Raw genomic sequence first — 121,896 nt, 5'->3', positions numbered from 1 at the left:
GAGAGGGGCAGAGAGAGAGGGAGAGAGAGTATCCCAAGCAGGCTCTACACTCAGTGTGCAGCCCAACATGGGGCTTGATCTCAACAACCCTGCGATCACGACCTGAGCTGAAATGAAGAGTCCAGTGCTCAACCGCCTGAGCCACCCAGGTGTGCACCCACATTCAGTATTATTTTTTAATGTTTATTTATTTTTGAGAGAGAGAGAGAGAGAGAGAGAGAGAGTGCAAGGAGGGGAGGGTCAGGGAGAGAGGGAGACACAGAATCTGAAGCAGGCTCCAGGCTCTGAACTGTCAGCACAGAGCCCCACGTGGGGCTCGAACTCATGAACTGAACCGTGAGATCCTGACCTGAGTGGAAGTCTGATGCTTAACCGGCTGGGCCACCCAGGCACCCATTATAATACTCTGGAAATTTATCCAGAAAACTTTTTGATACAGAAGATCTTTTAGAATGAAAATTTGGTCATTTAATTTATCACGCTGGAAAATTCTGATGGTTCCCCATTGTTTAAATTACAGTCGAAATCCAATTCCATTGGTATGGCAGACAAGACTCTTCATGATCCAGCCCCAGTAGGACACTCTAGTCCCTCCACTCAGTATCCTTCACCATACCCCTTCTATCTGGTCAGGCTGAGTTCTGGCAGCTACGACCTCCTATGGATCATGCTTTTTCTTGTCTCTTGGGTTGCTCATGTTATTGCTGACCCTACAATGACCTCCACCTCCTTTTCTATTTAAATAAAACGTCATCATTTACACACCACAAACATCACCTTCCTTCTGAAGTTTTTCCTTCCATTCTTCCAATCCTCCTGAAAGCAGTGACAACTTTCTTTTTAAACACACACATATACTTATTTATTTATTTATTTATTTATTTATTTATTTATGATAGCACCTACAGTATTTTCATTACACTTAATTGTTGACAAGTTTATTATACTAATCTCTTGAGGGCATGGACTACATCTCATTGCTTTTGAAATCCACATGCCTAAAACTGTACAGTTAAGCTGGCCATATGACAAGGTTTGTGCTGGTTTACCTGGCTTCATTATTAACTGCACTCCCTTTCACTCTCAAAAGTGTCATATTTAACAGATTATATATAGTCACCTTCTGCCTAGTACATGTTTGGTAAAGTTTTGAATGAACGGATGAGATTTAATTTGTCTTAATTAGCCCCATATCTGAACACTAGTATATACAATAGACTACATATACACAATATACGTAGTGAGAATTTTTAAAAAGTTAATTGCTTATGATGTCTTTTTTCCTTAAGCTTCACTCCCACCTGATTTAATATTGCTTCAAGTTACCTTGGGCAACACAGCATCAATTGCCTGTTTGGCTCGCTGCTTGGTTTCAGAGTTGCTGTAACTTGTCTTATTTAAAAAAAAAAATTTTTAACGTTTATTTATTTTTGAGACAGAGAGAGACAGAGCATAAACGGGGGAGGGTCAGAGAGAGGGAGACACAATCTGAAACAGGCTCCAGGCTCTGAGCTGTCAGCACAGAGCCCAACGCGGGGCTCGAACTCACGGACCGCGAGATCATGACCTGAGCCGAAGTCGGCCGCCTAACCGACTGAGCCACCCAGGCGCCCCTAACTTGTCTTATTTTATAATCATCAGAAATACCTCCTGATGCCAGTCTTCCAAAATCACAAGGAATAAATAAAACCCCCAAAACGCGCAGTAAAGGCTAACATGCTAAAACAAAAGTTGTCACCTAACCCTACAATCACACTGCCTTGTTAGGTCTAGTACAAGATAGGTGGCGCAAATCACTTTGTTTTGCCCAAAACAAAGATGGACTCCGTCGGAGTCAGAGCCCTTTCCTTTCCGGACCAATCGAAATCCAGCATTCAGGGCACTGGGTGTCCTCACTTCCGCCTCGTCTTCCTGGGTCTCTAATTTGGCGAGGCGGGACTGTCCGCCTCTGATCCGAAACGGCTGTGGCAGCGCCAGGGCGGCGAGGCCCAGAAGCGGCGGGCGGGATGAGCGGGGCGCGCGTCGGAGCGGTGCGGACGCTGCGGGTGCCGGGCCGCCATGGCTATGCGGCCGAGTTTTCCCCGTACCTGCCGGGCCGGCTGGCCTGCGCCGCCGCGCAGCACTATGGCATCGCGGGTGAGGCCGCGCAGCGCCGCCGGGGCGGGGGCGGGTTCCAGCCGAACCCCAGCTTCACCCTGTGGTGGGAAAGCACTTCCGACAGTAGACAGTGCCACAAGTGTACACCAGGGGGAGCCGAGGAGCGCGCGAATTCTGGCTTCCTCCTTTGTCCATTGTGGGGGGTGGGTCTGGGTCTATGATCCTTTCAGTTACGTTGCGGAAGTAGCATCTGGGAGGTGCCTGCTGGCCCATACCCTTATTCCTTAGCGCACCTCCTCCACCTCCACCTGACCCCCCACCCCCACCCCCAGGCACACACTTCCTGCCTTGAGCGGGCTCAGCGGATGTGACCCCTCCGGCCATTCGGACGCTACCGACAGCACTTGTAAGGGGACGGTCCGCAGGGTCACTTGAGTACCTTGCTTATGGGTCCACCTTCCTCACAGTCTGCATCCGGGCTGTGGGTCGTAAGAAGGATGGCCTTGAGCGGACGCTTGGAGTCTCCCCACAATTGCCATCATGAAATTGATCAAGTTCTGCCCCTACCTCTTGTTGTCTCAGGAGGAATACACACATTTGCAAGTAGTTGGAGGTTCAAGTTAACTCGTGCGCGCTCTCTTTCTGTCTCTCTCTTTTGTAATGTTTATTTTCGAGAGAGAGAGAGAGAGAGAGCCCCTGAGCAGGGGTGGGGGCAGAGAGAGAGAGGGAGACTGAGGATCCTATAAGCAGGTTCTGTGCTGTCAGTGCAGAGCCCCATATAGGGCATAAACCGGGAGATCATGACCTAAGTGGGATGCTTAACCAACTGAGCCACCCAGGGACCCCAAGTTCACTGTCTCTTTTCAAGGACTAGACTGGAAGGCGGGATTCCATTCTTAAAATTTCTTCTTTTAACTTAAAGCTTATCTGTTATTTATGCGCAGAAGCTCTGTGAAATAATTCATTGCATAACGTCAGCTTTTGATAGTTGTTTTTCTTTGGCTCTAGGGCGGAAAAAAAATGGTATGATTTCTAAAGTTCAGAAGGCAAGAAATATTTACTTATATTTTCACCACTTAGCTCTTACTGCTTGCACTGGTACATTCAAGTTTACAATACTTACCCACCAGTTAGGTTGAAACTCATGAGTTTGATACTTTAAATTAAATCCTTTGTAAAACTTACAAGGAGGTTTTTTTTTTTTTTTTAATCCTGTTTAAATTGAGTGTTTTTCCTCCCTCAGTCTATATGACAAATACATCTTTTAAAATATGCTTGTCCCTTAGAAAAATAATTCATTTTGGGTAGATAACTAACCTACTCAGCACTTTACCATCTAGTATGTGGTAAATTCCACCAGGTATTTTGTTTTAAAATCCCATGCTGAATGTATTTCAGATTTATTAGCAAGGCAGTGTGATGCAGTAGAAGGAGCAGAGCTTCTGGAATCTGTAAGCCAAAGGTTTCTTGCCTGGAAATAGGGATTATGACACCTATTTGGGAGGTTTATGTGCCTGGCAGGCTGTCTGGCCATAGAATATTAATTCAGATATCTCCCCCTCCCCCCCCTTTAGGGCTGTGTCTGGATCCCAAGCATAGGTGAGATAAGTTTAATATTTCATGGTTGAGGTGCAATATAGAAAAACGAATGGAGCGCACAGTCCTGATCAGTTTGTATACACGGTCTCAATAACTTTAGGGAGAAATTTGTGGTAGTAAAATTAGGTACTCATTCCTCAGCAACCTCCCCCACCTACCCTTCACCTTAGCTGTTCCCCTGGCAAGTTCAAAAGCATGATCTTGATTTTTTTTTTTTTTTCCTCCTTAGGCTGTGGAACCCTTCTGATATTGGATCAAAATGAATCTGGGCTTAGACTTTTTAGAAGGTAAGGTGGCTCTAATGATTAAACTTACAGGTATTCTCTTTTGCTACCAAAGCCTTAATATAATTAGATTTTGAATCTTTTTGATCAGTAAAATATTTTTTCATTTTTAAATTTGTGGTAGAAAAGAAACTTCAGCATGTGCATATATAGAACTTATTTTTGCCAGTAAACTGTGATTATGTCATTTTTCTTCTAAAGCCCTTGTCTCTTAGTGTTCATTTATAAAGTAGAAAACTTAAACATAAAAAAATGTAAACTAGTTAGTATACTGTGTGACGTTTCTAACGTTGCTGTCTTCTTCACATAGTTTGGGTTAATTCATTCAGGAGCTAATTATCCATTTTGTGAGTTATCTAGCACTGCTTTCCGTTTCTTATTTCTATGGCTGTCTTGACTGTTGGACTCATTAACACCTCCATCTGGGTTAGTCAATGTCAGAGAAAGGAAAGGAAACTCTGTCATGAGATCATGACCTGCTCACAGCTCAGGCGAAATTTTATGTGGGAAGTTGAAATTCTTGGTCTAAATTAGTATTGTGAAGTGCTTGCTGCTCCCTCCTGTGAACCACACAAAAAACCCAAAAAAAAAAGGCAAAACAGTGAGCACCCAGGTATGGCGTCCTGGCCTCATAAATAGTGCCAAATTTCTAAATGGGAGACCGAATTTTAATCCAGCTGCACAGTTTTCTTGCTGTGTGACCTGGGATGTTCCTGTCACATCTCTGAACTCATTTCTGGGTCTGTCAGGTTCTAGCTCTATTTCTCTTCCATAGTTGTGAAGACCATGTGAGATAATGGGTGTTAAAATATGTGATAAACTTGAAAGACTGTAAAATTATGGTTCCTATTTTATGTTCAGCTGCCTGTGCAACCGGATTTTTTTTTATTTTACTTTTCCTGGTGTAGCTTTGACTGGAACGATGGTTTGTTTGACGTGACCTGGAGCGAGAACAATGAACACGTCCTGGTCACCTGTAGCGGCGATGGCTCGCTGCAGCTCTGGGACACGGCCAAAGCCGCAGGACCACTGCAGGTCTACAAGGAACACACTCAGGAGGTAGGAAGGCAAGTCTTTCTGGGCTGATTGGTTTTGTTTTAGATGAAATCCATTTGGGGGTGGAAACAAGGGTACTGGAAGTTTAAGCGTTAGTGTTTCTTGCATATGGTAGATGTTATTTGTTATTTGATTATTCCGACATTAAGTACATCTTGCCCTAAGGAGCTAAGAAAGAAGGAAAGGTCAAGCTTTTTCTTAGGCAGTACAAATGCCCCCAGTAGTAGGTATGCTGTAGCGCTGTTTCCTCCAGAAGAGGCTCATCTCTTTCTTCCCGCTGTAGGGCATGCTTGCCCTATACCGCCTTAAGGAGGAAGTAGGCAGACTTTTCACCAAGGCGTCACAAGATCGCCTTTAGGGCCGCAGTAAGGTTCCTAGGGATTTTCAGAATATAGTGAGCAAGAGCATCAAATGCAGATTATGAGACAGAGTTTACTGAAGAAATTTGAAATCTCAACCAGTTCATGTATCTAGGTTCTGTGTGTATGTATACGGGTAGCACAGAAGATAGTTTGGTTTTCATATCCTTTAGATAAATACCTAGTAGTGCCATTGCTGGGTCGCGGGGTAGTTCTAGGTTTCATTTTCTTGAGGAACCTCCATACTGTTTTCCAGAGCGGCTGCACCAGTCTGCTCTCCCACCAACAGCGCAAAAGGGTTCCCCTTTCTCTGCATCCTCGCCAACATCTGTCGTTGCCTGAGTTGTTCATTTTAGCCATTCTGACAGGTGTGAGGTGATGACTCACTGGGTTCTGCTCCTGAAACCAGTACTACACGGTATGTTAACTAACTTGAATGTAAATAAATAAATTAAAAAAAAAAAGAAAATAGTTTGGTTTTCAGTCATATAAAACTACAAAGGTATTTTTAATGAATGTGATGGGAAAGACATTCCCTTACGGTGTTTTGCCTAAAATGTTTCATAATTTCCCTCAAGGTAGCCATAGATCTTTCAATTTTACTTTCAGATTTGTGTCTAGCACAGTACCTGGCCCATAGAAGGCCTTCAAAGGATGCTTGTTAAATGCAAGAATATTAGTCGTTTGTGATAAAAGGATTAGTTGTGTGAAGATTCCAGAGTGTTAAGAGAGTGGGTTAGGAGTGACATTCAAGGTGACATATACTCAATTTAAGGTTTACATCAACATCTAGTTCCCAATGTGCTCATTACAATTTTTGAAAAATAGTTAACATTTGTCTTCATTGTCAAATAATAGGCTTATCAATTTGCTTACCTTTTTTGAAAACAGATTTGACCCACTTCAAGTTCTTGGTTATGAAAACTTACCTTTGAACTAAGGATGCAGCTATTTGTATTTCATTGTGGAGGAAGTGTATTTAGCTATACATTTTGTAGTAAAAATGTGCCATGTGGTTAAGACCTTGCTTACTTTAAGAAAATCAATGAATGGAGTGCCTGGGTGGCTCAATTGGTTAAGTGTCCAACTTTGGCCCAGATCGTGATCTCACGGTTCGTGAGTTTGAGCCTCGCATCGGGCTGTGTGCTGACAGCTCAGAGCTTGGAGCCTGCCTCGCATTCTGTGTCCCCTACTGTCTCTGCCCCTCCTCGCCACCCCCCTCAAAAATAAATAAACATTAAAGAAATTTTTTTAAAAAATTAAAAAAATCAATGATTGACTCTTGTGATATGATAGAAGCTGAAAAGTTTACAATGATGGATGCCCATAAAAAATATTAATGCAGAATGACAATGAGTCATGCATTTAATACCAGTTTGTTCCCTTTAGAAATTGCATTTGTGTTTAAAATGGAACAACAGACTTGTCAGCTGAAGGGATCTATCTTTCCTTTTTCCCTCCCTCCCTCCCTCCGTTCCTTCGTTTCTTCGTTTCTTCCTTTCTTCCGGGGCACAATTGAACTTGATATATTTCCTTGTGTGTATTTAGTCATGCTTAGCCATTTTTTCTGGATTAGGTTACTGCAATAAGATTTTTCTTAAAATTTAGAATAAATTTAAAGCATCCCCTCCCCCACAGAATTGTGATTATGGGGAAAAATAATTTCCAGTTATGTGTCAGTGAGTCTTGTTGGATTTTACTATGAATAGGATGTAATATCCTTCACTACTTTTCACTATACTATGTTTGAAAAGCATTCACTTTTTTTTTCTTTTTCTTTCTGTTTGGTTTTTTTTTTTTTTTTTTTTTTTTTACCTTGTTTAGTATTTTAAAGTTTTAACTTGTATTTAAAAAGCTAGATCTGTCCGTACTGGTAGCACATGTTTTGTGCCAGGCATGTGCTAGTCTTCAAAGTTGCAAATATGAATAAGACTCAGGTGCTAATCTCTGGTAGTAGATCTGGGACATGCAAGCAAACTAATATAATGTGATCATGTTGAAAAGAAGTGTCTAGAAGGTGCAGATAGAGAAACCAAGGACCGTCACAAAAGAGATGCCATTTGAGCTGAGTCTTGGACAGTTAGCAGGAATTCACTGGCAGCCCAAGGGGAAGAGGGCAGTTTTAGTAGAAAAGAGCATCTCACAGGTGCAGATCTGTGAAAGAGCATGACATGTTCAAGGCAGTCACAGGTCCTTTGGTGTGACTAGAGCAGAGTGTCTGTGTGGGAATGGTGGGAGATGAGGCGGGAAAGGTGGGGAAGGGCTATATCCTGATGGGCCTTAAATGCCTGGTTGGGGTTGCACTGGATGCTTTGAATATTCAGGGGAGAGATGGATTAATTTTGTAGATTTGGGGCCACACAGTATGGGCAGACAACAGGACATACACGGATGTGTAAGTATTAGCCATTTTCCACTTAATCCAACTTTTCCAGATGCTAGGTATGACTAGACTGTAATTTAGGTACTAAATTTTACTATTTGAAATGAAAACAAAGTAGAAAGTGCTTGTCTTAACTCAGTGGTTTTCAAACTTTGCCACATATAGAATCACGTAGGGACCTTTTAAAAATCTTCATGGTGGTTGGAGCCAGCCATCAATCGGCATGATTTAGATTCCCAGATTATTCCAATGTACAGTAGTGTTTAGAAGCCACTGCTTTAACTTCATAGGCATTCAGTTCTGATGACCTTATTGTGTATATTGTCTAATATTTTGAGGGTTGTAGATTCAAAATGGAGATTTTAAAAACTACATAATAAAATGCATCTTTTGATTTACCTTGTGAAGTGGTAACCTCAAAGCTTTAAAACTTTTTAAAGAAGAGAAAGTGATAGTTTTAAATAGATGGAAACTGTGATGGAATATTTTTGGGTCAAGAATGACCTTCACGCATGAATATGGCTACTATATATGTAGTCTCTCTGTCATACACTCATTGTGGGTCTCAAACACTGTGCCTGTCTCTAAAGCAGGTTGGTGAGTGAATCATATCTAGAAATTAGAATCCCATATCTCCTAATTTAGATCTAGTAGGAAACTTACGTAGGAGAATGATGCAATCTTATTTGATAATTTTAAATCATGTGAAACTAGAAATTTTTTTTTAGTTTAGCTATAATCTGATAGTCTATGAAATTATCCTATTGAATTATTGGCAGAGCTGTTTAAATATATGTAGAATTTACATTTTATGTAAATGTAATGTGAGACAGGGAGGAATTTTATATATATATCTGCATATATTTCAAAAAGAAACAATGGAAAGAGAATCCAAAGCCAATAAAAATGGTTACCTTTAAAAAGGGTGGGGAAGATATCAGGGGAGGCAGGGGACAAGGATGGCTAATTTTCCAAATATAATTTATATCACAGTTTTGGCCTTGGAAAAGTTGAAATATTTTACAAAGTTAAAAATCACTGTTTAATTAAAAAGGAAAAAAAATTGCTAAAAATTGAAAACAAGCAGAAAACACATTCATCTAGTGATGTATCAAATTGGCATTATAACCAGGTATTGAAAAAAATTATTTCAAGTGACTTTAGAAATACAGTTTAGTGATTGTCCATGCCTAATAAGATATTTCTGATAAACAAAAAGAGTTGCAAGGAAGTTTTAAACTGCATTCAGAAAGATAAGTATTGTTATTTTGAAACTCTCATATCATGTAGGTTCACATATACCAGTAATTATGTTATTAGAAACCAAAAATTTTTATGTAAGAGAAAAGTAATATGAGAATAAAGAAGTTAAATAGAGACATTTAATCCTAAAACTGGGAAGTATCTGCACAGACTCATGATTTATTTTTCTCTGTTTAAAAAAGTCCATTTGTTCTGGTTCTTTGGACTGTAAAGACTGAGCTGCATTGACAACTCAGTCTCAGTGATATCCCTAGTGCCCAGATTGTTGCCTCTAAATACCATTTCCCACTAAAAGGATCTGGGGATCTTTGGAGAAATAGTTGATTCCAGGACTGGCAGGAAACGTACAAGGTGAATCCAAAACATCTTCTTGTGTCAGAAGACTGTGAAAGTCCACTGGGATCACATTAGACGTTTGAAACAGATAACCTGAAAAGGCTCTCAGTGGCCAATGATGGACAATTTCAACATCAAAAAGAATGACAGCAATGAGTTGGAACACTATACACACAGAGAGATACACACTTATATGTATATTTCTACCCATTACATGGAGTTGTAAACATTAAAAAACAACAGCTGGTCATCACTGAAGATTACTAGGACAATGGCCTCATTCTGAAAATTGATAAGCAAATATGAAGAATCAAGGCATTTATCCTGCCTTTCTGATGTGAATTTTATTGTGGGGTAGTTGAATGGTTGATGTGGAAAATTTCTCATAACTGAATTCTGACTATTAAATGCAGAAGGAATAGCACAATTATAGAGTCACCATTTAGTAGCCCGTAATGAAATAATGAGTGTAGGCAAAGATTAGCTATGAATGCTAAAACATTAATTTAATATTTATACATCTTTTGAACAATTTTGAGATCACTAAAAGTGGGTCAGCCAGCAATTATACACCTAATGTAATAGGAAGCTTAAATAAGATTGAACTGAATTGAACCAAACCTCTAGACCTAACTTCTAACTTAAAGGAAATGGGAGGAGTAGAGGAAAATGTTGACACCAGGAGAGACAATTAGCCAAATCCAGAATGCAGAAGATTCTATGGGACCATTAACTTTGTTTCTTCAACAATTATAAATGTCATGGGAAGGGTGGGTGGGGAAAACAAGATGGGAGAGGAGGACTTTCCTAGATTAGATCTAAGAGACGTAACAACTAAGGGTAAAATATGGATTTTGTTTAGTTTTTGATTCAAATAAACCACCTGTAAAAAGACATTTTTGAGACAGTCAGGGAAATAAGAATGTGGACTGAGTTTTGGATGATATTAAGGAACTGTTATTCATCTTGTTAGGTGTGAAAATGGCCTTCTGCTTATATAAAAAAGAAAAATATCCTTATCTGCTTAAGTATTTATGAGTGAAGTGGTCTGATGTTAAAATACTCCAGCAGTCAGTCAGTCAGTCAGTCAGTCAGTAAGTCAGTCAGTAACAGGACAGATGAAGCAAGGTGGCAAAATGTTGATAATTCTGGAAAGTATGTGATAGATACCTGGGGATTTATTATGATATTTTTTCTTTTATGCACATTTTAATGTTTCTATAATGATAAATTTAAAAAATTGTTTCACATTAAAAGAAATATGTAGCCTTTTCTAATCGCTCAGTAATTAAAAGTCAGTGTCCCTTTCCTTTGTATTGATACAGATAAGTATGAACATTCTGGACATAGTTTTTATTTGATGATTTTTAATTAAATAGACCAACTTAAAAAGGGCAGCACTATACAGTAGATTAAAAGCGAGCTCTTTGGGAATTGATTTCAGTAATAAAATTTGTCCTCTCAAACTGTGGTTTTGATGAGGTTCAGATTTCATAAAGCAACGCAAAATACTGTTCAGTGTGGTTTTTTTTTTTTCTTTTTGCAGTTTCTCAATTTTCTTCATCACTGCCGAGAGTAATTACTTAAGATAGGCCTTTAGAGGACCCTGCTTTTAAAGCACAACTGCATTCCTCTCTTCTTTTTTATGCTTAATTGGGCCATTAAGTCATGTCCACTGTTTGAGTGGGAGTGGACAGGGGAATTGGAAATAGGAAAAGGTTGGAGGACTGGACTGATGTGAGGTGTGCTCTTCATGCAGATTTCTCTGCGCCTTCATTCATTCTAGAAACTTTGATTAACCCTACTGTCTGCAAGGGACTGTGTGAAGCCTAGTGGGGAAGATGAGTGAATTGGGAATGGTCCTTGCCCTGCTGGAGTCCTTGTCCTCTCTAGGGAGGGAGGCTTACGCTGCTGGTTATCTAATTTATAATGTGATAAGTGCTGTGAATGTATGGGGTACTACAAGAGGAGAGGATCTTCTCTGCAGGAAGGGACCAGGATGGCATCCTTAAGTCTGAAGGGAGAGTAGGATTTAACTATTCAAGTGGAGGGGCGCCTGGGTGGCTCAGTCAGTGGAGCATCTGACTCTTGATTTCTGCTCAGGTCATGATCTTACAGGTTAGAGAGTTCGAGCCTCACATCTATCTCTGCTCTGGTAGCACGGAGCTACCTGGGATTCTGTCTCTCTCTTTCTCTTTCTCTCTCTCTCTCTCTCTCTCTCTCTCAAAATAAATAAATAAATAAACTTTAAAAGATAACTATTCAGGTAGAGAGAGTCCAGAGGAATAGGGTTAGAGGCAAAGGAAAGTGCCCTCTTGAAGGGCGGGGTACTGAGCCTGTGTGCCTGGAAAAGTCAGCATTTTGGCTGTTATGCTAAGACCAGTGGGAAGACATTGAAGATTTTGAAAAATTTACCATGAAAGATTTCATGTTTACATGAATATATGTAAGAAGTAAACATGTATAATGAATGCTTGCATATTCATCATCTAACTTAAGAAATAAAACATTACCTATGCTTTTGGAGCCCCTGCTTACAGATGCTATCTTCTGTCTACTTTTTTCTGATTCCACCCTTCTTCCTCCTCTTTTCTTTCCTCCCCTCTTCCCAGAAGTAACCACTAATTGTGAATTTCTATTTCTGTTTTCTTTTCTTTTTCGTTTTACTACATATGTATGCATCCCTAAATCACTCATAGTTTTGCATGATTTCGACCTTTGGGTAATAAGCAGCAGCATGGATGAATGTCAACGTGGAGTGAAGATGGTAAGTTGCAGGAGCCACAGAGCATGATACCATTGAAGGGCTTTCTGTGGGGGAATGACGTTTGTGTTTTTATGCAATGCGGATAATGGATTGGAGGTGAGCCAGGATGGATAGGAAGAGCAGTTGAAGGATGCTACGGTCTAGGTGGTAGGTAGCTGAGGAGTTGATGGCTGTAGCCTCTTAAGAGAAATTATGTACAAACTTGGAACTATGGTCTTTTGGGATCCTGTCTCTCCTAATTAGTTGGCCTTTCTGTTCCTCAGACGTGACAAGCTTGTTTCCTGCTTCAGGGTCTTTTCCTAGTCTTCTGCCAGAGCCTTTCCTCTCAAACGTGCAGAGTTCTGTCTTTCCTGCACGCAGGTCCCTGCTCAGAGAGATCTTCCCTAACCACTCTACTGAGAAGTGACCTCTTAATTCTACATTGTTTTCCAGTCTCCTTCCTTTGCTTTATTTTGCTCCATAGTTTTCCTTTAAAATCGCATTCTGAAATTATTTATTTATAGTCTGTCTTCCTCTGCTAAAATATATGACCCATCTGGACTAAGGCTTTGTCTTGTCTAACATTGTACTCCCCTTCCCCTTGTGCCTTGTACACAGTAGGTGCTTAAGAAATACTTGTTGAATAGATTAGTGAGGTAACTTGAAGTTGGGATATTGGAATCTACTCATCCTTTTTCAACTCTCTCTCAAACGTTTATCTCTCTGACTGTAAACTTTTTTCAGAGCCTGAGGTTAATGCCCAAACCCTGCTCCCACTAGACATTTCCACTTGACTGTCTTGCTGTCACTTCAAAGTCAGTATGTCCAAAATTACACATTATCTTCTTTCCTCCAGTCTTCCCATTTTGTTAATGCCACCACCACTGATAGTCCCCAGGCACAAAACCTTGGTGTTATCCGGCAGTGTTCCCTAGTCCTGATCCCTTGGGTGCTGTCTATGCCTGTATATGACTTTGTGGAGCGGGGGGAGGTGCAGTTCTGATCACTGTTTTCACTTCTGCTTTCTGCTATTAACATTTTAGCCAGGCCTCAAGGTCCTGCTTGGATCCTCTCTTCTGGGCATCAAGCTGAATTTTCCATCCCAGCACCCATGTTGTACTTATGTCTGTAGTTTTATTATTATTATTTTTAATATTTATTTATTTATTTTGAGAAACAGAGAGAGAGAGAGAGAAAGAGAGAGAGTGAGCGAAGTGGGGGGGGGGGGGGCAGAGAGAGAGGGAGAGGGAATCCAAAGCAGGTTTGTGCTGTCAGCACAGAGCCCGAAGTGGGGCTCCATCTCATGAACCGTAAGATCATGATCTGAGCCAAACAACTGGGCCACTCAGGCACCCCCCCCCACTGTAGTTTGTTTGTTTATTTGTTTGTTTTTTTAAGTTACTTTCCTGTATCCTAATATTTTAAATACAGTCAAATAAAATATTTTTTGAGTTGCCTTTTTAAAAAATGTTTTTAAACATTTATTATTTTTGAGAGAGAGAGAGAGAGACAGAGAGAGACAGAGCACGAGCAGGGGAGGGGCAGAGAGAGGGAGACAGAGAATCCGAAGCAGGCTCCAGGCTCCGAGCTGTCAGCACAGAGCCCGACGTGGGGCCCGAACCCACAACCGCGAGATCATGACCTGAGCCAAAGTCAGACGCCCAACTGACTGAGCTACCCAGGCGCCCCTTGAGGTTGCCTTTATTTCTTTTTGTGTTATCCCACTTTCAACATCACCCTGGGGATCCTGTCCCTAGTTTTGTCCTAGAGTCCTACTGCTTGCACTTCGTTGTGTGACTGATAAGACAGCTGGCAGCAACACTGCCGTCAGCGTGGTTACCTTCTATCTTTTGTTCTCATTAGGGCTGGGTTCCCCTATGGGGGCTTTTGCAGTTTTAAAAGGTAAGAAGTCATAAGGTTTCGAATCCCGTGTCATACTGGACATGTGTAGAGGCAGTGGAGTGTGGGACGTTGATCTTAGTTTTTAGTTATATTTGTTCAGGTATCCTCTGAAACGAAAACAGTAGCTCTTTATAACTACTTAGCAGTGATGCAGATTGTGAAGGTAAATTCAGATGGATAAACTCTTTTAACTCCCATTTGTTGAGTGCTTATTATATTGCAACAAGCATAGGCATACAAGGTGGTTTTGCCCACATGACGGATCTTTCAGAATCTAGTAGGTATTTAACACAAGTTGTCGTAAAATATGGTAAATGTTGAATTATAAGTAGGTGCAAGGTGCTGTTGGAGTGCATGGAAGGAAACATTTAAATCATGGAGGGTTTTATCGAGGTGAGGCTTATTTCATAAAGGCTGTGGTGGAGCCCAGTCTTGACAAATGAGTGGGAGGTCACCAAGTGGACAGTGGACAAGGGCTTTAAGTTCTTGGATAATTCACGGAAACAAAGTGGGATTAGTTTGGGCTCCCACGAAGGGCGATACTAGTAAGGGCAGGCTTTTACTTCCCTAATGTCGCAGCCCCACGTCATTCCAATTCAACAGTGCCCTCAGGTAGCATGATGTAGAGTCAGCCTCACGTAGTGATTAAGGGTGGACTCTGCAGTTAGGCTGCTGAGGTTCAGAGTTCAGCTCTGTCACTTAACTAGCTTTAGGAATTTGAAGAGTTTATTTATACATTTTGGGTCTTGTTATAGTATCAATTTCATAGAAGGGAAGATTAAATGAGATAAAATAGGGGCACCTGGGGGACTCAGTAAGGTATGTGTCTGACTTCGGCTCAGGTCTTGATCTCACAGTCCGTGGGTTCGAGCCCCGCGTCGGGCTCTGAGCTGACAGCTCTGAGCCTGGAGTCTGCTTCAGATTCTGTCTCCCTCTCTCTCTGCCCCTCCCCTGCTCACGCTCTGTCTCTCTCTCTCTCTCTCTCTCTCTCAAAAAGAAATAAACATTAAAAAAATTAAATGAGATAAAATATGTAAAATGCTTATGACAACATGTGGCACATAACAGGTGCTAAATAAAGGTTTGCTATTGTGGTTATTTTTGACTGTTCACATCAGCCTAGAGTAGGAGTTGGCAAACTACTACTCATGGGACAGGGCCCAACCTAGCCTGCTATCTGATTTGTAAATAAAGTTTTATTGGAACACAGCTATGCCCACTCATCAAGTATCAGCTATGGCTACTTTTGTGCTCTACTGGGCCGAAAGACAGACCAAATGGCCCATAAAGCCCAATGTGTATATATATATATACACACTCTATATATACTCTCTCTATATATATACTACTCTACAGAAGAAATGTGCCATGCCCTGGCCTAGAGGATAAAAGCAAACTCTTCAGCTCACAATGACTGCTTCCAAGCCTATCTTTTTCCATCCATAACTAACAGATGGCCATGGCAGCTCTTTGGTTTTTGTTGCCCCTTCTTTATGAGCTGCTTCTGTTGCTGGATTGTGGTTTCTTCAGTGTTCCAACTGATTTTCTCTCTTTTTCATGAATATGGACAGCAGCAGGGCCAGGACTAGAATAGGGTGGGTGAAGCACTCACTTTAGGTACATGATTAAGGAGGACCCCAACAACTCAATAGTCAAATAATATCTTAATGCAGTAATTTAAAAAATCAGAAATACTGCAAAAAAAATCTGTGATGAGAAAAATATTAAAGTTTTAAACAAAGACAGGATCAGTATTACCAATTTTGTTTTCTGAAACTAAGGTGCCAACATGGCTAGGCATAGTGCCAGACAGCAGAGAATGGGTAACCCATATTTAAGCCCCAGCAAACTGCATATCCTGCTTCCTACATAAATATGGTAGCTAGAATTTTTAAGACTCAGAAGGATCTGCTGGCTGGTCACTTTTAGTGCTATGTACTCAGGTGTATGTCAGGACTACTTTAATAGAGAATAATTATGCATATATGTTGTTGAACTTAGCTTACAGTAGTGATCTGTATATGTCTGTTGTATAAAATGACAGAAAATGAAAAATATTTCCATAAGTTTTCAAATGGTTCATTTGAAATGGTTCACTGAAAGCAGTAAGGCCTAGATTAGAATAGCAGCACTGGGTAACTACAGCTGTTTACCAAGAGATTGGAAAGGATTACCTGGTTCCTCTAAGCTTTTTCTAAGAAAGGCCAGATAGCGTTATTAACTGAATTTTAATGCTATCTGATGGACACTGACCTGGCAAGCTTTTTTAGATGACTAGCTTTCTAATCTGCTTTGACATTTCTACAAGGTGCTGCAAACAGTGATTTGTCGATAGGTTAAAAATATATATAATTTGTTTTAGTGAAGGAGGTTGGGAAATAATCTGTAGAACTCTGTTAGAATGGAATCTTATCATAAGGAATATGTCTGGAGGAATGGACAAAATGGTCTTTCCATTTCTCAGACACCATGGTGGAGATTTGTAGGACTTCATTTGATGTTTCAATGAAGTAAATTGGTTGTTCTAACTGGCTATCGCTGTTCTAAAGAGATAAAATGTAATATTTAACTTGATGCTCTTTTGCTTTCTAAATGACACATTAAAATGTTTTTAGGTCTATAGTGTTGACTGGAGCCAGACCAGAGGTGAACAGCTCGTGGTGTCTGGCTCATGGGATCAAACTGTCAAACTGGTATGTCAGAATCATTGTATTTAAAACCAATATTCTCTTCCCCAAAGTTTCCGTTGAATTTTTTTTCTTCTCTTGAACATACTTCTATATCTTTTCAATTGCACAACTAATTTCTTTTCAAAAAAACTGTATTAAAGCCTTTGTTAGAATTTAAAAATTTTTAATTTTTTGTCTGTGAACTAACAACAATTAACTCAGCATTAATTATTTTAGCCCCTTAAATACCATTTTGCTTTATATAAAAATAGACTGTAAAAAATCTTTGAGGGGTGCCTAGACGGCTCAGTCAGTTAAGTGTCTCACTTAGGCTTAGGTCATGATCTCACGGTTTGTGAATTCACAGTGCAGAGCCTGCTTGGGATTCTCTCTCTCTCCCTCTGTCTCTGTCCCTCCCCTGTATGCGCTCTCTGTCTCTCTCTCTCTCTCAAAATAAATAAACTTAAAAAAATTGAAATATGAATGTATATTACATGTGTATATGTAAATACATTTATAGAGGGATGCCTGGGTAGCTCAGTGGGTTAAGCATCTGACTTTGGCTCAGATCGTGATCTCACAGTCTGTGGGTTCGAGCCCCGCATTGGTCTCTGTGCTGACAGCTGGGAGCCTGGAGCCTGCTTCAGATTCTGTGTCTCCTCTCCCTCTGCCCCTCCCCACTTGCACTCTGTCTCTCTCAAAAATAAATAAACATTAATAAAAAAATAAATACATATATGCTGTATTGTATATTATATATATGTATATATAAACATAAACTTGAATTTACGTCTAAGTAAACTGATCTGTTAATTTATTTGTAGTGGGATCCAACTGTTGGAAAGTCTCTGTGCACCTTTAGAGGCCACGAAAGTGTCATTTATAGCACCATCTGGTCTCCCCACATCCCTGGTTGCTTTGCTTCAGCCTCAGGTAAATAATTCATTTACCAAAAAAGCCTTGTCGTGAATGGTGGCCTTACTCTCCCCAGTAGGTGGCACTGTGTACTTGAGATTCGCAGGGAAAAGGGACTTCATTACTATTCTTTGTGCTCTTTAGGATTGTTTCATTCTTTATCAACCTCTAGACAAGAATTAGCCAGGCCTGGATTACTTTTCAACTCCTAGTGAACAAATGTGGTTTGTCTTAGGCATATTATAACTGGTTATAAATCTGCCAAAATTGGGAAACGTTCTAGTTCTTTTTATTAGCCACTGAGCTCCTTTGCTTAGATGGCATTATCCTTGGTTTGTTTATCAGAATAAAGGTTGCTAAGTCTGAGTAACAGTTACAAGAGTGTGTAGTATGTGCTAATTAATGACAAATATTTGTGGTGATTGACAAAGTAAGACAATGACTCTTTATTTTTTACTTCTTTTATAACTTTCAAAAAATAAATTTATAAAGGAAAAACAAAAATGGTATCCTAGATAATCCCTATTCTGACCATATTACATAGTAAGGAAATTCAAACAATGCAGAAACATGCCAAATAAAAAATAAGCCCTCATCCCTCCCCCTCCATAGAACCACTGTTAATATTTTCTTGTATTCCTTTCTTGTATTCCTCCATAAAAATTCTTATTCCTATTTCAGAACATATGGTATAAAAATGAAAAATATTTATGGGGAGTATTCTTGAGGAAAATGTCAGATGTCTTTTGCTTAGTGGTGTTAGGTTTTGTATGCTTATAGCTATAAAACTTTTGTTGTTGAAATTGTACAGGAAAATAATTTTATTTATTTATTTTTTTAAAGTTTATTTAATTTCAGAGAGAGAAAGAGAGTAAGTGAGCATGAGCGGGGGAGGGGCAGAGAGAGAATCCCAAACAGACCCTGTGCCGTCAGCGCAGAGCCCTGCGTGGAACTTGAACCCATGACCTGTGAGATCATGACCTGAGCTGAAACCAAGAGTCAGACGCTTAACCGACTGAGCTATCCAGCCCCTCAGGAAAATAATTTTATTATTGTGAGATTGTGAGTCAGAAAATCTCCTTCCCTGGGACACCTGGGTGGCTCAGTTGGTTGAACATCCTGCTCTTGATTTCAGCTCAGGTCATGATACCAAGGTTGTGGGATTGAGCCTTGTATTGGGCTCTGCATGGAGCCTGCTTGAGATTCTCTCTCTCTCTTTCTCTCCATCTGCTTCTGTCCCCTGCTCGCTCACTCACTCTCTCAAAAAAAAAAAAAAAAAAAAAAAGAAGAAGAAGAAGAAGAAAAGAAAAGAAAATCTCCTGTCCCAAATTCATTTTCCCCATTGAAAACATTGCTGTTATAAAACAGTTTTTGATTGTGGAGATTTCTTAGTCGGCTTAGTCCAGTATTATAGTTGAACTGAGTGAATCAGAACACCATTCAGAAGGAGTTCTTAGACTCTAGTTTTAAATAAACTTGATGGAAAAGAACATTCTCCAATTATATTTTATGAATTATACACATAAATTTATATTAAATACTTAAAGTTATGAAATTAAAACCAATTTAAGATAGAAAAAGAGGTACACTACGTTTTTTTTTTTCATTTGATCTACTACCGATAAACATTTGGCTAAAGAATTTTCTGAATACTTTTTCCTTCCTAAAATCCCTGACACTTTAATATACATTGCTTCATTTTTCTTTTAGATAATTTGTGTAATGTATTGAGTGCCATTAAAGCTGTAAAAAGTGTAGAAATGAAACAAAGGTGAACAATTAATTGGGATAGGCAACACAGGGTTGCTCTGCCAGGCTGCCTCCTTGAGTCACTTCGCCCTTGACTCAGAGAACAAGTAGTAGGAAGGAGAAACCAGTGTCTGCTCAGAGCATTCCAATGTGAGGCATGATTAAATTAGACCATTTGGGGGAATATATTCATAAATATAATCTATATGACACTAATTACTTTCAAGAGTGTTTGTTTTAGAGCAGCAACACCTTATAGATTAATTGAAACAATAACAACAACTTTCCCAGTCTAGGTGATAGTGAGAATCTGATAATGTTAAGGTAATAGTTACTTTAACAATTGGACCTTGAAATGATAAATAAATGCACCTTAGTTTTTTAAATGTTTTCCAATTTGATGAGTGAACAATGATACCTAATTTTTGTTTTGATTTGCATATTTGGTTATGAGGGATAGTGACTATTCTTTATATGTCAGTTGACCACCAGAGTTTTTCTTTTGTGAACTGCAGGTTCATGTTTTGGGCCCATTTTTCTACTGAGAGATGTTGTTGCTTTTCTGTATTGATGCATGAGCTCTTTTTTTATATTTAGGAATTAGTCTTCTGTATCTTACATGTATTTTCCCAACTTTTTGTTTGTTTTTAAACATTTTATTTTATTTGGATGATTTTTTTATATATAATTTTAGAGAGAGAGAGCAGGGGAGGGGAAGAGGGAGAGAGAGAAAATCTCAAGCAGGCTCTATCCTCAGTGCAGAGCCTGACATGGGGCTCGATCCCATGACCCTGGGATCATGACCTGAGCCACTCAGGCACCCCTATTTTCTTTGTATATATATTTTTTACTGTATATGCATTTGAATTTCTTGGTAGTCAAAGCTATCAATTTTTTGCCTGATAAGCTTCTGGCTTTCATTTAGGATGAATAAGGAGTTGGCTCAGTGGAAAGTGGGAGGCCTTGGCAGGCAAAGAAAGAGCATTCCAGGCAGAGAGAATAAGATGTCCACAAGTAAGAACTTGGTGCATTTGAGATACTGAAAGAAGGCCAGGGAGACCATCGCTTAAGAGGAAAGGGTAGTAAAAATGAGGTTGGGCAGCAGATAGGCACCCAGATCAAGACTCAAGATTTTAGATTTTATCCTATGGACATGGGAAAGGTACTGAAGAGGTTTCAGCAAGTGATTTGATTAGGCTTGCATTTTCAAAAACTCATTCTGGTCATGTGTAGAGAATAGTTGGGAGATGAGCAGGTGTGAATGCAGGAAAATTGAGAGAGAGATGAAGGCAAGGATAATAATGGTGGCAGAAGGGCTGGAAGGAATTGGGCTGACTGGAGTGGTATTTAGAGATGGTTGTATAAGATGTAGAAGAGGGGAAGAGAGAAGGATAAGTAAAGAGTAACTCCTAGATTCCTGCAAAGGATAAAGTAGTGGGTGGTTAATGTCATAACTGAGGTAAGAAATACGTTTGAAAGAAAAGATCTTGAGTTTGTTTTAGAGCACATCGAGCTGATGGGACACATGGGGTTGAAATGATGGGGGTTGACTTTGGAGCTGAGAAGTCTAGCCTTGTGAATAAATTGTGTCATTGGCTCATAAACGGTAACTAAAGCCATTGCGGTATGTCAGAGCACCCAGGAAAGACTAAATAGAAGAAAACTTAGACTAGAGCCTAGGTTGACAAACTACTGCCCTCAGATCAAAAGGACCCACTGACAGGTTTCATAAATAAAGTTTTATTGGAACACAGCTATGTCCATTCTTTTACAGATTGTATGTCTTTCTTTTTTTAATGTTTGTTTATTTTTGAGAGATAGAGAGAGAGACAGAGTAGGAGCAGGGGAGGGGCAGAGAGAGAGAGAGGGAGACACAGAATCTGGAGCAAGCTCCAGGCTCTGAGCTGTCAGCAGAAAGCCCGATGTGGGGGTAGAAGCCACAAACTAAGATCATGACCTGAGCCGAAGTGGGACCCCCAACCGACTGAGCCCCTTAGGCTCCCAGACATAGATTGTGTGTCTATAGCTGCTCTTGTGCTGTAGTGGCAGAGTTGAGTAGCTATGGCAGAAATGGAATGGCCCTTGAAACCTAAAATATTTACTGCTGGGTCCTTCACAGATAATTTTTGCTCACACTTTGTGTAGAGTCTTGCGGGGAAATAAATAAATGGAAGCTCTTTTGTGCAGTCTGGTTGTTTAGGGGAAGAGAGAAGAAAATAGCTAGGGGAAGATATAAAATGTGTCCAATATTGTCTCCTCATTTAATTATCCAGCATCTCCAAATAGGCAATTAGTAGGATAATTTCTTGCTAATAAACTATATCAATGCCCTGAGTTGTTGAATTATGTTGAGTGGTTTCCATAGTAAATATAATGTCACAGAAATCCTTTTCTTTTATTTCTTTTCTTTTCTTTTATTCTTAAAACTTAACAAATGTCCCTGAATTCTAAAATATTGTTAGGTTAAAGACACTTGGAACTGAAAATCTTCAGGTAAATTGTATATAGACAAATATGTCCATTAGATTAAGCAATTTCTTAGATCCTAAGATAATAGCTAATAATAGTAAATTCTGTGTATTGAGGTTAAGTCAAAAAATGTGCAATGATTAAAGTTAACGGCATTGTTTTCTAGAATGAAGAACAGCATACTTATAAAGTTATTACTAGTATTTAAAAAATTTCTAGGTTGTCTGAGTCATAGTGTTTTGTCCATATCTGAGTTAAATCTTTTCCAAGATACCAAGTCTTTTGGGATGGGGCCAGTAATATATTTTTCACTGGCACATTTCCTTTTCCAAACCTGAATTCCTTCTTTGATTTTTAAAATTTTTCTGTGGTGCAGCTAACTATAAGGTTGAGTGTGTATTAAGTAAGTGATAGCAATATTGATATGCTTGTTTGAGTTAACTAACCCATTAGCCTGCCTGTATATCTGGAGTTAGTCATCTTTATGCTTTTAATTTAGTGTAAATGCTAATGAGTTTCATGCTGATGGTTAATCAAGTCTGAAGATGACCATAGTTCAGCATAATGGTTATAATATTACTATTGGTGAAAAGCCCTAATGCAGAGTTCAATTAAAATTCTTTAAGGATGTGAATTAGATTGACATTAGCATTATTTTCTTCGAATAGGGATGCCCTTTGGCCTTATGTCCTATAGTTTCAAAGGATTCATTTCAAACCTTGGATGAAATGAGTGATGTAAAATAGATCTGTCTTCAAAATGAACTGGAACATACTTCCTTTCTAGTGAAGCAGTGAAGACATGTCTACTGGGAGCTCTAATTGGCAGCATTCATAATAAACTGGAATTAATAATGAGTATAGTTTCACATGTTTGAAAAAGTATTAGTAAGTAAAACTCCTCCAACTGATATATTTTTGAAAAAATACCTTACTATCGTATGTAATTTTGTTAATGTATACTATTATTAAGGTTCTAAAATTGTCTTTGTTTTTAATCATTGCTTTTTTTATGACCGTGACTAAATATGATGGTGACAAAATCTTGAACTAATATAACTGAATTTATTTAAGTGTCAGGTCAAATTGTGGATATTAGCCTTTTATTTGGGCTGAATCACACACACCTCTTCCTTCTACAATGGCCTTTTGTACGGCATGGTATACATAATATTAACTCTGGATGTTGCATATAGAATATTCAGTGTATGAGACTGAATAGAAGAAAAAGACTAATTATGTGTAGACAGTTACCAATATAACCACAAAACTTAACTATCTGCACATCGTAGATAGGTAATACATAAAACAGTGTTTTGTCATCGCAAAGTCCATTTGGTTAAATAGAAAAAAGATTATCTGTTTAAAGACATTGCCTTCATGTGTTATATTAGAAATAAATGTAAGCAGTGTTCATATCAGCCAGGACTTCTTTGGTTGAAAGTCAAAGAAATTCTGAACCAAACCCCCTTAAGTAAGAAGCTAATTTATTTGCTCACATAGTTGAAATGTCCAGAATCCCATCTGGCTTTATACACATGGCTGGATGTAGGCCTTAGTGGATGTTCTTGCCATCTCTTGTTCTGTGCTCTCTTGAGTTGAGTTGTATCAGGCATCATGTGAAAGGAAGATGGCAGCAGTTCTGAACCCTGTATTATTTCTGGTTTCTGTCCAGTAGGAAAAATCATGAGTCTCCTTCTCAGACATCTAGGAAGTTTCATTTTCTCTCATCTGATGGTCCATGTGAATGTTTCTAAACTAATCACTGTGCCTAGGAGAGGCAGGCGTGGGGGGAGGGGGGCTTGGGGGGGGGGGGGAGTGTAATATGTTGACTGGCTTGGGCCCAGCTTAGCTCCTGCAATTGGGAATGAGAAATGAGAGAGAGAGTGGTACTCAAAGTACATACAGCAAGAATGGAAAGAGTGAACAGTGATTAGGTTGAAGTGGCTGCATACATTCTAGGAGGCCGATACTCACTAAATTGTATGCACATCCAACACTTAAAATAAATCAGAAGGGATTTCATGAAAATCAAGCACTGGACGTATGAGCTATAAAATAGGCTTCTTTTTTAAAAAATTGGATAAAGTAAAGGCATTTTTCTGCCAGTTTTATGGTTTTAGAAACCCATTGGAAGGTTTGTTAAGCATTTGCCATTTTCCTGAAATATTCCTTCATAATGATTTTCAAATAGTAACCTATTTAATAAGGTTGAAAAAATTTATAGTTTTTCTTCCACTCTCTTAAGAAGAGGGTTTATGGTACAGTAAAAGTTGGGGCAAGCTCTGAAGCTCTCACTGTGCCTTTGCTCTTTCATGTGAGATGAGACAATGTGTTTACCAACCTATGCACAGTGTATTAGGAGGTAGATGAATTTCTTTGCATATTTTCTTTACTTGACTTGTTTTCATATGTTTCCTATAGGGCATGTGTATTCTTTTACATAGCTGAGTCCCTTATACAGGCAAACACTAAAATAGCTTTTATTACTATTATGTAAGATATGAGAGTAATGAAGGGTGCCTGGGTGGCTCAGTCGGTTAAGCGTCCGACTTCGGCTCAGGTCATGATCTCGCAGTTCATGGGTTCGAGCCCCGCATCAGGCTGTGTACTGACAGCTCAGAGCCTGGAGCCTGTTTCATATTCTGTGTCTCCGTCTCTCTCTCTGACCCACCCCTGTTCATGCTCTGTCTCTCTCTGTCTCAAAAATCAATAAACATTAAAAAAAATTTTAAAAAAGATATGGGAGTAATGAAATTATTAGAAGTCTAAAAACATATCTAAGGTTAATTTTGATTGTTGAGAGGGACATTGACAGTGAGTCCATCAGATATTAAGTGAATGTTCACTGTTTTCTAAAAGATACATTGAAAGGCACTGAAGATACATTGAGGAAGAAAACAAGACAGGGTTCCTGTCTTCTTAGAGCCACAATCCAGTGGAAAAGAGAGATGCTAAGAAACAAAAACTAGCAATGGACAATGTTAAGGAGTGCGAAGTTCTTTGAAGAGGTAACACAGTAAGTATAGTGGTTACCAACATGGACTAGAGCTGGGATGCCTGAGACAAAATTCTTCTTTACCACTATTACCTGACTTTAGTCATGCTGCTTAACTCCTGTCTCTCTTCATTCCTCATTTCGAAAATAAGGGTGATAATAATACCTACATCATGGAGTTTTGAGGAGCATTAAGTGAGTGTATGTGTGTAAAAGGCTAAGAACAGTACCTGGCACAGAGTAAGGGCTCTATACATGCTGCCTTCTATTACCAACATGTGTGCTCAGAATTTTGTGGAAACACAGCTAAGGATTCTTGAGCTTGTCAAAGTTGACTGGTCAGGGAAGCTTCCCTGAGGAAATAGTGTTCACGCTGTTACCTGTGAACAACCAAGAATCCAGAGATGAGAGCTGGAAAGCAAAGGAACAGGAGGTGGCGAGAAAAGAGCATTTTTGAGGAGCATTGGAATGGCCATGGAATGTGTATGCGCCATAAGAATTACCGGTGCTTATCTGAAGAGCTTGTTCCAGGTCGACTCTAGAATGCATGGCTGTGTAATAACATACTAGGCCGGTGATGCCGAAACCTGGTTAACCATCAGAATTATCGGGGAGGCTTTAAAAAGAAACAACAAAATTCTGAGCTCCATTTTAGTCCTACTGAATAAAGTACCTCTGGGAGGCATATTTTTTTTTTTTTATTTTTATTGAAAGAATTTTTTTAATGTTTATTTATTTTTGAGACAGAGCATGAACGGGGGAGGGTCAGAGAGAGAGAGGGAGACACAGAATCCGAAGCAGGCTCCAGGCTCTGAGCCCTCAGCACAGAGCCCGATGTAGGGCTCGAACTCATGGACTGTGAGATCATGACCTGAGCCAAAGTCGGACGCTTGACTGACTGAGCCACCCAGGCGACCCTGGAGGCATATTTTTTAATCGCCCCAGCTGAATCTAGTGATCAGCCTCATCTGGAAAGCACTGTTCTAGTCTATGGTACAGCTTTGTTCGAGATGCCAGATTAATGGTTTGTTTCTGTTGGTGTAATGGGAATTTCATGTTTCTTTTAATGTTCATCTCTTTTCTATTTATTTTTTTCTTTTTTAATGTTTATTTATTTTTGAGACAGGGAGAGACAGAACACGAACGGGGGAGGGTCAGAGAGAGAGGGAGACACAGAATCTGAAACAGGCTCCAGGCTCTGAGCTGTCAGCCCAGAGCCCGACGCGGGGCTCGAACTCACGGACCGCGAGATCGTGACCTGAGCCGAAGTCGGACGCTTAACCGACTGAGCCACCCAGGCGCCCCTCATCTCTTTTTTTAAAACCCACAGAATGGTTTCGGTGCTGAATTCAGAGAGGAAGTGGTTTCTGTAGTCTGAGAATGCCTTACCTTTTTTTTTTTTTCTTCTCAGTTTTGTTAGTGATAGTTGAGTCTTCATCAATTTTCTTACTTTGTCTTCTTGCTTACAGACAGGAGCTTGTTGTAAAACATGGTATAGTCTTTGCATCAAAAAAACCCTCAAATGTAAATTTCATGGTGGTGGAGCACAAAGTTGCAAAATCTTTGTTTTTACAAATATCGCAAATAGTAGAAGCTTATATGATAGGTCGTCAAGATGTATTTTATGTCTAATCCTGTGGCACACATATGATTAATTATGCCACTCAACCGCTTATAGCAGTTTATATTTTAGGATAATATATAAGAATATAGCATTTAGATCATTCTAAGAATTTAGTCACCTTCAAAGTTAAATGGCATTTGCAAATCTAGAACTAAATTTGTTATCATTGGCTAAGTTAACACAGGCCAAAGAGGAGAGTTTTTAGAGATTGAGATCCAGATTTCCCTTCCAAAGCAGAGTTCTCTAAAGACATTGCATTCTGTCTAGTTCATGATATGAGATAGAAGGGAAGAATATTTACGTCTTTACATAAAGAACATTAACATGAAGTAAACTTTCTTTTGAACCATGAAAAATAAGTTATTGCTATTACAGACTCCATGTAATTGCATAAGTCATAGTCATGCCTGAATGAAGGGGTCCAGTAGTTAAAAAAATACAAATAAAAATAAAAGAAAAAAACCCACCCTCATTCTACTCTTAGAAAAAAGTCCTGTCACATCTGATAAGCATCTGGCATTTCAATTCAATTCAGTTATTTGGGCCCAGTATGCACTTTTTGCTGCTCCGTTCTTCGCAGTGTCAGATTCAGCATTTACGCTCATTCTCCTTACTCAACTTCCTCTTACCTGATGCAGTTTGAAATTAGACGTAGCCATAGCCAGCATTTCCTACTCCATACTGTGCACTTAAACTCACTGGTTCTGCTGCCAGTGGTGGGTCTGCAACTGATAAGAGAAGCTGGTAATTCAGGTGGGTCCATGGCACTATCACAGGGCCCTGGGAAACGTCTGGCTGGCAATGAAAGGCCAGTTGTCTGGAAAATGCAATTAAAACAAAACAAAACAAAACAATATAGATACAGATATCCTGGTGGCTAAGGGTTGAGTGAGTCACGGTACCATTTGGCCAGAAGCTGTCTCTCCTACCTGGAAAACAAAGGAGGATGAAGTAAGTAAGTGGAATTCTTAGCTCCTTCAGAACGGTTTCCATCTTTTTGTGTCCTTTGAGTTAGCTGCAAGAAGGGACACCCTAGACCATGGCTTTTTTTGCGTGTGCGTGAATGTTGCTTGCATATGGTAGTGAGGAACCAAAATATTGTCCCAGAGTAATTGGGAGTAGCCACCCACCCAGTCTTTTTTGTTGTTTTGTTAAATCTTTTAGTGGAGTATAATACACTCATGGAGCAGCGCATGATCTTAAGTGTACAATGAAAAGAATTTTCACAGTGAGCCCATCTGTGTACCAGCAGCCAGATCAAGAAACAGAACATTCTGAGAGGCTCCCCTACCCCATTCCAGGATGACCACTGTCCTGCCTTCTAATAGCATAGATTCATTTCGCCTCTTCTTATACTACTCCTCAGGTTTCTTTCATTCAACATTATGTTTTGTGAGACTCATCTATAATGTTGCTAGAATAAGTTACCTCTTGATGGCCTAGTCCACAGTCACTGTAAGGCTTTGGTACTCTAAACCATTCACTGACCCATAAAATGTAATTATTAGGATGAACACAGCACATTCAACTTTCAACAGTGCTTTAGTTGTAGCTGTAGTGGACTTTAGAGTTTCAGACCTGATATTAAATATAAATTTTTGAAAGCTTCTGTACATCATTTAGGTATTTCCTATGTTTTAGTGGAAGCCTTGTGCTCAACCAGATGTTCTTCTCTGGGGCTAGGCTTTTTCCAGACTGAAGCTTTAGGGGATTCCATTTACTCCCTCCATGATGGTAAGGGGTCTCCTTTGCCTACAGGTGTTAGAACTTGAACTCTCTTAGGTCTTTGTAGAATTTATTGAAAGACAACCCCAGAAACGGAAGGGATGCTTGAACAGTCCCAGTACACATTTTCTGTCTTTAATCTGGACTTTTCTCTGCTTGTTAACTTCATTCTGCATGCTGGCTTTCCCCAAACAGTGAGACATGTGGCCGTCAGCAGCTCCTCAATTTAATAATCTATGAATCCTAAGAGAGGGACTGCCATTTTTCCCCAAGTACCTACCTTTCACCTGTCAGCTGTGGTCAGGACAGGGAATAAGATACTATGACTGGCCTTGCTTGGACCTGTCCCTGGGTGGTCAGCTGTGTTGAGCCATAGGTCTTTCTGGAGTCACATGGTGAGAAAAGGATGCTTGTGCTATAAGAAGTGTATTGCTAGGAAGTCCAAACACTAGATACCCACGCCACCTTGCTTTATACTCAGAAGGCTAGGGAGAGCCTAAAGATCATTTTACCAAAGGTATTTAGAATTTACAAATTCTACTGACTGGTGGCTAGATATTGACTATGACTAGGGCTCCTGAAGATATTTGAAGCTCTAGTCTATATCGATTCTGAACAGTTTCCATTTGGTACTTTCAAACTCATCATTCCTTCCCATCCCCGTCATATTTACCTAGATCCAAAAATGTAAGTTCCTTTCTTTTATCAGAGTGGTTTTCAATCTTTTTTAAAGTAAGAAGAAAGGGGTGCTTGGGTGGTTCAGTCGGTTGGGCATCCGACTTCAGCTCTGGTCATGATCTCACAGCTCGTGAGTTCAAGCCCCGCATCGGGCTCTGTGCTGACGGCTCAGAGCCTGGAGCCTGCTTGAGATTCTGTGTCTCCTGCTCTCTCTGCCCCTAACCCACTCACATTCTGTCTCTGTCTCTCTCAAAAATAAGTAAACATTAAAAAAAAAAGAAAAGTAAGAGGATGGGAAGAGGGATGGGCGATGGGCAAAATGGGTGAAGGGGAGTGGGACATGCAGTCTTCCCGTTACGGAATGAATGAGTCATGGAAATAAAAGGTACAGCACGGGGAATACAGTCAATGGTATTATAGTGGCATTGTGTGGTGACAGGTTGGTAGCTATACTGTGGTGAGCACAGCATACCATATAGAGATATTGAATCACTATGTTGTACACCTGAAACTAATATGGCAACTATACTCAAATTTGAAAAGAGTATGAAGATGGTATTTTATTTTTATTTATTTGAAAAAAATTTTTTGAGAGAAAGAGCATGCATGAACACATGGGGGGGGGGTAGGGGGGAAGGGAGAGGGAGGAGGAGAGACAGAAAGAGAATCTCAAGCAGGCTCAACACCCAGTGCAGAGCCTGACGCGGGGCTCAATCTTATGACCATGAGATCATGACCTGAGCTGAAATCAAGAGTCGGACACCCAACCAACTGAGCCACCCAGGCGCCCCTGAAGATGGTGTTTTTAAATAAAAAACTGCAAATCCCACACACAAAACAATGATACATATATGTGGATCCATAAAAATATAGTCGAAGTATTACAAAAACAGACTGAAGGGATGCCAAATTCATGATCGTGATGACCTCTGAGCAAGGACGATGAGGAATGGGATTGAAACTACAATAGAGGTTTCAACCTTTATTTGTGTTACTACTTTATTTCTAAAATAACCGTGGGGCAAATATGGTAGAATGGTGTGTGTGTGTGTGTGTGTGTGTGTGTGTGTGTGTGTGTGTGTGATTAAATGTTTTTTCTCCAATTTATTGGAAAAGCATAGAAGTTAAAAGAATAATTCCTCAAGATTCAGCCAATATTGGCCATATGGCAGTTCCCCTCCAGTAGCATTAGGAAGCAGTGCAGGGTGGGAGTGGTGCACACAGGCTGGGGAGCCTGCCCGCCTAGGCTCTTGGTCCAGTCCTGGTTCCATTGCTTGCTCTCTTGAGGGCATTATTTCACTTCCATGAGCTTCAGTTTCCCCATTTGTAAATTACTACAAAAATTACTTTTTATATTATCAAAATTTCTATCTCACTTGTTATGTTTTTAAAAAGTTAAGGCATATAAAATGTTTAGACCACCACCTGGTGTATAGTAAACACTCAATAAATATTCGCTGTTATTCATGTTATTATAAATAGGGGTGGGAATGACTTCTAATCATGGGTATATTTTCTGATTTTATTTTTAAAAACATTATCTCATTTAAACTTTATAAAGTAAATATTTTATCACAGGTAAGGAAAATGAGAATCAGGGAAGTTAAGTAATTTGATTAAACGTCAGCAGGGAGGGGCGCCTGGGTGGTTCAGTGGGTTAAGTGTCTGATGACTTCCGCTCAGGTCATGACCTTGAGGTTCAGGAGTTCAACTCTGCTGACAGCTCAGAGCCTGGAGCCTGTTTCGGATACTGTGTCTCTCTCTCTGTCCCTCCCCTGCTTGTGCTTTGTCACTCTCAAAAATAAATAAACATTGAATTTTTTTTTTTTAAACATCAGCAGGGAGCAAATGACTGAGCTGGATTAGAATTAAGCCCTAGAACTCCAGAGCCCCCATTGTTAATCTCCACCTTTCATTACCACCAACAATGCAATTCTTACATTTCTTAAACAACTTCCAAAGAAATCAGAAAAAAAACCCATTGCCTAAAATTGCTATATTTAGATACATGACATATGATTTCGAATTGGGAATGTAGGAAAACATATATAAGTAAAAGACAATTTAAAATTTTAGCATTATTGTATACCATATATTAAAATATCTACTATGTGCTAGAGATCATGCTAAGTGCTTTACAGACACTTTATTACACTAAATTCTTGTACAGCCCTACATGTAGGCATTCTGTTTCTTTTTTGGAAATGAAGAATCGGTCTGAGATACTATATAGCTTGTTCCGGGTCGCACAACTTCTAATGGAATTCAAGGCCTGACTGCCATCACACCATAGACTGTGTTCTTTCATCAGGCCTTACCAGCTTTCTCTTTGCATCAGTTATTGTTTATAATTTACCGTTGATATAGATATATAGATCCTGAGTTTTGTTCATCTGGTCATTTTGTTGTTTCCTAATAGTTTATAAAAATTGAAGGCAAACAGTATATAAAACATTTAATCAGGGGTAACTTTGTGGAACTAAGCAATGTAGACCATTTTTGTAAAAATACAAAATATAATCCTTAAATTCTTTCAACTTGTTTTTTTCCAAGGAGAAAAATATACCTCCGCCTGGCCCATTAAAATGTAGTAAACATAAAAGCTAAGTTTAAAATTTCTCTATTTTGGTAGACTGCCCACATTTAACAGTAAAACTGTTAGCATTTTGTTTTTATAGATTGTGCTGGTATAGGGTGCTACAGGGTTATTTACTGGAAGCTGAGGATTTTCAGGGCCTTTTCCTATCCTAGAGAGAAATGCACTCTTAGTTGCCACTGTGTTTGTGTCAGTGTGAAATTCAGATTTCCTGCTTTGAGTAGATCTAAAAACATTGTCATGGCGCATTACTTTTTGTAGTTCATCACTTTTAGTAGTTCCTATGCATTATAATAGTTAAAAACCGTGTGTGTGTGTGTGTGTGTGTGTGTGTGTGTGTGTGTGAGAGAGAGAGAGAGAGAGAGAGAGAGAGAGAGAGGAAGACAGCAGTATCCTAACAGTAAAACAGTGTATTTTTCCTCAATTTATCATCATGAGTACAATGTCACTGTGCATCCAAGTGGTGTGATGGAGAGTGATCAAGTCTTTATCTTTCATCAGGTGATCAGACGCTGAGAATCTGGGATGTGAAGTCAACAGGAGTCAGAATTGTGGTTCCAGCACATCAGGCAGAAATTTTGAGTTGTGACTGGTGTAAATACAATGAGGTACCCTGTCTGGATCTGTCCTGAGCTGCTGAGCCCTTCCTAATGTTGAAATGCTTTAGATTCTGTTTTATCCTTGTTTGTGTGGACTTTGATGGTGTTTATGGACCATTAGGTTAAAGGCAGTCCCTCTTCATTTGTAATTGATGACTGTGAGCGACCCACATTAGCATTAATTGGATTTAAGTGCACAAAAAACAGGCACGATAAGAAATAGAAATTCTCAAAGTTCAGCAGTGCAGCCTTACTTGCATGTTTGGGAAACTGCTTTACAATTTATGTAATTTGTTTTCCTTTATTGCTCTTAACCCCACCAATTTGTATCATCTGCTATTATTTCTTGTTCGCTTTGCTGGTTAGGCTGCTGAACTGTTTTTAACTTGATTTTTAGTTTGGAAGTCCATCAGTTTTTAAATTTTGTTTCATCTTCCCATATAAGCCTGACCAAACTTGATGCTTCAATAACAGTGTCCGTTTGTGCCTTTTTGCAAAGCTTCTGTTAACCACATGAGCATACGAATTCAGAACAGAAGTGGATTAAACATGAATTGATACACTGTTTATGTCCTAAAGTGGTCTGTTGACTGTGACAGATGGAGAAAACATGCGCCTGTTTTTTCTCAGTTTTAAATTTATTAAAGTTAAGAGGCATTGTATTGGCAGAGTTCTTTAAAAAGAAATAAAATAGATTAAAAGTAAATAGAGTACACGTTCAATAATAATACTTGATCTAAATAAAAATTTCAGTGCTGATAACTGCAGTTCAAATTTCTGTCATCATAAATGAGTTTTCCATATAGGAAAATGAATTGTGGACTATATGTTATACTTTGGGGAATTCTAAAAAAAGGTGCTGATACACAGTTGAGAGTTGTTAATTTTTTTTTTTTTTTTTTTTTTGCTGTAAATCATTGAAATTTTTTCCTCAAATGAGCTTACACTGGAACCCAGCACATTCAGACAATGAATTGCTGCTTTGGTTGACATGGGATGGGGCTGACTTTGGAGCCAGCATGTGGCCCAATTCACCCAGGAACTGTGAGTTCACCGAGGACTCTAGATGGAAGGATTGGTAAAACCTGACTAGACAGAAGAATCACCACTTTTTACCCAAGGTCTCAGTTATGATTAGATATTATGTTAAGACATGGCTCATGAGAGTGGGGCACAATGATTGAATTAGATTTAGAAAAACATAACCTAATTTGTACCCTTTGCCCTTCCCCCATATTCCTAAGTTAGCAGGCCTCTTGCCCTTTAACACCTGGTGAAGCCTCAGAATACACTGAAGAGAAAGGTGGGCTCATTTGTCAGGCATGATTTTTAACCCCTTGTGTCCTTATTGATACTACTAAAGGTAGAATGGAGACTCCACAGTGCTTTTGAGACTACACCTTGTTCTGACGTGTGCACTGCTCACCTTTTTGTGAATCATTTTGCAGAATTTGCTGGTGACGGGGGCAGTTGATTGTAGTTTGAGGGGCTGGGACCTGCGGAACATACGGCAACCAGTATTCGAACTTCTGGGTCACACGTACGCTATTAGGAGAGTAAAAGTAAGTGTTCATCTTTCTATGGATAGAGCATAAACAGAAACATTATCAATGAAGCGTATATAAAAGGTGTTTAGAGGTTGGGAATATTGATTCTTTTTGTGCATATTTTTGTTAGCCAATTAATGATGATAAAAAATGAAAGCTAAAATTAGTTAAAATACTTGAATAATTACTGAATAAATTGGGACAATGTAGCCAATCAGTGCTTAAGTTTAATTCCAAATGTATTTTTATTCTGTCATTTCCATTCTACTATTCCTTTTCATGTGTTTTTAACTAGGTAATTTACTTTTTGGTATTTTTGTTGAAGTTTATAGAGAGGTGGCTAATTCCTTTCTCTTAACAGGGTAATACGTATGGATATTCACAAACATTTGGGGTATAGAAAATTTTCCACTCTGCAAACAGCAGAGGATGAGATAAAGATAATTTTTTTCTGCTACTCCCAAGAAATTTGCCTGGTTATAAGGTGGCTTATGTTAGTTTCCCAGCTTTTATTGGTAGGTTTTGCTAAGTCACTGCGGAAAACATCTTATTAAGTGACATCTCCCAATTTCATTTTTTGTTTTATTACATTATGGGTAAAGAAGTACTTTATTGATCTTTTAAATAATTGGGTTATTCCTATTTTAAAAATTCTAAATTTTAGTTAAATTAATATTTTAATTTTTATTGGCAGCAACCCAACATATGAGATGCAGCGCCATGTTGTTTTAATGGTACACAGGTTTTGGTAGTTGGGAAATACTTTCAGTATTTACTTCACAAAGCTTTTGAGAATGAAACTCCGTATTCTGAAAGTATTTTGTAAACTATAAAGTATATTTGAAAGTAGTTTTATTTATATATATAACCATTAAAATACTGGAGAGAAAAAAACTGAAGAAATATAATTACAGTGGGAAGCCTGTTAAAGTATGTTGATTATTTGTCTAAAAGATATTCCTCTTTAAATTTGCAGTTTTTGTACTTGTTATCCTTTTCATTAGCTGTGATGTATGAATAACATAAAAATTCTTTTAAAGATGTTTTTATTTAACATTTAAATGATTATTTGATACTTGTGCCAATAGCAATCATAATATGTATTTGTAACATTGGTAAATTATATAATTATATATTTGTACTATGACATACTTAAATCCCTTATATTTGTAGGAGTTATTTTTGGATAGGCATTATGAAATGTGTTTAATTTTTCCAGAATAGCCACCCTTTGGGAATATTTTATTCTAAATAAGTGCTAAAAAGCTTAAAGAATGATTTTTCTTTGGAGAATATAAAAGTAAATGTTTTTCCTGCAGATGATACTTAAAAGACTAGAAGAATTTTGCCTTGAATTAAGGCATGGAAGGTTTGGGAAAGCAGAATTTTAAGTGACAGTCTTGACTAAACTTTAATTTATTGTAATGCTTGTGGGAATAACCTTATGAAGCAGCAAGTTATAATGACAGCTAACTTGAGAAAGTTTTGTTTTGTTTTTGTAGTTTTCACCGTAAGTTTTGTTTGTTTTTGTAGTTTTCACCGTTTCATGCTTCCGTTCTGGCCTCTTGCTCCTATGATTTTACTGTAAGGTACGGTGGTTTTTATAAGTTACATTGTGAAATGCTAAGTAGCATTTGTATCTTTTCAACTTTTATGAAAGATAATGTGTTTATCGTACTAGTAAAATGATCTGAGCTGGGCACATTTGAATATTTGCCACTGGGATTAATACTGTATTTTTTCTGTTTTTATAACTGCCACATACATAAATTCTTTGCTATTTAAAGATAGCCTTGCTGCTCCATTTAAAAGCCTTTTGTCCTGATAGTTATTCCTGTAATGACACCTTTCTACACAGTAGGTTGTGTAGCCAATTTCTTTTAAATTTAGATTTTAAAAATAGTGAAATTCCATTTCTTCAGGGTTAATTATATGAATCTTAAGACTGAGATTGTTATAGTTGAAAGAATCCGTATGAGTATATGTATGTTTGTGAATGTATGTATGAGTGTGTATATGTGTGTGTGCACATATGCATCTATGTATGAATATATATGTGTGTGTATGTGTGTCTCCAGCCATACGTCCCAGTTCCAATTCTACACTACACAGTGTTTATTCTATTTTTTCTCCTTTTCCAAATTTGTAACTCCTAATTCCCATTATCCACAATATGTGGACTTATTTGCAAACCCTAGAATGCTCAGAAAGCAGTTTCAGAATTGCAAAGCCATGTCTCTGTGAAACAGAATCTCACTAATTGGAGTTTTTTGCATCCCTAACAGTTTTAATTGGGTCTTTCTGATTTGGGAATCCTATGAAGGGACATATTAAATCCATTTCTGTCCTGTTTAAAGGGAGAAACCTAGTGACTACCTGTACTTTCTTTTCAGAATTGTCATCATGATCTTAACCCTACTGGCCATTCCCTGTTTTATCCATATACTTAAGTATCCTTGAAAACTCAGTTGGGAAATGCCTGACTTTTGTAGATGTAGATTTGTCGCAGGAATATTTGTTAAGACTGGGATTTTGAATATGAATGTATTACTCTAAAATCTTATAGGCAACTAAACACGCTCAAAAATGATCACAATGTGAGGCTCACGGCCTTACTTTTCTCTCCATTTCTAAGAATTAGGCTTTGCTTCTTTCCTGAATCCTGAGCAAGACAGAGATTGGAAGATAGATGTTTAGTGCTTCTGGGGAGAGGAATGACTTAGGTCATGATTCTGTGAAGTGCTATAAGATCAAAAGTGTCACAGCTATATCTGTAAGCATTTGGAAAAAGTGAAATTATAATTAAATAATATGAGATCCTTAACGTATAGGTGGAAACGACATTTAATAGGTAGTTTTCCTATATAACTTAGAGTCCAGGTTTCTTTATATGTAAAATGGAATTAATATTGTCTATCCTCACAAGATGATTATAAGAATTTACAGAACAAGACATGCTTAAAAATACTGTGCTAATTTTAAACTGTTTCCAGCCTTTGCTTCGTGTCTCAAGACACCTCACCAACCCTATTCAGTAAAATACCTTGTTTTTCTCTTTTTTCAAAAAAAAAAAACACAACAAAAAACTATAGGGCTCAAGCACAAATTATCTCAGTTTCTACCGCAAGCCTGCAGATTATCTAAATCTGTACTAATCCATTCCTCTGCTACCACTGGACATGAGTGCTCTTAATCCCATATGCTCTTGTTTTTTTCAGAACTTTACTCCTTGAAATCACCCCTTCTCCCTCCTACATCATTAATCTTCAATTCCCCATTGACTTCCTCCTTAGCCTGTACCTTGTTCCTTTATCCTGTATTTTCCTTTAACTCTTCTCTTATATTTCTCTTGCCTTCCCAGCCAAGCTTTTAGTGTCCCCTAAGCTTCCATTCACCAGGGCCATTTTAAGGTCTTTGGGACCATTATCCCTAGTCAAGCCTGAAGCCTGGTATTCTTTTTATTTTTCCTCTGTAAAAATGGTAATCATTTTCTCAATATGAAGTGGATTAAAAACTTAAACCAACTTCCATCAAAGGCAGTATGTAGAAGCAACATCCTCTTTTTTCCAGAAAGAGAATTTTAATTTTAACATACATTGTGGCTACTAAATTACTGTTCTACCTTCAGACTAAATGTAACTGGAGGTTAATAGTTGTGTATTTCAATATAGGACTGTCAAAGACTTTATTATGAGAAGGTGAATAAACAGAAGAAGAAAAAATCATTTTTTTAAAATTTCAGTTTTGAATATAGGTACTATATCTTGTAATTCTCAAAACATGCTGAGAATGCGGCTTTAACTATAATAATGTCTCGCATTATTTGTGTGTGATGACCACTCATTGGAAAGGTCAGAAAAGATATGTTTTTGGTAGATTTTCTTACCCCATGTGATATGAGTTAAATTTATCCTCTGAAGAATTTTAAATCTCATTGGATTGATGATATTTTTAGTGCCAGAACATTCATTTTAATAAAAAAAGATTTAAGACAAAAGACCACCCGTAACTTGTTTAATTTTTAGCACTGATAATTATACAGTTATTGCCTCTAGGTTGGGCGTGGCTAGCTTTTGTAACATCAACTCTTCAAATATAAGATTTCATCTATTTGCTCATTTTTGTATTTTATTTAGTTTTTTAAGGCCTTAAAAATTCATTTTAAAATAGTTCCTATTGGGGCACCTGGGTGGCTCAGTCGGTTAAGTGTCTGACATCCAGGTCATGATCTCACGGTGTAGGAGTTTGAGCCCCACGTCAGCACTGCGTGAACAGCTTGGAGCCTGAACTCTGCTTTGATTCTCTGTCTTCTTCTCTCTCCCTGGCCCTACCTTGTTTGCTCTCTCTCTCTCTCAAAAATAAATAAATATTTTAAAAATAAATAAATAAAATAATTTATATTGTAGACATTATATCCAAACTGACGACGTGATGGATATTTTAGTAACATAAAATTCAAGTTCCATATTTTTGTTTTATGTAGATATACTATCATATCTAATAGAAAGAGGTTTAAGTAGTTTACCTATATAGTAGCTCATTATGTTTCACTGAGTAAATAATAAAAATCTAAAAAGTAGTATGCAACATAGCGTATGAAATTATTTAGTGTGTTTAGATTAAATAAAAACTCCAGCCTTTATGAAAATACCAGAATTCCGGTTAGCTGATGGGCAATATGCTCTGTAACAGTACATGTTGGTTCTTTCTAAACTTCACTCAAGATAATAGTACTAAACCTATAATATTTTGTAGTGAATTATTCCCATTCTTCTGTGAATGTTATCACCGTAGATTTTAGCATATTATCTTCCTCTGATGTGCTGTCCATTAGGTTACTTCTTTTTCTGCTGAGCCATGTTTGCCCTGCAATCATGCATGAGCGTGATTTGAATTCGGAGTGCTTGTTTTTGGTTTCATGCTAAGTAGATTGTTGTGTAATCCCAGTCAGAAATCAAAAGATCTGCTATGTATGACAGCCAAGCAAAAGTAAAAGCTGCTGTAATTACATTTTTTCATTAGGAAAGGCAACATTTTGTCTCTTCCAGGGGTAGCAGATCTTCTCGGATATTTAAAGAGAGAACTTTCATAAATTGATAAAAGCTAAAATGATCAAATTAGCCTTAGACGAATACTCTTCAGTTTCATGATACTTTTATAAATACTCTAACCTTCCAAACATTTTGTTGTCGATGGTCTTTGGTAGCAAGATACCAAATAACAGTGTTTCTTTTAGACTTACAGAATTTTTGGCAAGAAAAATATGAAGTGAGTTTTAATTCCAGTGTTTTCAAACTGTGCTCATCCAAGCATGTATGATGTGAAACTCACTCTGCCTATACCAACAATGTTAATGTTTCCAACTCAACTGTTAAGCTCCTTTTTGGTTACAAAATGGTACAGCTGTACTCTGTTCTATGATTTAGGCATTTTTATAGAAGGTCTGTTATCTGACAGCCCTTGTAATAGAAGGTTCAGAATATCTTGCTGAGGAAACGATAAAAGTAAAGGCCTGCAGAGAAGTAGAAACACACTAAAGGGAGTCCTAAGCATGTCATTTGCGTTGGGGTTAGTGGGAGTAGCCAGGAGCTATGTAGTCACAGATACAGATTTGGGATAGTGGAAAGTCCAAGTTGCATGGACTAATTGTGGGCTGGCACATTCCCTGATAACATAGGAGTCAGGACCACGGACTATGGAGCCCAGCTGCATTTTACTTTCTGTATAAACTTGAGGAGACTATTTTAAAATGGCATAGCTCAAAGTCCTCTTCCTTAAAATGGAGAGGATAATCGTACCTACCATATAGGCTTGTTATGAGGATTAGATGAGTAATATACACATATGCTGGCACACAGTAAGTGCTATGTAAGTGTTTGCTACTATGGTCAGTATTACTACTACCAGAATGGATGACGACAGAAGACCATCCCTTTGGGGTTGAGGCCCATTTCAGCTCTAGTCTCCAGGGGTGAGAAAATAATTTGTATTTCATGGCAACAGAAGCAGGCAGCCTCAAACCTGGCCATTTGTTGTCCTCTGCCTCCTTGGAGTTCAGTTTCTTGGTGACAGTGTGAACCTTTTTTGTCAACGTGTTAGACACTAGCATTTTTAGCAGTCCTTTTCTTCTTTATAAGGCCTGATAATGGTACAATTTAAATTTATTAACAGTTTGTTAATTCAACATAAAACACAGTAAGGGCTGACCAGCGGTTTCCTGATAAATGTTTAACAGCTGGCTCTCTAGGTAGGTGGGGGCAACCTGATTTGTGGTGTTGGAAATATAAGTTTAGTGGTGTAAGCCTTCCCACCGTGGCCAATATCAAGCTGCCAGAGTGATGTGACGTCTGTAAACGTAGGTCGAGGAGGTGTGCACATCCTGCTCTCACGGCCCAGAACGAGCTGGCTCCAGCACTCCACTGGGGCTGATCTAGACCTAGCTGATTGCGATCTTAATGATTATTGATTTTACAAAGCTTTTATGATTGTAATATGTATGTATATGTGCATTTTCATTGAAAAGTGTCTGGAAAGGTATATACCAGATAAACTTTACTTAAGCATTCTTTACCTCCTGTCCTGTCCATGACTTTTACCCCCTTGGAAGAACACTTTTACCCACTTATTTGTATGGAGGTGAAAGGACCTGAGGCTTAATGTGTGTGTTTTCCTAGTTACGTTGACACTTTAAATTAAACCCGCAGTAATTCTTAGTAGGGGCATATTTGGTTTTGTGGCAGTGCTGGGGGTCCCGGGTCAGTAGCGCCCTACTGAATGGATTTCAGACAGTAGGAATGCTGAGCAGGATAGGTCCAAGAGGAGAAGAGTCTTAGGCCTCCACTTCTGCCACATCAATATCTGTTCTTATATTTAACTTCTTATTTTTGATTAGCTATGTCTAGTTTACAAAGTATGTTCACATACAGTATTTACTTTAATCCGTACATCGCTACCGTGGGTGTGTACTCCCATATCCAGAAGGCAGTTGTTCCAGGGAGGCGGGGGGAGGGGGGGTGGGCCATTATCACACGGCTGGCAAGTAATGGAGCCAAACTTGAACCAAGATCTTTTATTTCCAGATCTGGTACTTTTTGTATTCCTCAATACCTGAGCACATCTTGTAAGTCCAGGCCTTTATGTATTTCCAAATAACATAATTTTCCCCTGTTACATAAACATTATCTCCTTAGGGACTGAATTGCCAAAATACAGTATTGTTTCTAATACCTATAGCTGTTTCAGAATTGAAGTATTCGACATAATTGCGTCTTGACAGTGGTAGACACATAAAACAAGCATGGATTTAAAAACCTTTCAGAATTATGAAATATGTGTATACAGATACACATGTAACTGTATATACAACCGAGCATACACATATGTGTACACATTTTTGTTGAAAAGTGTTTGGAAAGATCTAACCAGAATTTAAAGAAGATTACTGATAGGTGGGATTTCAGGTATCCTTACCTTAAATTTTTTTCACTTCTTTAATTGGAGTATAACTTAGGTATGTTTACAATCTTGAATCTTTCTCAACAGAAGTCTAACCTTCTCTGACCAAGGCTGACCGTGTATAAGTTATTGAACTGCCTGTGTAATGTAGAACTGTCCTGAGAAACCGTGGCCCCAGAAAGTTTTACTTCATAGTTTCTTTTACTTTTTATATGTTTCTCTCTGCTTCTTCACTTGCAGATGGCATGTTATTCTGCTTTTATATGTACTATTTTTAGTCTCGCTTAATATAATTCACATAACTTAAAAATAGCCATTTTTCACATACACTCACTTTTCTGTCTTTTTTTTTTTTTTTTTCTTTATTTTGGGTTCTTGTTCCTCTCAAAAGTCAGATTCCTAAACACGTGCAGTGTTACTAGGGTAAGTACATATCAGATGTCCTTGTGTGAACTATATTACTATGTTATTGAAATATATTTAAGTCCCAAGTTACAAATAGGATCTATTCCTGGACATACAACATAGTTAAACTTATATAATTTTAAGTTTTTATTGGGAGAGATTAGACAGTCTAGGACCAAGACTTCGTAACTATTTCATTCAGAAAGAACGTTTAAGTTCAAGATACAACAGAATTGCTAACTTTTTCTAAATTATCTACTCATAGATTATAAGTTAATAAAATTCCAAATTTTCAGAAAGAAGTACTAAGTGGGAGTAGGAAATGATCTAGAACCAGCACTACGTCTCCCCATTCTTTGCTCTCTGGAGACGTATGGGAAAGCTCTATGGGTTCAAAATCCTTTATGTGGTGGGGTAAACATAGGTTCTTTTGAGTCCATTAGACTTGGTGATAGGCCATTTCCTCCATTTAGTAGGTGTGAAAAACACGAAATGATACCTGCTTTGCAGAATTTCAGAATGTTAAATGAAACTATAAACACTCTTGGCACATAACAAGTGCTTAAAGAAATAGCAGATACCTTGAGAATTGTTATAATAAGTTTCCTATTTTAAAATGTAAGTACTGTAGGGAGAGTTAAGGTATTCATCATTCATGCCTTACCTCACCTTACTTTAATAAGATAATTATGGTGCTTAAACCTTGGAGGAGCTCTGTGAACGGCAGTTCTCGTCACATTGTGGAGATGGGATGGGGGAAGCACACTGTGTGAAGGTGCAGCATGAGCCAGATCAGTGCACGCTGGGCACAAACACAAAGTTGAGCACGTGTGGACCATTGTATTCAAATCCATGACCACCTGACCAGTTCTGCTTCAATTCAGCCTGTATTTTTCTCTAAATTATTATATATTTGTTTAAAAATTATTGCTTAGGGAAGCAGCATGTTGTAATAGAAAAATAGATCTGGTTTAAAATCCTGGATTTGCCATTACTAGGTATTCTTATATTTAATCTCTTATAAAGACACTTGACCTCCCATTGTTTCCTCGGTCATAAAACACATTATTATGAGATTTAAATATCAGTGTATGCAAGCCTGTTCCCATAGTCCCAAGCCCATATCAAGCACTCAATAAATTTTAGTTTCTTCTCTTTTTCATTCACATATTTATAAGCCTCAAACTTTGTACTTAGTACTGTATCACTCACTGTAAATATATGCTGTTATATTTCTGATCACAATTGTTAAAAACAGGAGCGCCTGGGTGGCTCACTCGGTTGAGCGTCAGTTCTTGATTTCAGTTCATGTCATGATCTTTTTCTTGGGATTGAGCCCCGTATCGGACACTGAGCTGAAAATGCACAGCCTGCTTGGCATTCTCTCTCTCCTTCTCTCTCTGCCCCTCCACTGCTCTCTCTCTCTAAATAAATAAAAAAAAAATTGTTAAAAAACAAGCAGAATCACAAAAAGACACTAAAGTTCTGATTTCTTCAATTTATTTTTAAAACGTTCAGCAAAAGTATTCTTTTATATGTGTATGTATAGAGAAAGATAGAAAAGTGTAAAATTTTAATAATTGGTGAGTCTAGACAAAGAATATATGAGTGTTCACTATGTTCTTTGTAATTTTTTTGTGGGTTGGTAATTTTTAAAATAAAAACATTTGAGAAAAATAAGCTGTATTTGCTCATGTAAAATAAGACACTGAAAATGTTTCTTACTAATACCTTCTATAAATGTGATATTTAGTGATACTGTTTAATTGTGAAATAAGATAAATAGCTTTATTATGTTGCATGAGCAGGAAAATGGTCTTTAATCATATTGTAGTAAACTTAGAATCTTAACAAAGCAGCAGATGCAGAAATGCCTTTTATCTTTGTCGCATTTACTCTCATGGGACTTGCCTTTATATAGTAAGTGTCTTAACTTTGGTGTGGTTGATGGGCTTTTTTGATCCTTATGTTTATTAGCACAGAGATTTCCACAGGCAGACACTTCTCTTTCTTCCCCTTCCCCATAAAAAAAGGTCAGCCAAAGTCAACAGATAGTATAGCTGAATATGTACTCTGCCTTGCAAACCTTTCATTTCAACTTTACCTAGTCCCCCTTACCCACAAAAAAAGGTCAGTCAAAGTAAATAGGTAAGAAACGTGGCTGAGTGGGAGCTCGTATGCAGTTTCAAATGATCATTTTACCTCATCTTTAATTTTTTTTAATGTTTATTTTTGAGAGAGAGAGAGAGAGAGAGAGAGAGAGAGAGAGAGAGAGAGAGAGAGAGAGACAGGATGTGAGCGGGGGAGGGGCAGAGAGAGAGGGAGACACAAGATCTGAAGCAGGCTCCAGGCTCCAAGCTGTCAGCACAGAACCCACAAACAGCGAGATCATGACCTGAGCCAAAGTCAGATGCTTGATCTTAACTGAGCCACCCAGGTGCCCTTACCTCATCCTTTAAGAGAGTTCTTAATTCCTCTACATTTGTTTATGAAATCACAAGAAATTATGTGGCTAATGATATGAGACTATTTACATCTGAGGAATGGTGATTGAATCCTTAATGTGATCAAAGAGTTGTTTAATATTCTGTGCCTGTCAGATATCTTAGATGGGTCTTTGTAACTCTATCACAGGTTTTGCTTCGTGGCAAAGGTTCACTAAACTTCACCACTGATGTTAGGAAAGCATCTTAACGTAGTTCTCTCTGGTTTACTTTTCAAGAATGAGAATATTTGCATTCATGTATTTGCTTGATTCTTCTAAGGATATTTTGGTACTGAATGTATTTTGTGTTAATAAAGCATATTGCTTGTTTACAGGGTAGGTAAGATTGTCTGTTTTGTTATTTTGTCCCTAGTACCTGGGACATGTATATACTAAACTTTTAGATGTAAGTGAATTTATGTTGCATGAAAAGCTAAATTACTCTTTGCTTACTCTGGATGTAAAAGCCTACAACAATTGCATTTTGATATGGCTTTCCCTTTAATTATATTTGAGGTAGTCATTAATAAAACTGAATTTAAGGTGGAAAGTTCTGTTGGGATAAGAAAGTGATATTTTTGCAGGATAAATCTTGCAGTTCTATTACATTTAAGTCAGCACTGACTAGATCACAAAATTTTGCTACTTAACAAATTCAGGGCCATTGTATTGGTATCCTGATTATCACTTAAATTTATAAATTGATATATTTTATTTTTCCTCCTACATTCAATTATAATATGCAATTTGATAATCTCTTTAATAAATAATGATCAAATTAATAACTCTCTTTGAGCTTCATATAACTAACGGTTAAGGTGTTTGTATGTGTGAAGCAGTAACTCCCAAGTTTGTTGATAGATTGATGTTTTTATATGTCCCAAAGGGTTTTTCCATTTGACTTGTTTAAATTAGAAAAGTCTTGTGTTGATTATTGTTTATACTGGAAAGATCTTTTGATGAAATGAAGCATAATTTTACAAGTTAAATGCCAGGTGAAAAATGAAAGTAATTTTCTGTAAAATGAAATAATATACATTAATTAGAAAGAAACATATATAAGACTTTTTGATTTTAAATATCTTGATTTATAACTGCAGAACATTTTCAGAATTATTTAGTACTAAAATGTTTCATGAAGAATCAACCCAAATCCGTGTCTAATTCATAACCTAATGCAAGCACATGAAGAGACACTTAGATCTAAAAGGAGTGAGGAATGTTAAGCCTTAGCTTTATACACTATAAGTCACTGCTTTGAACTTTAAATTGTGTTGATTAGTTCCAACAGAAAATTTGTGGAGTTTGCCAGTTCATTTGCATTATAATTTTTAAAAACTTCTGTTGTGCATTTTCAATAGGCAACTGAGTGGCTTTTGTTGTGTATGTTTACATTTTCTAATGCAGATAATGTGTTGTCTCATCTTCCGTAGCAGGAGGTCAAAGGATAATATGTGAAAATGAAAATAATCAATGAATTCTGTGAGCATGTTATTTGGAAATATAGAGCAAGTAAGTACAGAGTATCAGAAGAAACAGCTAAAAGAATGTAAAGTGGGTGCCTCTGAGGTGAAGGGTTGAGAGACTGTTCAGGAAGCTGCTGTTCTCTGTCATAAGCCTTGTAGAATTAGTGGACTCTAATCCGTGCGATTACAGTTTTTAAGAAAAAGGTAATTGGGCAGAAAGCCTCAGTGTTCCCCGCTCTGAGTTATCTGTGCACATAGTGAGCCTGTTTATTTAGATCAACTGGGTGCTACTCATCAGTAAGTAGTAGTTTATTCTGTCTCCTAAAAACTCAAGGATAAATAATTCACCCTTGAGATCTGTGCTGAATCCCCAGTCTGGATTGCAGCAACACTAAATATTCTAAAATTGAATCTTAGAGATTTGACCTAATGGAATGAACCATACAGAGAATAAACACCAATAATTACTAATCTAATTGTCTCTTATAATTCAGCAGCATCCCTTATGTTTCTGCACTATTAGGGCAAGTTATGCGTGTATGCATGTGTCAAACAGAGACTATCTGGAGCTAGCTTATATAGAAAAGGTGAGATGTTTCCCGGGATCTGGGGTCCCTCGGAGCGCCAGGGCAAGAGTGCAGCAAGGGGCAAAGGAAGGTACTGAAACTGCTTTGCTCAGGTGCCTGCTTCTCATTTCTCCTCTTTCCGCACTGAGTTTTTTTCCTCAAGCTTTCATGTCCAGTCACCAGAAAACGAACGGAATTATTTGGTCTGCTCCGTGTGTTTTTCTCTTTCCCACATTTATCCCCTGTATCCGTCCTCTGCTGACAAAGGAGTTGTTCAGTAAAGGAGATCCTTGTAAGCTGTGGAGACATCCCGCAACCTGACAGCCTGAGTGGTCTTACTCATAAATGCTTAGCTGCAGAGATGAGGATATTAACAATTTCGTAGTGATAACAGTTTCATAGCTAGTGAATGACGGAAGCCCAGGCAAGCAGCTGCTGTCAGTTTGGCTCTTCAGCATTTAGGTACACAGTTCTCCTGCAGCCTCATCCAGTCACACTAGGGTCTGTGCTTCTGTGAAATAACCTTTTGCCACATTTTCGTAGGTAGTTAACCTAGGTAGCCACGTTTTGGTGCCAGTTACAGTTCAGTTTAACATAGACTAATCTCACCCCCGGGATACTGATAATATTTCATGCTATATAGGGTTCTTCCCACCTCCTTTAGACAGATACTTGTTTGAAACTTTATTGCAAAATTATTGCATGGCTCTTCAGTTTGTACCAGTAAGCAGTAAACAAAGCCTATAAGAGTTTTGTTTTTTTTTCTTTTTTCTCCTCTTGTTGAGATGCGCCATTTTTCAGAAAACCATCCTGTATTCCTGCAGATTGCAACCATGAATACTTTCAGAGCAAGCTTTCCATCAGCTAATGGTTTTCTTTAATTTGTCAGAATACACTAGGCTTTGTGTTATATATAGCTCCTGGACTCAAAGGTTTTTTTGTGATCAAGTGGTATAAGTCCCTCTAAAATACTGATCTAATGAAAGATTTAATTGAAATATAATGAACTTATTTTGATAGAAAATCTCAATTCTAGAATTTTGTAATTAACCTTGAAAGTTTGTAAATATGGTTTCTGGATATTTGTGAATGAGTTGTTCTAGAAGTCACCTCTAAGGGGTGCCTGGATGGCTCAGTCAGTTAAGCGTCCAACTGCAGCTCAGGTCATGATCTCAGGGCTGGTGGGTTTGAGCCCTCCGTAGGGCTCTGTGCTGATGGCTCAGAGCCTGGAGTCTGCTTCTGATTCTGTGTCTCCCTGTCTCTCTGCCCCTCTCCTGCTTGCTCTCTCTCTCTCTCTCTCTCAAAAATAAACATTAAAAAAATTAAAAGTCACCTTTGAAAATTGTTCAATAATTCTTCAAAATTAATCATATTTTTCATTTAGCAGACAGTATTTTTCAGTTTTAAATTTTATGTTATTACAAGTTCAAAAAATAAACAACTCTCCAATCTAGTCATGCAAACAAATGAGCATTAGCACTCAGTAAATATTCTTTAGTTAATGAATGAAGGTTTAACTCTTTACAAGATTGTTTTGCTAGTGTACGATTTCAGTGTTTTAATCCCCTTCAACAGCAATACAGACAATAAAATAATAAGCCCATGATTCCATGTGTTCTACTCAGGTTCACTTCAAAAAGATGGGAATCTGTGAGGTTACAAAAAGATCTGATGGGTTGAGTGATACAAAAGTCAGGAAGGGACAGCAAAGTAGATGAGAGATGCAGTAGGTCCATATAAAAAATATTAGGACAAAGGAAAATTTCTGAACTCTTTGCCATAGGAGTTCAGATTTATTATAGCTTGTAATTTTCTTAGGGTATTGGTTTTGAAAGTAAGCTGGCAGGCTAATGGAGTCTTGGCATGGGCTTTGGCTAATGGAATTTTCTGTGTAGTTTGAGGAGTATGGGGAAAGCCTGACTTGGTCTAGGTCCATTTGAACTTTCAGGGCATTAATCAGAATTACCTGAAGAGCCCCAGATCCTGTCCACCTACATTCCAGATTCCTTGGCACAGCCCAGAGAAAAAGTGAATGGCAGTATGTTTCAGTAGAAAAAATACTGGGCGTAGTGCCAGTAGAATCTGTACATTGGGACTGCCGTTTATTAGCTGCGTCACAATGGTTTGCTTAATTTCTAAAGCAAATTCTTGAGCCTCACTCCATACCTTCTAAATCTGTTTTTCACAAGCACTCCAGGTGATTCTGATGCAAAGGTTAAGTTTGAGAACTGTGGGTCTAGATCAGTGATTCTCAATTAATGGGTAATATCTGCTCTCCCCACTCCAACAGAGGTTCTCAACCTTGGCTGTGTATTACAATCATCTGGAGAATGTTTGAACCTCCCAATGCCCTTGACATACCCAATTAAATTAGAGTTTCTAGAGATAGCATTCACACGAGTAGTTTTTTAAAGTTTCTCAGTTGATTTCATTTAGTGGAGGTTGAGAACCACTGCCCTGTTGGTTTTTCCCTTGCCTCACCTTCTGCCTGATATCAGTGCTGTTTCTTTTTTTTTTTTAATTTTTATTTATTTATTTTGAGAGATGGGGGACAGCGTGAGTGGGGATGGCACGGAGAGAGAATCCCAAGTAGGCTCCATGCTGTCAGTGCAGAACCCAACACAGGGCTTGATCTCACGAACCATGAGATCACGACCTAAGCCAAAATCAGGAGTCTGATGCTCAACTGAGTGAGCCAGTGAGGCACCCCTCACTGTTGTTTCTGATGGGAATTTTTCAAATCTGTATCTGGGGAAGTGCTGTTTTAGGTGGTGATTCCCAAACCTAGTTGGTTGAGTATCACCATTTCCTGGGAAGAGATTTTTGGATTCCATACAGATCTCCTCAACTGGAATTTTCAGAAAAAATTCCTCAGCAAAGAGGAGGAACAAGTCTCTGGTCCATCATTTGGGGACCACATCTATAGGTGATTAAAAAGTTACCTCATTTTTGAGGTTGGCCATTGTCATTTGTTTATCTTGTCCTTAATATGCTCATTTAATTTATTTTTTATTCTTTAGTTCAAGAAATGTTCTTTGGGTGTCTGTGTGTCAGACACTTTTTATGTGCAAGAAATACAAAGAAGAATAGGACACTGTCCCTGAATTCGAAGAGGTTTAGTGCCTTTGAGAGGAAAATAGATCTATAAATAAACAAATGCATTGCTATTATCAGTACAATGATAGAAGCCAGAAACATAGGAATCATTATTTTTTCTGTCCCATCAGTCATTATTGTTTTTTCTGTCCTATGAATTCTTCTGCCTGAATGCATCTGCAGTCCATTAACCCTTCATCATCACTCTTGCCACCTTAAATTCAAGCCACTATTTTCTCCTTTTGGACCCATATATGGGAACTCTCTACTTTGTTCACAATTTTTCTGCAAATTTAAAACTATTATAAAATTTAAAAGTTTACTAAGAAAATGTTTTTAAAGAATGTAAAGCCCAGTAGATAAATCTCCTTCAGTGTTTTGTTTTGTTTTGTTTTGTTTTTTATACTTCAGAGAAAATCCCAAATTCTTCACGTGGGCTAAAAGACCTTTGTGATCCGACTCTGCTTACCCTGTGTGACACCCTTGCCCTTTCCTTGTCCCAGCCTCATGGGCCCTCTGTGTCACACACCTTTTTGCCCCTTGCTTTCTACCTGCCTAACTCCTCAACCTTCAGATTTCAGCTCAGTGTCAGTTCTTGAGGATGTCATTTGTCCACCGTCCGGCATTGCCTTTTGGGGCACTTGTCAGTTGCAGTTACATTTATACCTCGGTGGTCCTTTAAAAAATGTCTGTCTGTCCCATCAAACTCAGAGCTGCTGGAGTGAGGTCATATCTCTCTTGCTTTTGGTGCCCAGCACAGTACCTGGCACACACGAGGACTCATAAATTGTTGAATGGATGAGTAATTCAGTGATGAGAAAAGAAGCTTCTGTGACAAAAATATTTTGCTCATCACCCTAGAGATCATGAGACCCAAGCAGTGCAAACAGGGAATTATATTTGTTCCATTTGCTTAGAATTTTAAAAACACCACTAAAATTAATGTAACTAAAATTAATTAAAATTCAGCTTGACTAAAATTAATGTACATGTAAGGCATGGAAAAGTAGCCTAAAGCTTTACTCATCTCTTTATTTGTAGGTAGGAAAGACTCACAAAGTATTATGGACTAACTCGTAAGTTGAGAACAGGGAAGGAAAAAGAAGAATTTTGAAAAGTATTATCAACCTTCCACTGAACTCATATGTTGGCAAAATTTCATAAGTGTTAGTATAGGGATTTCAGATTCCATTTGAGTAAAGTAAAAAATAATTTCAATTTAATTTTTGAAAGAGTTTAGATATTTTATTTAACACAGTGCTACATACTGGCTTTGTTAAAGAATTGTGGAATCAAAAGGCAAAAAGGAACTCAACCAAGACATTGTACTGTGATGAATTTTTCTCTCTCTCCATTTCCAATTTAAATGAAAAATGTTCCTACAGTTCTGTAATATTTTTAATCATTGGAGGCCTGTCCAGTAGATTTACTTCCCAAGAGAGAGCTTAAATAGTCAGTGATTTCATCAGCAAAGAGACAAAAAGGCACCAAGTAGTATATGTGCTGGACCAAAACAAACATTACACTTAACGATAATATGCCTTATTTGACCAAGTAGTGATATATGTAGCCCGACGTCTCCAAATAAAAGGAGCCTATTTTGCTTATGCGATAGGCACATGAGGGCCCTCAGATCTATGGAAATGTACTGGACCTCTGAATCCAGAAAAGATCGCAAGGAGACACCTTGCAAGCCCCCTGAGTTGCAAATGTGAGAAAATGTGGAGAAACGCTCACCTCCCTCTTACTGCTCGCCCCTTCTTGGTGGAACTGGAATGGAGAAACCTAGAACAGTCCTGGAAGTGGCCACGTCAACGCATTAACAATGTTGGAGGGTGGGAATGAGGAAATGAATCGTATATTTCTTTTGTAATTCAAAAAACCATTAGCAACGGAAAAATGAATTATTATTGTGTGTAAACACATTGCTTAGCTTTTGATTTTCTCAACTTATTTAGCTTGTGCCATTTACTGTATTTAACTTGATAGTATTGATATTTTAGCTTACTGAAAATTATTTTTAAATTATAAATATTAATATTAATCTTCCTGATTGTTCTGGCTCCTGATCCCCTCGAGGTTAAGAAAGTCCAAGCCCAGGTCGTCCCTGTTCAGCAGACCCTCTCAAGGCAAAAGCTGGCTCACTTGTTGATGTGCTGCTCTGGGTTCAGTCTAGTTTTTACTGGAGTGTTCTTTACTGATGCTCTTAGTTTTTGTGGTGATGTTTGTTTTTAGGTGTTACCTAGCATTTTTTTTTTCAGTGAGAATGTTGATCTAGACATGTAGGTAGCCATTCAACTGGAAATGAACCTCTCATAAGTTTTGTACCATAATTTTTGTACACTTTGTGTATTACATAATTTCTATCCGAGCTGCGAACTGGATGTAATAAACTGATAGCACTTTTATGACTTTTGCTGGACTAACACTCCCTTCACCAAATTGTATCCTTAGAGTTTTAGCATGCATCTCGTTTGATGAATTTTTTGCAGATTGCAGGTAGATACCAGATAGTTTTTCCCAGGTTAAAGTTATGATGAGTGTGACTTTGTGGTGTGGAACTGTGTGATGCCATGACTGCCCATCAAGCTATGTATTAGAGCAAATTCAGCTGGACTTTTTTTTTTTTTTTTAGTTTTATTTATTTAAGTAATCCCTGCACCCAACATGGGGCTCAAACTCATGACCCAAACAAAGATCAAGAGTCACTCCCTCTACTGAGTGAGCCAGCCCTGTGTCCCCAGCTTCAGTTTTTGAATAGAGGTCCAGCCCTTCTGTATATGGGACTTCCCTTTTTCATACTTTCAAGCTGAAGTTGGATGGTTTCACACATGCATCCTTATTGGACATCCTCATTTTCTTAAGGCCCACCTGTCTTGCCCTCGGGGCAGCCTTTGCGTCAGCTGGTTCAAACAACAAAAATAGTAACAAAAGCTGCATCCCAGTAATTTGTCAGGAGGGTACAAATGAATCCTTTTGCTTTTTTTTTTTATCCTTAAAAAGTTCTACTGAAATTTGGAAACTAATTTTCATGCTTTGTCTAAAGACAAATGCCCATCCATTCTATTGAAATGAAACCTAAATCCCAAATGAAGTCAGAAAGCTAAATACTCTAGATTAAGATGACCTTCCCTTAGAATGATTCTACTAACCTGTCCTTTGGGATAAGGCCATTGACTCGTGAGTAGCAGCCTGTGAAACAACGTCTCTGTGTTTCCTTAAGAGATGTTGAGGATGCTTTTCATTTTTGTTTATCAATCTCCTTGCCAGTTCAAATTCACTTCCCTGTCCTCTTCCTCTAACTCATTTTTTTTGCCATATTAAATACATATTTTTAAAACCATTTTGAATATTTTTTGGAACATAGTGGGCATATACAAAATCATTTGATTACTGTATCAAATAATGCAAATCAGTGAATAACCATGTTTTAGAAACCAAATTACATGATGACTTATTTACTCTTGCTTATATAAACATTATCAAAATCTAGAAAATTAGGTTTCAGTACAGTATCTATCTCTTGACCCAAAGGAACAAATATGCAAAGACAGTGGCAGCCGCTATCATGATTTCTGAGAAGGACTGCAGCTTGTTCCCTCATTTATTTGAACAGGAAATTTTCAAAAGTAAAATCACTCTCCTTCAATATTTTGTAGATTTCAGTAATCTGATAAATGAGCTATTTATTCATTGTCTCTCTGGTACCCACACAGTGGTTTATCCATAGCAACAATCCTTTTCAAACTTAATAAGACCAACCCTGTATTTATTAGGGAAATAATACGACCAGGTAAAACAAACTATGGCTGTTGGTTCTGTGTATTTACTCTCTTTCAAAGAGATCCGCTAAACCTTCAGTGTGTTCCAGGTTACAGATCATTAGGGAGGCTGCATTGGAGTATGACTCTATGATTCTGAATGTGACATTTTTATGGAGTGTTTAGAGTCAAATAAGAAAGATGATGAGCAAATAAAGCTTTAGAAATAAAGTACTATTTTGTGTATTGAAAATAGGGCCAAGTTCCTCTGTACAGTGGAAATCAGAGACATATTATGGTAAATATTACCACCCCCCGTCTATAGAGGATAAATAGGATACTTAATATTGGCCCAGGAGAACACATTTCAGTTTTTCTTGACTCTAGAAATTACATTGATATGGAATTTATAAGAAAGGCTGTACCTCAAAAAGAAACAGTTTCAGAATTACAGAGAACAGATTCTTCTTAAAGAATCTGAATTGCTGTTGAAATGTAAATTAAACCTAAGATCTTTTCATGTCAGTTGTTGAGAAATGAAGTAGCATTTAAAATCATAAAATGTTAGCGTTCATGTAATCCAATATCCTTATTTTACAGTCATGAATGCTTTTAGAAATTGCTACAAAAGCCTAGTGTCTCTCATCTTAAATGTCCTTGTGCAATATAAAAAAAAATGTTTTCACTAAAATTTGTTAAGCTTCTATCCTTCAAGGTATACTAATGGAAATATAATAATCTTTTACAAGGGTAGGTTGATTAATAATTTCAGTTCTTTATGTAATAGAATGGAGTACATTTTTTCTTTATTAGATTTTTTAAAGTAGATCAGTAGTGGGGCTCTGTATTTATGAATTGGTTGAAACTGTTTTGATCAAAACTCTGCTATGGTAAATGTTTGTTTTTTCTTAGATACACTTTTTGGTAGTTTTGGCACTTAAATTATTTCCTTCTGTTTATATTCACAGATTCTGGAACTTTTCAAAGCCTGATCCTCTTCTTGAAACAGTAGAACATCATACAGAGTTTACCTGTGGTTTAGATTTAAGTCTTCAGAGTCCTACTCAGGTAATGGGTGCAGTCTCTGGATTTTTTTCTACCCATACAGTTCACAAATAGCTCTATGTGTGGCCTGTGTTGCTTTTAGGAACACACTTTTGCCTTTAGGGCAGTACAAAGTACATTTACTTAATTAACCTGATCTTTTTGTTCGATAAATATGAGCGTTTGAGTAGGCCTCTCCCAATGGATAGTGTGACAAGAGAAGAATGAAATGGGGAAGGATTGTCCTCAGAGGTTGGTGGGAGTCAAGACTGTATCACTAAGCAGTTGAGATGGTGGGTGGGTCATTTTTCTGTCGGGACTGTCACCCTCTTCTCCACTTGTCAAAAGAGAGGCTTCTGGTGGGGGAACCAAGTAGAGTAGAATGGCTACTGTTTTAATTAATAAACTTTATATTTTCCCCCTTTTGTTCTCTTAAGAACTTGAGAGTCAATATTTTGGACTTTAAATATTCTTCAGGGTTTTCTTATGCTGTGTCAGTTTTGGAAATTACAAACTTAGGTCAGAAACACAATAGTATTTTGAGTGATTAGGTGCTTTATAACACAGACTATGTGAAAACACCAACATATTCATGAAACAAAATATTATGTGGAAAATGTAGAATATGACTAAGAAATTATGTTTTTATGATGAATTTTATAACTTCGACAAGAAGCAAATCCAATTTCTTATTACTGTATTCTTAAATTTAAATGGATACTTGGGTTTTTTTTAATTTTAGGAACTTAAGACATAATTCTCAGTTTAAAATATTCTCAGATAAATAAAATAATCTCATTAGACATTAGAATATTCTCATTAACATTATAATAATTATTTTTACATGACTTAATGGCATCTAAGAAGAAAAGAAACTGAAGTAGTGATGGGCAAAATAGCATTATCTTTAATGTAAATACAATGTGCTTCAAATTAACTAGTTCCTTTCCTGAGAAATACATTTTTATAGATGACTTTTAATAAAATAACCATACCTGTTTGCTGTCCCAGTTAAAACAGTTGTAATGTATGTATTGAAATGTGGCGGTACCAAACAAAGGATCCTGAGTAAATACTTTCCTTTTCATATGTTTCTGTGAACCCATGCCACAGAAGTCCCAAACGGTGGCCTCCTTGACATACACAGTCACAGCAGTTCCTCCCCCAGAGTGCCAAGTGTTTTCCAAATTCTCCACACATGAACCACCTTATTAAAAGGAACTTTGTTTTCAGAGGATATATTAACCATACTTCTTAATCATTTCATGTTTATTAATCATATTTTAAAATCACTTAAATAATAAGAGATTTATTACATGGCCATATTTGTGTGTGTGTGTGTGTGTGTGTGTGTGTGTGTGTGTGTGTAGGCTGGTGACTGCCACCCATTTCTTCCAATTGAATAACCAAATTCCATTTGTGCTAAAGAAATAGTTGCTATTGAGAGCAAACAGGAATGGAGAAGCAGTCATCTTTTAGCTCTAAATAAGCATCAGGTTCAATGCCATAATATACAGTTCGATTGTACTAGAAATTTCCACTGAGTTAATTCATAGTGGCTCAGAATCTTGGGATTAGAAGGGACCTTAAAAATAAGACCACTCCTTCTCATTCATTTATTCTTTGTACAGATATTATCATGTCAGACCTTGTAGTAGGTACTGGGGATTCAGTGAGGAATGAAAATAAACATGGGCCCTGTCTTTATAAAGCATTTAGTCCACCATTGTATCAACTTCTCTCACAAATGAATGTGAACAGACAGCTGTGACAAGCCTATGAAGGAGAAGTACATTGTACCTCAAAGGTTCATAATTAGGGTAGATATTTAACTTATATAAAAAATCTGTAAGGAAGTGAGGCTCATCTTAGACCTGTTGGATGAGTAGGCATTAACTAATGAAGAGACAGAAGGGATATCCTAAATAGGCAGAAGTAATATTATATCATAGACCCTGTGACAGGGCAGCAGGGTAGGGGGGAGCATGGCTAGTACTTGAGAATGGAAGAAATTATTTCTTCCTGATTTATGGCATATTTCTCAACATTAGAATTTAAGAAAAATATGTCTGTTTACTTGTCATATTTTTAAAAATTGAGCGTTAAGATTATCAACTAAAGTTTATGTTTCTCCCTATTCTTCAAGGTCAGTCAACTTTGCTTTATATAATTTTTGCTATATATTGTAGGTCATACAAATTAAATATTGAAAGGTTTTTATTAATAGATCTTTTATTATTAATGTATTTTTAATGTTTTGAAAATATTACATAACTATTTTTCTGTTTCTCTTGATTTTCTTTGACATTCATTGATTCTGTATTTTATTCTGTCACATTTATTGAGTACTACAGCTGTGCAGGACTTAATTACAGTGTAGTGTGATATGTGCTAAAACAGAGGGAGGCAAAGGATGCCTTGGGAACATATGCCTTCATTCATATTTGTCAGGTGCCTACTAAATGCTGGGTCTTGTCCTAGGCACTAAGAATAAACCAGTGAACAAAGCAGACTAGATTCCTGCTGTCATGGAGCTTCCATATTATGGGAGAAATCAAATAATAAAGATGATTCAGAATAGGAGCAATTTGATAGAGAATGATGGGGTACTTTTGCTTGAATGGTCTGGGGAAGACTCTCCAAGAAAAGTGAAATGTGAGCTGATAACTGAACAGTGAAATGAAGCCAGCCATCCACAAATCTAAAGCAAGAATGTTTTTCACAGGGGAAACAACTGTCAAGTCCTTGAGATGCCAATGGGTTTGTTATTATTAAGGGACAGAAAGAAGGCCATGGTGGCTGGATCCTACTGAATGAAGGGGAAAGTGATAGGAACTAAGTAGGGGCCAAATTGTGTGAGGACTTTTAGGCCACACTGTGTTTGATTTTCTTTGTTATTGCCATTAGAGATTGAAAAGCAGAAGAATTATAGAAATTGATTTGTGGGTTCTCTTTATTGAGGTATAACTGACATTTCAGATGTACAGCATAATGATTTGACATTTAGGGGCGCCTGGGTGGCGCAGTCGGTTAAGCGTCCGACTTCAGCCAGGTCACGATCTCGCGGTCCGTGAGTTCGAGCCCCGCGTCGGTCTGTGTGCTGACAGCTCAGAGCCTGGAGCCTGTTTCAGATTCTGTGTCTCTCTCTCTGTGACCCTCCCCCGTTCATGCTCTGTCTCTCTCTGTCTCAAAAATAAATAAACATTAAAAAAAAATTTTTTTTAAAAGAAACTTTCAAATATATAGTACAGTATTATTAACTATAGTCACCATGCTGTATATTATATACCCAGGATTTATTTATTTTATAAGTGGAAGTTTGCAACTTTTGACCCCTTTCACCCATTTCTCCTACTCCTCACTCCGTGCTTTCTGGTAACCACCAATCTGTTCTCTGTATCTATGAGCTTGGTTGTTTTGTTTTTTTGGTTTTTGAGTTTTTTAAGATTCCACATATAGCAAGATCATATGGTATTTGCCTTTCTCTGTCTGATTTCTCTTAACGTTATGAGTTCAAGGTCCATCCATATTATCAAAAGTGATAAGATTTCATTCTTTTTTATAGCTTAATAGTTTTGTATATATGCTTTATTTTCTTTATCCATTCACCCATTGACAGACATGTAGTTATTTTTATATTGTGGCTATTGTAAATAATGTTGCAATGAACATAGGGGTACCTGTATCTTTTGAAATTAGTGTTTTCATTTTCTTTTGATAAATACCAAGAAGTAAAATCACTGGAGGGGTGCCTGGGTGACTCAGTCAGTTGGGCGTCCAACTTTGGCTCGGGTCATGATCTCACAGACCGTGAGTTCGAGCCCTGCGTCGGGCTCTGTGCTAACAGCTCAGAGCCTGGAGCCTGCTTTGGATTCTGTGTCTCCCTCTTTCTCTGCCCCCTCCCCTGTTCATGCTCTGTCTCTCTCTGTCTCAAAAATAAATAAAAACATTAAAAAAAAATTTTTTTTAAATCGCTGGATTGTATGGTAGTTCTATTTTTAATTCTTTAAGGGACTTCCATACTGTTTTCTATAGCAGTTGCACCTGTGTACATTCCTACCAATAGTTTATAAGGGTTCCCTTTTCTCCACACTTATTGCTAACACTTACCATTTCTTGTAATTTTGATAATTGCCGTCTTTCTTTTTCAGGAAAATGTCTATTCAGAGCTTGTGCCTGTTTTTTAATTGAATTATTGGTGGTTTTGCTATTGAGTTGTAGGAGTTCATTGTTTATCTTGGATATTAACCCCTTATCGCATATGATTTGCAAATACTTTCTCCCATTCTGCCTTTCATTTTGTTGATGATTTCCTTTACTGTGCAGAAGCTTTTTAGTTAGATGTCGTTCCCCTTGTTTATTTTTGCTTTTGTTGTCCTTCCTTTCAGAATCAAATCCAAATTCTTGTTGCCAAGACTGATGTCAAGGAGCTTACTGCCTATGTTTTTTTCTTGGAGTTTTATGGCTTCAAGTCTTTAATCCATGTCGAGTTAATTTTCGTATATGGGATAAGATAGTATCAGGTTTCATTCTTTTATATGTGGCTGTCCAGTGATTTGTGTTCTAATTTTATTTTATTTTTTATTTTTTTAAATGTTTATTTAATTTTGAGAAAGAAAGCAAGTGGGGGAGGGAAAGAGGGAGAGGGAGACAGAAGATCCAAAGTGGGCTCTGTGCTGATAGCAGAGAGCCCAATATGGGGCTCAAATCCACAAACTGTAAGATCATGACCTGAGCTGAAATTGGACTCTTAACTGACTGAGCCAGTCAGGCACCCCTGATTTGTGTTTTTAGGAGATCGTTCTGTCTGCTATGGGAGAATAGACGACAGGTAAAGCTGGGAGGGCAGCTTAGAGTGACTTGATGTAATCCAGGCCAAAGATAATGGTGCCTTAAAATCTAAGAGATTTTGAGATGGAAAGTTTCAGCATATATTAGCTTGAACCTTATAAAGTTGCTGGAAATTTCACATGGTTTACTTTGGAGATAGTAAGTAGGATTTGTTGATAGATTACAAATGGCCATCAAAGAAACAGGAAAATCAGTGGTTACTCCTAGAAAACAAGGATCTAGAAAACAAGGTGGACAATGGCTTAATTTGCTGAGATAAGGGAAGAAGAGGTAGCTGAGATAAGGGAAGAAGAGGTAATTTGGGATAGGAAACAATCTGGAGTTATATTGGAGATGTCTCCTGTTAGACATTCAAATGGAGATGTTAGGTAAATAGATTTAGGCTTGTCTACCTCAGGGAAGAGTTTAGGGTAACAGATACAAATTTGGGAGCTTTTGGCATAAAAATGATATTAAGACTCGGGGGCAGATTAAAATTCTCTAGAGAGAGTATATAAATAAAGAAGAAGCTCAGAAGGAATTCTAGAAGTTTGAAAGAAGAGAATCCAGTAAAGGGGATTGAGAAGGAATGGCCAGTAAGATAAAAAAGAAAAACTAGAAAAGTATAGTGTCTTTGAAGTTGAAAGAAGAAAGTAATTCAAGAAGGAAGACACTCCCACGTATTGCTGGTAGAAATATAAAATGTTGCAGTCACTTTGGAAAAGTTGACAGTTTCTTAAAAAGTTAAATGTAAATTTACCATACATTTCAGCAATTACACTCTTAGATAACTAACAAAAAGAGATGAAAATATAGGTCTGCACAAAGACTTGTGTGTGAATGTTCCTAGGCAAAAAGTGGGAGCAATCCAAATGTTAATCAGCTGCTGAAAGGATAAACAATGTGGTATATCAATACAATGGAATACTATTCAGGAGTAAAAAGGAACAGTTTGATACGTGCTACAACATAGATTAATCTCTGAAGCATTATGCTAATGAAAGAAGCCAGATGCAAAGACCATATGATGTATAATTTCATTTATAGAAAATGTCCAGAATAGGTAGATCTGTAGAGATAGAAAGGAGATTACTGGGTTATTTGGGGCAGGGGATGAGAATGGGAATTGTCTGCAGATGGACACAGAGGATTTTGGGGGGAATGATGGAAATGTTCTAAAACTGAATTGTGGTGATAACTGAACAGCCCTGTAAAGGCACTAAAAATCATTGACTCGTACACCTAAAATGGGTAAATTTTATGGTATTTAAGTTTCACCTTAGTGAAGATGTTTAAGAAAAAAAGAAATGGACATTCTGATATTCCCTAAGATACAAAAAGATGAAAAAGCATTCTTCCACTGTAAAAATAAGAAAAAGTCAGACAAATTACAAAATCAGACTTTGAACCCATCAGAGACCTGAGGTGGTAGGGCAGACAAGTGGCCTGAAGTCCAAGGAGGGATAGACCCCTCCTTCCAAGGAGAGATGGGACACCAGGACTGCTTTACTTGTGGCAGAGCACAGGAAGAAGATACAGCTGCTATACAAATATGAGATCCAGTGGGACAAGAGGACACTGTGTGAACAGATGAGGGATTTCAGCTGAGAGATAAAAATATAAGAAAGAGTCCAATGAAAGAAGTAGTTTATTTATAGTATCAGAGATGCAGTCCTTCAGTGTTCCCATCAGAAGACTCATCAACGAATTTAGAGACAGATAGCTCACTAGAAACTAGCCAAGCTGAAACAATATGAGAAAACAAGAATGAGGGAAATAAAAGAAATAAAAGAGAGCGTCTGGCATCTGTGGGATAATATCACATGTTCTTACATGTACGTAATTGGAGTCCCGAAGGGGAGAAAGCAAATAGGGAAGAAGAAATATTTAAAAACAATTTTCCAAAAATAATAAAAGTCAAACTACAGATTTGAGAATCCCAGAGAGGATTTAAACAAACAAACAAACAAAACAACACATCAAGGTATACCCATATTCAAACTGCTAAAAACCAAAGATAAAAAGAAATTTTTAAAGGCAGTCAGAAAAAAGAAATATCCAGGAGAATCTAGATAAGAATTACAGCAGACTTCATGTCAGAAACTATGTAAGCCACAAGACAGAGGAATGTTTTTTTAAAGTACTGAATGAAGGATGTAAAGGGGGATCTTTTGACTATAAAGAGGAAATTTCAGACAAAAGCTGAGAGCACGTCTGTGTTACAAGCAATGTTAAAGGAAGTTCTGTCAGAAGAAATATACTCAGACCAAATGAAAAGAAAGAGGCAGACAGAGGGAAGAGGGGAAGAAGGAAGGATAAAAGAAAGAAGGGAAGGCAGGAATGATGAGAGGGAAGGAAAGGAAGAAGAAAAAAAGAAAATACAGTAAAACCTTGGTTTACGAGCATAATTCGTTCCAGAAATGTGCTTGTTAATCCAAAGCACTTGTATATCAAAGCAAATTTCCCCATAAGAAATAATGGAAACTCAAGATGATTCATTCCACAACCCAAAAATATTCATATAAAAATGATTACAATGTTGTAATATAATACATAAAAAATACAAAACATAAAGAAAAATAAATTAACCTGTGCTTCCCTTTGAAAACCTTTGTGGCTGGTGTGATGGAGACAAGAGAGAGGAGGGTTATTGTGTAGGATAACTTTCACTATCACTGACAGAATCACTGCAATCTATTGGCTCAGTGGAATCTTTTTCTTTTCATGCAGCTTTAACAAGGAACCTATCCAATGACACTTGCTTTTGCCTTCTTTTGAGGATTTCACAGGAATGTGACATTGCATTGTCATTAAACAGATTTATTGTTTGCAATGTCACAGCCTTATTCAGGTGGTGCTTTTCTACAAAATTTTGCACTGTTTCCCACATTTTATACATCTCCCTAATATCTTTTAAAGTGAGGGATTCCTCCACCTTTTTCTCCTCCTCCTCTGCAGACAAGATGCAGACATAGACTTCTTACAAAATCTTGCAGTTTCAGCCATCACATACCTCATTTGTACTTCTCGATGATTTCCTTCTTAGCTTCCACTGTAATCGTCTCCTTCTTCTTACTGCCTTTCCTTTCAACCTTTTTCTGCATGGGGCCATTGTATTTGCTAGCACAGATGTTGACGACAGTACAGTATTAATAAACTCTTGTCATATACTGGATTTAATGTAATAGCAATAAGGCAGCAGAGGAAAGGTCCTATATCTGCAGGCAGCCTGACCTAGAGTGAAGCAAAGCATTCCTAAGCTTATTCTTGTATGGAAAAGCAAAGGACTGTCCATAGGTACTTCAAAGTGACAAAAAATACACTAATGCCAGTTGTGGGCACCTTCCAATGTTCTGAAAAGTCACTGATTTCTGCCAAACACCATGGCCTGAGACCAAGCATCTGAGCATAGGAGATGATCACCCACAATCCCACAACGAGAGAGAGAGAAGAACCATTGACTCAGTTGTGATCATGTGATAATGAGCATCACGTACTACTCCTATCGCAAGACATAGCTTGTTTATCAAGTTAAAAATTTATTAGAAATGTTTGCTCGTCTTATGGAACACTCACAGAACATTACTCGTAATCCAAGGTTTTACTATAACTGGAAATGGCAAAAAGTAAGTAAATATACAAGACAGTTTTAAGCTTAACATTAAGTTTTGACCTAAAACAAAAATAGGATTGTATGCAATATATTTGCATACAGTATATTATATAATTCATAGTATATGCAAAAGTTAAATGTATGACAACAATAAAACAAGAAAGAAGAATTGGAAGTACACTATTATAAAGTTATTACTATATATGAAGTCATATAATATTTGAAGGTAGATTGTGATAAATTCAAGATGTATATTGTAAACCCCATGTTAACCTCTAAGAAGTTTTAGAGAAGGAGCTATAACTATTAAGCTAATAGTGGAGATAATTATGAAAAATATCAATTATCTCAGCATAATGAAGGCCATATAGAAAAACCTACATCCAACATCGTGGTGAAAAACTGAAAGCTTTTCCTCTAAGATCAGGAATAAGACAAGGATGCTTGCTTTCACCATTTCTATTAAACACAGTATTGGAAGTTAGAACAATCAATCGAGAAAAAGAAAAAAAATGCATCTAAATTGAAAAGGAAGAAGTAAAATTAATTTCTTTTTGCCAAGGACATGATCTTATATGTGGAAGCCTTTAAATCAAAGTATTCAAAATTATACTAAATGTAAATGTTCTAGGTGTACCTGGATGACTCAGTGAGTTCAGGCACCATGTTGGGAATTGAACTTACTTAAGTAAAAAAGGAAGGAAGGAAGGAAGGAAGGAAGGAAGGAAGGAAGGAAGGAAGGAAGGAAGGGGGGAGGAAGGAAAGAAGGAAGAAAGGAAGGAAGAAAAAAGAAAAGAAAGGTAAATGATCTAAACATCCAAATTAAAAGACATATTAAAAGTGGTAGATATGTGAGAGATTTTGAGAAACTCACTAGGTCCAGACTATTGGATTTGGGATTCAAAGAAGTTTTCTAACTCCCAAGTTCTAGGATCTAGTTACTTTCTGTATATTTTCAGTGATGAATTTGTCTATGCTTCTCCCTGTGAATTTGTCTTTAAAAATTTATTATTCTTTTTTTCAAACTAAGATGATGACCTCAACCAATATATTTTTTACGTATCTAGCATGAGCACATTTTAACACAAATATTTGTATTGTTTATATTATTAATTTATGTTTTTGCCAAGTAGAATTTAACTCCTTTGTAGGGAGATACTAGTTAAGTTCTTGGTGCATGTCCCTATTTTTCTCACACTTACTTTATCTCAGTTATCTATTGCTATAAAACAAACTCTCCCACAACTTAATGACTTAAACAATAATTTTCTTTGCTTACAATTCTGTGAGTCAACAATTTGGGCTGGGCTCAGCCAGGCAGTTCTGCTGGTCTCACCTTGGGTCCCTCATGTGACTCCGGTCACCTGGTGACTTAACTAGAGCTGGATGGTCTAAGGTGGCCACACTCCCGTGTCTAGGGTGTAGTGCTGGTTGTCATCTGCGTCACGTGTCCCCAGATGAGCTCAGGCTTCTTCACTTAGCAGGTGTAGATTTCCAACAGGGCAAGAGTAAAAGCTGCCAGGTATCTCCAGCACTAGATTTAGAAGTTCACACAGCAGTCCACCTGTTGCAAAGCAAGTCACGAGGCCAGCTCAGAGTCAGAGAGTAAGAAAAATAGACTCCATTTCTTGGTGGGAGTAGCTGCAATGAATTTGTAGCCATTTAAAAATCCATCACATTAACCTTTTGTTGGTATAGTTGGCAGTTTAAGTTATTTTTGACATATTTATCCTTTATTCTCACAATATGTGGTCAGGTTTACTGATTGCATGTTAATTTCACCCTTTGTTCATATTTTATTCCCTTAGAAAGTATCTTTCTCTCACCTTTTAGAAAGTACCTTCCCATCTGTTTTTAAAAATTTGTTGTCTCTTGTGATCTTAACAGCCATAGGACTTTGCTGACGTTATTTTAGGTCTTTGTGTCTTAATATATTCTTTATCTTAAAAGAGATTTATCTGAGTTCTTGTATTTCTAATGCCTTTTTCTTTTTTTAGCGTCTCTTTTCTTAGAGATCTGAAAAATGAGATTCAAAAGCATTCTTGTGTTATACCTCCTTTCTTCTTGACAGACGTAAGATCTTGTCTTTAAAGGTTTAAAACTTGACAAATAAGTACCTAGGGTCATTCTTTGAGGATAATTGCTGAAAAATGCTCTATGCCCCCTCTTGTTAACCAGGATGAAGTTATCTTTCAGTTCAGAAAATTTTTCTTTGATTTTTTTCCCCTCTGATCATGATTTGTACAGCTCTGGCATTTTCTCTTTTCTCTCTTATCCTTATTACTTCTAAATTAGATACCCTTTTTCTGTTTTTAGACATATGATCCTAGACCTGTAATATTCCCTTTTGTATAATTAGAATTTTCTGTATTAATATATTTTTAGAATTCCTGACTTTGTGCTCTGCAGTATCAACCTTGCTCCTTTGAGTGCTCATTGATGTTTAATTTAGTACTTATAATCTGAGAATAGGTTTACATATTGTTACACATTCCTTTTGGGTGACAGTTATTTCTCTTTTTTTTTTTTTAATTTTTTTTTCAACGTTTTTTATTTATTTTTGGGACAGAGAGAGACAGAGCATGAACGGGGGAGGGGCAGAGAGAGAGGGAGACACAGAATCGGAAACAGGCTCCAGGCTCCGAGCCATCAGCCCAGAGCCTGACGCGGGGCTCGAACTCACGGAGCGAGATCGTGACCTGGCTGAAGTCGGACGCTTAACCGACTGCGCCACCCAGGCGCCCCGTTATTTCTCTTTTTAATGTCTTCTAAGGTAGACATTATTAGTTCATTCCAAAATATAATCTCTATGTTTCATGAAGTTGATCTTTTTTTTCTCATGATGAAATTGGGAAATAACATTCAGAAGAAAGAGAAAAGATTTCCATAATCATGCCACTTTAGAAAGAATCTCTGTGATACCATATTAGTATGTTTCTTTCCAGTCTTTTTTTTTTTTTTTTTTTTTTTAGAAATTTTTATTTGAAGTGTAACATCCCTGTTGGAAAATGCATTTATTTATTTATTTATTTATTTATTTATTTATTTATTTAGTGAAAATGTACATATTTTAAATAAGCAGCTCAATTAAGTTATCAAGAAAGGACCACACCTGTGTAACCTCATTCAGGTGAAGATATAGAGCACTACCAGCATCCTAGAAAGCTCTCTTGTGTTTCCTCCCACATCTTTCCCCCTTATCCTTCCCCAAAGTAACTACTCTTCCAGTCATTTTCCATATATATGCATATTTTTCATAGTTGTGGTTATATTATATAGGTAGATTTATCTTCTGGGACTCCTAAAATTCTTGATAAATATAATCTCAATTGAGTGGATACCCTAGGCTATCCATGATAGGAACATGTATGCACTAAAAACAATTTTGTTTAATTGGGCAAAAGAAATTTTGTATATTTTCATTTTGTTTCAGTGGAAGATGCTTAGATTTGGTTCTGATTTAAACTAGTTCTATAGATGTGTTTTTAAAAGTACCTTTGACTTTGTTGACATTTTAGTAAGAAAATATTAGAAATACATACATATATTGAAACATTATATTGTACACCTAAAACTAACATAATGTTACATGTCAGTTAATCTCAATTAAAAAATAAAATTATAATGAAATTTTTAAAAATTAGGTGTCATTTAAAAATTCAGCTCAGGAACGCCTGGGTGGTTCAGTCAGTTGAGCGTCTGACTTCGGCTCAGGTCATGATCTCACGGTTTGTGAGTTCAAGCCCCACATCAGGCTCTGTGCTGATATCTTAGAGCCTGGAGCCTGCTTTAGACTCTGTGTCTCCCTCTCTCTTTGCCCCTCCCCCACTCACACTTCTCTCTCTCTCTCTCTCTCTCTCTCTTTCTAAAAAATAAATAAACATTTTTTAACAATTAAAAAAAAGATTCTTTCTCCCCTTCCCTCAGCCCCTCTCTCCTACTCACATGCTCTCTCTAAAATAAAATTTTTAAAAAATTTTAAAAAATATTCTTTCTCTCTCCCTCTGCCCCTCTCCCCCACTCCCCAGCTCTCACTCTCTCTCTCTCTCAAAACTAAAAATAAATTTAGAAAAATTCAGCTCATATTTTGATTCAAACTTTTATGTCTACAATCTTAGATGTAGGTTGGTAGTGCATAAAAATATTTTGAAATTCTCAGTATGAGGTTGGAAAATTTGATTTTAGAAGAAGACCAGCATTATTGGTAGTAGGATAACCATATCTTTTTCACTTTTTATCTGAGGTGATATTTTCTACATTTGTCACAGACTGGCTTTAGAGTTGAAAAAGAACATGTGCCAGAAGCATCCAGTGTCTTCAGGCATTCGTCTCTGTTGTTTCCTTTTTGATGCTTTCATAGTTGTGTGACTTTTAGCTTAAAATTCTGGGGGCGCCTGGGTGGCTTGGTCGGTTGAGCGTCCGACTTCGGCTCAGGTCGTGATCTCACGGCCCGTGAGTTCGAGCCCCGCGTCAGGCTCTGTGCTGACAGCTGGGAGCCTGCAGCCTGTTTCAGATTCTGTGTCTCCCTCTCTCTCTGCCCCTCCCCTGTTCATGCTCTGTCTCTCTCTGTCTCAAAAATGAATAAACGTTGAAAAAAAAATTAAAAAAAAAATTTCTGTTACAAGGGCCAGTTTTCCCCCAGGTGTAAAACATTCCCAGGCTCAGCTTTGTAGGTTCTTGGATGTGTTCCTAAGTCAGATGTGTTACCCTGTGTCTACAGCCTACTGTGCTTCATAGACAACCCTTAGCAGTGAGAACTTCCAGAATTGTTCCCACCTTAGTCTCTGCTGCCTCTGGGATCCCAATCCTGAATCATGCACTTTTCTTACCTCCTTGTCATTGTTTCTGAAAAACCAGGCAAAATTGCTGACTTGGCACACTACAGTTTACTTTTTCAGAAAAAAATTTCATCTGGGTTCTTGGTCCTACTCAACTTACCTTTGAAGTCGCTTTGATTTTTTCAAAAATCACATGTTTTGTGCGCATTCTCCACGTCTTTTCTCAGCCTTCCACAGTATCATGAACACTGAACATTTGACTTTACTTCCTACTTGATTGTAAAAATAGACAAGAATGAATAAATATCTTCTTCCATCTCTATGACCTCAAAATATTTATGTTCTATCTCTGTTTCCCCTTCTCTCCAGCAGGTGCCTGATTTTCTCACTGGCTTCCTCATCCAGGTCTTTCCTCCCTCAGTTGTACACTGTGTTTCAGATCTTCATTCAGTTCTGTTGTCTATTTTCAAAACTCACTTGGCCTCACTGTCATATCTCCCTACCAGTAAATTTGGGTTTTCTTCCATTATTAGACATCAAGAATTAGTAGGTTTACCTGCTGCTTTTAGTTTCTCAAAATCATCATTCTCTTTTTAAGCCCCTATGTCAGTCTGCCTCTCATCATTCAATTGAAGTTAAGCCCAAAGAGGTCACCAGTAAACTCCTAAAAACCAAGTTAGCCTTTTCTCACACTTCTTTCTTCTTTATCTATTAAAGAAAAATCTTCCCCTCCTATTACTTTAATGCTAATTGTGCTAACCTCATCTTCCTAACCCCTTTGCCAAATGTCTTTATCTCCTTTGCCAGTTTCTTCCTTACAATCCTTACAAAAGTAGACATTCTTCAATATCCAATTCTTAGTCCTCTTACTTGTATGTACCTTTTCCTTGAAGCTGTCATTTTATTATACGCTAGTGATTCTTGTCCCATTTATCCAATCGTGTTTACTGTATGATCTCAGTAGATGTCTTACTTTTTTTCCTCTGGTATTCTTAATTGATTGTGTGATGGGCTAGACCTGAGAGTCATTCTAGTTTTCTTGTCTCCCTAAATTCAAGTGTGCATCAAGTTGATGAATTTTTCCTCACCAATATCTCTGAAATCTGGACCATTCGTTCCCTTCTAGCTCTACTGCCTTAGGTAAGCATTTATTAGTATCTCTGCTGTGGTTACCACAATAATCTCCTAACTGGTCCCTAAACTCTTTTCATCATTCCATTGATTCTCAACGCTGCTTCAGGGGAGAGCTTTCCATAATGCAAATCTGTCCTTTGTCGGTGGCTTCATTAAAGGTAGGAACAAGACGAGAATCACCATCTTTACTACTGATCGTCAACATGGTTCTAAAAGGTATAGCCAGTCAGTAACAGAAGAAAACAAGATAGGATATAAATATCTTTAAAAGGTAGAAATATTGACATGGCGTTCTTCATATTGACTCTGTATGATTGTCAGTGTTATAATCCAGAACATCAGCTTTGAACCTATTAAAAACAATGAGAGAGTTCAATAAGATCAGTAAAAATGTACAAAAATGAATACTGTGTAGATGTCAATAATCATCAGTTAGAAAATCAAATGGTAAAAATTACTTTTGCGGGGCAACAACTGTGTGTGCATGTGTGTGCCTTTGTGTGATGATACGCAGAGGAAAACAAATTTTAAATGTGCAGGATTCTAGGTAAAGAAATTATGTGTATTTATCAAGAGACCTTTAAAAAGGTTAGAATAAGTGAACAGACCTACCATGTTCCTGCAACAGAGTACTTTTTTTTTTTTTTTCCTCATCACTGTCCTGTTTTATGTGTTTCTCATCTCATAAAGATACTGCATTTGCCTCCCAGCAGGTCTTTCTCATTTTGGCACTCATGATCAGCCACTCCTGCGATGCTCTTAGCTACTCTCTTATCCTTCTGCCACCCTACTTACATGCCTGCTTTAATTTACAAATCAGCACAGTTAAATTATCACCTTTAGCATGTCATCTAGAAACCTGCAAGAGGCAGCCCATTACCTTCAAGATAGAGTCTGAATTTCTAATCTTGCTTTTAAGATTCACTATAATCTGTATTGCTTTGTTTTTTTTTTTTTATGTTTATTTTTGAGAGAGAGAACACATGTGGGGTAGGGCCAGAGAGAGAGGGGGACAGAGGATCCAAAGCGGGCTCTGCACTGACAGCAGAGAGCCTGATGCAGGGCTTGAGCGTATGGACCATGAGATCATGACCTAAGCGAAAGTGGGATGCTTAATGGACTGAGCCACCCAGGTGCCCCATATAATCTCTATTGCTTTCTAATTTTATTTCCCACTATCCTATGTAATCCCTCTATTACCTACCAGTCGTATTTTGTTATTTGTCATCTCCATATTTCTTCTGCCTGTACAAAGTATTTCTGCCTTTCAAAGTCCAGAACAAGTTCTTCTCTTCTTTCCTTTTTTGCTTCAGTAAATATTTGAGCGCCAACTCTCTACCAGGAGATACATAGTAGATTAATGCAAACTACTTGATGTATATGTACTAAATAAATATTGAACGAATGAGCGAGTGAGTGAATGAATGAATGAATGAAAAGAATTTGTTTTAGTATATCCGTCAACTCTTTCCTTACTTTTACTTAAACTCCATAATCATTAACATGATAAACTATGTTCTTCTCTATAGTCACTTCCTACTATAAGTTGGTAGAGTAGGTAAAACGTGTTCTTTCTCTAGCTCATAATTTAATACACTTCAACATAATAACCAGTCTGCCTTTTCCAAATTTAGAATTGACTATTAGAGATTTTTTTTCATTCTCTCTATATCCTTCTGCCTGTTTCTTTTGTTCGTTTTTACTAAAGAGGCCATATGTCATACAGATAATTACAATAAATTGAACAAGTTTCCCAAGGGCAAAAGCAATTGTCCACAAAATTGAGAGAAAAGAGTATAATGAGAGAAAAGAGTATAAATAGGAAATGGGAAACTTGTCAGTACACTAAATCTCTTACTGGGACAGTAGGAATTCTTTCTTATATTTACAGCCATATTACATCATTTGAAATAAGTTACCTTATCAGTGGCCTGTGTAAACATTTTAATACAATGGAAAGAATTGATAACATTAAGGACTATAATGCATTTTCTAAATTATATATGTATTTAAAGCTATTTTCATTACAAGGTTTCCTTTTCCAAAATTTGCATTTCTATAACCATTATTATTCTGGATGTTCTATAAGAGGTCTTATTTGATCCACCAGTGGCATATTTTTATTATAAACTTTCTATCGACTGGATTTGTTTATTTAATATCCTTGGGCCTGCTGTAGAATCTAGCCAGTACTTTGCACATAGGAAATGCTGAAATATTTGTATAATACAGTTGCTCCCAAGCATTCTGTGTGTGACATTGTCATGATGTGTATGCCATAGCTGTATTTAGAAATTAATAGGCTATATTGATAATACATTTCTATTCCATTTTTAAAGAAGCCTTCATTATATGTTTTAAAGAATCGACATAGCAGGAAATTCATATTTCTAATTAGTGTGCTTATTCCTCAAACTTAGAAATACTTGTTTTGCTATCAAAAGTGAAAATAAAATAACTAAAAATATAACTTATATGGAACTTTATCCTATTAGTTATTCATTATGTAGAAGATAGAAGATTTTAAAAAAATGATGAAGAAGATTCTGTCTTCAAGTTTCACATTAAGTAAAGAAATATAACATTTTGACAGACTACTTTTCCTCTAACGTTGATAACTATAATTTTGAGTTTTAATGAGAAGATGTGCATTTTGATGTCAGATTAAAGGGAATTCAGACAGCCTAGGGATGACACATACTACGGTAGAGGCTTGCAGGTTAAGGAATCAATTTTCCGCTTGAATATCCTTGGGCAGAAGGGGCTGAGTCCGCAGGCTCCGACCCCATGGTGTCCACATACACACTCACCGTCAGGGGAGAGGGTCAAACGAGATGGGCCTTGGCAGCCAGCCTTCATGAAACCCTAGATGGGAGTCAGACACGAGTCAGAAAAAAAGCCTATCTCGAAAGATTAAGAGTTTCATCTGAGGAGTTACAATGCAATTTAGCGGTCTTAAAGCTAGAACTTTTAATCCTTCATTTATTTGTATTTATTCCACTGCCTAGAACACGTCCCTTCTCTCCAGTGTGTCCCCACCCCCACAAACAACAGCAACAACAAATGCTGTCTGTCTGAGGCACACTTCTCCTGGAAGCCGCAGCTTAGATGATGTTTCTCCCTGAATACATCCACTTTCCTCACATTTGGTTATAGCGACCCCTTCCCTACTTGTCCTGGACGCTATAATTCCTCTATCGTTGCCCATATCTCGCTGCATTGTCTGTGTCTGTTTACTTATTCATTTCTCTGCTGGACTCCAGATCTGTGGAGTCAGAGATCAGGACCATCTTGTTTACTGTAGTGTCCTCAGCATACTTCTGACGGAGGACATGCTCAATAAATATTTGTTAAATAAATTAATATATATGTGTGTGTGTGTGTGTGTGTATATATATATATATATATATATATATATATATGAATTATGTTTTTTATGGCTTTGTAATGCAGAGGAATAGTTGACGAACAGTTCCTGGGACATAAAAGAAAGCTGTCTGTGAAGTCTCTTTAAATAATATTCATGACACTCAAAAATCCTGTAAAACCTATACAACCTATTGCCTTCACTGAGATCTCTAACCTCATACCTGACTAGGTGCTCCTCCCCATGAATGAGACTCTACCCCAGAAAATCCTTGGAGGAGGAAAACCAGTGCTCAAACGTGCATTCATTCATTCATTCATTCATTCAACAGGATTTACTAGTTTTACCATATATAAAACGTAAGGAATACAGATTTGGTCAAGATAGATAATTTCTGACTCTAAAAAAAGAAAACCCTCTTCAGGTTTAATTACACAAAAATGTTTACATCCATATGTGAATGTTGTTAGAAAACAGAGACCGTATTACCCAGCATGCTTTCATTTTCTTCCTGGTCATCATAAAGCAACAGGGCCTGATTTATTGTACAAGTGTTTTAATGTGTTCAGCTCTAATGCCTGAAAGCTTTTGCTCTATTTGTCCCTTTTATAACAGACCTTTCCCCCCTAAATCTGTATATTATTTTGTCCTGTGCATTAATCTCTAAACCACTTCAGTCCATTTAGAACTCAACAGGATGGGGTGTCTGGGTGGCTCAGTTGGTTAAGTGTCCCACTCTTGGTTTCGACTCAGGTCATGATCTCAGGGTTCATGGGATCAAGCCCGGCTTGAGGTTTCTGCAATGGACGTGGAACCTGCTTAGGATTCTCTCTCTCCCTGTCTGTGCCCTCCTCACACATTCTCTCTCTCTCAAAATAAATAAGCTTTAAAAAAAAAAAAAAAAAAAAAAAAAAAGAAACCTCAACAGAGTGCAAATATCAAATAAAATAAATAAAAATATTGGTTTTAACCATAGCTTACATGATTAATACAATTTTCTCATGTTTTTAAGTAGAAATTCTGGATTCTGGCTCATGCAGAACAAGATCACGAAGCTACATAAACTCTGGGTGTAGGAATGCTTCAGGGAGGGCTGGTGTTTTTCTTCAAAGATAGTTTAGTCATGTTTCTTTTTCCTTAGTTCTCCTCCCAATTCGCTATCTTCCTACCACATATCAACCTACCAGATTTGAACCTTAAATTTTAAATAAATGTGAAAATATGGCATAAGATGTTTTCCATTATATTAGTGGCAGATGAACTTTTTCTTTCTCAAGAAAGGAAGAGAATTCTCCCTCAAGAATATTTGAATCTGGGGCACCTGGATGGCTCGCTCAGTTAAGCATCTAACTCTTGATTTCGGCACAGGTCATGATCTCACGGTTCATGGATTTGAACCCTGAATCGGGCTCTAGGCTGACAGTGTGGAGCCTGCTTGGGGTTCTCTCTCTTTCCCTCTCTCTCTGCCCCTCCCCTGCTCACTCACTCATGCTGTCTGTCTCTCTCTCTCAAAATAAATAACAAAAAAAAAAAAAAAAAAAGAAGAAGATTTGAATCCTACTAAATTTGGGATTTTTTTTTTAATCAGCAGCAAAAAAATTCCTGCACTTGACAAAAGCCCAGTTAAGAAAATTGATATACATCAGGCGTTCTCTATCTGGGGTTCTCCATTCTGGCTGCATTTTAGAATGTTCCCTAGGTGATTATAATACTCAGTTGGGGAATGCTCTGGATTAACTTTTTTTGAGAATCTGAAGAAAATGATTGATTCTTTCTACCCTCCTACCAAAATATATATATACACACAAAATGTTGCATTTACAGACTCTGAATTCCCTCTGTGAGCTTGATTTGGAAATCCCAGGCTGTACATCAGCCCTGGGTGATACCAATGAAGCTGACCCCCAGTACCACACTTTGAGAACCAGTGCTTTGAGGATAGGGACCAGCCCTCTGTGTTTTCATAAGTCTCCCAGGTGATTTAGTGTGCTTTAGCACACTAAAGCTTAAGAACCACTGCCCTAAAGAAAGACTTCCAGAAAACGACAGTTGAATAGAATGCTTTTGGCTTATTTCAGGGTTAGATGTTTGAAAAAACAGCCATATGAAGAATGACTTTGTATTTTTTGTAAAACCACTTTTTCGGCACTGAATGACTTTTGTGATGGAAGCATGTTATATATTTCTCTTATAGCCAGTCAAGTGGTAAGAAAAATTTTATCTCTTCCAATGAACTCGTAAAATGATCATGATATTTGCATATCTTACATTATCGTTCGCTTTTTTTTTTTTTTCTGCCTTTGCTGCCAGGAGATGTAGAGCTCAATTTCATGCCCAATTTTAGCAATTATTCTTAGCTTTGTTTTCTAGCATAATTATCTGCCTATTCTTTCATTTCATGTTTGTTCTTTTAATGAAATGGCTTTTCTGTTACCGTGTTATCTCCTGTGAGAAAGCAAGTGTCGTTACGTTCTATAGAAATAAATAACGGTTACCCTGTTGAGGCAAATAAGCTATATTCCTGTCTGTGGCCATGTTAAAGAATAATTTCAAAACAGTGATCATGACTCTCACACAGATGTATTATGAACATGGGTTAAAGATTTATGCAACTCATGATAGATTTTACAACTAGCTCAGAAGAACCAAAGAACAGACATATATAGACAATCACTGAATGCTGAGATGCACCTACTAATAGGTGCAAAACTGGTCGATATCCACAGGGCAATAAAGTGTAATGGTTGGAATTCACTCTGGGGGGTAGGAAGAAGCATCAGTTGCAGGTCCACAGGACAACATTCACTTGCAACTTTAATGGATGAGAATCATTTGATTACTATCAGTTTTCTATGACTTTCAGAGCTGTAAAATAATCCAGTCAAAGACAGTGAAAGACATAGACCCCTATAGAATCAGGAATCCTGTGGGGCCCTAGGACAATGCCAGCATTTCCCCAAAACAACACCTAGCAATCTTTTTGCTGATGGCCGTCTTTCAGTTTTCCTGACAGCAAGGTAATGGGCAAGGAAATGAGTCCTCATATCGGAGACTGAAACTGAGAAAGAGGATCTTTAGTAGATGAGAAAGGAGATACCCTATTATCGTCTTCTTCTCATTCTGTATCCCGGGTGTGGCCTTGAAGGAGTCATCATAGCCAAGAGTGCCTTCCTGGAGACGGGAGGGAAAGATGGCTTTTGTCGTGAAAAAGCAGGATAGGAGCTAGGAAAGATTCCGCACTTTGTGTGACCGGCTAAAGAATGAGTCAGTCTCTTCCTGTAAAGCAGATTGTTTATTTTCATGGCATTCGCTCTACTTTTCTATCTTTTGGTCTTTTTGTTAACCCTTATTTTTAGCAAAGTATTTTTTTTAATGTCTTTCAGGCTGGCCTCAGATGGGTAATCAGGGACATTAAGAAAGAGCCTGTGTTTCCTCTCAGTCACAGAATTAAGTGGGAAGCAGAGCCTCCAGAGGCCATTGAGGTGGTGGTGGTCATTAATGAGAGCCCTACCCACCACCGCCAGGAACCACACCGTCATCTTTCCTTACCAGGAAATCTGCTGTGCCTGCCTACCTCAGAGAGTCAGGAGCCTCTTTGTTGGTTTAGTAAAGTGCTTTTCTTCTTACATCATCATTATTATTATTATTATTATTATTATTATTATTATTATTATTTTAAGTAGACTTCACACCCAGCGTGGAGCCCATTGCTGGGCTTGAACTCACAGCCACCCAGGCATCCCAGTATTGTTTTTCATTGTAAGCTTTTTTAAACTTGTAGCTGGGGGTTAATTAATCATTTAATGGAGAAATATTATTTGCATTAATTTGAATCAACTATTCATTATTCTGTATCATTGCAGTTTGGGGTCTTTTTGATATGCCAATTAACTTATAGATTTGTGAACATTTACTGATTCGTTGGCCTTGACATTTTTTAGTTATTGTAAGTTGAGTAAATAACATATGGAAAGGTCTAGCACTTGAAAAAGTATACATAGATCAGATAGGGGTAAATTAATATAATGATCTTTGTATCCCATGATATAAAAACTTATAATTGCAGGATTAGACAGGTAAGAAATGTCAGTTTGCCTTTTGTGAAGCACTGTTTATAGTGGACAGACTCCATTGATTGAGGTTCTGGTTCCAGCTCTGCTACTCTAGTATGAACATGAGAACACAATAATCTCTATAATCTTAATCTGTAAAATACATTATTTGAGCTAGTATCTATTGAGTCACTATTGTTATACCAAGACATGATCTATGCCCTCAAAGAGCTGAAGACACATAGCAATAAATACATACAGCCGAATAGTGCAGGTGCTATGGAAGACAGAGAAAGTGATGCTTAAATGATTCTTCAGAAGAGAGGTATCATCTCCAGGCAGAACAAGGCAAGGAGGAGACAGAAGGAGAGGGAGAAGAGAGGTTACTCAGGAGGGGATTGGGAAAAGGACAAGAACACAAGGACAAGAGGCCCAGACTTGACTGTAGGCTCTGCAATAAGAAACAAAAGAAGTAGGTAGCAACCAAATGTTGAAGAGTCTGGTATTTAATGCTGAAATTAAAAAGTTTGACTAAAAGGTCTCTACTATTCTCTATAGTTGGGATTCTGATCTAAAATACTGTTATTGAGTGATAAGGAGTTAATATATTCAGATTAATCTGAGGGGTTCTTGGATGCAGTCAGTTGACAGCCAGATGATTAGACTGTCCACTAAGACTTTGAGTTCCCTTGTGAAACTTGTAGCCTTTGTAACCATTAAAGGATGGGAAATTGAGTGAAAATACCTTTAGTCAAAATCTCTCTCATGCCACTTCATCCTTCATGTCACTGTCTACATTTTTTCTTGTATTGTTTTTTTTATTGTGAAAAATTTCAAGTGCCTAAAAAGTAAACAGAATAGGATAATGAACTTCCATTACCCAGCATAACGATGATCAACATTCTTGTTTTATTTATTCCACTACTCATGTCCCATCCCCATTCAGTTATTATTATTGTTGTCATTATTATTCTTACTACTTCTAGGTATCATTCATATACATCAAAATGTACAAGTCTTAGATATATGTTTTGACAGATAACACTCTGTAATCTAATCCCAATGCAATAGAGAACATTTACATCTTCCTCCAAAATTCCCTTTTATCTCTTTCCAGTCTCTCCCTATCCCCATATCCACCTCCAACTAAAACAAAACAAAACAAAACAAAACAAAACAAAACAAAACATGACCCTATTTTTTTTTTACCTTAGATTAAGTTCTGCCTGTTTTAGAATATATAAGATATATATATATGATGATATATATTATGTTTTCTTCTTAAAGGTTTATATGTTTAGCTTTTATGTTTAGGTTTATGGCCCACCCACCGGAAATTATTTTTTGTTTATGGTGTGAAGTTGGGGCTGAGGTTCATTTTTTTTTTCCCATATGGATATCCAGTTCTAGCACCATTAGTTGTAAAGACTTTCCTTTCTCTATTGAATTGTTTTGGTACATTGGTTGAAAAGGTATTTTCCAAGTCTGGAGTCTATTCCTGAACTCTCTTCTGTTCCTTGATCTACTTGTATATCCTTATACCTATATTGCACTGTTCTGATTACTATAATTTTATGGTAAGTCTTGAGTCATGTAGTGTAAATAGTACAGTTTTGTTGTTCTTTTTCAAGATTCTTTTGGCTCCTCTGGGTCCTCTACATTTCCACATAAACTTTAAAATTCATCTTGTCCGTTTTCATTAAAAAAAACCTTCTGAGATAATGAATTATTTACAAATTATTGGGGGGGGGTAGAATTAAATTGTTAATGATATGGAATCCATGAATATAGTTCCTCATTTATTTAGGCCTTCTTCAATTTCTCCTAGCAGTGTTTTTATTTTTAGCGTGGCTGTTTTGCACGTCTTTTGTTAAATGTGGTATTTTGTTATTTGATACTATTGCAAATGAATTTTTCAATTCTGTCCTGCTAGTATATAGAAATATGGTTGATTTTGTATGTTAATCTTATACTCTGATACATTGTGATACTCACAAGGTTTTTAACACAGTTCCTGAGCACCATGGACTTTCTTCCCTTCATGTTTTTATGATTTTTTAGACCTAAATTTCCTTGTCTCCCGTGTCTGCCCCTAAAGAGGGCCAGTGTGAATGCCACAGCATTTGTGAAGTCTTCTGACACCACCCCACTTGGATTCAGATAGTTCCTCCTCTGAGAGTCTCTATTAGAGGACTTTCCACTTTGGGTCTTGTGTGAACCATTCTGTGAAGGCAAGAGCCATACTTTATCTCCTTTCTATCCCCATAATACCTAGCATGGTGCTTTGGTTCCCAGTTTACGAGTGGGTTTTTTCAACATTTACCTTGGGACACAGAGGGGATTATTTGGTTCGGAGGTGAGGTGGGGCCCAGGTAAGGTCATAGGGGACAGGAAATCCTTACAGGCAACTTCTATCAATTGGAAACAATCCGTGAAGTGTATCTGAAAAAGGGAAAATAGACCTTCCTATTTAAAATAATGGTTCCCAGTGGGTGAATCTACTCCCACTTTAAATGACTTCCGCATTTGCTGCCTATTTGGAACATTTGTAGATTATGTTTCTTTTCTTTCTTTTTTTCATTTTTTTAATTTATTCTCAAGTCAGCTAACATACAGTGTAGTCTTGGCTTCAGGAGTAGATTCCAGTGATTCATCACTTATATACAACACCCAGTGCTCATCCCAACAAGTGCCCTCTTCAGTGCCCATCACCCATTTTCCTCACCCCCATCGACCCTCAGTTTGTCCTCTGTATTTAAGAGTCTCTTATGGTTTGCCTCCCTCTCTGTTTTTATCTTATTTTTCCTACCCTTCCCTTATGATCATCTGTTACGTTTCTCAGATTCCACATATGAGTGAAATCAAATGATGTCTCTGACTTATTTCGCTTAGCATAATACCCTCCAGTTCTATCCACGTTGTTGCAAATGGCAAGATTTCTTACTTCCTTTTTGTTTTCTAGGTGGCTGATTGTGCTTGGGATGAAACGATAAAGATATATGATCCTGTTTGCCTTACTATGCCTGCGTGAGATACACTCCTCCAGTGAGAAACAAAGGAGATTGTCTGAGAACTACTTAACAGGGAATAAATTAACTCTTAATGACATAGATATGCTTTTATATGCTATGCAGATTTCAAATTTTAAAAATTGACCCTGGAATCAGTTTTGAGGCCGCTGATAAAGACTTTGGCTCACCATATAAGCCTGGTACATAAGCCATATTTCTTAAAATCCTAAGAAATAATTGATGTGATGGAATATCTTGTAGTATCCATTAAACTGTAATCTCTGTGTTATAAAGTGGATTAAAATATGGGAGATCTGTAGATTATATTGTTAGTGATATATTTCATTTTTAATTTGCCACTTTTGATGTAAAATATAATCACTGCTGTTGGTAAAAATCAAAATAAACTACATCTCTTGATTACTTATGATTTTATGACATCCTATCAAGGTTGCTTTTTCTAACATAGTATACATATGAATATAGTGCTATATGTAATATAGAGTTTATCTATGGTTCAGTAACAGGGCTCTAATATAGATTTGATTTATTCAGCAATATTTATTGAGTGTCTACTGTGTTCTTGACATAGAGACTGAATGAGACTGTCTCAAGGATGGGTGGCATGCTTTAAGAACATGGAATGCTATGAGTTAAAAGCTTACATGTTTTTTATATTTATTCACATCTTTTTAGGTAGTATAAGCTTTGCTCTGTATTTCTCTTTCCTACTTTTCTACCATCAAATTTTTTAAAAAATTGGTCACTGGGAAAAAAGTGTTAGGTCCTAATAAGTTTCAAGCAGCTGCCCTTGAAAGTAGCCCTAGGTAATACTATAGACCCTCCTTAGTACCGCCCTAAATCTCCTTGAAAAATCCCTAAGTGCAGATGACCTGTAAAAACAAAATGTGTGGAAAGGGAAAAATTGGTAAAACAAGCAACTGTATAATATGATATTTTGTCATTAAGTTTTTAGCAAGGTTTTGAGGATTCTTAATTTTTTTAATGTTTATTCATTTTTGAGAGAGCACAAGCAGGGGAGGGGCAGAGAGAGCAAGACAGAATCCCAAGCCGGCTCCAGGCTCTGAGCTGTCAGCACAGAGCTTGATGCAGGGCTCGAACTCACAACTATGAGATCATGACCTGAGCAGCAGTCAAAGCCCAACCCACTGAGCCACCCAGGTGCCTCACTGAGGATTTTTAAAAAGCAAAATACACTTGCAGTAATCACAACAAAAATAAATCAGAACCTATGTATATTGCCTAATTAACATATTTACATTGCACATTTACTTGTTCCAGAAAAAAAATGACAGCTTACAACATACAAAAACAAGATGACACAAAAGATAGAAGAAAAGGAGACATAAAGTGAAGCCATGAGTGGAGCTTAAAAATCCATGCCTTGGGGCGCCTGGGTGGCTCAGTCAGTTAAGCATCTGACTTCGGCTTAGGTCATGATCTCACAGTCTGTGAGTTTGAGCCCCACATGGGGCTGTGTGCTGACAGCTGAGAGCCTGGAGCCTGCTTCAGATTCTGTGTCTCCCTCTCTCTCTGCCCCTCCTCCGTTCACTCTCTGTCTCTTTCTCTCTCTCGAAAATAAACATTAAAAAAAAATTCTTTTTAAAATCTATGCCTCAAAGTGCTTTGGAAAGTTGCTCCTTGGAGCACCTGGGTGGCTCGGTCAGTTAAGTGTGTCTTGATTTCAGCTGGTGTCATGATCTCCCAGTTCATGAGTTTGAACCCTGCCCCGGGTTCCTCACTGATGGTGTAGAGCCTGCTTGGGATTCTGTCTCTGCTCTGCCCCTCCCCTGCTAGCTCTCTACCTCTTTCTCTCAAAATAAATAAATAAACATTAAAAAGAAAAAAAGAAAAAAGAAAGAAAGAAAGAAAGAAAGAAAGAAAGAAAGAAAGAAAGAAAGAGAAAGAACGAGAGAGAAAGAAAAAGAAAGAAAGAAAGAAAGAAAGAAAGAAAGAAAGAAAGAAAGAGAAAGAAAGAAAGAAAGAAAGAAGAAAGAAAGAAAGTTGTTCCTAGAAACATAAATAGGAAGCCTGGTTGAGTACACAGTTCAGTGCCCAAGACCTAAGGCAAGGACTTCATCCTAGTACCATGCCTGGTACCTAGAAGGTGCTCTGTAAATATTTGTTAAATGAATTAATGGTCTGGGGGAAAAGTACAACTTTTTTTTAAATGTTTATTTTATTTATTTATTTTTTTGAGAGAGAGAGACAGAGAGAGAGCACGTGAGCAGGGGAGGAGCAGAGAGAGAGGGAGAGACAGAATCCCAAGCAGGCTCCATGCTGAGAGTGCAGAGCTCGACTCTGGGCTCTGTCTCATGACCTTGAGATCATGACCTGAGCCGAAATCAAGAGTTGAAAGCTTAACCAGCTGAGCCACCCAGGCATCCCAACTCTTTTTAGTCTTAAATTGTTTTTGAGAAGCCCCCTAACGAGGACACTGCTTTCTTAACATGAATACAATGTAAGGAACAAGGAGCTCAGACACATCCTTACAGCTGTCACGATGATGAGGCTCATCAATCTGTTTCTCGCTTCCCTCCAGAACTAGTGACATCACACTAAGTACAGTTCAGTAAAAGCAGGTTCACAGTGGGTGCTCTCCGTATCAGCCAAATTTAAAATAGACCTTTAAAAACACCTAACCAGGGGCGCCTGGGTGGCTCGGTCGGTTAAGCGTCTGACTTCGGCTCAGGTCATGATCTCACGGTCTCTGAGTTCGAGCCCCGCGTCGGGCTCTGTGCTGACAGCTCAGAGCCTGGAGCCTGTTTCAGATTCTGTGTCTCCCTCTCTCTCTGCCCCTCCCCTGTTCATGCTCTGTCTCTCTCTGTCTCAAAAATAAATAAACGTTAAAAAAAAAATACCTAACCAGATCACATTTACCATGTGAATTTACGTTCACAGTAAAATGAAATTACATATTTATTTTCCTTGTAGAATGCAAGAGAGTTTATTAAAATAATCTGTCATGTATCTTTTGAAGCAGATACTTGTGATTTAAAAACTACCACCTCTCTTGATCTTTCCCCCTCAATTTGTAGGATGTTAGAGATGTGTGGAACAGTAACTGTAATACTGAACTCAGGTTCTTAGAGTCTCACAATATGAGAGAGTTTGGGTTTATCCAGTGGGTTCCCTGGAGCTAAGATTGGAAAACTAGAAGGAAAGGGGCTGGATTCTCTCCTGAAAGAGAATTCCCGAGATTTTTAACTTCTTGGTAGTTCACAAGCTGGGCGGTCTCTGGACAGCACTTGTGTCTTGGGTGTTGAGCTCTTAGCTTTCATCCCTCCTGCCTCCCCAACTTCTTCTGTGACCTGGGCACAATGTGAGATGATTTCTGTATGTTATTTCTTTGATTTTTATAATGTCCCTGAAAGGAAGCCCTCCCAGTTTTCCAGACAGAGAAATGAAGGCCCCCAGGAGTCCTAAGAGCCAACAGGTATGAAGCTGGAATGTGAAACTTGCTCTGACTGGATCCGAACCCATGGTCCTGCCACCTAGCCTTCCTTTCCTAGGAATAACAGAAATTGGCCCACAGAGAAGTAGTAAACGTGTGGAACTCTCTGGTGACTAGCTTTTGATCATTCCTGAGAGAAGCGACAAAATGGAGTTTTCCAAGTCAAAATTGCTAAGAAGCTGCCCCAGGGTCTGGAGTGACCCTACCAAGGTATGTCACCCCCAGGGAGATCCAGGCTGAGAGCCTCCTGTCTCTTCTGCCCATGGCACTTTTTAACTGACCAACTTGGCTATCCTTTGGCTTCTCCCAAAATGAACTCAATGATTTCTTAGCAGGCCTCTTGTTGAGTGAGATAATCCACTTAAATATTTTTTTGCTTCAGAGATATGCTGAAGTCTATGTCTCCTGCCTCCCCCAGCCAGGTCTCCCCACAGCTCAGTTTCTTCTAACCAAACCCAACTTTCTCAGTAATGGGCTCCTCTGGCACATGCTCTCCCATGTGCCAATACTCTCCACCCAGGCCCTCAAGCTAAAGACCTAAATCCCGTTCTTGTGCCTTCCCTTTTTCCCACCTCTCCACTCGAAGATGCATCACATAAGTCCTGCCCCTTTTCTCCCCTAAAATACTTCTCCATTCTGTCCCCTGCCTTCAATCCAACCACTACTGCCCTGGTTCATGCCATTGTTAAGTTTTCTCTGGACAATCCCAGCAGATGATCCAATCCCTTCCCAAATGAGGAATCTGTTTCTAGTTTTGTGCCCTTGGAGCAATCCTCCCCAACACAGCTGCTGGAGATGGATCTAGAAATGCAATCTGATGACATCAATCGGAGTGTAAAACCTTTCTCTGCCTATAGGATTGCCCTCAGGAAAAAGTTCAAGCTCACTCATCAGACTGTGGCCCCTGCCTCTCTGCAGCATCGCATCTGTCCTTGTGGTCACCAACTTTGTGCTCCACACCCATGTGCTCACAGGCTCCCCTGAATAAATAATGCAAGTTTTCATTTCTGCCTTTGTTCAAGGCAGTCCATGTGCCTGGATTGTCCTGTTCTTGGCTCAGTGAATCATTTTTTATTATAGTTGATACATGATATTACATTAATTTTTAGGTATATATTGGTTTGACAAATTCTTATCCATCATTTGAAAGTCATGTGAAATGACTAAAGAAAAGGACTGATAACACACAAAAATTAAAATAACAAAACACACCATTAGCAAAGCTAAAAGAAGACACAGTAGAAGGTGTATTTGTAACATATGTAACAAATTGTTTAATATCCACAATTTAAAGAGCTCTCAAAACTCACTGAGACAGCCAAACGTAAAAGTGGACAAAGGATATCAATAGATAATTGACAGATGTAGAAATGCAAATGTTTAATACAATTTAAAAAAAATACCCAGACTTTGTCTAATTTGATGATAAAGAAATGCAAATTAAAAGATTTGATTCTATTTTTTTGCTTATCAGTTTGGCAAACAATAAAATATTGCTAACATCCAATATTAGTGAAAGTGAGAGCACTGTTACATACCTTTTTCGAAGGCAATTTGGCAATAAAAAATTTAATTTTTTTCAACTTTTTTACTTAAATTCTAGTTAGTTAACATAGTGTAATATTCTTTTCAGGAGTAGATTTTAGTAATTCATCACTTAATATGACACCCAGTGCTCAACACAAATGCCTTCCTTAATGCCCCACACCCATTTAGCCCATCCCCCCCCCCCCCACCTCCCTCCATCAACCTTCGGTTCTCTATCATGAAGAGGCTCTTATGGTTTGTTTCTCTCTCTTTCTTTTTCTCCCTTCTTCCTATACGTTCATCTGTTTTGTGTCCTAAATTCCACATATGGGTGAAATCGTATGGTATTTGTCATTCTCTGTCTGACTTATTTCACTGAGCATAATATCCTCCAGCTCCATCCACATCGTCGCAAATGGCAAGATTTCATTCCTTTTGATGGCTGAGAAATATTCCATTGTGGGTATATATGCCACATCTTTATCCATTCATCAGTCGGTGGACATTTGGACTCTCTCCATAGTTTGGCTATTGTGTTTGTTTATTTTTGAATTTTTTTAAATGTTTTTATTTATTTTTGAAGGAGAGAGAGAGAGACAGAGCATGAGTGGGGGAGGAGCAGAGAGAGAGGGAGACACAGAATTCGAAGCAGGCTCCAGGCTCTAAGCTGTCAGCACAGAGCCGGATGCAGGGCTCGAACCCACAAACTGTGAGATCATGACCTGAGCCGAAGCTGGACGCTCAACCGACTGAGCCACCCAGGCACCCCAATGTTTGTTTACTTTTGAGAGAGAGAGAGAGAAACAGTGAGAGTGGGAGAGGGACAGAGAGAGAGGGAGACATAGCATCTGAAGCAGGTTCCAGCACAGAGCTCGTCGTCGCATGGCTTGAACTCACTAACTGTGAGATCATGACCTGAGCCGAAGTTGGATGCTTAACTGACTGAGCCACCCAGGCGCCCTGGCTATTGTTGATAATGCTGCTATAAACATTGGAGTGCACGTACCCTTCAAATCTGTATTTTTGTATCCTTTTGGTAAATATCTAGCAGTGCAATTTCTGGATCATAGGATAGTTCTATTTTTAACTTTTCGAGGAACCTCCACACAGTTTTCCAGAGCAGCTGCACCAGTTTGCATTCCCACCAACAATGCAAGAGGGTTCCCCTTTCTCTGCATCCTTACCAACATTTGTTGTTTCTTGTGTTGTTAATTGTAGCCATTCTAACAGGTGTGAGGTGGTATCTCATTGTGGTTTTGATTTGTATTTCCCTGAGGATGAGTGATGTTGAGCATCTTTCGTGTGTCTATTAGCCATCTGGATTTCTTCTTTGGGAAGATGTCTATTCATGTCTTCTGCCCATTTCTTAACTGGATTATTTGCTTTTTGGGTGTTGAGTTTAATAAGTTCTTTATAGATTTTGGATGGCAATAAAGATTTTAAGTTACAGACTCAGCTGTTCCAGTCCTAGGATTCCCCGTCTGTACCCTGACACCCCAAATACTAACAGAGTATGTAAGAACAAATGTCCAAGGGTATCCATTACATCATTGTTGGGTAAAATCTAGATGCCTGTCTACAGAGGAAAGGTGATACTATAGAACAGTCATTTAAAAGAATAAGATAGAACTATGGAAAGACACCCTGCTATTGATATGTGTATTAGTTATCTATTTCTGTGTAACAGATCACCCCAAAACATAGCAGCTTAAAACAAACATTTATTTATCTTAGAATTTCTATAGGTCAGGAATCCAAGCGTAGCTTAGCTGAGTTGTTCTGGCTCAGACTGTCTCAGGACAGTGCAGTTAAGCTGTCACCTGGGTCTGCAGGTATCAGAAGCTCAATAGGGCCTGAAGGATCAGCCTGGATCAACCTGGTCGTTAGCAGGCCTCACATACTCACCAGGTGGGACCCTCCACAGGTGGCCTGGGTGTTCCTATAACATGGCATCTGGCTTCCTCCAGACTGAATGATAAAAGAGAAAGAAAATTCAAGACAGAAGCTTCAGTCTTTTATAACCGAGCCTCAGGGAGTGACACCATCACTTCTGCTGTGTCCTATTGGTCACACAGACCAGCCCTGGTAAAAAGTAAGAGGGTTAACCAAAGGTGTGAATACGAGGAAGCAGAGATCTTAGGGGCTTGTTATCACAGTATCTTAAAAAAATTTTTTTAATGTTTATTTTTGAGAGGAGAGAGAGAGCGTGCACGAGCGAGTGGGGGAGGGGCAGAGAGAGAGAGGGAGACACAGATTCCGAAGCAGGCTCCAGACTCTGAGCTCTCAGCACAGAGTCCGATGCGGGGCTTGAACTCATGAACCTCGAGATCATGCCCTGAACCGAAGTAGGATGCTTAACCAACTGAGCCACCCAGGTGCCCCACAATATGCTTTTTAAAATAGCAAATTATAGACAAATATGTAAATGTCCTAATTTTATTATTTTTTAAAAGGGGATTCTGTTTGTGTAAATATATATACATGAAAAACTTAAAGGTTTACACCAGTAACCCCCAGCTCTGTGCAGTGGGGTTGGTGTGGGGTTAGTGGTGGGGAATATGTTTAGTTATTGTTATAAAGTTTGTTTTCCTTTTACATATTATAACGTGAATGGGTTACTTTCTAAAAATTTATTTATTTATTTTGAGAGAGAGAAGGTGCACAGGGGAGGAGAAGAGAGAGAGGGAGAGAGAGAATCGCAAGCAGGCTCTGAGTGGAGCTCGATCTCACGAATTGTGAGATCATGACCTGAGCGAAAATCAAGAGTCTGATGCTTTAACCGACTGAGCCACCCAGGCGTCCTGAGAATGGGTTACTTTTACAATTAAAAATAAGGAAATAAGAACACATTTCCTCCCCCAGGAAGTCTTCTCTGATACCCCCTTCTAAAGCTGATATTATTTCCCTCCTTAGCGGTCTCTTGTTTCTGCCACACGACCCCACTGTTGCATACGCACCATTGTGTTGCCTCACCTGCACCTGCGAATTCCTGAGAAATAAGATGAGCGCTCATCTTTGAATCCTCTGTGGCTAACCAAGTGCCTGGCCCAAAATACTTGCTCTGCATGTTTGCCAAATGAATGAACTGAAGGATTTATTTAATGCCATCAGTATGTATTAGGTAGCTCCAAAGATAATGGAGCTTGAGTCTAGACCCTTGGTACCAGTAGGTCAAATAGCTTTTTGACCTTCAGATCTACATTCTTGTTCAATTAACCTTGCTAAACATAGTATTCTTGTTTTTCCCATTTTTCTTTAGGAGATATCTAGTAATTGGTGTGGCTGATGGTATTAATTTTTTTTAAATAAAAGCCCTAATGGAAAAGAATTATATGCAATAAAGTGGAGAAAATGAACTGTTTCATGCCAGTGTAGGTTTCAAATATTAAGCAAAATTTCCTTGCCTAAATGAGAAGGGTGAGATAGCTGAATCAGCCCCAAATCTTTTACCTAATGTTAGTATCACAAATGGAAGCAATTATAATTGCTGGCAGAAATGAATCATTCCCAAACTAGGTCTACGCAGACAGGTCTTTATTATGTTCACTTAAGATGGCTTAAAGAAACCATCCTTTAATTGGAATGGTCCCCAGAAGCAGAGATCTGTTATTTGCTGATTTCTTTAAAGAGTTAATCTTCAAAGTTTTTTTTAAATCTGAGTATACTTTGTATGCTTTGTATATATGCTTATACTACACACATGGGGTCCCTTGCTTCAGACCTGATTTCCTCAAGAAAAGAACATCCCATGAAAAACAGAATCCATGAAATAGCCACTAGTGTGTAACCATAGCTATTAGCAACAAAAACAAAGAATTTCCCAGGGAACTGGAAGCATAGGTTTCAGTACATTGCTTTCCAGAGGTATTCCTGGAAAGTTGACACACTGAGCCATTTGTAAGCATTTTCTTGAGTGTCCACTTGAGGGGGGGGGGGGGGGGGGGCGGGAAAGTGGCCCTACCAGGCGCTGGGCACGTGAGCTGGAGGACTGGTTGAGACCTAGGTCTCTCCCACCAAAGTGAGCTCCCAGCTCCTGGAAAGCTGGCCCAGAGTAAGGACTGTGGTGATGCTGCCAATACCCGATGTAAATTATTTTTCTGCTCTGGTAAAAACTGTCGCGGCTTCAACATCTGGGCTGCAAGTGTCTCCTTCAGCACAGAGGTGGAAGTGTGGAGGAGAAAAAAGAATCACGAAGGAAATGGTTCGTGCATATTCGTGCAGCAGTTCAGGGTTAGGAGGTTGGGATCCTGCTGCAGGTGGGTGGATAAGAGAAGTGAACGAAAGGGAGAGGTGGTTCGAAGCAATTTGGAGCTCTCTTCCTCGCTCCCAAACCCTAGCCAAGTCCATAATTTTTAAGCAGCGCGAAAACTGTGCCTGGCTCTTGGCTGTGATCTGGGCTGAGCGAACCCCTTTGCCGCTCCTGAGTTTCCGGGACTAGGAGTTACTTTCCAGGGAGCGAAATTCAGATCAAAGGGTCACAGAAGCTTTGTACCCGCAGCAATTGAGAATTCCCTTTTTCTTCCGGCCGGACGAGACAAGTAAATAGTTCTCAAGTCCTGCCGGGAAGCCGACCTGCCCTGGCCGGGGGTGGGGGAGGTAGGAGGTAGGGGTTGTCCTGCTCTCCAAAGCAGTCAGTCAATGACTACCCGCTAGGCTGCGTTCGGTTCCCGGGGATCCAGAGAAAGCTACGTCCAGTCTCGGCTCTGTCTTGGTCCTGGGTTCCTGCCCCCGCTGCGCCCTCTCTCCCCTGCCAACACACCCCCTCCACCTCCGAGCGAGGCCAGTGGCTCCCCCCCCACCTTGGGGCACCGTCGCCCCCGCGATCCACCAAAACGGTGGATGGTTCTCCCTCCCGAGACTTAGGTTCTGCTTTTATGCTCATTTCACGGCTTTGCCCCACTTGGAACGTGTGCCCTTGCCTCCGCCCCCAGGCTCCGCAGCCCGGCGAGGCCACGGACCCTCCCCCCTAAAAAAAAAAAAAACACCTCCCCCCCCACCCCCCGAGCCACTGGAGTAATCCCAGGCCCCTCCCTGGAAGGCGCACTGACTGGGGAGCGCGTTGCCCGCGCCGGGAAGAAGCCAGCCCTAGCGCCCTAAAGCACTCCGGGGCGGCGTCCTGGGGCCGTGGGTTCCTTCAATGTGGGGGCGTTGGCGCCCGAGCACCGGGAAGCCCCGCAGCCAGCTGGCACCGACTTTTTTCCATTTCCTGGCCGACAGTTGGACATGGTCCGGCGGCTGCGCCGGGAGGGACCGTGGATAGAAAAGCGATTGAAGCTGCGGGTGTGGGGACGGGGGAGGGTTGCTGGGGGTGCTGTCACTTGTTGCGGTTCTCGAAAACAGTGCTTGACCCTGGAGGGCTGTTGTTTCTAAAATCTTCTTTGGCTGTGCCCGGGATCCCCCAACCCGCGCTCCTGGGTTCGGGGCTGGAAAGAAGAGGCGAGCGGGAGCCTCTGGCTTTTGCGGAGGCGGGGCGGGGGGGGGGGTGCGGCGCCCAGGGGTGGGCGCTGGGGTGCCCGAGAGGTGCGAGTCCGGTCCCGCGTGCGGCAGCGGCTGGGGCTTCCAGGCGCAGAGCGTCCGCCCTGACTGTGAAACCGCGCGGGACACAACCCATTGCAGCTCGTCACATACTTACAAATCGCTGTCGCTAGGGTTCCCGCCACTCCTCTCAGACCAGCCCCCCCACCCCTGCCACTTTTCGGAGTCCCCCGCCCCCGTCACTGCCTCCCGGGAGCTGCGGGGCAGTCGGACGCGGAGCTGTGGAGCGGCGAGGACGCCTGGCTGGAGCTGTGCCCTCTGCGGGGAGCCGGCGCCCCCTGCCCTTGGCCGCGGCGTTGGGCGGGCACCCCCGCCGCCCTCGCTCCGCTGCTCCCGGCTCTCTTCTCCGCTCTCCTTCCGCAGGTCCCGGAGCTCCGCCACCGCCGGGTGCGGCGCGGCAGGCGCGATGCGGCAGCTCTGCCGGGGCCGCGTGCTGGGCATCTCGGTGGCCATCGCGCACGGGGTCTTCTCGGGCTCCCTCAACATCCTGCTCAAGTTTCTCATCAGCCGCTACCAGTTCTCCTTCCTGACCCTGGTGCAGTGCCTGACCAGCTCCACGGCGGCGCTGAGCCTGGAGCTGCTGCGGCGCCTCGGGCTCATCGCCGTGCCCCCCTTCGGCTGGAGTCTGGCGCGCTCCTTCGCGGGGGTCGCTGTGCTCTCCACGCTGCAGTCGAGCCTCACGCTCTGGTCCCTGCGCGGCCTCAGCCTGCCCATGTACGTGGTCTTCAAGCGCTGCCTGCCCCTGGTCACCATGCTCATCGGCGTCCTGGTGCTCAAGAACGGCGCGCCCTCGCCCGGGGTGCTCGCCGCGGTGCTCATCACCACCTGCGGCGCCGCCCTGGCAGGTGAGCCCGACCCCCGCCCGCCCCCGGCCCACCCTACCCCACCGGACCGAGGCTACGAGGATCGCTTAGTGCCAGGCCCGCACTTCCAGTGGGGAGACCGAGGCAGAGAGAGACTTTGAATGTGGTTGCTCAGCTCGCGCACGGGACTTCTGGGACCCCGCCGAGCCTTTCGGCGCTCCGACTTCCTGCTTCAGAGCGTACCCCTCCCCCCAGTCCTGGCTTCCGACCCCCGCCCCTGCCTAACTAGCTATCGCCCTCTCCGCTTTCCCAGCTCACCGCCTCCCCTCTCCACCCTCCCCTCTCCTCCGCCCCGCACCCCTTCCTTCCTCCGGGAAGGGTCGAGAGCCGCCGGAGCCGGAGCAGACTGGGTTTGCAGGAGGCGGGGGCGGTGAACTTCCCTGGGTCACGCGGGGCTGGAGTGGTGGGGGGAGGGGGACGATGGAAACCAAGCTTGAGCCGCCTGAGCTAGTTTAGGGTCTCTGGCCCCGCGCGAGGCGCTCCCGGCGCGAGGAGGGGTGGGGGCGGGGGTGGGTGGATTAAGACCCACGTGAGGGCCGAGCTTGAAGGACTGAGCCGGGTGGGAGCCGGCGGGAACCGGGAACCTTCACACGGAGGTCGAGAGGGAGGCGTTCGCTCGGCGACCAGCCCGCCTGGGGTTAGAAGACACTGGCTGGGGATCCGTCTTCCTTCCGCGGCCCAACAGAGCGGGGGCAGCGTACGACGCTCCTGGGTGACCTCCGTGCCTACCCCGAGGGTATCTGCTCCCTCCCGGTCCTTTGTCGTGCACAGAACTAGACAGGGAGCCCCCCCCCCCCCCCGCCCCGGATATGCAGGAAGGCGCCTCCGCTCATGCTTGGAACTGGGCATTGGCTGAGCCTGGCCTCTCCGATTTGTGCCCGTGGGCAGACCTGGGACGCGAACCCTGTCCACTCTCCAAGGCTAAGCGTTGCCCCAGTGAATACCCACCCGCGCCAACCCGGTGTCTTCTCTTTTTCCTTCCTGCCCTGGCTCCGTGGTTCTCTGGGGCGCTCCAGGAGCCGGCGACCTGACGGGCGACCCCATCGGGTACGTAACGGGCGTGCTGGCAGTCCTGGTGCACGCAGCCTATCTGGTGCTCATCCAGAAGGCCAGCGCCGACACGGAGCACGGGCCGCTCACCGCGCAGTACGTCATCGCTGTGTCCGCCACCCCACTGCTGGTTGTCTGCTCCTTCGCCAGCACCGATTCCATCCGCGCCTGGACCTTCCCCGGCTGGAAGGACCCGACCATGGTCTGCATCTTCGTGGCCTGCATCTTGATCGGCTGCGCCATGAACTTCACCACGCTGCATTGCACCTACATCAACTCGGCGGTGACCACTAGCTTCGTGGGTGTGGTGAAGAGCATCGCCACCATCACAGTGGGCATGGTGGCCTTCAGCGACGTGGAGCCCACCTCTCTGTTCATTGCCGGCGTGGTGGTGAACACCCTGGGCTCCATCATTTACTGTGTGGCCAAATTCTTGGAGACCAGAAAGCAAAGCAACTACGAGGACCTAGAGACGCGGCCCGGGGGAGAGGAGGCACAGCCAAGTGGAGATCAGCTGCCATTCGTCATGGAGGAGCTGCCCGCGGAGGATGGAAATGGAGGGTCAGAAGGGGGCAAGGCAGCAGGTGGCTCCACTCAGAAGAGTGGGCCAGAGGCAAGGGGTGGCCCCAGAGGAGTCCCGCTGGTGGCTCGGAGTTCGCAGATCACACGCGGCCCGGAGGAAGTGAGCAAGAGGTCACTGAAGGATGCTTACCTCGAAGTGTGGCGGTTAGTCAGGGGAACCAAGTATATGAAGAAGGATTACTTGATAGAAAATGAGGAGTTACCCAGTCCTTGAAAAGGAAACGCATGTATGTATATATGTACATACGCTTATTTTGTATGTTCGAGATACCGTATTTTAATGAGGGGCCGCACAGTTTTATTCTTTGAGGAGTGGGGAAGGGAAGCAAAGAAAGAAGCTGAAACGCACTGGCAGCAACAGAATTAGCAGCTGCGTGAATTATTTAGCCTGAGTTTACCTGAGGCATCACAGAGACAAAGGAATGTGGAGGTGCTGAACAAAGTGAGGCGGCGGTCTCAGCTGCAGACGGGATATGTTCAGTGCAGGCTGCACGTGAATTTTCTGTCTTTATAACCATAACCGAACGGCGGCATGCACTAGGAGTTCCTCAACCCACCCCCTCCAGAGATGGAGTGTAGACAGATGACAGCACTTAATAAGCTCAAAGAGGACGTACGGGGATACATCTTCAGTGATAGAACTGCACTGTTCATGGCCAGCTGAGCAAGAGTATATTACTGAAGTTATTATACACATGCATATATACGTACGTATACACGTATACGTACATATATACACACGTATATATTGAGTTGACGTTTACTGTTTATAGTCATCTGAAATATCAGGTTTACTCTCATTTTTCTTCACTCAAAAAAACAATTAAGTGCTCTGTTACTCTATTATATATTGGTAGAAAATGTTAAAGCTGTTTTGAATATATGAGTTCATAGCTTCAAACCCGAAGGTCGAAGTTGGCTTTTAGTAATTATAAAAATATTTTAAAGGTTGTTTGGGTTCATGGCTTCATAATATCTATTATTGAATGCCATAACCTTTTGAGAAGCCAGTCTTACTGCGTCCTATATTCTTTCAAGCAAATGCAAAGGCTGAGAAATAATTCCGTGTTAACTGAAACCCAAGCAGACGTGAGACCATCCGGTTAAGCCGGCTCTCCCGAGTCACCCTGCACATCCCAGACCCTGTGACAAAAACAGCAACTGCTATATTCACTTTATGATATTTTTCTATCTTAAATTTGTCAAAATAAAGTATGAGTCTCTCTGCTAAAAGATACATTGTTATACATTTGTTTTAGACACATTTGGGCTCTATTGTTGTGGTGTAGTTTGTGCCTGTCTTCAATGTGTGGTGTCTGATATCCTGTGTAGGGGCCACCCCATGGAGAAGTTCCTAAATTAGCTTGGCAGTCCACTGTAAAAGTACCAACAACAACAACCACCACGAAAACATTCTCATTTTCCAGTCAAGGGAACTGTTACAAAGTAAAATAAAATACTGCCTCCACCGGAGGTAGGAAAAGTCCTCCACGGCCAACATCAGTTAATATGGAGCCTGGGTTGTAATGGTAAAGAGAGCACCCAGAGGGAACTCTTTCTTTCAGCTCTCTCCAGAGAGGTAATTTGAGAGAAGGCACTTTCATTATTTGCCAGCATGTTCCTGAGGCTCTCAGATGGCAGTATCCTCTATGTTTCGTTATTTTCCAAAACATCCCAACAAAACGCAAAGCAGACTCAAAAACGGAAGTCTCAGTTTCATCAGCTTGGATCCACGCGCTGGGTAAGCAAGTGTTAATTATGGCGGTTTGTGATTGGTGCTGGTTTATTGGTTGTCACAGGCAAGTCATCATTTCCATAGGTACCTCTACAAGCCATTTAAGATGTAAGAGCCCTCATATGTCTGCTGTTAAAGACGGTTGGCTAGGGTTAGAATGACTTCTGTAAGACTAAGCATGAATTTTAATGTCAACATGCCACAAGACCATTTCCTGTTGCGTTTCTGTGAAGTAGAGAATTAATGAAAAGCCCCAAAGTTGAATGAAATATGTGTATATACACACACACACACACACACACACACACACACATATATATATATATATATATATATATATATATATATATATATACATTTAATACTATTAAAATGCCATTCTCAGAGAAAAAGATAGCATGATTGGTTTTCACTGAAAAAAAATTCCCTTTTGGTCAAAACTGTTGATTTGCATTTATTGCAGAAAGATGAACTCTTTCCTGTCAACAAACTTGAAGAAATACTCTATCAGTTAAGAGTTCTCCGGAGAAACAGGACCAAGAATAGATACATACATATACAAACGCATACGCATATACATATATACATATATTTATATATTCATATACAAATGTATCTGTAGATAAACAGAACCATGAAGATTATATCTGTATCTCTCATATCTATCTATCATCTATCTATCATCTGTCTCAGAGAGGGAGAACAGGGAATTGGCAATTGTGGGGATTGGCAAATCTAAAATCTGTGGGGCAGGTTGGCAGGCGGGAAACTCGGGCAGGGTGTTTATGTTGTAGTCTTGAGGCAGAATTGTTTCTTCTGCAAACCTGACTCTTTGCTCTTGAGGCCTTCCGCTGATTAGATGAGGCTAACTCACATTATGGAGGCTTTATCTTCTTTATTCAAAATCTACAGACTGTAAATATTAATCACATCTAAAAGATGTCTTCCTAGCAACAACTAGATTATTGTCTGAGCAAACAACTGGCCCCACAGCCTGGCCAGGTGGTTATATAAGAGTAACCGTCACAGGCACTTATACTGGGAGGGGACAGTGGGGAGCGTGCAAGGATAGGAAAAGCCCAGGAAGATCAAAGGTGGACGTTCTGTCACATCCATTAGTTTGGGCGAAGCTTGGGAGTCTCTATGTGATCAAAAAAGTAAGCCATAGCACAGGGCAGAATGTGAGTCAGTGCTTGGAGATCAGCCACAGGAGGGCATGAGCAGGTGACAGGCCTTGCCTGGCTTCTGAATCCTTCTTCTATTGACAGTAACACTTGCACCCACCTACAGACTCAGGTCCACTCTGACCTTCGGGCTCTGGCAAGGCCTTGAGTCAGGCAGGAACAAAGCTTCTGAGTAGCACTCCAGGATATTACCGTGGGACGGACCCAACTGGAAATCCCCACTGTTGCTCGACTAACCCAGTCTTTGTGCCCCATTTTGGACAACTTGGAGTCTCCTCTTCTCTGAGATTATGCCCCTAGTTTGCATGTATTTGGGTGTCTGGTCTCTGCTTTTGGACAATTCGGAGTCTCCTCTTCTCTGAGATTATGCCCCTAGTTTGCATGTATTTGGGTGTCTGGTCTCTGCCTTGACAATCTGTTCCTCTCTCAGTTCTTCAGGATGGAGACCCTGCCTCACACTCACCTGCCATTTATCAACTGGAATCTGTCTGTGGACTATATAGCACGATGTCAGACAGGCGTTCTCAATGCTCACCCCACTGCTGGCCTCGCCCCCTACTTGCTGTCTAGCCGTCTATTATTGAGGCACAGATCGTCCAAAACACTGGGGGAATGATTGCCCAGAATGTGCAGGTGAGAGGGTGTGTATGTGTGTGCTACTGTGGGTGGCTGAGCAGAGCTGAAATAGTGGCCTAAACTTCTGGAAGACTAGCCATCCCACAAAAGTGGTCATGTGTTGTCAGAGTGCCTAATAGTCTGTGTGATTAATTGCAACACTTCAGGGAGCTGAAGGTAGGTGAAACTTACGAGTCCTCGACTGACAGAAGACTCTTTTTGCACTGTAGTTTGGGAAGCTTCTATTGACCTATCTTTAACCTCACTGGTTCTTTTTGGGGGCATGTCCAGTCTGCTGATGGACCCACCAAAGGCATTCTTCATTTCTGTCGCAGTGTTTCAGTTTTTGAAACTACTAGCATTTCCTTTTGATTCTAAGAATTTCCATCTCCCTGCTTAAAGTTTTTTTTTTTTTTTTTTTAACATTTATTTATTTTTAAGAGAGAGAGAGAGAGAGCTGGAGAGGGGCAGAGAGACAGAGAGACAGAGAATCTGAGGCAGGCTCTAGACTCTGAGCTGTCAGCACAGAGCCCGACATGGGGCTCAAACTCATGAACCACAAGAGTATGACCTGAGCCCAAGTCTGATGTTTAACACACTGAACCACCCGGGGGCCCCTCCATCTCTCTGGTTAAACTGCCCATCTGCTCTTGCATATTGTCTACTTTTTCCATTAGATCCATTAGCATATTAATCATAGTTATTTTAAATTCCCCGTCTGATCATTCCAAAGCCTGTGTCATATCTGAGTGTGATTCTGATGCTCGCTTTGTCTATTTAGGCATATTTTATCTTTGCTATTTAACATGCCTTATGAATTTTTTTTTTGAAAGCCGGATGATGTGTGGGATAACAGAACCTGAGGGAGATTTCATGTTAATAGGGCTACAAGGTGGGCTCTGTTTAGAAGTTTGCCGCCCGCGTGGATGCTTCTAGTGTTCTTGCTTTTATCTCCCTGTTTTCTTTGGGCTTCCTCCTTAGATAGAGTTTGATGCGCCTCAGATCTTTCAGCTGTAAACTACTCTTATCCTGGAGCATTGTTGGTGTACGGTAAATGATACAGGAAAGGTGTTCTTATTATTGTCTTTTAGTGGCCTGTGTCCCTGGATCGTGACCAGTGTTTCTTAGTCGTTTCTTTTTTTCTCCTCTTAGATGAGAAAGGTGGGCCAGAGGGGCCTGCGGTGGGAGAAAGCAGAAAACCTTTCCCTGGGGTGGGATAAAGCTCTGGTAAGTCTTTGCATCCAGAGAGTAGGCCTTTTATGAGAACCTTCTGGGCATATTTCACAAGGATTTCTCTTTCCCTCCCTCTGCCGGAGGGCCAAGGTTCCTGGAAGTCAAACCCATGAAAATGTGGGTATCCCGCTAACACTTGGCCCCCAGGAGTTTCTCACTCTCAAGATAGTTCATATTCAGCCTGCAGAAATTTATAAAATTTACTACTTAAGTGTTCCTACCAAATTTACAGCTCCAGTGGCTTCTGCTCCAGGTCAAGACTCCACTGTAATGTTCTGGATTCATCTGTGTGTCCAGATTCCGGGGCTGGCAGCATTGCCTGCAACCTCAGTTCTCCAATGGGGCCTAGGAAAGCCATTTATTTTCAGTTTGTTCGTCTTTTTCTCATCGTAGCAATGGTAGTTACAACCTCCCAACTCTTTACATGTTGGAGCTGGACCCAGAAGTCCTGCCTGATGACTTTTGGCGAGTCTGCTCAATTTCTGTAGAGACACAGGTTGTGAAGGGGAAGCTGGACATTCCTAAGGAAGGCTCCTAAAGAAATGAAAACGTCCACGGCTGCTGGCCCTTCTTATAACTCCAGGCCTCCTGCGCCTCGTGTTGAGTGTTGACCGCTCCTGCGCTTAAGCTGTGGTGGTTTCTGCATGTGAGTGTGGGAAGCTTTTGAGTCCAAGTGCATTGTGAGCAAGAGTCAATGCACATTCAGATTGGTGCATCGTGGTAGTTGTCATTAGTATCACTCCCCCTTTCTCTGTCTTGGGGTCCTTCGCTTCTGCACGACAGAAATTTCTCCTACTTCTAGTTTTTATTTTACCATGTTTCAGCTACCTACTATGATATCTGAAACTTCCACGTTAGCCTCCGAGTGATCATTGCTGACCTGACTCGTCAGTTGCCTTTGTCTCTAGATACCATGGTACGTCTGCCAAGCTGAACTTCACTATAGCATCTGCTGAAATGGTCCCTTCTCCCTGGCCACGGCCCTCACCACCCCTTACACACATAACAAGTACTTCTGATTCTGCATATATGCCTCTCTGAATCTGCTTCGTTTTGTTCCCGAGATCCAACAGCAGGGTTTGGAAGAAAGCCTGCGAGCAGAACAGGCTAGAACATAGAATAGATGCACAACTTGGAAAATGAACTCGCAAATCTCCCCTGGGGAACCATCCCCTCTCCACTTCTGGGTTCATGTAATCCAGATAGTGTCGAGCCCATCCTTCTACCCTCAGTGTGTGACTCCAGCCAATGCAGTCAAAGCGTTTCTTGGAAGCACAATTAGTTCAGGATGGTCATGGGACCTAGTCAGAGCCAAGGAGATGCAAGGATACTTCTGGCAAGACTTAAATAGCATGTTTTTGTTTTGTTTTTTTTCTTACTGGACTTGAACCTGGGAGGATGGGGTGGGGCGGGGCAGATGTGCTGTTGCCACTTCGCCATGAAGAAAAGATATAATAGAAAGGAAACAATACAGAGTCCAAGTAGACCAGGGAGGTAGAAAGAGAAAGAAATAAACTGAGTTTTGGTGACCCCACGTGGCCCTGGAATTAAGCTTTAACTTAACACTGACCCTCAGGTTGTCAGCTACATACCACAAAACCTTTTGTTATGATTTGCTGACATCATTTCAAGTTGGGATTTTTGCCACTTGTATCCCAAAAAGTCCCAAGTGGCACAAACATAAATTAATGGTTCCCAGCCAACAGGGAGAGTAAAGGACCCGAAGAGGTTTTTTGTTTGTTGCTTTGGTTTTTGTTTCTGATTTCTCACCGCACAAGCTATGACGCCCTGAGCCCAACTAAGGATTAGACATACCTCTCTGGTCTCCTGCTAATTACCATCTAGCATATGCATGTATCTCCCATGGTCTTAAACAGCCATGGTTTTATCTACCGGCTTTCTCTTCAGTTTACAATTCAGTTGATTCCTACATTCACGCTTCACAAAGTCACTGGATATTGGAAGAATTTGTGTATTGCAGACTGTTAGAAATACTACCACTTGATGCTTTTGTTATACTGCTTCCTATTTTCTAAGTGTTTTACATGTACTAATTCATTCAGTTCTCACAACATCCCTAGAAGTTGGCATGGATATTATCCCATTCTTACAAAGGGTGAACTGAGGTATGGAGAGGCTGAGTAACTTACCCTGGTCTCATAGCTGGTAACCTGTAGATCTGGGTTCAGATTTGAACCCAGAGAGTCTGGTGCCAGTGCCTGTAAATTTCACGGACATGCTATTCTCAGTGACAAGCTTTCAATCTGACATCATAAGGCTGGAAATGGTGGGAGTTCTGGTGAGCGGCCACAGCATTTGTTGATTCTGCTGCTCAGTGGGGATCCTGACTCTACCCATAATTCTTTTCTGCTGTTCTCAAAAAGGAGAAAGATACAACTTTATTTCTAGAACAACCTATACGTGTGTGTATGTATACATCATTTTCTGCTTGTGAGCGCTAAGGGACCCAGGGAGGCCCCATGAAAAGCAGAGTAAAGAAAGGGGCTCAGATGCTATTACAACAAAGCATCCCCAAGCTACCCAGCCTTTTGGGCCAATCTCTTTCTTCATAGTCAAATATCCTTTATATATAACCTTGGAGAGTACAGACCTTTACTAGTGTTTCCGAGGATTCATTGAACATGATCAGTGTAGCTGATTGCTTCCTGCTCCCTGCTGCTGTGTTGATCACTTAAAAAAAATACAACTTTATTGAAATATAATTTACATACCATCGAGTTTGCTCATTTTAAGTACACAGTGGTCTTTAGTATATTTATAGAATTGTACAACCGTTACCACTGTCTAATTTTAGAACATTTTCATCATTTCAAAAAAGAAATCCTGTACCCGTTAGAAGGCATTAGCCATTCTTCCCCAATCTCCCCAGCCCTTGGCAATCACCAATTTACTTTCAGCCTCTGTGGATTCGCCTCTTCTGGATGGATGCTTCTTACCATCCTGAAAGTGTTTCTTCAGACTGCTTTTCCTAACTGGCCCCTGCACTCCTGTTTTGTTAATATAAAGGTATTGTTAATATAAAGCTGACATTGAGATGCAGTTGACAAGATTTACTGAATGCTTGAAACTACCCATCATAAGGGCATTTCCATGTAAAAAGGAACATTTGAAAGTCAATATCAGAAGTCCCCAGTCTTGGAGTCTCTGAGCATCCCTCTCTCTCCTTGGGCACAGCCCGCTGCTGCTATGTGGCAAGGCCTTCTTCTCTCAGAACAATCCCTTTTCCCATAGGCACCCCTATCCCACATTTAAGCCCCCTCAGTTCCTTATTTGCTCAATATGTTTCTCCAGAAGTAACTGGAAGAGCTGTAACACTGTCTAGAAAACAAAAGGACAATCATTCTCCAATATACTTTACCACTTCCTAGAATGTGGAAAAGCCATAGTTATTAAAACATCCCCTCCCTCTCGTTCCACTCCAGAGAGAGAGGGAGAGGGAGAAATTATTCTGGAAAATTTTGTTAACTAGTGCAAAGCTGGTTGCCTGCCCACCTATCATTCCCCCATCCCTCCCCCATTCTTCCTTACACAGAGAAGAAGATGTACTTCTCTTACACAGAGAACTCTAACTTTGATCAGATAAAAGCAATAGTGTGCTCAGAGAGGGTGGGCCAGTCCCCTAGTACATTAATCATCATTCTTCGAAAGCCATCATGGTCGACCCGTATCTCTTTGGCAGTCATTGGTCAGGGCTGGGCCTGTGACCCAGCAAGCAAATGAGATGAGTAAGTGTGCTAGGGAGGGGTTCTGGGCAAGTTCACCCGGAAGAAGAAACTCCCTTTATCCTGCCTGTGCCTGCAGTTAGTGAGGATGTGATGTCTGAAAGTACAGTAGTCATTTTGCAACCAGAGGGGACACAAACCTCAAGATGAATGGCAATGTGCTGAGGAAACCAAAAAAAATGAGAGAAAGAGCCTGTTCACTGATGCCTTCCTTGTATTGCTGGATTAACAACACAGAACTGCCTGTGTCTGCATTTCTTGTTATAGGAGAGAATAAATTCCTATTCTAAAGTGCCTTTTAGTTGGGCATTCTTTTTCTTTCAATCAAAAGCTTCCCAACTGATATAATATCAATTTGATAATGAATCTTGCTTCAAAAAGAAAAATACTTGAAAAGTAAAACTTTTTTTTCCCATTGCAACACTAGTTTTCATCCATCCATCTATCCATTATCTATTCCTTGATTCAACATTTATTAGGGATTATATATACCAATTTCTGAACCGTCTCTTTCCTTTTTAATATTTCTGTATAGTAAACGTAATGAGTGGTTTTATATACACGAAGAATTATGTCTAAAAAGGCTAGTTTGATAAAGACTCATCGAACATTCTTTGAAAGGGCAATATAAACCCTAAAGATCCTCTTCTGAAGTTTATCTGAAAGACCAAAATGGGCCATGCTTCCCATATTCACCAAAATTTTAAGAGTGAGCCAGAAGCCCTATCAAAATTGTCAAAAGATACGGACAGAAAACTTTTAGCAAAAGAGATCCAATGGCTCTTGCATGCCTGAGAAGATCCTGAACTTCATCTAAATAGGAGAAAAACAAATTAAACTACAATGAAAATATGTTTGTCAGTGAGGGTGTAGGGACGTTTACAATCTCATAGGTTGCTCATGAGTGGGCATGTCTGTAGGGCCTCTATAGAAAGTAGAGCACTTGTTATGGCTCAATGTTTGACTCCCCCTCCCCATTCATATGAAATCCTAGCCACCTCCCCTCACCCCGCCCCCAGGTGCTGGATATGGGGGCCTTTGGGAAATAAATAGGTCATGAAGGTGAAGCCCTCATAAGTGGGATAAGTGCCTTTATAAGAAGAGACAGGTGAGCTTGCCTCCTCTCTCTGCTCCGCCATGTGAGGATACAAAGAGCGATGGCCATTTGCAAACAAGGAATCAAGCTCATGCCACACACTGGATCTGCCAACACCTTGATCTTGGACTTCCAGCCTCCAGAATCATGAAAATTTGCTTTAGTTTTTTTTTTTTTCTTAATGTTTATGTATTTTTCAGAGTGAGAGTAAAAGCACGAGCAGGGGAGGGGATGCAGGGAGAGAAGGGGACAGAGGATCCCAAGCAGTCTCCGTGTTGATACCAGAGAGCCCATTATGGGACTGGAACTCATGAACCCTGAGATAATGACCTGAGCCGAAGTCAGATGCTCAACTGACTGAGCCACCCAGGTGCCCCAAATTTCGGTAGTTTTTAAGCTACCCAATCTGTGGTATTTCGTTATGACAGCCCAAAGAGATGAAGACAATGATTTTGTTTTAGATGAATATCTTCGATTGGAATTGCATTTTCCCCGGGCTGGCGGCGGTGGGCGGCGGGGGGGGGGGGGGGGGGGGTTCCTACTTCCTTCTTCCTTTCAGTACTAGAGCACCCTGTGCTTTAGCTGAGCACCTGCTGCTGACCTTGGACTACTCTTCTGTCTCTGCCATGAACTGCAGCCAATGGAAAGGGAAGGGAAGGGACATGGACAATGCCCACATCAGTTGGTTACAAGAAACTCGCTTGTTGATGAAAAAGTTTTGGAACAGACAGAAGTGATGGTTGCACAAAATTGTGAATGCGATTAGTGCCATTGAACTACACTTAAAACAAGTTAAAATGGCGAACTTTTATATCCTATATATGTGTTAGTCTGCTCAGGCTGCTGTAACAAAACACCATAATAATGGCTCAAACAGCAAACATTTCTCTCTCATCGTCCTGGAGGCTGCACGTTCCAGATCAAAGTGCCAGCATGATGAGAACCTGCTTGCTGGCTTGTAGACAGTCACCTTCTCACTGTGTCCTTACACAGCCAAGAGAAAGTTCTGGGCTCCTCATCCCCTTATATGGGCACCAGTCCCACTTGGGGTCTTCAACCCATGACCTCATCCAAATCCAACCACCTCCCAAAAGTCCCACCTCCAAACATTGCCACATCAGCGATTAAGATCTCAACATATAAAGCGTGGGAGGACACCCTCAGACCACAGTGATATATTTTAATCACAATTTGACAAAGTAATAATGCATAATGAATTATAGCAAAACCCATTGAAATATGTGCTACGTGGGTGGATTGTGTGGAATGTGAATTATGTCTCAATAAATTTGTTTTTTAAAAAGTCCAAAGAAACCTGCTTGTCCCTACCTCCCTCTCTTTCCAGTCTCACAGCCCCACTGTGGCTGCAGCACGAACTCAGCTATGACAAAACGTGGGGATGTCAGAGCACGTACAGAAGAAAACCAGGGCGCTGAATAATCCTGTGCATGAGGCTTTCTGCCCCTGCAGCCCTACCCTTCACACTATTACAGGAGAAAAGTACACCTGTTTGTTGAGCTTTTGTACTCAGAGTTCTTTGTGGCTCGGCAGCTTAGCTGGTATTCGAACCAAAACACTGGCACCTCACTTCACTTACCGAGAAAGACAATGGTTCACTTAAAAAGAGAGAAAGAGATAAAGAGAGAGAGACTGAAGGCCTTTTCCTGCTCTCTTTCTTCTACTGCTCCCCCAGGGTTCCAACTTCCTCTATCTGCTACGTAACTTTGCTCTTAATTTACAGAACTTCTGAAGGCACGGTACTGTATATAAGAATGAACTACACTATTCAATATTTTTTTTATTGATTTCATTAAGAGCTGAAGAGAGTTTCAGTGAGGACAATAATCTACGGCAGAAATCAAATAAGAATTAGTTTGTGGGTTATGCCAACAGTCAACTGATGATATCAGCTATGTTCCAGAGAACAAAAACAACTTTTTTCCCTAGCTATCTGAGGAATGCCTATTTGTCATTTGTTTCTTTTATTGCACCACAGAAAAGATTTTTAGAAGATGGAAACAAAAGGAAAGAAGCCATCATTTTCATCAAATCCCTCCTTTATACTGTAAACTAATTCAGTAGGTCTATAAAGCTTGCAGATTGCAGCAATGGATTAACCTCAGTGATATGTTCGGAAAATAATTCATAAAATAAACATGATGCAACAGAAAGAACAATTACCTCTTAGCAAAGGGCATGCCTTTGATTTTGTCCTGTCACGTGATGTAATTCCAAATGTGTCTGACCCATACCTGCCTCTGAATCAACCTTCTCATTTGGTGTGATGGAAGAGAGAACGCTTGACTTTAATCATTTGATGTTGAAGTACCTGGTTGAAAAAAAAAAACACAAAAAACCAATCATCTTGATGCTTTTGTGCCTGGATGCAGAGCACCTAATCTAGAGTTATCCGGACAGTGGAGCAAATTTCTTGCTTTTTGTTTGGCTCTTTGGCTTCACAGAGAGAGAGATTGAGAGAGAGAGAGAGAGAGAGCAAGAGAGAGAGAGAGGGTTTCCTTGTATCAAAGATCTCTTCATGAATAAGAGGTGCTGTTAGTCTTGGAGCTGGCTTTCCACTGCAATTATGATGAGTCTAGAGTGCTAATCTATTGTGTGATATAATACAACACTAGCAGTTATAAATCTCTGCTGTATGGCATCCCTGTCTGGGCTTAGTGGGAGTCAACACTACAAGTCAAAAGTCCTGGCCGTCTGTGGAGGGCTTTCACACTGATTGCCCAATTCTCCAGAGGGCTACCATTCTTTCTCACCAGTAATTTCTGTACCCAGTTGCCTTTAAACAGCCCATAAGCAGCAACCCAACTCAAATAGCTAGTCCCCTATTTTTCTTTAAGGAATAACGTCCACTGTTCAAATGAATTGAGTAGGCAAATAGGGAGAAGTTTTATATTTTGCAATTCACCTAGTGGCTGTCTTCCAAAATGTGCAATATATTTTATAAATGTTATTACCCACTTGGTGAGTGGCCATTTCCAGAAACACTTCCAGTCATTGCGGTGGTATGAACGGACATTCACTTTGCCCAGTGTTACCTAAGCTTTCCAGAGTGCTGCTGTAATCATAGGATGGCACTACGTCTTTCATTTGCTGAATGACTTGGGAGGCAAATACCATCCCCTTCAATTCCACAACCACATGGAGGGATGATTGCGGGAAGGGAGACAGTCGGCCAGACGGCTCACCGCACAAAGGCAGGCATTCCACTGCCTTATCTGCCCTCCTCCTTCCCACTGCCCAACACGGTGCCTGCAACGTGGACCAGCACTCAGAAAGTACTTTTTGACTGACTGACAAAAGAAATCCACGTCATGAAATCAAAGTATAACTTCAGTATTCTCATTCGATTGGAAACTACAGTGGATTATAAACTCCTTTTAAGATGGTCTGATAGGTAAGCCTGATTTCCCTATAGTGCCATTCTTGGAAAATAAAATGCTGCAAATTGAATCTGCCAGATAAGGAATAAAAGGCAGAGAGGCAGGATGGCTTGGTGCAGGCTGTTCGGAAGTCTGCTCAGCTTGGACAAGAGCAGTTGCCTGGCATTCTTGGTGCCCCGGGGCTCCAGGCAGGCAGGTTTTTAGGAGACCTGCCTCTGCTCAATCCAATAAAAATGTTCATAAAGAAACTTTCTTCTGTTTTTTTTTTTTTTTTTTTTTTGTGGGCGGGGGCTAGGATACTTGTCTTGAAAAATAATATGGAACATTTTTAACAATTCAGACAGGGAAAGTAGAAATAGGTCAGACAAAAAATGGAGGGTGAAGTTGTCCTGCCCTTTCTTTAATCTTTTGAACAGTGTTTGAAAGAGCTCTTGGCAGATGAACAAATTTGTTCTGTATTGTGGAGTTAATATCTGTGCCAGGATTTCTGTCATCCCTCTGGGGGTGGTGATCAATATAACTAATAAATAGCAAATGACTAGACGGAGCCCACTGGAGGCCAGCAGTCTCCCTAATGGGGTAATATAATAGATGACGCCCTGGGGTACTAGTCATGCTGAGTTTGGAGAAATGTGGGTCTTAATGGAACAGTTAGCAGTTACTAAGTTAGCAGTGAGTTGTGTTAGTGAAGTTTGGCAACAAGACAAGAATAACAAGGAAAAGAGACAGTAAGAAAGTAAACCAAGTGAATCAGGAAAGAAGAGGCCATAGAAGAAGGTGAATGAGCAGCAAACAAGAGACTCCCCCTCTTTTTAGACTAATTTTTAGAGCAGCTTTAGGTTCACAGTGAAACTGAGAGGAAGTTATAGAGATTTCCTAAGTTCTCCCTGCCCCCCACCACATGCACAGCCTTCCCGATTATCAACATACCCCACCAGTGGTACAGATGTTACAATTGATGACCCTACACTGACACATCATGATCACCCAAAGTCCATAGTTTACATTAGGGTTCACTCATAGTTGTTCCAAGTGCTGTGGGTTTGCACACAAGTATCCATCATTATGGAATCATACAGAGTATTTTCATGGCCCTAAAAATCCTCTGTTCTCTCACTATTCATCCCTCTTCCTCCCATCCCCCAACCTTTGGCAACCACTGATCTTTTTATTGTCTCCGTAGTTTCACCTTTTCCAGAATGTCATATAATTGGAATCATTCAGTGTGTATATCATGCAGATTGGCTTCTTTCACATCGTAATATGCATTTAAGTTTCCATGTCTTTTCATAGCTTTCATAGCTCATTTCTTTTTAGTGCTGAATAATATTCCATTGTCTGGATGCACCAGTTTATCCATCACCTACTGAAGGACATCTTGGTTGCTTCCAAATTTGGGCAATTGTGAATAAAGCCGTTATAAACGGCTATCTGTGTGTAGGGTTTTGGGCGGACACAAGTTTTCAACTTCTTCGGGTAAATGCCAAGCAGTGCAATTGCTGGATTATGTGGTGAGAGTATGTTTATTTTTATAAGAAACTGCTGAATTGCCGTCCAAAGGGGCTGTAGCATTTTGCATTTCCACTAGTGATGTTTGAGCATTTCCGTCCTCCCCATCCTTGCCAGCATTTGGTGTTGTCAGTGTCCTAGATTTTGGCCATTCTAATATGTGTGTTGTGGTATCTCACTGTTGTCTTAATTTGCATTTCCCTGATGACACATGATGTGGAGCGTCTTTGCACATGCTTACTCTCCAACTGCATATCTTCCTTGGTGTCTGTTAAGGTCTTTAGTCTCCATGTTTAAATGGGGTTGTTTGTTTTCCTATTGTTGAGAAAGTAAACTTTTTTTAAAGGACAACCGAAGAGTTTGTTGAGTTGGGGGGGTGAACCAGTGACCTGAAAGATGTCTAAGATGCCTTACAATGCACCAGTGCTACAGGGTATGTATCCGGTGCTAACAAAATTCTAAGTCCTACCCAAGAGAACCTCTGATTAAAACACAATGATAAAGAGAAAAATATGTAGTCACTAACTCAAATGCAAGGAGAAAAGGTGCATATGGCTAGAGATGTTATTTGAGGATCCAAAAGAAGTTCTGGGTGCAGGAGAATTCTTTTTTTTTTTTTAATTTTTAATGTTTATTCATTTTTGAGAGAGGGCGTGCGCGTGCGGGGGGGTGGGGGGAGGGGGGACAGAGCGCAAGGGAAACCCAGAATGGGAAGCAGTCTCCAGGCTCTGAGCTGTCAGCACAGAGCCTGACATGGGGCTCAACTGATTTTTTTTTCAACCAGAAAAATTAAGATCTTTTCCTTTAGAAGACAATTGACTAATTGCTGAAATAGGAACCAGACCTGATTACCAAGTCCTCCAGTGGTGTTAGCAGGAATTTCAAGAATTGTATGGAGAACTGCAGGCCATGAATATATGCTTTGCAACAGGTTCACACTATTACCCAAGTGGGCCTCAGTTTTTCTCTTTGAAAATTGGCATGGCTAAAGAGCTTCAGAAGAAGGTTGCTTTGTTTTAAAACTAATGAGTACACCTCTGTTAATTTTTAAAACCTAATATATGAAAATGTGACTAATGAAAGAAGTAAATGATTTGCTTTATAGGGGTGTTCTGAACACACTTTCTTTTATTTGAATAGCCTGTCCAGCTGCCTCAAGTCTATCCTAGAAGGGTCTGCCTCAACACCTGTTATAGGACTTTCACGCTGTGTTGTATTTTTATCTATGTTTGTGTCCCCACTAGGCTGAGCTGCCACAGAGCAGGGCTTGGATTTGTCCATCTTCGTATTCCCAGGGACTGCGATTTCTAGTACCTAGTGAGCATTTATTTAGTACGTGCTCGCTCAATGCATGAACCCCTTCTGGCTCAGTGATAATATGTTCTGGCTTAGTGAAACTATTTGTTTAAACCAATCTAAATTTCAACAACACATTTACCATGAAAATCAAAGAAACACCTGTAATGAAGAAATTCACAGGTCCTTTAGTGGCAAACCTTGAAAAAAGGTGATGCACTGAAAATCTGTCCTGAATTTCCTGCTATTGTATTGTCAAATATCAAAGCCAAATTATACTGCAGACATCCAGTTAATGCTTTTTCTCTTTTTATTAAATTGGCCTTTTATCTGTTACTTGCAAATTATGTTGTCCTCAATCCTGGGCAAGTCATTGTTATGTAAGCTGGCCAGTTAGGGACAAAAAGCTTTGTTGTGTTTTCAGGTTCAGTAATGGAAAAAAGATCCTTGGGGAGACTAGCATAGCTGGACAAGTAGGGATAATCCAGCTATGGAAGGATAGTAAAGGTGGCTTTCTAACAGTGGCCTATTTGATGGAGCTACTTTTATGTGGCTGAGGATGCATTCAGATGCCTGCCAAAGCATGCCATTAGTTCTGGATGAACAATAAGACCCGTAAGTTTTATTGGCTTAATTTTGGGGATTTTCCCAAAGCTGGAGGTACTCCATTTAAATCTCCAAATCTTTTAATTAGCCAACATTCCTAAGCAGGCTACAATTTCTCTTGACTGAACGCTCTGAATATACAACATGGAATTGCAATATACCTTATTAGATAATTACTTAAATGAGATGCCCATACTTGTGTTGAACAGACATCTTAATTAGCAAAACAGATATGTCCATATTTTGCATCTAAAATAACTTAATAATACCATTGTTCAAGCTTTATAAAGACTTTCGTCTCTGAGAAGGTCAGTGAAATCTTTACATTGTTCATTTGCATGCATCCCAGAGTACATTTCTTATTCCTTCTACTCATGTCATTCTTAGGGGTTTGCTTAAGAGAGGTGTTGCACTTTGCTGAGAGGATAATTTTCATTGTCAGATACATAAAATGATGTCTTTCTGAGACAGTGCAAATTGGTAAAGCTGAGAATAAGAATTTGCTCTAAAATATTTTGTAGAGAAGCATTTAGCCTGGTTGTGATGGTTTTGATAGCTGCCCACAGGAGAAAAGTCTTACCTTTTCTAAGATGGATTATGATTGATCCTTGTCTGAAGCTATCAGTAGAATTATTAAGGGAGAGTTGTTGACCTCTCTGAATATACTCAACTTTACAGAATGGTTGGTTCATTTATTGTCTGCAACGGTGGTTTAAATTTGAAAAAGACTATTTGAATTTAGGTAAATACATAGTAAAATTCAGAATGATTTACTGTTGTAAATGTAGGTAGTTAATCACTTCTAAAGCTAATATGAAGATTGACATACAAAAGTTGTAAAAATACGTGAAAAGACAACGATTTGTTAAAGGACACGCAATATAAAAAAAGCTTCTTTGAATTTATATAAGTACTATGACAGATCAAAATTAGGTGGTATATTCCTAAATGTAAAAAACATTAATATGGTCTATTAGGCTTTTCCCTTTTCTTGGACCAAACATCCAATTAATAAATATTTCTGCTGCATTATGTTGTGTAAGGCACTTTGGACAAGCAAAGAAGTGTAAGACTTAGTTCCTGCCCTCAAGGAGCCAACATTCTCCTTGGGAAGATAAGACATATGCACGTGGCAAGTCGCCTACCAAATCCAAAATGCCACATAAACCAGTATAAAAAGCAAAACAAAACAGAACGGCCCTTTAATTTGCTAACTACAGATGTTTGCTCCAAGGCAGGATAAAGTTAGTAACTACCAAAGCTGGGCTAATTTCACTCCCTCGGTAAGTCTCTAAGCTTGAAAGGTTGGAGGCATGTAATTTGGGAATGAGAACTATCTGTCTACAGATAGCACCAATCTAGATCGGGAGCCGGATCTTTCAGATAGGTAGCTGAGAATAAGCTTTTACTTGCATAGAAGAAAAACTAATTTCCCAGAGATTACCTATAATGACTAGATTTATCAAAATGACTCTTGGAAAGAGAACAAATCGTTGCAGCAATTCCCAGGCATGCTGGAATGGTTGGCTACAAAGCATGGGTAAATATAAATAACAAAAATGAGACCACTTTCCACATGCCCAAGATGCATTATTATTGGTTTATATCATTGTGACCTCACCGCCATGGCTGATGTGCTATAGACTTTCTGGGACCAAAGTCTTGTTAATCTTCCTTCCTTCCTTCCTTCCTTCCTTCCTTCCTTCCTTCCTTCCTTCCTTCCTTCCTTCCTTCCTTCCTTCCTTCCTACGCTTTCTTCTTACTGTTCCCCCGGGGATTCTCTGGATTTCGCCATCGGAGTCCTACTCACATAGAGGGTCCTCCCTTCCTCCTTCGCCTTCAGCAGGTAAATTCACAGTTCTCAAAAGCAGTTGCTCTCCTGCTCATTCTTACCCTGAGATTAGCTCAAGAGCTATTTCAAACCATTGTCCCTTCAGATTAGAAATGATTTAGAACAAGATCGGGCTCTGAACAGTGGTCTACGCCTGGAGAAAGTTAGAATCCAAATACAGCTTTGTACAAAACATCATTACTAATGCCTGAAAACCAAGAATTGAGGCTAAGGGCCAGAGGTGGCTAACCATACGACCAGTACATAACACATGGAGGTATTGGGGACCACTGTTACTTTCAAACACAAAATTTCCTATTGTTCCAGAAAAAGGAATGCAGAAAAATTATGGGAAGAGAATGAGGCTGCCTCAGAGAACTTAAACAGGAGTAGTTCAGGTTCCAAGCCACCAACAGTTTTAAAAACTCACGAGTCTCCACTAAATTGAATTTCAAACATATCTCTACCCTGATCTATTAATGAGGACAGTTTGACATTCGCTCAGGTGAAATAATTTAAGTAGAAGCCATGTGACATTATAATCAATTTAAGCAGCTCTTTAACTGCTTCAAGTTTGTCAAAGTGTTTTACAGTTAAGCTATAATTAGCTAGCCCTTCTAAATTCACTGTGAGGCAGAGAGTTGAATCTCCAAGCAAGCTTTATATCTGTGGAAACGAAGAGCAAATAATTTTCAAAAGGAGGCAACCACTTGGGCCCTGGCTTCAGGCATGTGTTCGTCTTATGAAATTCATCAAAGCTAAATATTTAGGGTGTGTGCACGACCGTGAATGTGCGTTGCATATCAATGAAAAGTTAAAATAAAAAAAATACATCTGAAGAAACCTGGTGTAAAGAGAACGAAGAAAAATCTCCTTACCAGACTAGCTCTTCTGAAACTACCCAGGAAGGGCCTTTGTGTAATGGGCCTTCAGGGTGCTGAGCCAGGCACTAAAGGTGCTAAAATGAACTCAATTCCTCCTATACTTAAATTAGAGTTTGAAAATAATAGAATTGTGTGCTCAGGTGTGTAGATGAGATTAAAGTGGCAGGAAGAGAAATAGATGGATTTTCACATGGCTTATTTACCAAGTGGTTTGCTTCTTCAGTGGAACCATGGGGTCCTGACTACGTGGTGCTCCAGAGGGAGTAAGCGAGCCATGACCCTGACCTCCCAGACCGAAGCTTTCATTTCCCTGAGGAGGAAATAGGCTCCACAGGTGAAAGTACAGGAGGGTTGCAGACTTTCTCACTCCCCAGGCCTCAGCGCTTTCGATCAGATAGACCTGGAAGCAAAGTCCAGCTCTACTGTTTACGTACCATGGGCAGTGGGCAAACCAGTGAACCTTCCTGACTCAGTTTGCTCAGTTGTTTAAAGGAAGAAAATGCAATAATGTCCGTGTTGTAGAACTTCTGGGGTGATGAAAGACAAAACACATAAAACTACTGATATATAGTAAACATTCCATAAATTTCTACATGACACACACCATTCTTTTTTTTTTTTTTTTTTTTTTTAAGGTAGGCTTCACATCCAGGGGGGAGCCCAACCTGGGGTTTGAACTCATGATCCTGAGATCAAGACCTCAGCTGAGGTCAAGAGTCAGACACTCAACTGACTGAGCCACGCAGGCACCCCAACAGACACCACTCTTTTTATTTAAAACCTGAGAATTGGGCTAGATTAATTCCAGAGTTCTTATTGGGCAGGAAATAGGAGATGGTGCATTCTTGAAGCAAAGTTCAAGTCTCTTCCTCTCTCTCTCTCTCTCTCACACACACACACATACTCTCTCTCTCTCTCTCTCTTCCTTTGAACTAGATCTCCTAATGATTTTCTGTCCTTTCTTCCTACTTGGTTTCAGTGTCGAGTGTCTTGAAATTCAAGTCTGCATTGCTGTTTCTGTCTTCCCTTCTCCCACTGGTCATTCAGTCTTTGAGACCAGGGTTCTACCCAGACCACTCCACTAAGACTTCTCTGCCAGGATCCTCAAAGATGCCATGCTTACAAAAGCCAAGTCCCTCCTGTTGATCACTCTCTTTTAAAACACACTTCTCCCCTTGGCTTTTACATGGCTCTCCTGGCTTTCATTCTGCCCCCCATCTGCCCATTCCTTCTTGGTCCGGTCTCTTTCTCAGACACCCTTACAGGCAGGTGTTCTCCAGGGCTCCGTATTTTTCCTCAACCACCTCTTTCCCATCTGAGACTTCTCCTACCCACTGGATGGCACCCGAATGTGTCTTTCTACCTTGCCCTGTCTCTCGAGCTCTAACTCTAGATTAATTGCCCATGGGATGTTTCCAGTGATTGAACTCACCTCATTTCACCTGTGCCCACCATTGTGGCTCCCTCCACTGCCTCCTACTCTGCCAGGAGACCCCCTGTTCCTGAGCCCTGAGTGGCACCAGAATCTATGCTGCCACCTTAGCTGTCACTCACTTCCGGCATCCGATCCATTGAAATGTTTGGTACCCTCCTTTCTTATAAATAGTTTTGAATCACATGCATTTCTTTGTCCTCACACTCACTGCTCCAGCTGTACCTTTTATCCTAGTTGGTTTTCCTGATTTGAGTCACTTAGAGAGGAGGTGGCAGTCTATGCACAACACTGACGCCACGGATGCGAATCCGATTATTGCCTTCTTAACATTTCTAGTATTCACTTCCCATCTACTTCAGAATGAAATGCAAACTCTTAGCATAGCCTCCAAGACCTTCTGTGACTGGCCCTGCTTTCACTTTCAAACTCGACTTTTCTGTTCGATGTCTTCTGTCCAGAAAAGTCCTTCCTCTTTCCTGGACAGCTCCCATCCACCTTTCCAAACACAGTCAGCTGTCAGCCCCTCTGGGGAGGCTTCCTTCACCCTCCACACCCCATCCCCAGCTGGGTCGGGTGCCTGGCTCACGGCATCATAGACATTCTGCTCTGTGTTGTGATTGTCTATGTGTCTGAATTTTTCATCAGACACAGGGAACGTGTTCCTTCATTGGTCTTCCCAGGGCGTAGCACGATGGGCCAGTCCCTCCTCAAATGCAATCTGAGTGAGTGACGAGTGGTTACGGCGAGTCTGTGGAAAACTTCCGTGTGGCTGTGGAGATAGATGTAGGGAGGTATGAGTGTGTGAGACCAAGGTGGCTTATCGACTCCTCCACAGTCTAGAAGTAGCTCCAAAGTCATTTAAATAAAAAAAAACAAAAACAAAAACGAGAAGTTCATTTTCCCCCTTATCCACCCACATTAACATTTCACTGCGACCTGAAGACTAAAAATCATATAACTTTCTGTTGCTTGCGTGACCGTGTCAAATGATCTGAAACATGTCACGCGTGAGCAGTCTCTCCGGTGGGTCTGACACCCACGGGATCAGATTCCTCCTCCCCTTTGCTTTCTCCTCCTTACTTTTTCTGAAACATGTTATCTATTCCTGCGAGCTTTTTCATCCTGGAACAATTCTCTGATGAAAACATCCCCTTCGTCTTGTTCCAAACCTCCCTCTCCTCAATAAACCTCCGCAGGGAGAACAAAGGTGATGACTTTTTAAAAATGTTAATGAGGCACCTAGAGGAGTGACATAGAATGAGATTTTAATATTACTCTTGAAAGAAAAAAAAACAGACAACCCGTCTGAAGCTTCCTCTGGAAATGCATCAAAGGAAACTGTTTGGGATTTAAATGTAAATTGTGAAACAGAAGACAGTGTCCATTAGGATGAAGTGCTCCTGAACAGGAGCCCAACAATCCCATCGAAACAAAGAGTTTTGTTCCTTTGAACTAAACTGAAGGCTAGTTATATTTTTCACCTCATCTGTTTTCCCTCAGTAGTACTAATAGAGAATGGAGGGTAAAAATCCAAAGGCAAATGATAAAACTTAATCTTATCTTTATTACTAAGTCTATTTATTGTTGTTTTACATCAAAGTCTAGATCAATTTAATTTCCAAGGAAAATGATGTTCATTTCATGACCGGGCTATGAAGGAACTCACTGAGTGAGAGAAACAGATAACGGCAGAGGAACATGCAATGCTAAGGAGATTCTGTACCTTTTGTGGAAATCAATGTCTGTAAGCAGCTTCCACACAATTATAAAATTCATTTTGCCCAGATGAGAGAAAGCCTTTGGGAGCTTCTATTTAGTCACAGAATTCCTCCATGTTTAGTGGGTGTTTACTAATAAAATGGGAATGAGACAGTGATTATTGGCATCCAATGTGTTTTACTGCTGATTGCCAAAAGCCCAGTTTTCTCTACAGAATTAAGATCTCTTCAAATTCTCTCTTTCTCTCTTTCGTTTTCAGGAAGCATGGCCATTAATGCCTCAGCTGCTGTGACCAGGCCCTCTGTCACCTGCTGCTGTGGCCAGTACTGTTGAGATCATTTGCCAGGGAGGAAATAATGCAGAAGAGAATTGAGAGTGGGCAAAGGGTCTCTTTGGGAGATATATTTGACAGGGTCTCTTCCCTGTCCCTTCTTTTTTTTTTTTTAAATTTTGTCTTTTAATGTCTGTTTATTTTAGAAACAGAGAGACAGAGCACAAGTGGGGGGAGAGGCATACAGAGCCAGAGACAGAATCTGAAGCAGGCTCCAGGCTCTGAGCTGTCACCACAGAGCCTGATGCGGGGCTCGAACCCACGAACCATGAGATCATGACCTGAGCTGAAGTCGGACACTCTACCGACTGAGCCACCCAGGCACTCCTTCCCTGTCCCTTCTTATTTCACATTTGCCCAAGTTCCAGTCCTCCAAAGAGGCCTTCCTTGCCTCTCCCTCTGAACGTGCTTTGGTTCTACAGCCCTCAGCAGCTGCATCTATACCTGTACTTACTGGTGGACTTTTCTTTCGTTGTTCTCAGATGATTGACCATCGGTAGATTTGATTTCCTCAGGTTACTTATATATTCTCTAGGAGACTGGGTTTCTTAAGCTGGGAGTGGAGACATAGATAACATCACCTCTCTATGGACCATCATTCTCTATCAGTTAAAGTGACCCTTGCATTGGGATAGTGTATTTATGAGTTTTTATACTATTGGTTTTGTGGTCGAGGCAACACCATTTTCTGGAGGATGAGGTCATTGATGGGATCAGTCATTAGAGGAAAATCTGTAGCGTGTGAATGTCCGTGGGAAGTGTAGAGAAAAGAGTCACGGGAAAACTGCGGAATTGGGAGTTGGTTGGGGTTTTGACCAGTAGGTCTTAAGGTGTCCAGGAAGTAGCTCCCAAATGGTGGATCACGAGACGGCAGTCTCCGCACACAGCTAGGCTGGAAGGAGAGGAGATTATGAGTTTGCAGCTCTGGGTTTGCCTTTGGGGTTAGGTTAGATTATAGAGACTAAGGTCATGAAGAGCACGCAATGCTAAGTCAACTAGGACAGGGTCAGATATCAAAGTCCAGGGGCAGAATGTTTGTATGCTTAGTCTCTTCTCTGCTTTTCATTTCCATTTTGTTTTATGAAAATCTTTAGTAAATTTTTTGAAGGTTTGGGCCTATTTCAGATATGCTAGGGGGAGGTAAGAAAAGGTACAAGCTTGGGTTACCACACTAGGCTAGAAGTTAATCTTTTCTCCTAAAGGGTCAGAGAGTAAATATTTCAGGGTATGTGGACCTGTCAAAAAATGGTCTCTGTCACACCTACTCAACTCTGCTATTTTAGTGCAAAAGCAGCCCCAGAACACACATACATGAATGAACATGGCTGTGTTCCAATAAAACTTTATTTACAAAAACAGGCAGCAGGCTGTCTTTGGTCTATTCGTCTTATGATGCTATAGACCGATAAAGGGGGTATAACCCATCCCTGGGGCCAGGGTAAATGGTGGTCGAAGTAACAGAAGAGAAACATAAGGCCCAATAGCTCAGGAGACAGGCTGGGATCTTCCTCGCTGCCTAAGCCTTGACGGTTTGAGTTTTAATTAATTAATTAATTTATTTATTTAACGTTTATTTATTTTTGAGACGGAGAGAGACACAGCATGAACGGGGGAGGGGCAGAGAGAGAGGGAAACACAGAATCGGAAGCAGGCTCCCGGCTCTGAGCCATCAGCCCAGAGCCTGACGCGGGGCTCGAACTCGCGGACCGCGAGATCGTGACCTGAGCCGAAGTCGGACGCTCAACCGACTGAGCCACCCAGGCGCCCCTTGAGTTTTAATTTTATTAAGACTCCATACCTCCCCAACTCCATCCCTCTCAAAACAAAAATAATAATATTGAGGTCAGGAATTTGTTTTCCTATTTGGTTTCTGCTTTGTCCCCTGCATCTACATAGTTGCCTGGCATATAGTAGGTACTCCAAACATTTGTTAATAATGAATATTTGAGTCAATAGAATTCTTTTACACCGCAGGGGTGAGTGAACATTTAGCATCTCTGCGACTCTGAGCATGACTCGGGACTTTATCTTTTGTCGTTAATAACAAGCAAATAAACAAAAATACCAGTTTTGGTGTTGTGAGACTGGAGAAAATACGCAGAATAAGAGAGGAAGAAATCAAATATATCTTCTTAATTTTAAGCTAATTAAAGGTGAGCATTGTGTTTATTCATCTCTGCATCTTGTACAGAACTGTGCCCTGTGTAATCCACACTCAGTGTCAGTAACTGGATGCTTGGGGGGCAGAACTAAATCTCGCAGACAGACCCGAACAGGGGGCAGTGCATGGTCTGAAGGTTTGTCCCCCAGAATTTGGATGTTGAAACTTAATGCCCAATGCAATAGTATTAGAGGTGGAGGCCTGGGGAGGTGTTTGGGTCACAAGAGTAGAGCTCTTATGAGTGAGACTAATTATCTCATAAAAGAAACCACAGACAGCTTGCTTTTCTCCTTTTGCCATGTGAGGTGACAGCAAGAAGGTAGCCATCTATGGGCCAGGAAGCAGATCCTCGTCAGACACCAAATCTGCTAGTGCCTTGACCTAGGACCTTCCAGCCTCCAGAACTGTGAGAAATAAATTTTCATTGTTTATAACCCCACCCCTGCCAGCCAGTCTGTGGTATTTTTGTTGTAGCAGCCCCAATGGATTAAGACAGGCTGGGGAGGAAAAGGAGATCTTCACGAGGTTTCTCACAGAATTATCCATCACACTCACGTGGAAGCCAGCCTTCCTGCACATTTTAATATTGTCACTAACGATGCCCTTCTGGAGGCCATGCTGTTAGGTCACACTGTACTGCGTCCAAAGTATTCTGGGGACCAAGGGCTTCTCTCCGTGCTTATTGTCTTGGAAGGCAAGGTCACTGCCCTTTTCAGGTTGGTTTTGGAAAATAGGGCCATTCCTGAGCACAGAAAGGGCACATCGCAGTGTAGGTAGAGGCAAGAGGGCGGCAGGAGAGGACAGACAGGAGGAGAGGTAAAGCGTCTGCCCCAGCTGTGTGCATTTGCACACGTGTGTTCTTGCGTGTGTGCCTGCTTGTCTGAGTTCACGTGTGTGCACATAAGCTAGACGACATGAATGCGTGTGAAAATCCTGCCTCTCCTTCTCACATCCGACCTCTGGGACTGATAATGTGTTTCAGTGACTACTGCCTTATTATGAATCGGTTTATCAGGTTCCCTCTTCGGTGTCTGAACATAGCAGTGATTCGATTGGCGACCGTTTTGCCAAATACTTCACATGTTCCCTAACTTTAACCTCCCCGTGCACCTCTGTAAAGCAGCATTATTTTTTACTGTTCATTCCTGGGAACACAGGCTCAGGGAAATAAAATAGTTTACTGAGATGGCTAAGTAATAAGTGGAAAGGACTAGGGTGAGGCACCTGAGGCACAGGGGCAGCAGACTTGAAGGAGGCAAACTCTCCGGTCTGTGCAAGCACAGGTGGACGCACTTGAACCTGGGGGTGAGTGTCTCAAGTTGCACCCTGACCATCCCAGGAATTATGCTTAGTTCTTTCTGAATGCAGAACATGTGTTTCTGACCACTGCACCATAGCTGAAGGCAGACATTCTGGATGGTGACACTAGGGACGGAAGAGGTGTAGGTTGAAATAAGGCAATCCAGTGGTCTTGGAGCTTTTTGGTTATATGTCCCCAAAGGGAATTTTCAAAAGCTATGTGTTCTTTGCATCTGTTTAAGTTGATATCTAAACACTTTCAGCTTAAGTTTACATAGTTGCAATGAATGTAATTTCCACTTTTATTTTATTTGAAATAAACTTGACATGTAATTTTCAATGCATTTAACTGAGCCCAAATTCCACAGTGATAAGAAAGACATGGGCATATGTAAGGGGAAATTTTATATCATCCCTTTTTCCCCCTTAGCCCTTTTGAAATCATATTTCTATTCTATTCTTGATAGAAATTTTATCCTAGTGTTTTCTATGCTTGAAAATGTCAAATGTATTTCTGAAACAAATGTATGTAAATTGAAATTAATTTTTTATAACATGTTTTTAAGTTTATTTATTTTGAGAGAGAGAGAGAGAGAGAGCATGAGCATGAGCTGGAAAGGGGTAGAGAGAGAAGGAGAGAGAGAATCCCAAGCAGGCTCCATATTGCCAGCACAGAGCCCTATGCAGGGCTCAAACTCATGAACCATGAGATCACAATCTGAGCCGAAATCAATACTCAGACCCTTAACTGACCGAGCCATCCAGGAGCCCCAGAATTAATTTTTTGACCCCAGAACCCTAAGTGTAAAGACTTTCTTCTGCATTTATGGCAATTGTTATTAGTACGCAATAGGTCCTCAACATCCTTATATTACAAAATAGTTACTAAATATGAAAGTAAGATGCTGTTAGAACTATCTCTTAATGAGATAGATGGGCATTTATAAAGTTATTTCATGTGTTCATAGATGATTACTTATGGTAGAAAAAGATAGGGTTCAGTTCCAATTCTCATGACATTTATTATTTGTATAGATGTGTTGAGAAATTTTGTTCACTGAATAAGTAGATGGTAATGGAAAGATTTTTGTTGCAGGAAAGTCACTCGCTTCTCCAAGATATATCCTAACAAAATCATAGAGTGATTTATCATGAAAATGATTTTTTTTGAGAGAGAGAGAGAGACAGTGCAGGCATGAGCTGGGGAGGGACAGAAGGAGAGGGAGAGAGAAAGAGAATCTCAAGTAGGCTCCAGGCTCAGCGAGGGGCCTGAAGCAGGGCTCAATCTCATGACAGTGAGATCGTGACCTTGGAGAAAATTATGACCCAAGCTGCAATCAGGAGTCAGATGCTTAACCGACTGAGCCACTGAGGTGTCCCTATCGTGAAAATGATTTTTAGTGATTTATCAGCTCTTCTTTTAAAAGAATCAGAAGCCACTTGACTTGCAAAAAAAGGATTTGTTAGTTGTCCATCAGAGTCTCCAACGCTACTATTTCAAATTGATTTTATCTTTCTTGCCTCAGAGTGTTAAGCCCACAACTACATTGAGTCCTGATAGATGAGAGATGTGCCTTCGTTCTTTTAGGTGAGAGAAGGGTGCCTGTGAAAGGGGAGATGGGAGCAGAGAATCAGAGGACATGTGGACCACAGGCTCTTTCTCAGGTAGTAAGCTTTTAATAAAAAACCCATATGGCTGCTGAGGATCTGGGAACCGATTCCCACAATACTACCTGTGCACATTTTGAGGACCACTGGGAATAGGGCATGATGAACATCAGTTGAAGGATGAAGGGGAGGTGTGTAGGGCATATAAGTAGGGTATAGAAAGGACAGTATCCGGGGAGGAAGGAAGCACCAGTCAAGTGGGAAAATAGGGGGGAACTCAAAGGGCACAAAAGAATTCACATAATGGGGGCCTGGGTGACTCAGCTGGTTAAGCGTCGGATTTTGGCTCAGGTCATGATCTCACAGCTTGTGAGTTCGAGCTCCACGTCGGGCTCTGTGCTGACAGCTCAGAGCCTGGAGCCTGCTTTGGATTCTGTGTTTCCCTCTTTCTCTGCTCCTCCCCCTCTCGTGCTCTTGTCTCTCTCTCTCTCTCTCTCAAAAATAAATAAGCATTAAAAAAAGAAAAAAGAATTCACATTTTGATGGCAACTGGCCCCACTGTGTCGTAAATTGGGCATTGACTCACCCTCACCAGCATGTTTAGAACCTAGTGTTTTATGTCTTGTGTGCATGGGACAGGCTGATTTATTCTGGGTTTCAATCAAAAAAGGAATAAAGATTAAAATTAGAATGAGAGGTCTACAAAATAGGTCAAGATTAGAAGATAGAAAGGGTACAATTTGGAAGGAGGAAAAGGACTTAAGATAAAGACCAGGGAGGTTGCTGCTCTGTCCCTGGTTTCTGTTTGCACTGCTTTAGCAGCAGATGTTGCTTTATGCGTCTCAAATTAAATTAAAGTGTCCTTAGAGCCGGAATAATGCAGTTCAGTTATCTTTCAACCAGAGCCTACGATCTCTCGACACTTTCAAAACTGCTAAGTGTCTTTATTTTGTGCGTAATACACACGGAAATTTCAAGTGTCATTCAGCAACAGGCCATTTCTCTGATCAGTCTATTCATTGGCAAATTGACAGGTCTGTACAAATTCAGGGCAATGTTTGCTATCGAGCTTATTATACATTATTATCAATGTAATTCAAAATAATCTGTGTTAAGATTAGGCTCTTTAGGTGGAAAAGCAATGAAGCTAATTTTTAAAAACCATCTTTGAATAGATAAAAAAATAATAAAATTAAGTTTTGAAATCTTTGCTGTAATTCAAAGTTTATGAAAGCCGTTAACTTATTTTGATACTTAACTTTAAAACTGAAGGAAACATCTAAAATTCGTCTCATGTTGTTGAGCACACTGCTTTCAGCTGTGTCCACTGGCGTTGTGAAACTCATCTGCCTGTTTGCAGAAACGCTGCTTTCTCCTAAGCATAGGTGTTTATCTTCACGAAGGAAAAAGCAAATGTTATATTCACACAATTATAAAAGTATCTTGCGTATAGGATTTCTACTTAAATGAGAAGTCAAAAAAAGTCCTGAGACAGAGCCTTCCCTTATTAAATTCTATAACCTGCTCCTTGCTGATGCCAGTTATCCAAACTGATAATCCAGCTCTTAATTCATAAAATACAGTAGATGGGGAGAAGGTTTCTATTTTGGCTTTACGTTCATTACTTTAACAACTTTTTTCTTTCTCTCCCCAAATACAACTCATTAGCAAATGCCACCTAAATGGTACTTCCTTTGTGACTTTGCAGCTGTCATTGTTAATGCATTCATCAGCCCCGAAGTGCTCTTGTGTATTTCTGGAAAGCTTTTCATCTGTTTAAGCTTAACAAATGGAGCTGTTTAAGCTATGAAAATACAGTAGCATAGTTACTTGTTTTTTGTTTTCTTTTCTTTTTTTTTTTTCTATCTTTAAGTTGCATCTAAATGAAAGGTTCTGGCTAATTGGTTCTAGGAATAGTATGAAAAGCAGTTCTAGAGAATTTCTCCCGGTAATTAAGCGGAATGCACTTCTGGCGCTCTCGCCGACCTCACACAAAAGGCATGCCTTTCCTTGTGGCGGCCTGTGCTTATCTCAACCAGCTTGGTGGTAAAGGGCTAGGGCGGTGAGGGGAGGAGGAAAAAAGATAAATGTGGCACAGAACACGTCGACCCGTGCTCAGGGAGGAAGGAGGTGCTCCAACAGAAAGCGGAGCCAGGGCAGGGCTGTCTTCGTGGCCGTCGTGCGATTCTGATTTATCTTCGAATTTGTGTCTTTTAAGGGAACTCCAGTAGGACAATAGATCATAGCCCGGGAGCCCGGAGCCTCTCACCGCCTCCCGCCTCCGGGAGCGGGAGCGGCCGGAGGCCAGCTGTCTGGGCTGGGCGCACCCTCCGCAGGCCGCCCCCTCCCCGCGGGCCCTGGCCTGGGAGCTGGGGGGAGGCGGGGCGCGCGCATGCTCCGTGCGTGCGTGGAGCCCCCGCAGGGTCCCTGGGGCCACCGAGGGTTTGCAGTCGCCCTGCGAGTATTCCTGTGCTCTGGGAGTGTGGTATCAAGTAGCAAAAACAAAAAACAAAAAAACACAGCAT

The 121,896-nt window shown here is 40.0% G+C and overlaps 2 protein-coding genes across 2 annotated transcripts; both read left to right on the top strand.

The window, feature by feature from the left end:
* Positions 1 to 1,616: 1,616 nt before the first annotated feature.
* On the top strand, positions 1,617 to 79,076 carry PEX7 (peroxisomal biogenesis factor 7). Its single transcript, XM_019420485.2, has 10 exons — positions 1,617 to 2,136; positions 3,926 to 3,983; positions 4,889 to 5,039; positions 16,641 to 16,718; positions 17,519 to 17,627; positions 31,949 to 32,055; positions 33,495 to 33,608; positions 35,127 to 35,182; positions 53,796 to 53,895; positions 78,608 to 79,076. The coding sequence occupies exons 1-10, from the start codon at positions 2,007 to 2,009 to the stop codon at positions 78,674 to 78,676; spliced, it is 972 nt and encodes a 323-aa protein (XP_019276030.2). The 5' UTR covers positions 1,617 to 2,006; the 3' UTR covers positions 78,677 to 79,076.
* Positions 79,077 to 88,977: 9,901 nt separating this feature from the next.
* SLC35D3 (solute carrier family 35 member D3) lies at positions 88,978 to 92,923 on the top strand. Its single transcript, XM_019420473.2, has 2 exons — positions 88,978 to 90,038; positions 91,073 to 92,923. The coding sequence occupies exons 1-2, from the start codon at positions 89,600 to 89,602 to the stop codon at positions 91,900 to 91,902; spliced, it is 1,269 nt and encodes a 422-aa protein (XP_019276018.1). The 5' UTR covers positions 88,978 to 89,599; the 3' UTR covers positions 91,903 to 92,923.
* Positions 92,924 to 121,896: the final 28,973 nt, after the last annotated feature.

Source organism: Panthera pardus, unplaced genomic scaffold (assembly GCF_024362965.1).
Source record: "Panthera pardus isolate Hobbes unplaced genomic scaffold, ASM2436296v1 HiC_scaffold_17, whole genome shotgun sequence".
NCBI classification, from domain to species: domain Eukaryota; kingdom Metazoa; phylum Chordata; class Mammalia; order Carnivora; family Felidae; genus Panthera; species Panthera pardus.
The sequence above is the reverse complement of the archived record's forward strand: the minus strand, read 5'-3'. Positions and strand labels throughout refer to the sequence as shown.

Bases quoted from the DNA above. Each gene is read 5' to 3' on its own strand.
- PEX7 (XM_019420485.2), top strand. From the start codon at position 2,007: ATGAGCGGGGCGCGCGTCGGAGCGGTGCGGACGCTGCGGGTGCCGGGC. The intron at 2,137-3,925 runs GTGAGGCCGCGC...TTTCCTCCTTAG, and splicing joins GCAGCACTATGGCATCGCGG to GCTGTGGAACCCTTCTGATA. The intron at 3,984-4,888 runs GTAAGGTGGCTC...TTCCTGGTGTAG, and splicing joins GGGCTTAGACTTTTTAGAAG to CTTTGACTGGAACGATGGTT.
- SLC35D3 (XM_019420473.2), top strand. From the start codon at position 89,600: ATGCGGCAGCTCTGCCGGGGCCGCGTGCTGGGCATCTCGGTGGCCATC. The intron at 90,039-91,072 runs GTGAGCCCGACC...GGGGCGCTCCAG, and splicing joins CTGCGGCGCCGCCCTGGCAG to GAGCCGGCGACCTGACGGGC.